Below are 144,179 nucleotides of genomic sequence, written 5' to 3' on the forward strand. Positions count from 1 at the left end.
ATTTACCCCCAATCCAACCCTTGATGCTGAGTGCCAAGCAGGGACTTACCCCCAATCCAACCATTGATGCTGAGTGCCAAGCAGGGATTTACCCCCAATCCAACCTTTGATGCTGAGTGCCAAGCAGGGACTTACCCCCAATCCAACCCTTGATGCTGAGTGCCAAGCAGGGACTTACCCCCAATCCAACCATTGATGCTGAGTGCCAAGCAGGGATTTACCCCCAATCCAACCTTTGATGCTGAGTGCCAAGCAGGGACTTACCCCCAATCCAACCCTTGATGCTGAGTGCCAAGCAGGGACTTACCCCCAATCCAACCCTTGATGCTGAGTGCCAAGCAGGGACTTACCCCCAATCTAACCCTTGATGCTGAGTGCCAAGCAGGGACTTACCCCCAATCCAACCCTTGATGCTGAGTGCCAAGCAGGGACTTACCCCCAATCCAACCCTTGATGCTGAGTGCCAAGCAGGGACTGACCCCCAATCCAACCCTTGATGCTGAGTGCCAAGCAGGGACTTACCCCCAATCCAACCCTTGATGCTGAGTGCCAAGCAGGGACTTACCCCCAATCCAACCCTTGATGCTGAGTGCCAAGCAGGGACTTACCCCCAATCCAACCCTTGATGCTGAGTGCCAAGCAGGGATGCACTGATTCCCATTTTTCAGGATCGAACCCCGAACTCCCGGCGGACATTCTAACCACAAGGCCAATGTGTGTCTAAAGACCAGTTCATACCATCGCACGACACAGACGATCTACCAGCTCACGACGCGTTAGGGATGCGATGCATTGTGGACTTGTAGATTCGCAAATTTGTTTGCACGACAGAGCATGTTAACCTGGGTCATTACTGGGAGTTTTCATTACAGGCATTCTCCTCGTCCTAACCTCCGTTGCGGAGCTGGCGATACACATACCTTTAGTGAATAGCTTCAAGTGTCTTTTAGGGCTCATGACACAGCAGAGCAGCCGTGCGTGGCCCTGGAGTCATGCTGGAAGCCAGGCCTGCTGCTGTCACTGCCGTGATGGATCATATCGGAGAGGGAAAGGGTCACCCCAAGGCTCAGCATGGCACCACAGCACAGCACTCAGAGAGGTAGAGGCCCTCGCCATAAGCCTCTCTCTCACTCAGAGAGGTAGAGGCCCTCGCCATAAGCCTCTCTCTCACTCAGAGAGGTAGAGGCCCTCGCCATAAGCCTCTTTCTCACTCAGAGAGGTAGAGGCCCTCGCCATAAGCCTCTCTCTCACTCAGAGAGGTAGAGGCCCTCGCCATAAGCCTCTCTCTCACTCAGAGAGGTAGAGGCCCTCGCCATAAGCCTCTCTCTCACTCAGAGAGGTAGAGGCCCTCGCCATAAGCCTCTCTCTCACTCAGAGAGGTAGAGGCCCTCGCCATAAGCCTCTCTCTCACTCAGAGAGGTAGAGGCCCTCGCCATAAGCCACTCTAGCTCACTCAGAGAGGTAGAGGCCCTCGCCATAAGCCTCTCTCTCACTCAGAGAGGTAGAGGCCCTCGCCATAAGCCTCTCTCTCACTCAGAGAGGTAGAGGCCCTCGCCATAAGCCTCTCTAGCTCACTCAGAGAGGTAGAGGCCCTCGCCATAAGCCTCTCTCTCACTCAGAGAGGTAGAGGCCCTCGCCATAAGCCTCTCTCTCACTCAGAGAGGTAGAGGCCCTCGCCATAAGCCTCTCTCTCACTCAGAGAGGTAGAGGCCCTCGCCATAAGCCCCTCTCTCTCTACATGCAGAGGTCTGATCCACACTCAGAGAGGTAGAGGGCCTCGCCATAAGCCCCTCTCTCTCTACATGCAGAGGTCTGATCCACACTCAGAGAGGTAGAGGCCCTCACCATAAGCCTCTCTCTCACTCAGAGAGGTAGAGGCCCTCGCCATAAGCCTCTCTCTCACTCAGAGAGGTAGAGGCCCTCGCCATAAGCCTCTCTCTCACTCAGAGAGGTAGAGGGCCTCACCATAAGCCCCTCTCTCTCTACATGCAGAGGTCTGATCCACACTCAGAGAGGTAGAGGCCCTCGCCATAAGCCCCTCTCTCTCTACATGCAGAGGTCTGATCCACACTCAGAGAGGTAGAGGGCCTCACCATAAGCCCCTCTCTCTCTACATGCAGAGGTCTGATCCACATGCAGCGCTCCGGTCCCATCATAAGCCCCTCTCTCTCTACATGCAGAGGTCTGATCCACATGCAGCGCTCCGGTCCCATCATAAGCCCCTCTCTCTCTACATGCAGAGGTCTGATCCACATGCAGCGCTCCGGTCCCATCATCACACAACTCCGCAGTGGTGGGAAAAACCAAGTACCCGCGTGTTTTACTTATTAAGTGAAAGTATCAATACCGCGATACAGAAATACTCTAGTAATACACTAGTTAAAAAGTCAAATTCCAAATAAAAAAATGCAAAGCAAAGCAAAGCAAAGTTACTATATTTACCCAGGGTAACTGGACTAAGCATCAGATACTTGTTTACAGCCAGGCCCTGCTCATAGAACATTTCATGGTAGTGGTTCAATGCCTTGCTCAGGGGCACTTCAGCGGTGGTAATTTTAACGTGCCGGTCCGGGGATACGAACTGGCGACCTTCCGGTATCAAGACCGCTCCGCAAACCGTTCGGCCACCGGTGCCACGAGTAAAACAGTAGGCCTACTGTTAAAGTACCAAAAGTAGAAAGTTCTCATTATGTAGAAAGTCCAGTTTAAAAAAAATAAACAATCATCTTTTGAAAATAGCAGATCATTGTCAGCTTGTAGATCGGCTATTTTCAAATGGCTGAAATGTATATAGCGCTGAAGTGGCTAATGCATGTTTTGTAATAATAATCCAAATCCAGTACATTTTGTAACTAGAAGTTTTCAAATAAATGTAGTGGAGTAAAAGTACAACTTTGGATCCGAGATGTGTAGTGGAGTAGAAGTAAAAGTATTGAAAATTGGAAATACCTCAAAATTGTACAGTACTTGAGACAAATGTCACAAGCTTTGGCGGAACGCGACACATACAGCTGTCATCGTAATAATGTAGTTATCCACTGAATGTCATCGTCGCTAAATAACATACAGTGGAATATAGAAAAGTAGAAACTAATTGATTTGCATGTACAGTATGGTATCGTTGGATGTCACAATACAATCTACAATTTAGGCATTTAGCAGACGCTCTTAATCCAGAGGGATTTACTGTAAGCAAGAACAACACATGGTGGTAATACATCAAATACATAGAAACAGTCATCAAGGATCATACGTGTCCACTATAGAAACAGTCATCAAGGATCATACGTATCCACTATAGAAACAGTCATCAAGGATCATACGTATCCACTATAGAAACAGTCATCAAGGATCATACGTATCCACTATAGAAACAGTCATCAAGGATCATACGTATCCACTATAGAAACAGTCATCAAGGATCATACGTATCCACTATAGAAACAGTCATCAAGGATCATACGTATCCACTATAGAAACAGTCATCAAGGATCATACGTATCCACTATAGAAACAGTCATCAAGGATCATACGTATCCACTATAGAAACAGTCATCAAGGATCATACGTATCCACTATAGAAACAGTCATCAAGGATCATACGTATCCACTATAGAAACAGTCATCAAGGATCATACGTATCCACTATAGAATGCTATAGCATGCCAGATCAAACAGTCATCAAGGATCATACGTATCCACTATAGAAACAGTCATCAAGGATCATACGTATCCACTATAGAAACAGTCATCAAGGATCATACGTATCCACTATAGAAACAGTCATCAAGGATCATACGTATCCACTACAGAATGCTATAGCATGCCAGATCAATAACGACCTGGTTGGCATATCTGTCATGCTATCTAAATTACATAAATTGAGCCTTTGCATAACAAGCCTGCAAGGTCGTCAAGGCTAGGGCAAGTGCTATGGGCTAAGATGGAGTCTAAAGAGGTGAGTTTTCAGACTACAGATCTCAGACTCTCCTTCCTGATTCTCGGTTTCCGAGTTAAACAGCTTTCAGAATAAGATGCTTCGCCTATTAAATGACGGGATGGTGCTCTGACAGGCAACATTGTAGCCTAGGTGTTTTACTGAACAATACAAGCTACCATTTTATTGAAGTGATTAGAGTCAATATTTGCATGCAGAGATGAAGGTTTTAATGCAATATTCCTATAACCATGCAATGCTTTCGTCATGGGTATAACATGACATGTTGCTATCAACAATCATTATTGGCTATGGCTTTAATATTACATGGTTTCAGAGGCACAACTGTTTATTGCAAAAGTGGATGTCCCCTAAAGAGGGTGTGTGGTCGGTCATATATACAACATAACAAGTAATGTACTTACATTATATAAGTGAAAACAACAACAAAAAAGCAAAACATTGAGTCAACCTTTTATTTTTAAACGTGAATTCTATTTTCTTTAATTCAAAATAAGTGAAATTTCCTCAACTCTTCTCCCTTCTGGCTCCAAAACTATGGAATGCACTTCCCATTACAATCAGAACTGCAGCCTCACTCCCAATCTTCCGCCGTAGTCTGAAAACCCACCTTTTCAGACTCCATCATGGCCCGTAGCACTTGCCCTAGCCCCTTAGATAGCACTTTATGTAGACTTAGATAGCATTGTATAGAGACTTATAGCATGTTACGTAGACAGCACTAGAATTGCATTTTATGTAGTCATAGCACCTTTATAGTATATATGTATAGCATAGTATGTATAGTTTATATGTATAGTTTCATTATATAGTTATTCCACTGTTACGCTCTTAGCTTACGCATGTTTCATGATAACTACTTTTTATGTATGTGATGTATTCCCATGCTTTTTGTTCTTGCTTAATGTAAATCGCTCTGGATTAAGAGCGTCTGATAAATGCCTAAATTGTAAATTGTAAAGACCTGACCTTGGGTGGCTAGTGTTTTCTCCGGTAGGGGGCGGTAGGTCGGTCTCAGCCCCCACCTCACCCAGCTGGGGCTGAGAGGCCATCAATCAAGGATTCCTGCAGAAGGTGATGTCAGTGTTTTGACATCATGTGTTGTGGCTTCACGCTGTGAGCGAGGACACGTGGTCACAGGCGCTCCACTGCAGAGATTTATTGGGGAGATGAGGAGTCAGATGGTTTCGAACATACTGTATGACTACGCAGCACATGTATCATATCTTTCAGAATAGCTAAAACGCTCTGCAAGCATTCGATCGTTGTGGATTTGAAAACGTGAAGTCCTTATTTATGATCAAAACTCTGCAGTATATGTATTTTAAGCACATAAACAATGACATCACCACTGCTAGGGTATTTATGTACTGTGTGTGTGTGTGTACTGCACACGGTTAAAAATGTTTACCGTTTTACTATTTATGGAGTTGCCTGTCTGGGTGTCAGCAGTGGTGGGAGAAAAGTACTCACATTCTTTACTGTACTTAAGTAAAAGTATTAATACTGCAATGTAGGAATACTCTGTTACAAGTAGAAGTCCGGCATTCAAAATTTACTTGAGTAAAGGTGCAAAAAGTATTGGTATGACAATTTACTTAAAGTACAAAAGTAGAAAGTTCTCATTATGCAGGATGTCCAAGTTTTCAAATATATGAAAAATGTCTTTGAAAATCGCGATGTACAAGCTCACAATGCATTTCACGCATTGTGAGCTTGTAGTTTGGCTATTTTAGAATGGCCAAAATCATCGAAATGCATATAGGGCCGAAGTGTAAAATGTATGTTTTGTAATAATAAGCTAAATCTACAAAGTAACTAGTAACTTTCTTCAAATAAATGTAGTGGAACTAAAAGTACTGTATTGGAAATTGGAAATGCTTGGAACAAACACCTCAAAATAGTACTTAACCACATTAACCATTGTTTTAAACTTTAGCTGTTGAAAAACCAGAACATTGTTTGTTGAAATAATCGTGAAAAAGAGAAAAGCGACGGCTGACTTCTGGGTAGGGATTGGTACGATTTGTCGACAAATCGATTATCGTTAACGGGACCCGAAATCGATTATGAAAATTAATAATCGATAATCAGGAAAAAAAATAAAACATTTTTTTTTAAATGAAAATCTGTTGGAAAGGCAATACTGTCATCCAAACAGGACAGGGCTATAGGCCTACCAAAGTGTGCCTGGGATGTGTCTGTGTAGCTTCATGAGGAGTGTGAGTCATTGAGTGTGAGTGGAGATTGATTCTAAGGGGGCTTATCGATTTGTCGATAATTGATTAATATTGAATTATGCTAATCGATTTTCATTTTTGACACATTTACACATCCCTACTTCTGGGAAGCTCTCATCTCGGCATAAAAAGGTCGACGACGGACGCTCTGACAGACAGACACAGGCAGGCAGCGCATGGGAGTCGCACACACACGAACACAGAGCAGGAATCCAACGTGAAATGTATGGTGACATGATGACACTGAGCATGTGTGTGTGTCTGTTATTACAGCGGAGTCATCGTACAATAGGACGACCTCATCATGAGCGAAAGAAGAAACATAAGATCTAATGACGTACTTACTCTCTGTGTTCAGAAACGATGTAGGCCGTGCGTAAATGGATCTCGCAAGGTTATATTTTTCCCCACTCTCGAGGCGTTTTGAGCTTGTAGATCAGCTGAAAATAGATGACCTTATAAAAATGTTGTATTTTTTTGGAGGGGCGATACTATGTCCAGCTTTCGGTGTGTGTAACTCAAATGTTGTCCTACACAAACATTAAATGCCATTGATAATGAATGGACAATTTTGAGTGTTTGTGTGAACACAAACATTGATGACGAAGGTGAGGACGCAAATTGTGACGGAATGAGATGTGTGATGATGTACGATGATAAGAGCTCCCCTTATTTCACACTTTTAAATGTATAGCATAAACAGCTTTTGTGCTGCTTTAAATTAAATTAGTCCAATTAAAAATTACGAAAACGTTGTTGTTTTTTCTTTTTTCGTTTCACACTAAACCCCTTGTTGCTTTTCCCTGTGACGGTCAATCAGCAATAAGGTGAAACAGAACACAAAGATGAGTAGCCTATTTATTTACGCAGCACCCCTCTCTCTCTCTCTCTCTCTCTCTCCCTCTCTCTATCTCTCTCTCGTGCGCAATGTCTGTGACTGTGAGACTGTGACACAGACGCGGTCAATAATATATAGCATAAATAATAGGTCAAAAATATAATATAAATAACACTTTCCCTCTATCTGTGACTGTGATCAGCTCCTCACACACATATCTACCTGGCAGGTTAAGCACCCAGATTAGCATTTCAATGCCTGATCTGCATGTGTACAAGGGACAGGCAACGCGGTCCACCCGCCACCACCCCCCGCCCCGGACAGTGAGGAAAACAGACATGTTAAGGTGCCAGACTTGGATGGTTAGAGCGGCGTGATTGTATACACAGTCAATGCAAGACGAGAATTGCGCGAACGGGCGCGACCTGATGCGGCACAAACGGGACGAACCGAGGCGAATATATATTCAGGTCCAATTCCTCATGGGGGCCGAGATCCCTGGTCCAATTCCTCATGGGGGACTTGAACCCCCGGCCCCCACAGACTCTACGTCACTGGATGAAGGTGCAGGAGTTAGTTTTTTGTGCAGTGTCTAGTGTTGAGATGCTCTCAGCAGATGAAGCAACGTTCAACACTAGAGAAGTGTGGAGGTAATAATTCTTGTGGAGTCAGTGAGTGGACAATGATTTCACCATGAAGATATGTGATGGATGTACGAGCCACTATGTTTCAGCTACTATGCATCCCGCCATCCCAGAACGGCCCACGGTCTCGACGGAAGCCAAGACACAATATGATCTGCATCCGAAAGCTTTTATGTCTTATAAGGATTTATATTGTCCGTGCCCTTCGAAATTTACTGCCACGATTATTCACGGCCAGCAAAGATATGGTCACACTTTGAGTTTTTACTGCTCTTTTCAAATTCTTGTTGTCGATTTCTCAGTCGATATATCAGATTCCTTTTGGGGTGATTTTAGGCGAAGAAACATGCATTTTTCATTTTTTTTCTGCGGGAAAATAGTTTGGTAACATTATTGTAAAATGTCTAATTTATGTTTATCCGAGTTGGATTTCTTACTCTTAAATGAAGTCCAAATGCAAAAGAATAGATATATTCACGGTTAAATATGGCAGCTAATTTAGACGTACGCTTATGGTTTCTAATGTAACACCTGCATCATGACTGAGACATCACACATGGTTGCATTTATTAATGTGGTCATCAAACACAATGCACAGGTCTGTGCACTGAGACATGACTGAGACATGACTGAGACATGACTGAGACATCACACATGGTTGCATTTATTAACGTGGTCATCAAACACAATGCACAGGTCTGTGCACTGAGACATGACTGAGACATGACTGAGACATGACTGAGACATGACTGAGACATCACACATGGTTGCATTTATTAATGTGGTCATCAAACACAATGCACAGGTCTGTGCACTCACTGTAAAGCTGTCAGTCCTATGGCTATAACAGAAAGAATCTATGATGACCTATCTTTAATTTGAAAGGCCTCTCACGGTCTCTCCAGCAGTGTTGTTTTCGTCGACTAAAACTAAAACGAAAAATGTTCGTCGACTACCTTTTTTCACTGTCGAAAACTAAATGTAAACTAAATGAAAACTAAGCTATGATGACTAAAACTAAGACTAAATTTCGTCAACAAATAAAAACTAGACTAAAATGTTAGGAAGGGACTAGTGGACAAGAGATCCAGTATAAATAAATAAATACACTTGGTTGCATTCTGAAAATAGCAAATCTACAAGCTCACAACGCGTCGCAGCGCGACGCGTTGTGAGCTTGTAGATTTGCTATTTTCAGCAAGTGTAAAATCAGTCATTACGACGGCATCAAGGCCCGACAAAACATCGATTAAAGTCGACTAAAATCTTATGTTTAGTCGACTAAAACTAGACTAACACATTCCAGGTGACTAAAATGTGACTAAAACTAAATGAAAACTATTCAAGAGACTATGACTAAAACTAAAATCAAAACTTGCTGCCAAAAACAACACTGCTCCCCAGTTGCATACACTCTGCTGTCGGGAGGAAACCTCATAACTCCAAAATGTTCATTTTCAGGAAATGAAAACATTTTTCAGGAAATTAAGAAAACCTTATATTTTTAAAACAAAGCAATACAGCCTCATCAAAGTTGGTGTTGTGACTTTACTATATTGTCAATTACTTCCATGAGAGGGGGAGAGGTGGTGGAGTTGGTTGCTTTAGCAGACAGTTTGAGGGTCCAATGGAGTTGAGAGGTTTTGTCCAAAGCACTTTTTACTACTTTCTATTGGTTCAATATTTTCGAACCAACACACAGACGTAAAGGGTGTTCAATAGCACTGATTTATGAAACAACACACAGACGTAAAGGGTGTTCAATATCACTGATTTATGAACCAACACACAGACGTAAAGGGTGTTCAATAGCACTGATTTATGAACCAACACACAGACGTAAAGGGTGTTCAATAGCACTGATTTATGAAACAACACACAGACGTAAAGGGTGTTCAATAGCACTGATTTATGAACCAACACACAGACGTAAAGGGTGTTCAATAGCACTGATTTATGAACCAACATACAGACGTAAAGGGTGTTCAATAGCACTGATTTATGAAACAACACACAGACGTAAAGGGTGTTCAACAGCACTGATTTATGAAACACCACACAGACGTAAAGGGTGTTCAATAGCACTGATTTATGAACCAACACACAGACGTAAAGGGTGTTCAATAGCACTGATTTATGAACCAACACACAGACGTACAGGGTGTCCAATAGCACTGATTTATGAAACAACACACAGACGTAAAGGGTGTTCAATAGCACTGATTTATGAAACAACACACAGACGTAAAGGGTGTTCAATAGCACTGATTTATGAAACAACACACAGACGTAAGGGTGTTCAATAGCACTGATTTATGAACCAACACACAGACGTAAAGGGTGTTCTATAGCACTGATTTATGAAACAACACACAGACGTAAAGGGTGTTCAATAGCACTGATTTATGAAACAACACACAGACGTAAAGGGTGTTCAATAGCACTGATTTATGAACCAACACACAGACGTAAAGGGTGTTCAGTAGCACTGATTTATGAACCAACACACAGACGTAAAGGGTGTTCAATAGCACTGATTTATGAACCAACACACAGACGTAAAGGGTGTTCAGTAGCACTGATTTATGAACCAACACACAGACGTAAAGGGTGTTCAGTAGCACTGATTTATGAACCAACACACAGACGTACAGGGTGTTCAGTAGCACTGATTTATGCCAACAAATATCAAAAACCTCAAAAATGGAGTTATGAGGTTTCCTCCCGACAGCAACGGAATATATTTAATCATCACATCTTTGTCTGCCTTAAGTTTTGCTGAAGGAAATATATATAAAACAGGGAATATATTTATATTTTAAGTTTTGCTGAAGGAATAATGGTTCACACAATGGGAACTAGGGGAACAAACAGTGACAATACAATGTTCAGTCGCTCTGGATTAAGAGTGTCTGCTAAATGCCTAAATTGTATATTGCAAATGGTAACCAATTCCATCCACTCACGATAGCGGACCAATTTCTCAGCTTCACACACACACACATTTGAAAACATGAAATGGGACATTCTGCATAATGAGTACTTTTACTTTTGGTACTTTAATAAGTACATATTTTGCTGCCAATACTTTTGTACTTTTACTCGCGTGCATTTTGAATCCCAGACTTGTATAGAGACACAACGGGGACTACAAATTTCACGCCCCCAAATGAGACAGCGTCCCCACTTCTGGTCCGTTGGCACGGATACTGCAGGCCAGCCCATAGAAGTCCATTGAAATTCAACTGTAGTTAGCCTACTTTTAAAATAATATGAAATTTACTGAAGACTATTGATTTGAATAAAAATGTTTCCAAATGTATGAAGTGTCTTTGTCAATATATATTGTTGTTTTCTCAATAGAGGATGTATTTCACATTTAATTTACCACTTGAATGAGTTACCCATAATGTTAACGGAGCAAAGGGGAGACGGCAGACAGAGAACCTGTTGCTTTTAAGGGACGTCACTGCCTTTACGAGGCTACGAGCGCCGACTTTGAAGAGTGGAATTCTCAATATACATCCCGATCCCGACTGACTTTGTTATTCATGTCTATATTTTGAACATGTCACGGGCTTACTATATATATACACCGTGCGACCACTTTGACTTGAGATTTACAATGCTAGCACTTTTCACAAACTGATGGAGTATATTATAGTACATTGTAGGATGTATATTGAGATGGCAGGTATGTGACATTGAAAAGGACAAATCAAACATATTAGATATATATTTATTAGAACACAAGAAAAATCGCTATAGCCTCAGTAATGAACCAGTGAAATTAGGGTATTTCATGATGCCTCTCGTAGGGATTGCATTGGCAGCTGCAGTACACAGTTGAAACGGACCAGAAGTGGGGCCGCCGCCTCATTTGGGGGCGTGAAATTTGTAGTCCCCGTGTGTCTCTATAGTAGAGTATGTCTACCCTGCAGTGTCGATACTTCTTACTTAAGTAAATGTACTTATAGCTATACTTTCCACCACTGCCTGCAGGCTGCCACAGAGTTACAACACGTTAACCCTTAGGGGTCAGGTTGGTGTGCGGTATACGGAAACCCACCCAAGCTAAAAAGAACCCCTGTGATCTCATCCTGGGGGGGAAATAGCTCCGCGGCCTGTTGAACCTACGGTTCACCTCTGAGGGGGGGGGGGGGGGGGGGGGGGGGGGACTTTTATTGAACACTACACAAGGTCTGTCAGTGAGGGCCACTTTTACCTCTTTTACTGAAAAATGCATTGGGAATCATTTCCTAGGCCTGGCGTCGTCATGAAAGGGGGAAGGACTGGGCCTGGCGTCGTCATGAAAGGGGGCAGGACTGGGCCTGGCGTCGTCATGAAAGGGGGCGGGACTGCAGCGCTCTATAGAAGGTCTGTTCACCTCTGTGAGTGAGGGCCACTTTTATTGAACACTATACATGGTCTGCAAAAATGTTCCTCTTACGTAACCAACTCGAACCCGAGTGTCCCCATTCCGGGCATGTCATATTAGGTGAGCATTCTGCAAAAATAGCAGCTCGACAAGTTGTAGATCTGCTATATTTTAGACTACAACTGAAGATAATTAATAATAACGTACAGTAGGTCGTCTAATCTTTCTGTGAAGACATTTGGTGTCAGATAAACAGCTTTTATGAAGTTAAAAAATCACACCCGTGTGAACTGAGTGGTGTAAGGTCTTATATAGCCTGATCAGCTGTGGTCTGACGTAATGTCTGACGTAATGAAATCACACCCGGGTGAACTGGGTGACCGTAGCAACCATGCTCATTTTTTCTGCACAGACAGACAGACAGACAGACTAACAAAGCCAGTTGTAGGAGTGGTTTACACCACTCAAAAAACACATCACACTTGTATTTGTAATCAGTCACATGATGTCTTACGTATACGTAGAGCCCTAAACAAACATTTTAAAAAGCTCCATAGACTTGGCTGCCACATTTCTTCAAAAGCCATGCATTGGAGGGGCTAGTGGCCCTCAAAAGGAGTGGGTCAAGGGTAAACAGACCCCCCCCCCCCCCCCCCCCCCCCCTAATTCTCAACGAAGTAGGTGTAAGTGGTTAAAGCTCAAAGATTTTAAGCCATTTAGACCCGAGGACGATTCTACAAAATGTCTTCTAAATCATGACAGTTTTCTGAGAAACCTGTCGGTGGTCCTCAAACATTTTCATGTCAAGGACTCCCAAACATATATGTAATCGGCAGCCGACCCCCGTCTGAAAATATGTTGTTCCAGGGACGCCCCAGAAGCAAAGATATGAGTTAAAAACATTTTCACAATTTTTTCAAAAACAGCTACATACAAGCTGACGAGCTTGTAGATCTGCTATTTTTCCAATAGCTAAAGCATAACGTAATGCTTAGAACACTTAAAAGGGTTTCCCGCCCGAAACGGGTTAAGCTAGGGTCAAGGGAAAAAAAGCCTGTACTGGATTCCAATGCACAGCATGGCAAGAAGCACACACACTTCTCGGTCTGGTGGTATGCGGCGCGCAGCTTCTGAACACACCAGGGGGCTTCAGATCAATAGCTGGAATGAGTACTTCTCTCACCTCTGTTGTTGAAAGGGCCTAATAGATGGAGGGCCCCCGCCCGGGCCCCCTAATAGATGGAGGGCCCCCGCCCGGGCCCCCTAATAGATGGAGGGCCCCCGGGTAAGCCCCCGTTGTCAATCCTTCTTTCTCAGTACCCTAATGTACCTTGAACAGCTGTGTGTGAGGGGCACTTAGCCGTTAAGACATTCTGGGCGGGAGCACCTTTTGGTGTTTAGAGCATTGTTATGTACTTTAGCCATTGAAAAATAGCAGACCTACTAGCTTGTAGCACTACGAGCTTCTAGGTCCATTTTAGAAAAATCGTGAAAATGTGGCACAAATCTTTGAATATATATTCTTTCAGAGCCAAAGTTTTTAACTCAAATCTTTGCTTCTGGGTGGTCCCTGGAACAACATTTTCAAATGGGGGTCGGCGGCCAATTACATATAATCTTGGGGGTCCTTGACATGAAAATGTTTGAGAACGACTGACATAAACATGGGTTTTTCAGAAAACTGTCAGGATTTAGACTAGAGGACATTTGTAGAATCGTTCCCAGGTCAAAATGGGTTAAGGCCAGGATGACAAGCCATTGTTCAGCCTGATGTACAACCCACGACGTGTGAAAGAGGAGAGTTTGTTGAAAAGCAGGGTGGCACGGAGTATGCCAACGTCCATATAACCTCATTACTGCTGTGCTTTTTTATCTGCCTTGGTCGGTAATCAGAAAGTCCAATCTAGAAGCATTGCCTTTCCAAGTCCAATCTAGAAGCATTGCCTTTCCACAAGGCCAAGTCAGACGTCAGAGGCAAACAAAATGAAGCGAAGAGAAAACAAACGGGTCTTTGTTGATTTTGGAAGGAAGGACCACAACGGACTAAAGTCTGTAACATTGTGGTTTTTATCCTCGACATTCTTTCTTCTTGAGAAGCATGTTTATCAAATAACATCTAGTCAAACTTAGGGCTGATTCATACTCCTATTTCACCGCTCTAGTGCCAAAATGATTTCAGCTCGTCAGAAATTTTCAGTAGCACCGAAGAGCCGGCTTTAGGATGGTACCCGCCCCCCCCCCCCCCCCCCGAACCTCAAATGACGTCACATTGTATAGGCTCCACAGAGGCGATCCGACTTTTATTCAGCTCTAAATTACTTCGAATCGGCCCTTAGTTTGATTTGCACAACAGCCTCTGGAAGTTAGGATGGACATTGCTTTATGGGACATTAAACTACAGTAAAACAAATAATTCAATGAAGATCTGGTTGCTTTTTCAACAATTAATTTCTGCATATAAATATTTTTATTTTGGCAAGGAAATGTACAAAGTGCTTTATTATCAGTGAAGCAGTATGTCAATGATATTATTTGAATACCACACACTTACATCATTCTGGAAAAAAAGGGGAATTCACATTAATAAAAACACACAATTACACACGTTCAGAAATACATATTGCAGCTCTGCAACCGAGCTGTATCGCATTCTTCAACAGCCAGTATCCAGGAACCTACACGGAGAGAAGAATTGCAGATGAGGCAAAGTGCATTCACAGACATGAGGGTGTTATTTGCTAGGATCTGTGATCCGTCATTTTGTCAAATCAAAACCCATTTTGAGGAGATTCATCTGAGAATTTTCTAGTCATCTGTGAAACATTGGGTCACTAGTATTGCAACAATTTGATTGTAAACTAAAACTATAGTTCTTAAGAGTTAATCTCATACTGAAAGCATACACAACGCATTAGACTGCTGTCACGGTTAACTATTAGATCACAAAGCATTAGACTGCTGTCACGGTTAACTATTAGATCAAAGTCATGCTTACAGATTCAGCATTGTGCTCCAGTCCTGTATCACGGTTAACTATTAGATCAAAGTAATGCTTACAGATTCAGCATTGTGCTCCAGTCCTGTATCATGGTTAACTATTAGATCAAAGTAATGCTTACAGATTCAGCATTGTGCTCCAGTCCTGTATCACGGTTAACTATTAGATCAAAGTAATGCTTACAGATTCAGCATTGTGCTCCAGTCCTGTATCATGGTTAACTATTAGATCAAAGTCATGCTTACAGATTCAGCATTGTGCTCCAGTCCTGTATCACGGTTAACTATTAGATCAAAGTCATGCTTACAGATTCAGCATTGTGCTCCAGTCCGGTGTCATGGTTAACTATTAGATCAAAGTCATGCTTACAGATTCAGCATTGTGCTCCAGTCCGGTGTCATGGTTAACTACTATAGATCAAAGTCATGCTTACAGATTCAGCATTGTGCTCCAGTCCGGTGTCATGGTTAACTATTAGATCAAAGTAATGCTTACAGATTCAGCATTGTGCTCCAGTCCGGTGTCATGGTGCTCCAGCTCTTCATCACGGAATTCCTTTATTATCTTGCAAAATAAACCAAATGACCAGTTTACCACTTATTGTCCATCTTAATTGATTAGACTTCTTATCTTGATCGATGAGATAAGTTCCCCTTTTTTCACTCGGTGTCATTTTGTCTAGTGTAATCCTGGGCGCTACACTCCCTCTGCCAACCTGGGGAGAGCAACGGACTGACCTCATGCTTCCTTCAGTGCATGAGGAGTCCAGGCTGCTTCTTTTCACCTGACAGGAGAGGAGTGTCCTCGGTTGGACGTAGCGCGTGGAAGGAACACGTTATTCCAACCTTTCCCCTCCATCAGATGCCCCGGCTGAGCAGGGGGAGGCAGTATAGAGACCAGGATTACCGCATGCATGTTTTTTGTGAGGGTACCTACCCACACGGGGAGAACATGTGAGGGTACCTACCCTAGGGGACACGGGGAGAACATGTGAGGGTACCTACCCTAGGGGACACGGGGAGAACATGTGAGGGTACCTACCCTAGGGGACACGGGGAGAACATGTGAGGGTACCTACCCTAGGGGACACGGGGAGAACATGTGAGGGTACCTACCCTAGGGGACACGGGGAGAACATGTGAGGGTACCTACCCTAGGGGACACGGGGAGAACATGTGAGGGTACCTACCCTAGGGGACACGGGGAGAACATGCAAACTCCACACAGGAACCCCACCTAGGGTATGGGTGCTGATGACGCGGAGGAGAGAACACGCCCCCCAGCGGGAATCGGGGGGGAGATAATACTTTCTCACTACTAGTTTCACATAGCCAGAGATTCAACAGGCGCCTGGACGGCGGACGCCAGAGATTAGCAGTAACAAACCTACACCCACTACTCTGAAAATCAACCCTGATAACAGCAGCCCATAACATGAAGGACCACTTTGCATTTTAAAGTTCCAAATTGTTTCCACCCAGTTATAGCTGTTTAACCCAGTCAGTTATAGCTGTTTAACCCAGTCAGTTATAGCTGTTTAACCCAGTCAGTGTTTAACCCAGTCAGTTGTACCTGTTTAACCCAGTCAGTTATAGCTGTTTAACCCAGTCAGTTATAGCTGTTTAACCCAGTCAGTTATAGCTGTTTAACCCAGTCAGTTATAGCTGTTTAACCCAGTCAGTTAGCTGTTTAACCCAGTCAGTGTTTAACCCAGTCAGTTATAGCTGTTTAACCCAGTCAGTTATAGCTGTTTAACCCAGTCAGTTATAGCTGTTTAACCCAGTCAGTTATAGCTGTTTAACCCAGTCAGTTATAGCTGTTTAACCCAGTCAGTGTTTAACCCAGTCAGTTGTAGCTGTTTAACCCAGTCAGTTATAGCTGTTTAACCCAGTCAGTTAGCTGTTTAACCCAGTCAGTTATAGCTGTTTAACCCAGTCAGTTATAGCTGTTTAACCCAGTCAGTTATAGCTGTTTAACCCAGTCAGTTATAGCTGTTTAACCCAGTCAGTTATAGCTGTTTAACCCAGTCAGTTATAGCTGTTTAACCCAGTCAGTTAGCTGTTTAACCCAGTCAGTTATAGCTGTTTAACCCACCCAGTTGTAGCTGTTTAACCCAGTCAGTTATAGCTGTTTAACCCAGTCAGTGTTTAACCCAGTCAGTGTTTAACCCAGTCAGTGAATACATTTAGATGTCACCAGAGCGGCATCTGGATTAACGCTTTCCCTTCCTTAAAAGGTATATTCAGTGATTTCACTTAATTCAAATATCACTTATTTTTTCTTATTTTTTGGATAATCCTCCCTACTATAAAGTGTGCTGACCATATAAGGAGTTCCTCCCTGTCCCCAGTGAGCCCCTGGGGTAAAAAAAACCCTAGTTTCGGTTTGGGCTTTGGGTGGCAAAGCCTTCATCCAATCAGGATGAGAGGGGCGGGCCTTGGTGCATGTGCTGTTGGTCTGTTGTACTTCCCCCACTGTAGAGCGTGTGCATGTGCACATCTCGTTACCGGGGCGGACTGGGTTATTTTCCAAATCACTGAATGCTCCTTTAAAAGGGCTTCCTGTTTGTACCACAATCATTCATGCACCCTGAATGGAAGACTTGTGCATAGAAACAAAACAAAAAAGGAGATGTCCTCATCATAATTTAAGTGAATAAAACTCACTGTGAGGAGTTCAGTGTATCTGTCTGGGTCCTCCTCCATCAGAGCTCTTATCTGGCTGTTGTAGTGCGCTGCGATAGTCTCCTCCACGGCCACGGTGCACGCCATGGCAGCCTCCTTCCCCAGCAGGGCTGTGGACGCACCTGCACAACACAACAACAACACAGTAAGGCCATGGCAGCCTCCTTCCCCAGCAGGGCTGTGGACGCACCTGCACAACACAACAACACAGTAAGGCCATGGCAGCCTCCTTCCCCAGCAGGGCTGTGGACGCACCTGCACAACACAACAACACAGTAAGGCCATGGCAGCCTCCTTCCCCAGCAGGGCTGTGGACGCACCTGCACAACACAACAACACAGTAAGGCCATGGCAGCCTCCTTCCCCAGCAGGGCTGTGGACGCACCTGCACAACACAACAACAACACAGTAAGGCCATGGCAGCCTCCTTCCCCAGCAGGGCTGTGGACGCACCTGCACAACACAACAACACAGTAAGGCCATGGCAGCCTCCTTCCCCAGCAGGGCTGTGGACGCACCTGCACAACACAACAACAACACAGTAAGGCCATGGCAGCCTCCTTCCCCAGCAGGGCTGTGGACGCACCTGCACAACACAACAACAACACAGTAAGGCCATGGCAGCCTCCTTCCCCAGCAGGGCTGTGGACGCACCTGCATAACACAACAACACAGTAAGGCCATGGCAGCCTCCTTCCCCAGCAGGGCTGTGGACGCACCTGCACAACACAACAACAACACAGTAAGGCCATGGCAGCCTCCTTCCCCAGCAGGGCTGTGGACGCACCTGCACAACACAACAACAACACAGTAAGGCCATGGCAGCCTCCATCCCCAGCAGGGCTGTGGACGCACCTGCATAACACAACAACAACACAGTAAGGCCATGGCAGCCTCCATCCCCAGCAGGGCTGTGGACGCACCTGCATAACACAACACGCTGGACTGAATATGGTTTTCAAGCCTTTTCATATTAAAGGACCACTTCACCACTTTTCAACATCTCTTCATATAATTGGTCCTCACTAATGTTCATGATAAAACACCACCATTTTCTCCTACTCAGTCTGTGTCTCATAGGAGGGCTTTGGGCAGTTCGGACACCCGTCCACCAGTGACATCATCATTAGGCAGATCTTTTTTTAAACAAGATTTGTTTTAAAATATATTTAGATTTGTATTATCGTGAGAGCGATGGCTTCAACTTTTGCATTGCAACTTATCAGGAAAAGAAAGCCTGCCGTTTCTATTAGCTTGGATTCACCATCGATGATGTCACTGGTGGACGGGTTTCTGAACTGCCCACAGCCTTCCTATGAGACACAGGCTGAGTAGGAAAGAATGGTGGTATTTTATCATGAACATTAGTTAGGACCAATTATAGGAAGAGAAGTTGAAAAGTGGTGAAGTGGTCCTTTAAGGCCCCTCTGTATTTGAGCCACAGACCACTGGGAGTCTGGGACCACCATTGAACATCTAGCCTTGCAGACCCAAAACTAAAGAATATGTACACATCTCCATGCTGTACAGAGCGTCGCAGTCCCGCCCCCTACCAGGGCCCAGGTAATGATTCCCCGTTCATCTCCATGCTCTATAGAGCGTCACAGTCCCGCCCCCTACCAGGGCCCAGGTAATGATTCCCCGTTCATCTCCATGCTCTATAGAGCGTCGCAGTCCCGCCCCCTACCAGGGCCCAGGTAATGATTCCCCGTTCATCTCCATGCTCTATAGAGCGTCGCAGTCCCGCCCCCTACCAGGGCCCAGGAAATGATTCCCCGTTCATCTCCATGCTCTATAGAGCGTCGCAGTCCCGCCCCCTACCAGGGCCCAGGAAATGATTCCCCGTTCATCTCCATGCTCTATAGAGCGTTGCAGTCCCGCCCCCTACCAGGGCCCAGGAAATGATTCCCCGTTCATCTCCATGCTCTATAGAGCGTCACAGTCCCGCCCCCTACCAGGGCCCAGGTAATGATTCCCCGTTCATCTCCATGCTCTATAGAGCGTCACAGTCCCACCCCTACCAGGGCCCAGGTAATGATTCCCCGTTCATCTCCATGCTGTACAGAGCGTCGCAGTCCCACCCCCTACCAGGGCCCAGGTAATGATTCCCCGTTCATCTCCATGCTGTACAGAGCGTCGCAGTCCCACCCCCTACCAGGGCCCAGGTAATGATTCCCCGTTCATCTCCATGCTCTATAGAGCGTCACAGTCCCGCCCCCTACCAGGGCCCAGGTAATGATTCCCCGTTCATTTTCCTCAGACATTTAAAAAAGTATTTATTTAAAGACCTTTTAAGCCTCGTACAAAGCCAACTCTTGTCGTGACAAATCATGACAATAAACACAATTGTTTGGGCCGAACAAATAATTAGAAAGAAGAAAAAAAACGGCAGGTTACAACACTTTATTGTTGTTTTTCTTCTTTGTAATTATTTGTTTGGTCCAAAATATTGTGTTTGTTGTCATGATTTGTCACAACTCGAGTTGGCTTTGTCCGCGGCGTAACCGTCTTTAAATAAATACTTTTTGAAATGTCTATGAGGAAAATGCATTGGAATAATTTCCTGGGCCTGGCGTCGTCATGAAAGGGGGCGGGACTGCGACGCTCTATTGATGTTGGTATCATAGGAGAGATAACAGGCAAACGTTGATCAAAGTAACAATTCTTCTACATTCTCTAATTGTGTAGACTTCTTGTTTAACAATCAATTTAACTCTTGAGTGTAAAATGAAACCAAATGGACCCATAAGGGCTCCATTTGGTTTCATTTTACACTCAATTGCACACAATTACACGCAATTGAATTGCTTTACTCTAAAGTGAATGAGAGGTTTACCAACCTAATAGAAATCCAGTGACGTTCCATATGGGTAATAATATTGTTGGGCGAACTCTGTTCTCGGCCAGGATTTCACTGAATTTGGCCAGATGTTTCTTTTCTTGGTCCCACATTTGCTGTAGAAACAACAGCATAAGAAATATTTGCAATTAATATAGTGGTTGCAAAGGTATTAATTGATTGCCTGAGTCCTGTGGTGGGAGTTCTGCTCTGGTGTTGGTGAATATTAAGTAGTTCTGGTCATTTGGTGGGGGTCAGTGGGGGCCACACATTAAAAATAAATTAATCCTGTATTGTTGACATATTTCTACCATGCAGAGTAACTTTTGTTCAACTTTGACCCCTCTGTCACTGTGATACTGGATACAAAAAATAGTGACAGAGGGAAAGAAATGTAACGAAAGTTGCTATATATAGTAGGTGAACAATACAAATTACACTAGTTTTGTGGATTCATTTATTTTTAATGCGTGGGCCCCAGACCAAAATGACCTGAACTACTTTAATATTCACCAAAACCTAGCAGATCTACAAGCTCGTAGCGCGGCACCGAGCGCCGCGCTACGAGCTTGTAGATTTGCTATTTTTGAAAAATCTTGAAAATGTGGCGCAAATCCTTGGTTATATATTCTTTCAGAGCGAACATTTATAACTCAAAATCTTTGCTTCCTGGAGGTCTCTGGAACTACATATTTTCAGACGGGGGTCGGCAGCCAAATACATGTAATTCTGGGGGTCCTTGACATGAAAAAGGTTGAGCACCACTGACATAGAAACATAGGTTTATCAGAAAACTGTTAGGATTTAGAAGCCATGTTTTTTAAATTGGCCTCAGGTCTAAATGGTAAAATGTAAAGTATTTCCTACAGCTTAAAGTCCATTGTGTGTAGTGAATGGTGTCCATACCTGGATAAGAGGTCCCATCTTAGATCGTCCCAACACTGCCATCTGGCCAGCGTAAATGCGGTTGGCACCATATTCCCCTGCGGTGGTGGATAAAGTACTCACATTGTAAAAAGTACCAATACTGCAATATTAGATGTACTCTGTTACAAGTAAGTCTTCATTCAGTCAATTCAAAATGTGCTTCAGTAAAAGGATTGGCATCAAAATGTACTTAAAGGACCACTTCACCACTTTTCAACCTATCTTCATATAATAGGTCCTCACTAATAATCGTGATAAAATGGCACAATTCTTTTCTACTCAGTCTGTGTCTCATTGGAGGGCTGTGGGCAGTTTACAAACCCGTCCACCAGTGACATCATCAATGGGGAATCCAAGCTAATAGAAACTGCAGGCTTTCTAGTCCTGAAAAGTTGCAATGCGAAAAAGGAAGCCATCGTTCTCACGATAATCTAAACATTTTTGTAATAAACATCTTGTTTAAAAAAAATCTGCCTAACGATGATGTCACTGGTGGACGGGTTTCCGAACTGCCCACAGCCCTCCTATGAGACACAGACTGAGTAGAAAATAATGGTGGTATTTTATCATGATTATTAGTGAGGACCTATTATATGAACATGGGTTGAAAAGTGGTGAAGTGGTCCTTTAAAGTACGAAAATTAATCATTATGCAGAATGTCTCATTTAAAATGTCCAAAATTTATATACTGTAGGGTGGTTAATGCAAGTATTGTAATAATAATCAAAATTCACAAAGTAACTTTTGGATATTTGGATCCGAGATGTAGTGTAGTAGAAGTAAAAGTATTGGAAATCGGAAATACCCAAGTAAAGTTCAAATACCTCCAAAATTGTGCTTAAGTAGAGTACTTGAGCAAAGTCAAAGTCGTACGATTTGTCACACACGTTACCGCAGTGAAATTTGTTCTCCGCATCTGACCCATCTCTTAGAGCTGCAGTGAGCTGCAGCCAAGGAGCGGTGAGCTGCAGCCGTGCCACGCTCAGGAATCATTTGATTAGTAGATTTGACCCCCCAATCCAACCCTTTGATGCTTAGTGCCAAGCATGGACCCATTTTTACAGTCTTTGGTATGACCCGGCCGGGGATCGAACCCCGACCTCCCAGTTTCAGGGCGGACACTCTAACCACAAGGGCACTGTCAAATGTACTTAGTTACTTTCCACCCCTGCTGCTCACCTGCATGGTCCACGCGTAGCATTCGGTCCAGCATGGCCTTCTCTTCAGTGTCTCGAGGGGGTGGAAGCACGCTGTATCCCCGCGAGGTCACCAACAGGGGGCCTGCTAGAGCACATGCACAAGACCTGAGACCAGATTCTACTATAAATCATGAAAGTTTTCTGAAAAACCTGTTTCTATGTCAGTAGTTCTCAAACTATTTCATGTCAAGGACCCCCAAAAAATATATGTAATTGGTGGCGTACCCCCATCTGAAAATATGTTGTTCCAGGGACCCCCCAGAAGCAAAGATTTAAGTTATGTTCGCTGTGAATGAATATACATAAAAAATTTGCACACATTTTCAAGATATTTCAAAGAATAGCAGATCTACAAGCAGAGATGCGTCCTCAGGTCTAAATGGGTTGAACTGACGGAGCAGTAACAACTTCAGGACCTCCTGAGTACAGAACTCAGGTCTAAATGGGTTGAACTGACGGAGCAGTAACAACTTCAGGACCTCCTGAGTACAGAACAGAAGGTGCTGAAGGTAGTGGAAGAGCAGTAACAACTTCAGGACCTCCTGAGTACAGAACAGACGGAGCAGTAACAACTTCAGGACCTCCTGAGTACAGAACAGACGGAGCAGTAACAACTTCAGGACCTCCGGAGTACAGAACAGACGGAGCAGTAACAACTTCAGGACCTCCTGAGTACAGAACAGAAGGTGCTGAAGGTAGTGGAGCAGTAACAACTTCAGGACCTCCTGAGTACAGAACAGAAGGTGCTGAAGGTAGTGGAAGAGCTTGCCTTAGACACTCCTTGGGCTAAATTCGACCATAGCCACACATTTGGGCAAGTGGCTATGGTCGGATTTAGCCCAAGAGTGTTTTTCGTGAAAAAACCAATGCTTGGAATGGATTCAGAATCATGAAAAAGCCCTAGTTTGACATGTCACATGCTACTTAAAGCATAATGAAATGTATAATTGTTTTTGCCTTACATAGGTTGTTAATGGTACCCCAACTTTCAGCAGCTGTCACAAAGCTTCCCAAGGTCGCCGGCTCGGGCGCCGGCCCCTAGCTAAATCATTACAGCATGCCCTGGGCTACATCTGTGCAAGATTTGGTGCTTTTAGACAAATTTAGCACAAAATATCCCTTAAAGGCCTGGACTAATGGGGAAGCCTTAAAGGGTAAGACCACTTTTGTAGAGGTTTGGGTTGTGTAGTTACCTTGCCATGATGTAACTCCAAATGTGGACAAGAAATCAAAAATAATTTCTCCAGTGATTAGAAGTTGATAATTCAAAATATGCTCCTCATTGACTTACATTGTACGCTGAAACAGCTCTCAAAGTCACTCTTTTAGTACGTAAACAAACACAAACAAAGTTGTTTCAGACAATATAGAGCAACACCAAAACTCATGTGGTTTTATTTTTTCATAAAAATGTTAATTTCCTGTTGATTCGTCCATTTTTATTCAGAAGAAAACCCGGACTGGATCCATGGATCCGGATCCAGATCATCATATAGTAAAATCAACAGGAAGTTACCATTTTTATGAAGAAATAAAACCACATGAGTTTTGGTGTTGCTCTATATTGTCTGAAACAACTTTGTTTGTGTTTGTTTACGTACTAAAAGAGTGACTTTGAGAGCTGTTTCAGCGTACAATGTAAGTCAATGAGGAGCATATTTTGAATTATCAATTTCTAATCACTGGAGAAATGATTTTTGATTTCTTGTCCACATTTGGAGTTACATCATGGCAAGGTAACTACACAACCCAAACCTCTACAAAAGTGGTCTTACCCTTTAATATCCGAGGCCCCTTTTCCACCAAAAATAACTTTGTGGCTAGAACTGGTTCCGTTCTAGATTCTTGGAACCTTGGGTGCTTTCACGTAACCGGTCCGGCGGCCATTTTTTGGTTCCAGTTCTGAACCAACTTTTAGAGTTCTGAACCGATTCATTTCCAGTGGAAACACTCTGAACTGGTTCAATATTAGGCAGGGAAAAAAGAACTGAACCGGTTCATTTCCAGTGGAAACACTCTGAACTGGTTCAATATTAGGCAGGGAAAAAATAACTGAACCGGTTCATTTCCAGTGGAAACACTATGAACTGGTTCAATATTAGGCAGGGAAAAAAGAACTGAACCGGTTCATTTCCAGTGGAAACACTATGAACTGGTTCAATATTAGGCAGGGAAAAAAGAACTGAACCGGTTCATTTCCAGTGGAAACACTCTGAACTGGTTCAATATTAGGCAGGGAAAAAAGAACTGAACCGGTTCATTTCCAGTGGAAACACTATGAACTGGTTCAATATTAGGCAGGGAAAAAATAACTGAACCGGTTCATTTCCAGTGGAAACACTATGAACTGGTTCAATATTAGGCGGGGAAAAAATAACTGAACCGGTTCATTTCCAGTGGAAACACTACGAACTGGTTCAATATTAGGCGGGGGAAAAAAGAACTGAACCGGTTCATTTCCAGTGGAAACACTATGAACTGGTTCAATATTAGGCGGGGAAAAAATAACTGAACCGGTTCATTTCCAGTGGAAACACTATGAACTGGTTCAATATTAGGCGGGGGAAAAAAGAACTGAACCGGTTCATTTCCAGTGGAAACACTATGAACTGGTTCAATATTAGGCGGGGAAAAAAGAACTGAACCGGTTCATTTCCAGTGGAAACACTACGAACTGGTTCAATATTAGGCGGGGAAAAAAGAACTGAACCGGTTCATTTCCAGTGGAAACACTACGAACTGGTTCAATATTAGGCGGGGAAAAAAGAACTGAACCGGTTCATTTCCAGTGGAAACACTACGAACTGGTTCAATATTAGACAGGGAAAAAAGAACTGAACCGGTTCATTTCCAGTGGAAACACTACGAACTGGTTCAATATTAGGCGGGGAAAAAAGAACTGAACCGGTTCATTTCCAGTGGAAACACTACGAACTGGTTCAATATTAGACAGGGAAAAAAGAACTGAACCGGTTCATTTCCAGTGGAAACACTACGAACTGGTTCAATATTAGGCAGGGAAAAAAGAACTGAACCGGTTCATTTCCAGTGGAAACACTACGAACTGGTTCAATATTAGACAGGGAAAAAAGAACTGACCGGTTCATTTCCAGTGGAAACACTACGAACTGGTTCAATATTAGGCGGGGAAAAAAGAACTGACCGGTTCATTTCCAGTGGAAACACTCTGAACCGGTTCAACCCTGGTGGAAAATATATGAAATATCTCCAATTTGCCTTAACCCATTTTGACAGTGGCTGTTTCTAAAAAAAAAAAAAAAAATGTCTTCTAGATCCTAAAAGTTTTCAGAAAAAACTATGTTTCTATATCAGTGGTGCTCAACCTTTTTCACGTCCAGGACTCCCAGAATTATCTGTATTTGGCCGCGGAACTCCATCTGAAAATGTGTTGTTCCAGATCTACAAGCTTGTAGCGTGGCACTCGGTGCCGCGCTGAGCTTGTAGATCTGCTATTTTTCAATCATTAAAAGTATAAAACACCAAAAGGGGTTCACGTCCAGAATGGGGATCTAGGGTTGCAACACAGTCAACCAACCAACCAACCAACAGAAAAGTCTGCTTGTATTAAACCATGTTAATTTAAACTCAATAACATTGCAGCTGTCACTAAATTCTATTGCAAGATTTAGGAAAAACCTGAAATCATGGCTCCATCTACACACTAACTGGTCATAGTTAGCTTCCGACCCTGGATAGCCCATCTCCCATGCTCTGGACTATTCTCTCAGGGTACCTCTTGTCCTATGTATATAGCTCCCAGCCTTATATATAAGGATTATTTATTATATGTTCCATGGTTGTTTTGTTTGTACAGTATGTTTGTGTATAGTTTCATGTTACAAAGTGGACCACAATGGAAACAAGCGAAGGCTTTTTTGTGACTAAATCCATTTGGCGTTTTTTAAAATGATGTCATTTTCTGTAATTATTCTTAAACTGCCAATTAAGTATTCTATCTATCTATATAGCTGTACGGAAAGCTTGAATTATCCTCTTAAGTTTTTGATTCATGAAAGTCTACAGTAGACTGGTTATAATGAGCTACTTTCAGTCAAGACATTCCGTGCAGGACTGCATTGTTGGGAGTTTGGAAGCACTCTGAAATGCACTTTGACAACTCCCCATATTGAAGTTTAGTTTACTAATGTTAAATATAGTAACCACGATTAGGGAATAAGTGGTTGTATATGACTATATCATTCAGTGATCAGGGTTTCACAAAACACAATTGCGTGCTTTTGTGGGAATTCATGCACTGCACAGTATGGTCTGGGGACCAAGAGTGGTCCTTGAGGGGCTTCCAGGAGGTCCCCAGCTGAATGATGGAGAGTTGGTAAACCAAATGGACCCTTTAGTATAGGTCTTAGTATAGGACCCTTATTAGTCCTTCACAGGTTCATTTGGTTTCATTTTACACTCTCCAGAGCTACATTATTGTTAAACGTCTGTATTACTTCAATTACAAGAAGTCTACACAATTAGAGAATGTAGATGAATTGTTATTTTGATCAACCTTTGCCTGTTATCTCTCCTACGTTGATGAATTGAACAAGGTGGACCCTCTTGTAAACAAATGTAATGCTTTATTGGGTCGTCCACTCACAGTTAACAGTACTGTATTGAGTTGTGCTTGAAATGTACTGTAATTCTGCAAACTGTTAATAAATACTTCAATCAATCAATCATATACCAACATCAATGCAGCTGAGCATGGGAGGGATTAAATGTTATCCAAAAACGACAACAAAATATTCTTTAGTTTTGAGTCTGAGAGGCTAAAATGTCATCAAATGGTTCGTGGCTCAAATGCCCAATAAATAAATAATAGACCATAATGTCACCTTGATATGAAAAGGGTTGACATGTCTTGAGAACCACTGAGCTATGCATGAAGGCAGCCTTGCTTGCTCTCTGCCTAGGTAAATGAATGGTGTTTTTAGCATGTTGCTAATGCTAACAGCTTACCTCTGGGTTTCAGACATTGCCTTGCTGTGGACAGGTTGACATTTATAGCCCAGTGCTGCAGAGCACCGTGTGCAGCTCTCTGCATGTTGGAACACCTCAGGTTTGGACCAAATATCCTCTTGTAGTTTAGTTTAGTTACAGAATAAACACTGGTGTCATTGAACTACAAACCAGCTACAAGTACATGCATGGCGGCGCATACTTATGATGTCACCAATGTAACCTCGCTTCACTTCAAAGAAAAAGAAAAAAAAAGAAAAAACACACACTAGGCAGTTGTCAAAGTGTGGTCCGGGGACCACTATAGGACTGTGGTTCCCAAACCTTTTCCGGTCAAGGACCCCCAAATTGACACTAATTATCCCGCCGGACCCCCATTTGAAAAGACATGCCAGGGACCCCCATAAGAGAAGAGTTTTCATTTCCAAGGACCCCCAGTTTGACATGCATTAGTCTACAGATCCACCATTTAATGCCATTTAGAGAGTGTACAAATGGAACCAAATGGACCCTAACGGGTCCATTTGGTTCCATTTGTACACTCTCAGAGTTACAGACCCACAATTTGGTTCCAAACTATCATTTAGCTGGGGACCCCTGGGAACCCAGCAGGACCCCATTTTGGGAACCAGGATAGGTGGGCACATCGATGTAAAATTGGCTATTTTGTCCAAAATGTAAAAGTAAGTATTGTAATGTAAATATACATGATGTGAACATGCTCACAGGCGTGACAGACGGACTGACTGACAGACAGGTTTTGCAGGTTTTCATAGTAATCTGCGAGCTACGGTCGCAATAACTTTACTTGGTTTTTAAGTCCAGATACATTTCATAATTTATAAACCAACGAGAGGTTGTGATAATGTTGGGTTTCTAGTGCAACTGTACAAGGGAAACCTCTGCTCCCACCTAGTGGCTGGATTTTGCACTGCGACTGTCCTGTAACATAACAACTAAACTATGAAAATCTAATTCATATAATATTATTACGTGAAATAAAATGACTAATCTAGAGTTCTGCAGTGACAAGTCATTCATGGCCATCAGCCACCAGTAATTAAACAGTCAATATAAATGCATTTAAATTAAATGTATTGCATCCTTAAAGAGACAATTTCCATGTTTCATTTCTGATTCTAGTTACAGTATATCAATTAATCAATTAATTTAAACCTCTGGGTAATTTGAGTGGCGAACCTAGCCTACATTTTTGTCATCCGAATATGCTATGCCTGCTTATTTTAGTGCCTGGTATAGTGTTTTAACTGTCAATGGGAATTACCAATGATATTAAATCACTGCATGCTGGGTGGTGGTGGCTCAGGGGTAGAGTGGCTGGATGGTAACCGCGAGGTTGCCAGTTAGAACCAGAGTTAGAACCCAGAGTTAGTGTCAAAGTGTCCTTGAGCAAGATGCTGAACCCCTAATTGCTCCTGATGTGCTGGTTGGTGCCTTGCATGGTTTCCTCCGCCATCAGTGTATGAATGTGTGTGTGAATGGGTGAATGTAATGCACAATCTATGTAAAGCGCCTTGGATAAATGTGCTATATAAATGCACCATTTACCATTTATTATTAAATTCCAACAAAAGAAGAATACCGCACAGCAAAACATGTTTTGCTATGTGCATTACACCCGTTTAAAAAATATGTCAAACTGTTTTCAAAATGCTGTGTGTGCGTGCGTGCGTGCGTGCGTACGTGCGTGCGTGCGTGCGTGTATTCGATTTAGGTTCTCCAGACTTTGAACAGACATGTGAAGCACATAACATTTTTTTATTCAAGTTTTATTAATACCAGCATGAAGTGTGATACAGACAAAGACAAACAGCTTTGATATAAAAAAGTATAAATATAATACAATCTTTAGAATTGTAAATGACACTTTTAATACATGTTGTCATGTGACATAAATAATGCAATAGCCTCTCTTTTGAATACGTTGTCTAAACCAGTAAGACAATTAAGAACAATAAAAAATATCACTTCTCTTTAAAAAAGTCCATCATAATAATATATGTATCTCTAAAAATAAGAAGAATTAGTCAACAAGGAGACTCACTATTTACACTCTTTCATACCAGCACCAGAGGAACAAATACTGACATTGAATTGTAACGATTTGTCACCTCGAGATTGAGAACTGATCTCACAAAGAAATGAGCCTCCTTTTCCTCTATATGGTGTGTGTGCGTGCGCGTGCGTGTGCGTGTGTGTATTCCCATGCTTTTTTGTTCTTGCTTAATGTAAGTCGCTCTGGATCAAGAGTGTCTGCTAAATGCCTAAATTGTAAATTGTAAATTGTGTGTGTGTGCGCGCGTGTGGCACATTCTCACATAGAATTATCACCATTTGAAATGGCATTAATTCTCATCATTCGTGGCTCTCTCTCTCTCACACACGCACGCACGCACGCACGCACACACGCACGCACACACACACCAGGAGGGTCCGGTTAGCCAGCTGAGTATCAACAGTTTTATGTGTTTACTTTGACAGAAATAAGCAAAAGGCCACAACAACATAGTTTTGCTAGTGTCTTGGCCTAAAGTCTTGGCACGTTGCAATGTTTTCTCCCTCTTGTTTCCTTTTCCCTGGCTTGTTAAAAACCTCAAATGAGCCCTTTCTTCTGTTGTGACTGAGAGAGCCCATGGCTGCAGGCCCTGAATGAAGACAGCTTACATTTGGGGTTTCCAGGTCAGCTCTAGGAGGTTAGTGTGTCAAAGGATTATTTGCACATCCCAGATTGTCGCAGATGTAAATAGAAAGAACAGGTTAGGGACGGATTTATATACAATAAAGTCCTTTGTGTCAAATATAACTCAGACGAGTATACAAATGTTACATTTGCACTTTCTTTCCGAGTTTAATTAACACTGAATTTTACTGTGTAATCACACAGCGGTTGATTTGTTTTGTTTCCTATGTGTTTGTTCCTTTTTCATTGTCGGGCACCGTACCCTCTCCTACACACCTGTAGGGGGCACCGTACCCTCTCCTACGCATCTGTCGCCTGTAGGGGGCACCGTACCCTCTCCTACGCACCTGTAGGGGGCACCGTACCCTCTCCTACGCACCTGTCGCATGTAGGTGTGCAAAAGCTTTGCTTTTTATTAACTTTTTTTGTTTCCTATGTGAAATAAATAGGACAAAGGAACGGACGTTGTGAGAACAACGTTTAAGATTTAGACCTATAAAAAGGTCAACATCAAGACATGTACCGTATTCTTCAGTAAATTAAAAAAATTAAACGTTTCATAAAATGCAATAAGCCTACCAGCAAAGTGATGCCTGATTCATACAGTACCCATCGTATGACACGACAGTACAGTGTCACGCGGCAAAATAAAACAGCAGATCTACAAGCTCACGGCACATTGCGTCCTAGATGCATTGTGTTGTTGTAGATTGGTTAATTTCGGCGCGACACACAGCAAAGTATAAATGGGGCTTAACTGGCAGAAGCCAATGAGAACCTTTGTGTAATGTTTGTAATATCAACGTATGACCCTTTCATGGAACAATCTGCCAACTCTCACTACTATGTATACAATATCTACAGGTAGGTATAATGTGGCCCAGTGCAAGCCTGGCTCAGGGACAGGGAGGTGCAGAGAGTGTTTTGAGGGGCAGGGGCTGACATCCCGTTAAGAGGGCACTTTTGGACCAAAAAAAATAGCGAAAATAGCAGATCTACAAGCTCACAACGCGTCGCGCTGCGACGCGTTGAGAGCTTGTAGATCAGCTATTTCCGGGGCGCAACCCAGCACTCTTTAGCTAGTGGAGATGCGGTGTGTAACGACTTTGGATTTCTAAACAAATTTGTTCAACGCAAAATACTGTGTTCAAGTTCAGGAGACAAAGAAAGCAATTCTCCTGAATGCTGCCTTCCGGTATGGCATGGAAAGGAGTTGCATTTGCATTTCTTTCACCATAGTATAAATGCTGCATTCGTGGTCTGGAAAGGGCAGTTGTTTAACTTGTTTTACAGACGGGTAAAAGGGCAGGGGGCTGAAGCCCCCTTTGATGTCTATGTGTGCACGTCCCCTGCTCAGCGAGAACAACATCATGTCCTGTGTTTTCTAAATCATGCCTTGTTTTTGTTTTTCTTGTCTTTGACGGTTTGTTTTCAGTTGCATCCACAGCTTCCCCATAGCTCGTCCCTTTGGCTCGACTCGTTCTTGGGCTGTAGACACTCCAATCAACGTCCCTGTGGAGGCGTGGAGTGGATATTTGAGCTGCCGCAAAAAGTCGATATGGTCAATTCAACATTTTTGTCCTTTTCTTTTCTTTTCTTGTTGTTGAGAGCCACTGAAAGAAAGTGCCAGGTTCATATACACCAGAATATATGTGTGCGATCATCATCGGGTGCAGACGATAAGAGAGAGACCTCTGGATCTCTAGACCAGGCCGGCTTCCCGGCACATTCGGTAGAACTGTCCCCGCTGGGCGATGAGGTTGGCTGGGGAGTCCGACTCTGAGATGTGGCCTTTGTCCATCACGATCACCCTGTGTGGAGAGAACACAACGGTGGAATGAATGAGTGGGTTGAGAATTTCTGGAATTCCAAAATTAACTTTAATCATAATGCGTTATGATTAAACGCATTTATCTAATTATATATAAAGAACCTTCCGGACCACTGTTTCTCAACGTGGGGTCCCCAGGAACCCCCAGGGACCCCCAGGCGTCCCCAGGGACCCCCAGGGGTCCCCAGCCCAGCGTTAACGTTATCAAAGCCCCCTCTTGCAAGTTGCAATGCACTCCGTTCCGAGACCCCTTGTTAGGATGTTTAGACATTTTATTTTAATTTAAAGATCTCTGTGGGCCTGAAAGTGCTTTATTGTATTTGTGCAACATGGTCATTATTTTGAATAAACGACTAAACGTATAATCGATATATCGATATATAATCGTATCGTGGCCTCTATATCTATTGTGAGATTGCAAGCAATATACCATGGTGTAGTCCATGAGTCGATGGGCGATGGTCAGTACAGTGTGTGCGTGCGTATACGTGCGTGTGTGTACGTGCATGCGTACCTGGTGTAGTCCATGATGGTGTTCAGTCGATGTGCGATGGTCAGCACAGTGTGCGTGTGTGTGTACGTGTGTGTGTGTGTACGTGCATGTGTGTGTGTGTGTGTGTGTGTGTGTGTGCGTGCGTGCGTGCGTGCGTGCGTGCGTGCGTGCGTGCGTGCGTGCGTGCGTGCGTGCGTGCGTGCGTGCGTGCGTGTACGTGCATACCTGGTGTAATCCATGATAGTATTCAGTCGATGGGCGATGGTCAGCACCGTGCACTCCTCAAACTGCGTGCGGATGGTGGACTGGATCAGGGTGTCGGTCTCCAGGTCCACTGCGGCCGTGGCCTCGTCCAGAACCAGGATCTTGGTCTTCCTCAGCAGAGCTCTGGCCAGACACACCAGCTGGCGCTGACCCAGACTGCACGGTGGCAGAGGGAGGGAGGGACGGGAGGGAATACAGCAGACCATGAGTTTAGGAACTATTTGTTTTCACCTATACTGTAGCTGCCTCCATATCCAACTGATGGATGACTGATGAACACTAGGGGGCGGCAATCGCAATCCCCTGATGGCCCAAATGATGCCCATGGCCCCATGCTACTGTGCCATGGTAAATGGTAAATGGTAAATGGTAAATGGTAAATGGTGCATTTATATAGCGCCTTTATCCAAGGTGCTTTACATATAGATTGCATTACATTCACCCATCCACGCACACATTCATACACTGATGGCGGTTGAAACCATGCAAGGCACCAACCAACACATCAGGAGCAATTAGGGGTTCAGTGTCTTGCTCAAGGACACTTCGACACTAACTCTGGGGGAGCCTGGGTTCGAACTGGCAACCTTGCGGTTACCATCCAGCCACTCTACCCCTGAGCCACCGCCACCCCCCCATCATGCCATGCAATCATTGACATTATTAGAACGCATAACCATTATGTTCTGTATCCGGAATGCTCGCCTTAAAAACACGCTCAACCTGCTTTTTCTCCACCGACCTCACGTTGACCGCTCGGTTGGGGCGGTTCTAATGTTAGAAATAACTTTAGGGTTAGTCATAGTTTTACTGGGGTTAAGTTTCTGGTTTAAGGTCTTCAGTGTTTTGTACCATACTATTGTATGTATAAGTACAGAACAAAGAATGTTTGCTTTCGCCATCTTTGTTGAAGAAGAGTCTGGGCAATTATTATTTAGTCTTACTAGAAACACTAAAAGTTTCTAAATCTTATATTTAGATTTAGTCTGACTTAATCTAGTCACCTCTGAGGTGAGCTTACTGGAGGTACCCGTTGTGAGATATTGCCCCCCCAGGTACTGCGCCCTGAGCGCATTTTTAATTCACTAATAAATTCATTATTAATCATTAATGTGTAAAATCGAAAAAAGGGCTTCGTTAAGACCTCCATATTATTATGGTCAATGCCTGTGTGAAAAGTGTGAGTGATTGGTGCAGGCGGTGAGGAGATATGGCGGTGTTTCTGACACACATTCAGACATTGTCAGAATTATAGTATGATGATGATGATGATGATGATGATGATGATGATGATGATATAGTATGATGATGATATAGTATGATGATGTGACTGATGACAGGGGTTCTGGTGACGATACGGGCAAGCAGCAGTTTACTGTGTTTTGTTTTGAGGTTTCCAGTATTCCAAAATCTATTACCTGAGGTTTTCTCCCCCCTCTGTGCATTCGTGGTTGAGTTTGTGGGGCAGGTTGGAGATGAAGTTCTTGAGGTGAGCGAGTTCCAGCGAGCTCCACACCTCCTCATCGGAGTAGGCGTTGAAGGGGTCAAGGTTCATGCGGAGGGAGCCTGAGAACAGCACGGGGTCCTGGGATTGGACGAATCAACAGCCAATCAAATAACACTTAAAAAAAGTTAGCATAAATAATGAAAATATTAAGGTTTTCAGAAAAAAATTAAAAGTGATCGAAAACACATTTTTAATCATTTCACAAAAAAGTTTATAATAATTTATGTCTATCTATTAATTAAAGCTGCTAAAAGCAATAATATGTCAAAATATTATTGACCTTTTTATTTTATTTTTGGTATTCAGACAGCCAGCAATGGGTAGAACTCCCCCCAAAAAATGTAGTCTCTGTGACACATCTAGGGGCCGCTATCTGCATTCAAAGATTTTCCTAGAAGCTTTGTCATTGGTCGAAAAAAAACCCGGTCGCAGTGACTAACCAATCAGGAAGCAGATAGGCAAATCTACCAATGACAAAGCTTCTAGGAACATCTTTGAATGCAAATTGCGGCCCCTAGATGTGTCACAGAGACTACTTTTTTTGGGAGCGTTGAATACCAAAAAAAGTCGTCTGAATACCAAAAAAATAAAAAGGTCATTAACATTTTGACAAATTATTGCTTATAGCAGCTTTAATATATAAATAACACTGTCTGTCAGTTATGTAACTGTTTATTAAATTGAATTAAATAGGATTAAACCTTACACTTAGGCCAATTAACTTACTGACTTACTTACACAAACCATTGACTTCAGGCCCAAAAATTGCCAATATTGGCCTAAGTCATATATTCATTTTACAAAAAGGGGCGGGATCAGCATGATGCTTTTTCAATTAGGACTTTGGCGATTTGACCAGAGGTGGCCAGTCAGTGTCATGAGGAGACCAGAGGTGGCCAGTCAGTGTCATGAGGAGCCGACTTGACCAGAGGTGGCCAGTCAGTGTCATGAGGAGCCGATTTGACCAGAGGTGGCCAGTCAGTGTCATGAGGAGCCGACTTGACCAGAGGTGGCCAGTCAGTGTCATGAGGAGCCGATTTGACCAGAGGTGGCCAGTCAGTGTCATGAGGAGCCGACTTAGACCAGAGGTGGCCAGTCAGTGTCATGAGGAGCCGACTTAGGCCAGAGGTGGCCAGTCAGTGTCTTGAGGAGCCGATTTGACCAGAGGTGGCCAGTCAGTGTCTTGAGGAGCCGATTTGACCAGAGGTGGCCAGTCAGTGTCATGAGGAGCCGACTTAGACCAGAGGTGGCCAGTCAGTGTCATGAGGAGCCGACTTAGGCCAGAGGTGGCCAGTCAGTGTCTTCAGGAGCCGATTTGACCAGAGGTGGCCAGTCAGTGTCTTGAGGAGCCGATTTGACCAGAGGTGGCCAGTCAGTGTCTTGAGGAGCCGATTTGACCAGAGGTGGCCAGTCAGTGTCTTGAGGAGCCGACTTGACCAGAGGTGGCCAGTCAGTGTCTTGAGGAGCCGACTTGACCAGAGGTGGCCAGTCAGTGTCATGAGGAGCCGACTTAGGCCAAAAGAAAAATCCTCAAAAAAGACTTGAGCCATTAGTTTAGTTTAAGATGGTGCCGATACTGTAGCTAGCTCACAAAGCATCACGCTGGGGCGTCTATTTACTGTAGCTAGCTCACAAAGCATCACGCTGGGGCGTCTATTTACTGTAGCTAGCTCACAAAGCATCACGCTGGGGCGTCTATTTACCAGCTCCATTTACGGGAGGCTATTGTGACGAATGCAGGATTCAAAGCCTTGTCTCCCTCCCACATGGGAAACCCCCAGTTACTCAACTAAAGGGGGAATCCCCTCCCCTCCCCTCCCTCCCACCCACCCCTGGCAAGGGCTTCTGGGACTCAGCCAGTGCTATTCTCTTGTTACACAACATCACCAGTCAACCTGTGCCGCTACACTACCTACTGCACTACGTACTGTACCTGGGGGATGATGGTGATGCGTGAGCGGAGGTCGTGCAGTCCAATCTCAGCGATGTCGATCCCATCTATGAAGATCTTTCCTTTGGCGGCCTCCAGGATTCTGAAGATTCCAAGAGCCAGGGAGGACTTCCCTGCTCCTGTTCTCCCCACGATTCCAACCTGTAGGTGATCCGTGAGTTATAGACCCAGCTACACACAATCTTTCTTGAGAACATTTTTTAGAACCTCATATCAGTCTTAACCGACCACGTAAGTCCCCTAACCTCATATCAGTCTTAACCGGCCACGTAAGTCCCCTGACCTCATATCAGTCTTAACCGGCCACGTAAGTCCCCTAACCTCATATCAGTCTTAACCGGCCACGTAAGTCCCCTAACCTCATATTAGTCTTAACCGGCCACGTAGGTCCCCTGACCTCATATCAGTCTTAACCGGCCACGTAAGTCCCCTAACCTCAAATCAGTCTTAACCGGCCACGTAAGTCCCCTAACCTCATATCAGTCTTAACCGGCCACTAACCTCATATCAGTCTTAACCGGCCACTAACCTCATATCAGTCTTAACCGACACTAACCTCATATCAGTCTTAACCGACCACTAAACTCATATCAGTCTTAACCGACCACTAACCTCATATCAGTCTTAACCGACCACTAACCTCATATCAGTCTTAACCGACCACTAACCTCATATCAGTCTTAACCGACCACTAACCTCATATCAGTCTTAACCGACCACTAACCTCATATCAGTCTTAACCGACCACTAACCTCATATCAGTCTTAACCGACCACTAAGCTCATATCAGTCTTAACCGACCACTAACCTCATATCAGTCTTAACCGGCCACTAACCTCATATCAGTCTTAACCGACCACTAACCTCATATCAGTCTTAACCGGCCACTAACCTCATATCAGTCTTAACCGACCACTAACCTCATATCAGTCTTAACCGGTCACTAACCTCATATCAGTCTTAACCGGCCACTAACCTCATATCAGTCTTAACCGACCACTAACCTCATATCAGTCTTAACCGACCACTAACCTCATATCAGTCTTAACCGACCACTAACCTCATATCAGTCTTAACCGACCACTAACCTCATATCAGTCTTAACCGGCCACTAACCTCATATCAGTCTTAACCGGCCACTAACCTCATATCAGTCTTAACCGGCCACTAACCTCATATCAGTCTTAACCGGCCACTAACCTCATATCAGTCTTAACCGACCACTAACCTCATATCAGTCTTAACCGGCCACTAACCTCATATCAGTCTTAACCGACCACTAACCTCATATCAGTCTTAACCGACCACTAACCTCATATCAGTCTTAACCGGCCACTAACCTCATATCAGTCTTAACCGGCCACTAACCTCATATCAGTCTTAACCGACCACTAACCTCATATCAGTCTTAACCGACCACTAACCTCATATCAGTCTTAACCGACCACTAACCTCATATCAGTCTTAACCGACCACTAACCTCATATCAGTCTTAACCGACCACTAACCTCATATCAGTCTTAACCGACCACTAACCCTCATATCAGTCTTAACCGACCACTAACCTCATATCAGTCTTAACCGACCACTAACCCTCATATCAGTCTTAACCGACCACTAACCTCATATCAGTCTTAACCGACCACTAACCCTCATATCAGTCTTAACCGGCCACTAACCCTCATATCAGTCTTAACCGGCCACGTAAGTCAGTTTCACGATGTTTTCGCTTCGGCGGCAGTAATTTCACCTCCGTGTTTCCTAATAGGAGCCAATAGAGCGTGTTTCCTAATAGGCAGCCAATAGAGCGTGTTTCCTAATAGGCAGCCAATAGAGCGTGTTTCCTAATAGGCAGCCCATAGAGCGTGTTTCCTAATAGGGCCAATAGAGCGTGTTTCCTAATAGGCAGCCAATAGAGCGTGTTTCCTAATAGGCAGCCAATAGAGCGTGTTTCCTAATAGGAGCCAATAGAGCGTGTTTCCTAATAGGAGCCAATAGAGCGTGTTTCCTAATAGGAGCCAATAGAGCGTGTTTCCTAATAGGAGCCAATAGAGCGTCTCTGTGTTTTCCTAATAGGCCAATAGAGCGTCGCAGCCCCGCCCCCTCACCTCCGTGTTTCCTAATAGGCAGCCAATAGAGCGCCGCAGCCCCGCCCCCTCGAGAGACCCGGAAAATAATTCCCTGTTCATTTTCCTCATAGACTTTTCAAAAAGTATTTATTTAAAGACGCGGACAAAGCCAACTCTTGTCGTGACAAATCATGACGAAAAACACAATGTTTTGGGCCGAACAAATAATTAGAAAGAAGAAAAAAACGGCAGGTTACAACACTTCTTTTTGTGGTTTTTCTTCGTTGTAATTATTTGTTTGGACCAAAATATTGTGTTTGTTGTCATGATTTGTCACGACTCGAGTTGGCTTCGTACGATGCTTATTAAAAGGTCTTTAAATAAATACTTTTTGAAATGTCTATGGGAAAAATGCATTGGGAATTATTTCCTGGGTCTGGTGTCGTCATGACAGGGGGCGGGACTGCGACGCTCTATAGGCTCCAGTAGCGCCTCCTGCTGGCTCGATTGCATCCGAGTGACGTACTGGTAACGTACTGGTAATTATGGGTTAATAACATTGGAAGCGGGTGGTGGGGGTTTGAACAGCGCCGGCTCACCTTCTCTCTCTCCTGGATGTTCAGAGTGATGCCCTTCAGAGCCAGGTCCAGTCCTTTGCGGTACTGCAGTCCGTAGTCCTGCATGTCGATGGTTCCTCTGTCGGGCCAGTTCACAGGCAGGCTGCTGTCCTCCACGATCCACGCACCCTGAGGGGAGGGAAACCAAGAGTTTTATCATAACACGCGCATGCATGTGTGTGTGTGTGTGTGTGTGTGTGTGTGTGTGTGTGTGTGTGTGTGTGTGTGTGTGTGTGTGTGTGTGTGTGTGTGTGTGTGTGTGTGTGTGTGTGTGTTGTATCATGAGGACAAGGAGTTTGTGAATGTATAACCTTAACTGCACCTAGAATATGGGTGTCCCTTTCAAAGCAGTATAACATAATGCTTTAAAACACCAAAAGGGAGAGAGTATGTACAGTAGTACATGTATGTCAAGAAGTTTTCTCTTTGACCGTCTCCGAATACTCTTTGACTCTCTCTGTGCGTGCGTGCGCGGCATTAAGCAACTAGTCGACTAGTTTACTAGTCGACTAGTAAATCCACTAGTCGACCTTGTTGGTACTAGTCGACTAGTTGATAAGAAAAAAAAAAAAAAAGTTCATTTTTTTTTTTTTTTCCCCGATTTTGTAGGCCTTAATATCAGGTAGATTATAGTTATAGTCACACCAATGTACACAGTTTTTAAATGTACAAATATTTATTTCCAAAAAAAAAAAAAAAAATGTTTCTTTTTTGTTTGTTTGTTTTTAAACATAAAAAGGTGGCTTAACAACTAGTCGACTAGTCGACTAGTAAACTAGGCAACTAGTCAACTAGTAAAAATGACTAGAAGTGAATGCCCTAGCGCACGCACGCACGCACGCACGCACGCACGCACGCACGCACGCACGCACGCACGACCGTGCGTGCGTGCGTTCATGCGAGAGAGAGTTAGAGTTAGAGTGAGAGTATGTAGTACATGTATGTTGTGAAGTTGTAGTGCTGCTGTATGTAGTACATGTATGTTGTGTAGTTGTAGTGCTGCTGTATGTAGTACATGTATGTTGTGAAGTTGTAGTGCTGCTGTATGTAGTACATGTATGTTGTGTAGTTGTAGTGCTGCTGTATGTAGTACATGTATGTTGTGAAGTTGTAGTGCTGCTGTATGTAGTACATGTATGTTGTGAAGTTGTAGTGCTGCTGTATGTAGTACATGTATGTTCTGAAGTTGTAGTGCTGCTGTATGTAGTACATGTATGTTGTGAAGTTGTAGTGCTGCTGTATGTAGTACATGTATGTTGTGAAGTTGTAGTGCTGCTGTATGTAGTACATGTATGTTGTGAAGTTGTAGTGCTGCTGTATGTAGTACATGTATGTTGTGTAGTTGTAGTGCTGCTGTATGTAGTACATGTATGTTGTGTTGTAGTTGTAGTGCTGCTGTATGTAGTACATGTATGTTGTGAAGTTGTAGTGCTGCTGACCTCTTTGACCGTCTCCGAATACTCCTTGACTCTCTCCACGGAGACGATGTTGTTTTCCACGTCCGTCCAGGACCGTACGATCCAGCTCAGGATGCCAGTCACCTGCAAACAGCAGTCAAAACAAACCACACGCTCCACGTTAGAAAAACATCTTCCTAGCTGCTGCGGGCGGCCACGACCATGTGTGTGTGTGTGTGTGTGTGTGTGTGTGTGTGTGTGTGTGTGTGTGTGTGTGTGTGTGTGTGTGTGTGTGTGTGTGTGTGTGTGTGTGTGTGTGTTTTTTATAGGGATTGCGCAAAACGTACACACTCTAGACTATACGATGAAGCTCACACATTATTATTGCACAACCGGCTGTTAACGGTTTGTTTGCATGATTGTGTAGCCCCGAGGGGACTGATGTTTGGCAACAGCAAGAGCAGGATGCGTGTGTGTGTGTGTGTGTGTGCGTGTGAGTGTGTGTGTGTGTGTGTGTGTGTGTGTGTGTGTGTGTGTGTGTGTGTGTGTGTGTGTGTGTGTGTGTGTGTGCGTGTGTGTGCGTGTGTGTGTCAGTGTTGATTTTGGCAGAATTTTTTTTTGTTTAGTTTAGTCATAGTCTTAATTTAGTTTTGGTCATATTTTTAGTCACGTGAAAATGTTAAAGCATTTCATACCCCTGAGCCACTGTGTGTAAGCATGCCTGCGTGTGGATATATTGAACCTCGTACCTGCAGAGAGTGTGACACCGCCAGACCAACGTACCTGCAGAGAGTGTGACACCGCCAGACCAACGTACCTGCAGAGAGTGTGACACCGCCAGACCAACGTACCTGCAGAGAGTGTGACACCGCCAGACCAACGTACCTGCAGAGAGTGTGACACCGCCAGACCAACGTACCTGCAGAGAGTGTGACACCGCCAGACCAACGTACCTGCAGAGAGTGTGACACCGCCAGACCAACGTACCTGCAGAGAGTGTGACACCGCCAGACCAACGTACCTGCAGAGAGTGTGACACCGCCAGACCAACGTACCTGCAGAGAGTGTGACACCGCCAGACCAACGATGCCCGGGCTCAGCGTGTGTTTGCCCATCACAGAGAGAACGGACGCCGCTAAGACCACCCCGTTTCCTACAAACTCTAGGTTCACCGCCAGCCATCTGCGGGAAGAAGAAGTCATGATGTTATGGATACCGTTGATTTGTATTGAGCCATTTAGACCTGACACTAGATTCTACAAATGTCTTCTAAATCATGACAGTTTTCTGAATAAACTATGTTTCTATGTCAGTGGTTCTCAAAGTATTTAATGTCAAGGACCCCCAGAATTATATATAATTGGCTGCCAACCCCCATCTGAAAATATACTGTTCCAGAGACCTCCTGGAAGCAAAGATACGAGTCAAAAACGTTCGCTCTGAAAGAATATATATTCAAAGGTTTGCGCCACATTTTCATGATAAAAAAAAATTAGCAGATCTACAAGCTTGTAGATCTGCTATTTTTAAATAGCTAAAGTATAAAGAAGGATGTTTGCTTGAGACAAGATTCAAAATGTAAGATGTATGCTTGTATCCAGTTATATCAAAAGTATATACCGGTATATCCTTGCATCCAAAGTATAAGAGAGTTCTGTTAATCTTGTACTTTTGTGAATTTTCTCTGCGCACAATTTTGCGCCCTGTTACTTAAAGTGTGTCACTTTGGAGATTTTAGCATTATATTTTATAGGTACTTTATGGGGTATTTGGTATCATGGATGTATTGTTGGCTGTTCTGTAATTGACATGTAATGAAGTGTCATTTTATGTCTGCTTCTTGGCCAGTTCCCACTTGAAAAAGACACTCAGTCTCATCATTCCATTTAAATGGTTAATTCATTTGAAATGTTTAATTAAAAATGTTGACTTTAATTATTTACTTGTTTAAAATGTTGACTTTAATAAAATAGTTAAAAGACATTTGATTGTTTAAAATACTATAATACTATAATAATTAAATTGATTGGAAAATTAGTTGTTATCATAATATTATGATTTTGTTAAATGGCAATGTTGTTAATTTAAGAAATAAGCCACGAGAGGTCTCAGGTTACCGGGTATTTTACAATGGCTGGGGGCGGTTACAAACATATAGCAATATTAACCTAACAAAACTATTGAATTCACAAAAGTAGCTACGCTTTGCGCCACCAGAGCGAGCCACATCACGTCCTTGTTGTGCTCGGCAAGTAGACTATGTGACGGGAGAATAGCACTTGATGTCTTTACGGGGCTGCCTGGAGCCACACATTCACAGTCATATGAGCCGGGCGGTGCTTAGACGCCCGCACGGCATGGGTTTGTAAGGCAATCAAGCGCTCCCCTTCCCCAGTACAGCTACAGAGATGATTGAAGGTGTGGGTTACACCGGTCACGTGACGGTAACCAGCCAATCAGAATCAAGTATTGGGACAAACCGTTTTAGAAAGTTAGTTTTTCTTCAAAGGTTTACAACCTGATAAATGACGGAGCAAGCCAACCGTTGAACAAAGCTGGAAAATATAAAGTTGATTGAGCCAGAAGAAGATTTGAGTTGTTTTCCTTAGTTGAACTGAAGTCAAACTGAAGTAGACACGTCAATCATCTCACCTGGTGGCCACGAAGCGAGGGAAGTAGGAGGTCTGGTTGAAGTCCACCCTCTTGTTGGACTGCTGGATGAACCTGGACTGCTCCCCGAAGGCCCGGATGACGCTGGCGCCCTGCACCGTCTCGTTGAAGTGGGTGTAGATGGGCGAGCGACTCACGGCCTCCAGCCTGCGGAGCTGGCACGATGTGGCCACGTAGAAGCTCTGGAACACAGCGAGGAAACATGGAAATACATTTTTTAATAAACAATGTTGAACTTCTGCTGTGATGAACCTGACTTGTATTCTATGTGTCTTTTTATAGCTCTTTGTTTAATTTCTTTATATTATAATATTCTTATTATACTATTGTGTATTACATAATACATACATCATTTTGTTCTACTTTTTGCTACTTTTGTTTCCCTTTTGATTTGTGAGTCTTACGTAATCACATGATGTCAATTCTGAAAGCCAGATGTTGGAGGGGCTAGCGCCCCTTAAAACAAATCTATAAAGTATGTTTACAAAACATATCGGGAGGAAACCTCATAACTCCAAAATGTTCATTTTTCAGGAAATGAAAAATATACATTTTTCAGGAAATTAAGAAAACCATATATTTTTAAAACAAAGCAATACAGCCCCATCAAAGTTGGTGTTGTAACTTTATATAATGTCAATTACTTCCATGAGAGGGGGAGAGGTGGTGGAGTTAGTTGCTATAGCAGACATTTTGAGGGTCCAATGGAGTTAAGAGGTTTTGTCCAAAGCACTTTTTACTACTTTCCATTGGTTCAATATTTTCGAAACACTCAGACGTAAAGGGTGTTCAATAGCACTGATTTATGAACCAACACACAGACGTAAAGGGTGTTCAATAGCACTGATTTATGAACCAACACACAGACGTAAAGGGTGTTCAATAGCACTGATTTATGAACCAACACACAGACGTAAAGGGTGTTCAATAGCACTGATTTATGAAACACCACACAGACGTAAAGGGGGTTCAATAGCACTGATTTATGAAACAACACACAGACGTAAAGGGTGTTCAATAGCACTGATTTATGAAACAACACACAGACGTAAAGGGTGTTCAATAGCACTGATTTATGAACCAACACACAGACGTAAAGGGTGTTCAATAGCACTGATTTATGAAACAACACACAGACGTAAAGGGTGTTCAATAGCACTTATTTATGAACCAACACACAGACGTAAAGGGTGTTCAATAGCACTGATTTATGAAACAACACACATTAAAAAAAAATCAAAAACCTCAAAAATTGAGTTATGAGGTTTCCTCCCGACAGCAACAAATTCTGTATGACATAATGAGCGTTACCTGTACGAAGGCATACAGGAAGGCCAGCGGCAGGATGATCACGGCGGCGAAGGGCGTGGCCATCATGACGATGATGCAGACCTCCATGAGCTTGAAGACGTAGCCCAGCATCATCTTCAGGCCGTCGGGGATCATGCAGTCGATGGCGTCGATCTCCTTGGCGAAGCGGTTCAGCAGGTTGCCGCTGGGCGTGGCCTCGAAGAACGACATGGGCGAGTGAAGCACGTTGTTCAGGAGCTCCGTGTGCAGGTGGCGAGACGCCAGGATGCCCCCGATGGAGATGGCCACGGTGGTGCCGAAGATCGCCACGCCTGGAACACACGCAGGGAGACAGTTATCATCGACTAAAACTAAGACGAAAAATTTTCGTCGACTACATTTTTCCACTGACGAAAACTAAATGGAAACTAAATGAAAACTCAGCTATGACGACTAAAACTAAGACTAAATATATTGACAATTTCGTCAAGAAATAAAAACTAGAATAAAATGTTAGGAAGGGACTAGTGGAGTGGACAAGAGATCCAGTATAAGTCATTTTACACTTGGTTGCATGCTGGAAATAGCAGATCTAAAATCAGTCATTACGACGGCATCAAGGCCCGCCAAAACACATTTTAGTCGACTAAATCAACTGTAGATTTAGTCTACAGTTTAAGCGCTATATAAACGCACCATTTTGACCAAAGCGTGACGTGCCGATAACACTAACCTTGTGCGAAGCCCAGCGCTCCGAACACGGCCAGCTTCAGGTCTGTGTCCAGCTGCGTCCCGTTGACGATGGGGTCGTCCGCCCACAGGCTCAGCCAGTAGTTGTAGGACAACGACGCCCCCTGCTGGAAGGCGTAGAGCAGGACGATGGGCACGATGAGGGCCAGGCCGATGGTCTTGAAGTACTCCATGTACATCTCCAACCTCACCTGGTACACACAGAAAGACACCACACGTCAACCTCACCTGGTACACACAGAAAGACACCACACGTCAACCTCACCTGGTACACACAGAAAGACACCACACGTCAACCTCACCTGGTACACACAGAAAGACACCACACGTCAACCTCACCTGGTACACACAGAAAGACACCACACGTCAACCTCACTGTGTTTGAACACGGTGTTGTTTTTGGCATGTTGATTTTAGTTTTAGTCATAGTCTTTTGAATAGTTCTCATTTAGTTTTAGTCACATGTTTTAGTCAACTGGAATGTTTTAGTGTTAGTCTAGTTTTAGTCATGACTAAATGTCATGCGATTTTAGTCGACTACATCTACAGTTGATTTAGTCGACGAAAATGTGTTTCAGCGGGCCTTGATGCCGTCGTAATGACTGATTTTACACTCGCTGGTTCAGAGTCTTGCTCAAGGACACTTCAACACCAACTCATGGGGGGAGCCCATAGGGGGGGGGGGGGGCATGGGGGGGAGCCCATAGGGATCGAACTGGGAACCTCGCGGTTCCCATCCGGTCGCTCTCCCGGCCACTCTACCCCTGAGCCACTGCAGTGCCGACCCCAGTTGTCTGCCACCCACCACCACCAGGCAACCTCAGCGAATGTGCAAATATTTGGGGTTGGAGAATTCCTGCGGTGTATATACTCTGTCTCCACAATTTCATATTGTTCATGTTTTGGGGTCTTGAAAAAGAGAGGGACGAGTAAATGTTTATTTAAAGGAGGAAAATGCTGTGAGTTCTTCTGAAAACATTTGAAACGCTGAGCGAACAGTATCACACTGCCTAAATTGTAAATTGTGTCCGCGGCAAAAAGAATATTTTTTGACAAAATGTTCCACCACAAGCCAGCATGGTGATGCTCACCCGTCCAGTGCGGGCCTTGTCCACCACGGTCAGCTTGCCCGGGTCCTCTGGAGCCCCCTGGTGGTCCTGGTGCTCCGAGACCTCCGAGACAGGCTCCATGCTCTGCAGGTTGCTGTTGGTGCTGTCACCCCTGGGACACACGCACAGGTCAGAGGTCAATGACACACAAAAGTCACAAATCATTGACTTGAGTCCTGACAGGCTTTTTTTTACCCAAGTCACAAAACCATGTGACTTAGGCTCTAAACATTTGTCTAATTATGTCCTATTCACACTCTTGAGATATAGACTATATACTATACTATTATATATAGATATAGACTATAATTAGGACTTACTTAGGCCATTAAGCTGGTCATGTTGGTGTTAATTCTTACCCAATGAGCTGCTCCTGTGACAGGTCATGTGGGTGTTCTTACCCAATGAGCTGCTCCTGTGACAGGTCATGTGGGTGTTCTTACCCAATCAGCTGCTCCTGTGACAGGTCTCTGGAGAAGGGCATGAAGTCCACCATGCTGAGGCGAGCGTTGGATCTCCTGGAACCAGCTGTGGTACACAATGTCACGTTAGCATTGATTAGTATTATTATAATTGTTTTAAAACATTAATATGAACAGAGCAACACTGTCATGTAAACCACTGGTTCCCAAACATTGGGTCGGGAATCGGGTTCGATTTGTGGGTCGCGGATATATTTACGATACAATACGATACGATACAACTTTATTGTCAGCTTGCACTGAAATTAGTTTTGAGTTTTTAACTCAAATCTTTGCTCCTGGGAGGGTCCCTGGAACTACATATTTTCAGATGGTATGCAGCCAAATACAGATAATTCTGGGGGTCCTTGACATGAAAAAGGTTGAGCACCACTGACATAGAAACATAGGGTTTTTTTCAGAAAACTGTCATGATTTAGAAGACATTTTGTAGAATCTAGCTCAGGTCTAAATAGGTTATATTTTACGTTTTTTGTCATTATCTCCAAAACTGGTGGGTCAAATTGAACAACCAATATGTCAATTTGAAGCTATGATTCCCTGCTTTCATATGACATGAAGAAGCGAAAATTCGAAAAAATCCAATGGCAGTCCCTCAGTCAAATGTGACCAAATTTGACTGAGGGACTGCCACTGGATTTTTTTGAATTTTCGTTTGTAGTATGTGAAGAGTCTGCCTGTGCTATTACTCTCATTTTGGATATAAAAAAAAGGTTTTCTTCTCTGGTGAAAAGCTGGAATTTGCGCGATGGCAGTCTCTCAGTCAAATCTGGTCACAAATGTAGTCACATATAGTTTCCTTTACCTCTCTGTATGGCGCTCTCTTTGCACTCTGCGTAGATAACGGCACATAGTTTCCTTTACCTCTCTGAATGGCGCCGCTCTCTTTGCGCTCCACGTTGGCGAAGGTGTGGATGAACTCGGCGAAGGCCCCGTGGCGGGCGAGCAGCTCCTGGTACGACCCGCTCTCCGTCATCACGCCGTCCGCCAGCACCACGATGAGGTCCGCCTGCGGCAGGAAGCTGGTCCCGTGGGTCACCAGGATGCGAGTCTGTAGGCCGATGACAAGACACAAGGGTACAACATACATCAGGAGTCTGTAGGCCGATGACAAGACACAAGGGTACAACATACAGTCTGTAGGCCGATGACAAGACACAAGGGTACAACATACATCAGGAGTCTGTAGGCCGATGACAAGACACAAGGGTACAACATACAGTCTGTAGGCCGATGACAAGACACAAGGGTACAACATACATCAGGAGGTTAGGGTTAGGGTTAGGGTACAACATACATCAGGAGGTTAGGGTTAGGGTACAACATACATCAGGAGGTTAGGGTTAGGGTACAACATACATCAGGAGGCAGAATTCAACACAAAAGCCTCGACGAAAGAGTCAGCAAAATGGTTTCCTTCCCACCAGTGTTGTTTTTGTCGACTAAAACTAAGATTAAATTAAAAATGGAAAGTTTCATACTTGTGTTGGATATCTGCTGTATATTATATTATGACGAGTCATGTCTCCTGCTGTTCCCTGCCTTGTCCTGTACAGTCTGAAGAATGCTGTATTTTTGAAGTTTGTCAAGCTGTTTTTCTTTGATTTATTTTATTGTCTCTGTTTTTGTTATGTATTTTTGTTTTCTTGTATTCACATTTATGTTTGATTTCTGTTTCATTGTTCATGTTTCATTTTTTGAAATAAAAACAAAGTTAAAAAAAAAAAAAAAAAACTAAGACTAAAAATGTTTGTCGACTACCTTTTTCCACTGACGAAAACTGGAATGGAAACTAAATGAAAACTAAGCTATGACGACTGAAACGAAGACTAAATATACTGACAATTTCGTCAACAAATAAAAACTAGACTAAAATGTTAGGAAGGGACTAGTGGACAAGAGATCCAGTAGAAGTCATTCTACACTTGGTTGCATGCTGTTGTGAGCTTGTAGATCGGCTATTTCCAGAAAGTGTAAATACAGTCCTTACGACGGCATCAAGGCCCGCCAAAATACATTTTAGTCAACTGTAGATTTAGTCAACTAAAATCTTATGATATTGAGTCGACTAAAACTAGACTAACACTAAAACATTCCAGGTGACTAAAATGTGACTAAAACTAAATGAAAACTATTCTAGAGACTAGACTAAACTAAAATCTAAATTTCCATCACTGCCATCAGGAGGTTGGCAGAATACAACGCAAAAAACCTCGACGAAAGAGTCAGCAAAATGGTTTTTCTTCCCACGATTATGACGATAACTTAAACAAAGTCTGTTATGTCTGTGGTGTGGTTGAATAAACGTTTCTAAACGTTTGGGTGCAACGCGACCATGTTTGGACTCTCTGCAGCTGACCTGAACAGGTCTGGGAGAGCATCCCACCCCAGGGGTCATCCAGGGACTCTCTGCAGCTGACCTGAACAGGTCTGGGAGAGCATCCCACCCCAGGGGTCATCCAGGGACGTAGCAGAGAGGGTTAGAGAGGCAGGGGCTGAAATCCCGTTAAGAGAAAATAGTGAAAATAGCAGATCTACGAGCTTGTAGATCAGCTATTTTCGGGGGGGAACCCAGCACTCTTTAGCTAGTGGAGATGCGGTGGCCCATAGCACTTACCCTACCCCCCTTAGACAGCACTTCTTAGACTTATATAGCATTTGAAACAGACTTATAGCATGTCATGTAGACAGCACAATAAGTGCATTGTATGTAGTCATAGCACTTCATAGTATATATGTACAGCATAGTATAGCATATATGTATAGTTTATATGTATAGTGTCATTATATAGATATGTTCTAGTTATAGTTTATATGTATAGTGTCATTATATAGATATGTTCTAGTCACGTTCTTAGCTTACGCATGTTTCGCGATAAATGCATTTTACATATGTGATGTATTCCCATGCTTTTGTTCTTGCTTAATGTAAGTCGCTCTGGATTAAGAGCGTCTGCTAAATGCCTAAATTGTAAATTGTAATTGTAAATTGTAACGACATGGATTTCCAAAACAAATTTGTTTCAACGCAAAATACTGTGTTCAAGTTCAGGAGACTTCGGGGAAAAAAAGCAATTCTCCTGAATGGGCCCTTCGACGGCATCAAGGCCCGCTGAAATACATTTTAGTCGACTAAATCACCTGTAGATTTAGTCGACTAAAATCTCACGATATTTAGTTTGACTGAAACTAGACACTAAAACATTCTGGGTGACTAAAATGTGCCTCAAACTAAATGAAAACCATTCAAGAGGCTAATGACTATAAACTCAAATCTAAATGTGCTGTCAAAAACAACACCGGTGTTTCTTTTCTTTTCTTTCACCTTTACTTACTCAGGGGAGTCAATGGAGAACCAGCTCTTACTCAGGGGAGTCAATGGAGAACCAGCTCTTACTCAGGGAAGTCAATGGAGAACCAGCTCTTACTCAGGGGAGTCAATGGAGAACCAGCTCTTACTCAGGGGAGTCAATGGAGAACCAGCTCTTACTCAGGGGAGTCAATGGAGAACCAGCTCTTACTCAGGGGAGTCAATGGAGAACCAGCTCTTACTCAGGGAAGTCAATGGAGAACCAGCTCTTACTCAGGGAAGTCAATGGAGAACCAGCTCTTACTCAGGGAAGTCAATGGAGAACCAGCTCTTACTCAGGGGAGTCAATGGAGAACCAGCTCTTACTCAGGGAAGTCAATGGAGAACCAGCTCTTACTCAGGGGAGTCAATGGAGAACCAGCTCTTACTCAGGGGAGTCAATGGAGAACCAGCTCTTACTCAGGGGAGTCAATGGAGAACCAGCTCTTACTCAGGGGAGTCAATGGAGAACCAGCTCTTACTCAGGGGAGTCAATGGAGAACCAGCTCTTACTCAGGGGAGTCAATGGAGAACCAGCTCTTACTCAGGGGAGTCAATGGAGAACCAGCTCTTACTCAGGGGAGTCAATGGAGAACCAGCTCTTACTCAGGGGAGTCAATGGAGAACCAGCTCTTACTCAGGGGAGTCAATGGAGAACCAGCTCTTACTCAGGGAAGTCAATGGAGAACCAGCTCTTACTCAGGGGAGTCAATGGAGAACCAGCTCTTACTCAGGGAAGTCAATGGAGAACCAGCTCTTACTCAGGGAAGTCAATGGAGAACCAGCTCTTACTCAGGGGAGTCAATGGAGAACCAGCTCTTACTCAGGGGAGTCAATGGAGAACCAGCTCTTACTCAGGGGAGTCAATGGAGAACCAGCTCTTACTCAGGGGAGTCAATGGAGAACCAGCTCTTACTCAGGGGAGTCAATGGAGAACCAGCTCTTACTCAGGGAAGTCAATGGAGAACCAGCTCTTACTCAGGGGAGTCAATGGAGAACCAGCTCTTACTCAGGGGAGTCAATGGAGAACCAGCTCTTACTCAGGGGAGTCAATGGAGAACCAGCTCTTACTCAGGGGAGTCAATGGAGAACCAGCTCTTACTCAGGGGAGTCAATGGAGAACCAGCTCTTACTCAGGGGAGTCAATGGAGAACCAGCTCTTACTCAGGGGAGTCAATGGAGAACCAGCTCTTACTCAGGGAAGTCAATGGAGAACCAGCTCTTACTCAGGGGAGTCAATGGAGAACCAGCTCTTACTCAGGGGAGTCAATGGAGAACCAGCTCTTACTCAGGGAAGTCAATGGAGAACCAGCTCTTACTCAGGGAAGTCAATGGAGAACCAGCTCTTACTCAGGGAAGTCAATGGAGAACCAGCTCTTACTCAGGGGAGTCAATGGAGAACCAGCTCTTACTCAGGGGAGTCAATGGAGAACCAGCTCTTACTCAGGGGAGTCAATGGAGAACCAGCTCTTACTCAGGGGAGTCAATGGAGAACCAGCTCTCTGTTACAATGACGCCCTGATTACTGTACATAACAAACATTTGAACACAGAAAGACAAATCTAATAAAATAAACAATTCAGATTGAACTACAGCTATATGTCAAATTATTCCATACAAGACATTTAAATCGATCTAGTGAAATCAAGTTCTTCAGTTTTAAGACTGATTGTAGACAGTTCCATGTGTGTGTGTGGTGGGGGGGGGGGGGGGGGGCATAGTATCTTACCCAGTTCAGAATTAATATCAGGAATTTCTAATAGAAAGTAGTCTTGAGAACGGGTGTGAAGATGGCCTATTGCTTTAGGCTGAAATAAACTGCAAAGATAATTAGGATGGATGGATCACCTTGTCTCTCAGAACTCCTTTGGGTTAGTTTAGTGTTAGTTAGGATGGATGGATGGGTCACCTAGTCTCTCAGAACTCCTTTGGGTTAGTTTAGTGTTAGTTAGGATGGATGGATGGGTCACCTTGTCTCTCAGAACTCCTTTGGGTTAGTTTAGTGTTAGTTAGGATGGATGGGTCACCTTGTCTCTCAGAACTCCTTTGGGTTAGTTTAGTGTTAGTTAGGATGGATGGGTCACCTAGTCTCTCAGAACTCCTTTGGGTTAGTTTAGTGTTAGTTAGGATGGATGGGTCACCTTGTCTCTCAGAACTCCTTTGGGTTAGTTTAGTGTTAGTTAGGATGGATGGATGGGTCACCTAGTCTCTCAGAACTCCTTTGGGTTAGTTTAGTGTTAGTTAGGATGGATGGATGGGTCACCTAGTCTCTCAGAACTCCTTTGGGTTAGTTTAGTGTTAGTTAGGATGGATGGGTCACCTTGTCTCTCAGAACTCCTTTGGGTTAGTTTAGTGTTAGTTAGGATGGATGGGTCACCTTGTCTCTCAGAACTCCTTTGGGTTAGTTTAGTGTTAGTTAGGATGGATGGGTCACCTAGTCTCTCAGAACTCCTTTGGGTTAGTTTAGTGTTAGTTAGGATGGATGGATGGGTCACCTTGTCTCTCAGAACTCCTTTGGGTTAGTTTAGTGTTAGTTAGGATGGATGGGTCACCTTGTCTCTCAGAACTCCTTTGGGTTAGTTTAGTGTTAGTTAGGATGGATGGGTCACCTTGTCTCTCAGAACTCCTTTGGGTTAGTTTAGTGTTAGTTAGGATGGATGGATGGGTCACCTTGTCTCTCAGAACTCCTTTGGGTTAGTTTAGTGTTAGTTAGGATGGATGGGTCACCTTGTCTCTCAGAACTCCTTTGGGTTAGTTTAGTGTTAGTTAGGATGGATGGGTCACCTTGTCTCTCAGAACTCCTTTGGGTTAGTTTAGTGTTAGTTAGGATGGATGGGTCACCTTGTCTCTCAGTACTCCTTTGGGTTAGTTTAGTGTTAGTTAGGATGGATGGGTCACCTTGTCTCTCAGAACTCCTTTGGGTTAGTTTAGTGTTAGTTAGGATGGATGGGTCACCTTGTCTCTCAGAACTCCTTTGGGTTAGTTTAGTGTTAGTTAGGATGGATGGGTCACCTTGTCTCTCAGAACTCCTTTGGGTTAGTTTAGTTATAGTTAGGATGGATGGGTCACCTTGTCTCTCAGAACTCCTTTGGGTTAGTTTAGTGTTAGTTAGGATGGATGGGTCACCTTGTCTCTCAGAACTCCTTTGGGTTAGTTTAGTGTTAGTTAGGATGGATGGGTCACCTTGTCTCTCAGAACTCCTTTGGGTTAGTTTAGTGTTAGTTAGGATGGATGGATGGGTCACCTTGTCTCTCAGAACTCCTTTGGGTTAGTTTAGTGTTAGTTAGGATGGATGGGTCACCTTGTCTCTCAGAACTCCTTTGGGTTAGTTTAGTGTTAGTTAGGATGGATGGGTCACCTTGTCTCTCAGAACTCCTTTGGGTTAGTTTAGTGTTAGTTAGGATGGATGGATGGGTCACCTTGTCTCTCAGAACTCCTTTGGGTTAGTTTAGTGTTAGTTAGGATGGATGGGTCACCTTGTCTCTCAGAACTCCTTTGGGTTAGTTTAGTGTTAGTTAGGATGGATGGGTCACCTTGTCTCTCAGAACTCCTTTGGGTTAGTTTAGTGTTAGTTAGGATGGATGGGTCACCTTGTCTCTCAGAACTCCTTTGGGTCCGATGACCTTGTCGAAGATGTGCTGACCGACGTGAGCGTCCACGGCAGACAGAGGGTCGTCCAGGAGGTAGAGGTCAGCCTTCCTGTAGACCGCCCTGGCCAGACTGACCCTCTGCTTCTGGCCTCCCGAGAGGTTCAGGCCCTGGACGAACGGGATACAAAGAAGAAATAGCACTTAGGGCCTTTCAAACGTGAAGCGAGGAACGCAGGCGTTGTTGCCTGGACCAATGACAGGTCTCCTCCAGGTCTGCTAAAGAGGGGCGCGACAACGCAAGCATAAACGCGGGCGTGTGCACGAAACGAGCACGCGCGCAACAAATTCACGGGACCGCGCTCACGTAAATACGCTTGCGTTGTCGCACCGCGACTGCTCCCCAGTGCCCCGCGTAAACAAGCCATCCTCCCTGGCCTGTGTGTGTCTGTGTCTGTGTGTTAGGCTGTGCAACAGTGACACTTGGTGGTGAACAAACGCTATGACGCTATTTTCGTGCTCGGACACAGCCAGGGACACAGGGACGGACCCAGGGACACAGGGACAGACCCAGGGACCCAGGGACACACAGCTGTCTATAGGAGTGGTTGCACCACTCAAAAAAATGGTCTACCAAAAACAACAACTGGTATAATTAATAACTAACCTTCTCTCCAATCTCGGTGGCGTCCCCTGCTGGCAGGATGTCCAGGTCGGGCAGCAGAGCGCAGGCCTCCAGGACCCTCTGGTACCACGACTTCTGCTTCTCCCGACCGAACAGCACGTTGTCCTGGACCGTGGCGTTCTGGATCCAGGCCTGCTGGGGCACGTAGGCCACGGAGCCCTGCGAGGGGCAAGAGAAATAAAGAGTTATCTTCATCCATCCATCTTCAACCGCTTATCCGTAGTCGGGTGAGGGGGCAACAGCTCCACCAGAGAGCTCCAGACTTCCCTCTCCAGAGCAACATTATGACTTCCTCCTGGGGGATCCCGAGATGTTCCAAGGCCAGTGAGTCGATGTAATTCCTCTAACTGTGCCTTGGTCTGCTTTTTCCACTGACGAAAACTAAATGGAAACTAAATGAAAACTAAGCTATGAGGACGAAAACTAAGACTAAATATATTGACAATTTTGTCAGCAAATAAAAAGTAGACTAAAATGTTAGAAAGGGACTCGCTGAGAAGAGATCCAGTATAAGTCATTTTACAATCGGTTGCATGCTGAAAACGCGTTGTGAGCTTGTAGATCGGCTGTTTTCAGCAGGTGTAAAAACAGTCATTACGACGGCATCAAGGCCCGCCAAAATACATTTTAGTGGACTAAATCAACTGTAGTCGACTAAAATCTTATGATATTTAGTCGACTGAAACTAGACTAACACTAAATCTTTCAATATATATTCTCTCAGAGCGAACGTTTTTAGCTCAAATCTTTGCTTCTGAGGGGGTCCCTGAAACAACATATTTTCAGATGGGGGTCGGTGGCCAATTACATATAATTTCTGGGGTCCTTGACATGAAATAGTTTGAGCACCACTGACATAGAAACATGAGGTTTTTCAGAAAACTGTCTTTCTGATTTTAGAAGACATTTCATGTCCTTAGGTTCTAAATGTGTTTTAAATACAACAGAAACATACCTTAACGGTGACGCTGCCACTTCTCTTCTCGGTCTCTCCCAGCATGGCCGACAGCAGAGAAGACTTCCCGCTCCCCACATGTCCGACCACAGCCACGAGCGAACCCCGAGGCACGCGCATACTAATCCTGTTAACGACATGAAGACACTTTCACCACAAGCCTCGCTCCCTCGGTCTTAATATCTCGAGGGGGTTGAATTAGTCAGATAATAGTAGTAACAACAACGACGACAACGACGGTAAATATTAGGTTACCGTTTCAGACAGGGGGGGCCTTCGGTAGACCAGCTGAACGTGCAGTCGTCGATGATCACGTCTTCTCTGTCTGAGGAAACAGGAGGCAACAGACGGTTTAACACAAACATGATCACGTCTTCTCTGTCTGAGGAAACAGGAGGCAACAGACGGTTTAACACAAACATGATCACGTCTTCTCTGTCTGAGGAAACAGGAGGCAACAGACGGTTTAACACAGACATGATCACGTCTTCTCTGTCTGAGGAAACAGGAGGCAACAGACGGTTTAACACAGACATGATCACGTCTTCTCTGTCTGAGGAAACAGGAGGCAACAGACGGATTAACACAGACATGATCACGTCTTCTCTGTCTGAGGAAACAGGAGGCAACAGACGGATTAACACAGACATGATCACGTCTTCTCTGTCTGAGGAAACAGGAGGCAACAGACGGATTAACACAGACATGATCACGTCTTCTCTGTCTGAGGAAACAGGAGGCAACAGACGGATTAACACAGACATGATCACGTCTTCTCTGTCTGAGGAAACAGGAGGCAACAGACGGATTAACACAGACATGATCACGTCTTCTCTGTCTGAGGAAACAGGAGGCAACAGACGGATTAACACAGACATGATCACGTCTTCTCTGTCTGAGGAAACAGGAGGCAACAGACGGTTTAACACAGACATGATCACGTCTTCTCTGTCTGAGGAAACAGGAGGCAACAGACGGATTAACACAGACATGATCACGTCTTCTCTGTCTGAGGAAACAGGAGGCAACAGACGGTTTAACACAAACATGATCACGTCTTCTCTGTCTGAGGAAACATGAGGCAACAGACGGATTAACACAGACATGATCACGTCTTCTCTGTCTGAGGAAACAGGAGGCAACAGACGGATTAACACAAACATGATCACGTCTTCTCTGTCTGAGGAAACAGGAGGCAACAGACGGATTAACACAAACATGATCACGTCTTCTCTGTCTGAGGAAACAGGAGGCAACAGACGGATTAACACAAACATGATCACGTCTTCTCTGTCTGAGGAAACAGGAGGCAACAGACGGATTAACACAGACATGATCACGTCTTCTCTGTCTGAGGAAACAGGAGGCAACAGACGGATTAACACAGACATGATCACGTCTTCTCTGTCTGAGGAAACAGGAGGCAACAGACGGATTAACACAGACATGATCACGTCTTCTCTGTCTGAGGAAACAGGAGGCAACAGACGGTTTAACACAGACATGATCACGTCTTCTCTGTCTGAGGAAACAGGAGGCAACAGACGGATTAACACAAACATGATCACGTCTTCTCTGTCTGAGGAAACAGGAGGCAACAGACGGATTAACACAAACATGATCACGTCTTCTCTGTCTGAGGAAACAGGAGGCAACAGACGGATAAACACAAACATGATCACGTCTTCTCTGTCTGAGGAAACAGGAGGCAACAGACGGTTTAACACAGACATGATCACGTCTTCTCTGTCTGAGGAAACAGGAGGCAACAGACGGATTAACACAGACATGATCACGTCTTCTCTGTCTGAGGAAACAGGAGGCAACAGACGGATTAACACAGACATGATCACGTCTTCTCTGTCTGAGGAAACAGGAGGCAACAGACGGATTAACACAGACATGATCACGTCTTCTCTGTCTGAGGAAACAGGAGGCAACAGACGGATTAACACAGACATGATCACGTCTTCTCTGTCTGAGGAAACAGGAGGCAACAGACGGATTAACACAAACATGATCACGTCTTCTCTGTCTGAGGAAACAGGAGGCAACAGACGGATTAACACAGACATGATCACGTCTTCTCTGTCTGAGGAAACAGGAGGCAACAGACGGATTAACACAAACATGATCACGTCTTCTCTGTCTGAGGAAACAGGAGGCAACAGACGGATTAACACAAACATGATCACGTCTTCTCTGTCTGAGGAAACAGGAGGCAACAGACGGATTAACACAAACATGATCACGTCTTCTCTGTCTGAGGAAACAGGAGGCAACAGACGGATTAACACAAACATGATCACGTCTTCTCTGTCTGAGGAAACAGGAGGCAACAGACGGATTAACACAGACATGATCACGTCTTCTCTGTCTGAGGAAACAGGAGGCAACAGACGGATTAACACAGACATGATCACGTCTTCTCTGTCTGAGGAAACAGGAGGCAACAGACGGATTAACACAGACATGATCACGTCTTCTCTGTCTGAGGAAACAGGAGGCAACAGACGGATTAACACAGGGGTTCTCAACCCGTGGGTCGCGACCCCTCGGGGGGGGTCGCCAAATTATTTTAGGGGGTCCCCAAATTATTAAAAAAAAAAAAAAAAAAAAGATTTTATTTTTATTTGTTTTCACGATTTTTCAAAAATAGCAGACCTACAAGCTCGTAGCGCGCCACTCGGTGGCGCGCTATGAGCTTGTAGATCTGCTATTTTTCAATAGCTAAATTATAACAATGCTTAAAACACCAAAAGGGGTTCCCGCCCAAAATGGTTTAAGGTTATTGTAGCAGTCAATTTATATTGGGGGTCGGGAGGGGGCGGGGCGGGGGTCCCGAGACGTTGCCAAAGCATTTTCGGGGGTCCCCGGCCAAAAACGTTGAGAACCCCTGGATTAACACACGCACAAGATTCAAGACTTTATTGCCGTGTCAACAGAGTTGATTGGAATGTGTTTCCGTGCTCTAAAAACAGACGTACAGACAGACACAATATTCACATCACATATTCAGACAGTAGAACAAGATACAAAAGTACAAACATCATATGAGAGAGACCAATAAATAAGAAGAATGCAAAACGTTACAATTCATGAGAGAGAGACCAATAAATAGAAAGAATGCAAAACGTTACAATTCATGGTAAATAAATAGCAATTCCTTGCAGGCGCACGCGCACGCACACGCGCACACACACACACACACACACACACACACACACACACACACACACACACACACACACACACACACACACACACACAACACACACACAGGCCACACGTCTAGGCCGGGGTATATTGAGTGAGCAAACATGTAAAGGAGGAACGGGAATAAACCATGATACCAAATACGAAGTTTAATTATAATAATAATATAATAATGTATAATAACACACACACACACGTTCAACAACAGACCACCGTGCAGCAGTTCTGAGTCAAAACAACAGACCCCCCCCCCCCCCCCCCCCCATGCGTAATCAGAGGTGATTGCATTAGGCTCGATCCTCGAATGACAGAGTTTTGAGTATAATTCCATATATGCTCCACGCGTCTCTTAGCCCATTTAAACCTGAGGATGATTCTACAAAATGTCTTCTAAATCCTGACAGTTTTCATGTCAAAAACCCATGTTTTGTCAGTTGTTCTCAAACATTCCCCAAATGTTCCCCACTCGGTGCCACGCTATGAGCTTGTAGATCTGCTATTTTTCAATGAAGCTAAAGTATATAACAAAGGTGGTTCCCGCCCAGAATGGGTTAGGACGTGTTGACAGATGCAGACAGAGACAGAGAGAGGACGAGCGGTTTTATTTCTCTTTGAATCATACGTCTGACTTTGTGTCTGTGATTTATATCCAAAACGCTGTTATGCTGAACATCCTATAATTACCCTGTCTGTCTACCCGCCGGTCGGTCGGCGCGCGGAGGCGGAGAGGGACCCAGGAAGTGACGATGAACGCCGCGGGAACCCTTTGCGCGGCCGCATAGGATTCCCCAAGATACGTGTAAACAATACAGTGTTGTTTTTGGCAGCGATTTTAGTTTTGATTTTAGTTTTAGTCATTAGTCTCTTGAATAGTTTTCATTTAGTTTTAGTCACATTTTAGTCACCTGGAATGTTTTAGTGTAGTCTAGTTTTAGTCGACTAAATGCCATGAGATTTTAGTCGACTAAATCTACCGTTGATTTAGTCGAACTGGCAGGCCTTGATGCCGTCGTAATGTCTGTTTTATTTCACTTGCTGAAAATAGCTGATCTACAAGCTTGTGTGAGCTTGTAGATCGGCTATTTTCAGCATGCAACCAAGTGTAAAATGACTTATAGTGGATCTCTTGTCCACTAGTCCCTTACATTTTAGTCTAGTTTTTATTTGTTGACGAAATTGAGAACAGATTCTACAAATATCCATCTAAATCCTAACGGTTTTCTGAAAAACCTACATTTCTATATATGTCAGTGGTTCTCTTATCTATTTCATGTCAAATTCAAAGATTTGCGCCACATTTTCACGATTTTTCAAAAATAGCAGTTCTACAAGCTCGTAGCGCGGCACTCGCTGCCGTGCTATGAGCTTGTAGATCTGCTATTTTTCCAATAGCTAAAGTATAACATAATCCTTAAAACACCAAAAGGGGTTCCGGTCCTGAATGGGTTTTAAACCCAACAGAGCAGGTTCCTTCATGGGTGGTAAAGTTAAAGAACTCTTACCAGAACTCAGCGGAGCCTTGTTGACGTTATCCACCTTCAGTTCTTCTGAACACAGATATTTACCCAGACGTTTCAGTGAGACGAGAGCCTATGAAAACACACACAGGGAACTGTAAATAATCTCATACATACATTATCAGTGTTGGGCATCGTTACTTTAGAAAGTAACGTCGTTAGGTTACTGGATTACTGCCCATAAAAATAATCCCTTACCGTTACAAATTACCTTCTGAGAAAAGTAAAAGGTTAGATTATTTTCCGTTACCCGACAATTAAAACCCATTTTTGAATGCTTGCGCAAGTTGTTTACATTGTATTAGGCTACTGCCTACCGTCATTGCGCCGCATTATCACGGCCCGGTTAAAAACGAGAATGATACACACCATGAACTGACCATAGACAATATCCCCTTTACAGCTCTCTCTTTATTAATGAATATAATTTGCCACAATCGGCACGTAGGACTGGACAGAAAGAGAGTGCAGAGAGTACACTACAATATGCCATACTAGGCTGTTGTGTTGCGCTCTGATGCCCTCTCCACGCCGCGCGCCGTGGCGCATGAACAATAACAACAATCCACGTGGACCCACGACGACCCACGTATGAATTAGATAGTTTATAAGCAATGGCACGGCGGCCATCCTTGCAGGCAGTGACAGTAACAGAATGAGAATCCTGTAGGCAGTAACCTGTTCATTTTGGGGGGGCAACAACAACAGCCTGTTGATGATGAATGATACTATGAAACTTAACAATTCATTAACTAGTACTCACCTAATGACGCCGCCACGGAGGATATACCATGTTAAACGTAATTCCAAAGTGTTTAGCCTACATTGTTTAAGTCATAGACGCATGCGGTTTTCATGAACTTTGGCTAAAAGCATGTTGTTATTATTATTCCACTACCACCCGGCACTTCTAGTCGACTAGACTGTCATGGCAGCTGGCTAACCGAAACAACTTCCTCTTCAAAATAAAAGCTACTTGTAACAATACTTTTATTTCTTAAGTGAACTACAGGATGTAGTAGACGCAGGATGTATAGTACATGGTATAGTGGGCTTGGAAGGATAACTCACACAGAAGGCAGGAGAAATAGACTCCGCGGGCAGTCGGGGCTTAATTATTTTTTAAATCTTGCCAACAAAATGAACAGGGACACATTATAGTAACGGGATTACTTTTTTGGAAATGTAACTAGGTAACTAACTACTACATTGCAAAACTAAGTAGTTACTTTATGTTACCAATGAAAGTAGTCCGTTACATAACGCCGTTATTAATAGCGCCGTTACACCCAACACTGTACATTATACCATATATTATTTTTCAAATGATGACTCCTCCAGATAAAAGTAAAGCTCTTCTGAGTTGTGCCGTATAAAAGTGTTGGGCAGTAACTAGTTACTAGTAATATATTACTGTAATATTTTACTTTTCCCAGTAACGAGTAAAGTAAGGCATTACCGTTACAAAACGGTAATAATATTTACTTTGTAAAAACAATAGCACATATTATATATTACTTTTTAGTTTTTGTTTTGTTTGCTGTTGGCTTGAAAACATTTAATTTAAAAGATTGAGAGATTACTGCTTTATTTTAGAGCCTTTTTGGCTGATTGGTGACTCTTTTTGGCTGATTGGTGACTCTTTTTGGCTGATTGGTGACTCTTTTTGGCTGATTGGTGACTCTTTTTAGCTGATTGGTGACTCTTTTTGGCTGATTGGTGACTCTTTTTGGCTGATTGGTGACTCTTTTTAGCTTATTGGTGACTCTTTTTGGCTGATTGGTGACTCTTTTTGGCTGATTGGTGACTCTTTTTGGCTGATTGGTGACTCTTTTTGGCTGATTGGTGACTCTTTATGGCTGATTGGTGACTCTTTATGGCTGATTGGTGACTCTTTTTGGCTGATTGGTGACTCTTTTTGGCTGATTGGTGACTCTTTTTGGCTGATTGGTGACTCTTTATGGCTGATTGGTGACTCTTTATGGCTGATTGGTGACTCTTTTTGGCTGATTGGTGACTCTTTTTGGCTGATTGGTGACTCTTTATGGCTGATTGGTGACTCTTTATGGCTGATTGGTGACTCTTTTTGGCTGATTGGTGACTCTTTATGGCTGATTGGTGACTCTTTTTGGCTGATTGGTGACTCTTTTTGGCTGATTGGTGACTCTTTTTGGCTGATTGGTGACTCTTTTTGGCTGATTGGTGACTCTTTCTAGCTGATTGGTGACTCTTTATGGCTGATTGGTGACTCTTTTTAGCTGATTGGTGACTCTTTTTGGCTGATTGGTGACTCTTTATGGCTGATTGGTGACTCTTTATGGCTGATTGGTGACTCTTTATGGCTGATTGGTGACTCTTTTTGGCTGATTGGTGACTCTTTTTGGCTGATTGGTGACTCTTTTTGGCTGATTGGTGACTCTTTTTGGCTGATTGGTGACTCTTTATGGCTGATTGGTGACTCTTTTTGGCTGATTGGTGACTCTTTTTGGCTGATTGGTGACTCTTTTTGGCTGATTGGTGACTCTTTTTGGCTGATTGGTGACTCTTTTTGGCTGATTGGTGACTCTTTTTGGCTGATTGGTGACTCTTTTTGGCTGATTGGTGACTCTTTTTGGCTGATTGGTGACTCTTTTTGGCTGATTGGTGACTCTTTTTGGCTGATTGGTGACTCTTCTTGGCTGATTGGTGACTCTTTTTATTAAAAAACTATTGGATTCAGTTCTAAAAGAAGCTGACTAAACAGATTATGTTGTTGTACAACCCTTTCTTAAAGTAAAAGTAATATGTAATATTATTACTCTTGATTCCAAGTAATAAGTAATGTAATGTTATTACTTTTTCTAAGGGGTAATAAGTAATAAGTAACATATTACTCTCCTAAGTAATATTGCCCAACACTGCGTAGTATATTGAAAGGAGACTTTTATACACAAGATGAGGAAATAAAGGAACTCTGAAGAATTTGACTGGTCTGAGTGGTATATTTATTCCAAGTCTTAAGATCGTACGAAATGATGCAGACACGAGTTCTCAGAACGAGACTCCGCATGAACATGAACAAAATCACTTTGGTTTGAATATATAAACACACAGGATTCTTCAAAAAGAGGTGGTCCTACATGACAGGTTGTTAATTACAAGATTACAACTGATTTGCTCCCAACAAGGAGTGCAGGTTTAGGCCGGAACCCATTGATGAGTTGTAGCAGGGAGTCTCCCGGCCCGATAAGATAAGCGCCTGAGAAAAAGGTGCCCATCTGCCGAGCCGAATAATATACGCTCGGCAGTGGCCCTTCTCACCCAGAGCCTCTGACCTTGTCCTTATTTATCAGTATAAACCTTTAGACCGCGGAAAGCCTGGTTGAGTACTTTGACATGTTGGAATGTGAGGATCAACACATGCAGTAACCTCTAGCATTATATAGAAATCCCAATACACATTATGAAATGAAAAATTATAGAGAATTAATTGTATATTAGCAAGAGGAGAATTAATATTCTCCTAACAATACCTATACCTGCATGGTGGTGCTCTAGCACCCCCTGGTGTATACGCGTGTGTATTACCTGCATGGTGGTGCTCTAGCACCCCCTGGTGTATACGCGTGTGTATTACCTGCATGGTGGTGCTCTAGCACCCCCTGGTGTATACGCGTGTGTATTACCTGCATGGTGGTGCTCTAGCACCCCCTGGTGTATACGCGTGTGTATTACCTGCATGGTGGTGCTCTAGCACCCCCTGGTGTATACACGTGTGTATTACCTGCATAGTGGTGCGCTAGCACCCCCTGGTGTATACGCGTGTGTATTACCTGCATAGTGATGCGCTAGCACCCCCTGGTGTATACACGTGTGTATTACCTGCATAGTGGTGCGCTAGCACCCCCTGGTGTATACGCGTGTGTATTACCTGCATGGTGGTGCTCTAGCACCCCCTGGTGTATACGCATGTGTATTACCTGCATAGTGGTGCGCTAGCACCCCCTGGTGTATACGCGTGTGTATTACCTGCATGGTGGTGCTCATGGCGAATGGAAGCTGACTGAGAGGAGTCTTCAGGATGTTGATCAACGCCATGGAGACGAAAACCTTCTGGGCGTCGAGGACGTTCCTGGCGTCGCTCATCACGTAGACGCCGAACATGGCGAAGGCAATCTGAGGAAGGAAAGAATGCATTCACTCGTCACGTAGACCAGGGGTTCCCAAAGTGGGGTCCGGGGACCCCCAGGGGACCTTGAGGGAGTTCTAGGGGGTCCTCAGCTAAATGATAGTTAGGAATCAAATGGATCCTGTCTGTAACTCTGAGAGTGTACAAATGGAACCTAACGGGTCCATTTGGTTCCATTTGTACACTCTCAGAGTTAAATTAAGAGGTAGAAATGCCTCTTAAATGGGGGTCCGTCCGTAGCCTAACTCACCAGGAAGGAGGAGGAGTTGAAGGAGGCGATGGAGATGGAGTAGAGGATCTGAGACCTCTTCAAGGCTTTCAGCTCCTGCTCCCTGTAGCCCAGGACCTGCTCCAGGAAGGCCTTCTCCCACGCGTAGAACTTCAGGATCTTGATCCCGTTCAGGATCTCGTTCATCAGCTTGATCCGCCCGTCCATGAACTTCATCTGGACCTCCTGTTGGCCAGAACATCAAGCACACAACGTTCATGAACTTCATCTGGACCTCCTGTTGGCCAGAACATCAAGCACACAATGTTCATGAACTTCATCTGGACCTCCTGTTGGCCAGAACATCAAGCACACAATGTTCATGAACTTCATCTGGACCTCCTGTTGGCCAGAACATCAAGCACACAATGTTCATGAACTTCATCTGGACCTCCTGTTGGCCAGAACATCAAGCACACAATGTTCATGAACTTCATCTGGACCTCCTGTTGGCCAGAACATCAAGCACACAATGTTCATGAACTTCATCTGGACCTCCTGTTGGCCAGAACATCAAGCACACAATGTTCATGAACTTCATCTGGACCTCCTGTTGGCCAGAACATCAAGCACACAATGTTCATGAACTTCATCTGGACCTCCTGTTGGCCAGAACATCAAGCCCACAATGTTCATGAACTTCATCTGGACCTCCTGTTGGCCAGAACATCAAGCCCACAATGTTCATGAACTTCATCTGGACCTCCTGTTGTTAAATTAACATTGATTTTACAATATAAATTGGGGTCCCAGGTGCCCCATTGAAATGCCATTCAATGGGGGTCCGTAGACTAATGCATGTCAAACTGGGGGTCCTTAAACGGGTTGAGAATCACTGCTAGAGCCGAAAACAATGTTCTCTTATGGGGGTCCCTGGCATATGTTTTTAAATGGGGGTCTGAGGGCTAATTAGTGTCAAAAGGTAAGGAACCCCTGCTCTAAGACACGCATTTTGTAAACATGGGCTTGGCTATACTCTTGTAACAGCAGCAATAACAATGTTATTGAACGCAATACAAAGATGACTTTGTTAATTCAATTAGAATGTGCTGCTCTTCCAGCGCTGGTAACACTTAGCAGCTTTTTACGACAAAGGAAACAAAGGCTCAGGATGGAATGCGGTGGTCGCTGCATTCCTGACTGGAAGTTCCATTAAAAATGGAATACAATAAAACGCTCTGTTGTTTTCCCAACAAAATGAGAAATGATGTTTTCCGTGCTGCCCACTGTTTCCTGACATTGTTTTTAATCCATTCTGAACGGGAACCCCTTTTGGTGTTTAGCTATCGAAAAATAGCAGATCTACAAGCTCGTAGCGCGGCACCGAGTGCCGCGCTACGAGCTTGTAGATCTGCTATTTTTGAAAAATCGTGAAAATGTGCCACAAATCTTTGAATATATATTCTTTCAGAGTGAACGTTTTTAACTCATATCTTTGCTTCCCAGAACAACATATTTTCAGATGGGGGTCGGCGGCCAATTATATATATGTTTGGGGGTCCTTTACATGAAAATGTTTGAGAACCACTGACATAGAAACATGAGGTTTATCAGAAAACTGTCAGGATTTAGAAGACATTTGTAGAATCGTCCTCAGGTCTAAACGGGTTAAGAAAACATTATATGGAGCGAAACATCAAAAGGATAATTGAGAGTGTGCCATCCATCCATCCATCCCTCCCTCCCTCCCTCCCTCCCTCCCTCCCTCCATCCATCCATCCATCCATCCCTCCCTCCCTCCCTCCCTCCATCCATCCCTCCCTCCCTCCCTCCATCCATCCATCCATCCCTCCCTCCCCCCTCCCTCCCTCCATCCATCCCCCCCTCCCCCCTCCCTCCCTCCATCCATCCATCCATCCATCCATCCATCCCTCCATCCCTCCCTCCCTCCCTCCCTCCCTCCCTCCCTCCATCCCTCCATCCCTCCCTCCCTCCATCCCTCCATCCATCCATCCATCCATCCCTCCATCCATCCATCCCTCCATCCATCCATCCCTCCATCCATCCCTCCATCCATCCAGCCATCCATCCATCCATCCCTCCATCCCTCCATCCATCCCTCCATCCCTCCATCCATCCATCCATCCCTCCATCCCTCCATCCATCCATCCCTCCATCCCTCCCTCCCTCCCTCCCTCCATCCATCCCTCCCTCCCTCCATCCCTCCCTCCCTCCCTCCATCCCTCCATCCATCCATCCATCCATCCATCCATCCATCCATCCCTCCATCCATCCATCCCTCCATCCATCCCTCCATCCATCCATCCATCCATCCATCCATCCATCCCTCCATCCCTCCATCCATCCCGCCATCCCTCCATCCATCCATCCATCCATCCATCCCTCCATCCCTCCATCCATCCATCCATCCATCCATCCATCCATCCATCCATCCCGGCCCAATTACAGATAATTCTGGGGCTCCTTGACATGAAAATGTTTGAGAACCACTGATATAGAAACATGGGGTTCTTCAGAAAACTGTCAGGATTTAGAAGACATTTGTAGAATCGTCCTCAGGTCTAAATGGGTTATAAAAAGAAAAACGAGTGAATGTGGTTATTCCACCTACCTGTAGCTTGCTCCTTTTCTTGGCGATGAATCCGTTCAGTGGGAAGATGAGGATGACGGTGGCGATGCCTGCCAACGCAGCCGGGCCCAGGTGCTGAGAACAGAGAAATCAGACCAGAATGGTATTTAGTATCGTCAGTTAGAAGGAATGCTATAGTAATGATGTCCGAGTGAGACGCATCAGTCATAATATCGTCACGGTTGGACTATAATTACTCGAGTTTTCGTCGACTAAAACTAAGACGAAAAATGTTCGTCGACTACATTTTTCCACTGACGAAAACTAAATGGAAACTAAATGAAAACTAAGCTATGATGACTAAAACTAACACTAAATATACGGACGATTTCGTAAAAAAAAAAAAAATACATTTTACACATGGTTGCATGCTGAAAATAGCCGATCTACAAGCTCACAATGCGTCGCAGCGCGTTGTTGGCTTGTAGATCGGCTATTTTCAGCAAGTGAATTACGACGGCATCAAGGCCCACCAAAATACATTTTGTTTTGTTACGACTAAAACTAGACTAACACTAAAATGTGACTAAAACTAAATGAAAACTATTCAAGAGACTACGACTAAAAAGTATACAATCTAAATTTGCTTCCAAAAATAACACTGCGTCACATTACCTGCCAGAGGAAGTAGAGACAGAGGGCGATCTCGATGGGAGCGAGCCACACGGCGTTGAAATACACCACAAAGTCCATCAGCTTCTGAGTGTCTGCAGAGACCAGGTTGACGATCTCTCCCACCGTACAGGTTCTCCTGGCGGAGCTGTTGATGACCAGAGACTGGAGTGGGAAGCAAAAAGACACTGTTGATGACCAGAGACTGGAGTGGGAAGCAAAAAGACACTGTTGATGACCAGAGACTGGAGTGGGAAGCAAAAAGACACTGTTTATGACCAGAGACTGGAGTGGGAAGCAAAAAGACACTGTTGATGACCAGAGACTGGAGTGGGAAGCAAAAACACACTGTTGATGACCAGAGACTAGAGTGGGAAGCAAAAAGACACTGTTGATGACCAGAGACTGGAGTGGGAAGCAAAAAGACACTGTTTATGACCAGAGACTGGAGTGGGAAGCAAAAAGACACTGTTGATGACCAGAGACTAGAGTGGGAAGCAAAAAGACACTGTTGATGACCAGAGACTGGAGTGGGAAGCAAAAAGACACTGTTGATGACCAGAGACTGGAGTGGGAAGCAAAAAGACACTGTTTATGACCAGAGACTAGAGTGGGAAGCAAAAAGACACTGTTGATGACCAGAGACTGGAGTGGGAAGCAAAAAGACACTGTTTATGACCAGAGACTAGAGTGGGAAGCAAAAAGACACTGTTGATGACCAGAGACTGGAGTGGGAAGCAAAAAGACACTGTTGATGACCAGAGACTGGAGTGGGAAGCAAAAAGACACTGTTTATGACCAGAGACTAGAGTGGGAAGCAAAAAGACACTGTTTATGACCAGAGACTAGAGTGGGAAGCAAAAAGACACTGTTGATGACCAGAGACTGGAGTGGGAAGCAAAAAGACACTGTTTATGACCAGAGACTGGAGTGGGAAGCAAAAAGACACTGTTTATGACCAGAGACTGGAGTGGGAAGCAAAAAGACACTGTTTATGACCAGAGACTGGAGTGGGAAGCAAAAAGACACTGTTTATGACCAGAGACTGGAGTGGGAAGCAAAAACACACTGTTGATGACCAGAGACTAGAGTGGGAAGCAAAAAGACACTGTTTATGACCAGAGACTGGAGTGGGAAAGCAAAAACACACTGTTGATGACCAGAGACTAGAGTGGGAAGCAAAAAGACACTGTTTATGACCAGAGACTGGAGTGGGAAGCAAAAAGACACTGTTGATGACCAGAGACTGGAGTGGGAAGCAAAAAGACACTGTTGATGACCAGAGACTAGAGCTTGTACATCTGATATTTTTGAAAACTTCTGAAAACATTTTTAACTCAAATCTTTGCTTCAGATGGGGGTCGGCGGCCAATTACAATATATTTTTGGGGGTCCTTGACATGAAAATGTTTGAGTCAGGATTTAGAAGGCAAAGGTAGAATCGTTCTCAGGTCCTAAATGTGTTTTAAAACAACGTCACTCACCTTCCTGTAGACCAGGCCCATGACGGCGGTCTTCACCCTCATGCCCACGCTGAAGCAGGTGTACATGTACTGGTGGTTGAACAGGGACTGGAGGCAGGACAGCAGGAACATCAGGGTGGCGTAGAAGTAGCCCTTCCACAGGGGGGCGTCATCGTCTCTCATGAAACCCAGGAGCAGGCTGGGGATGGAGGGGGAGGAAGAGGAGGAGGAGCAGGAGGAGGAGGAGGGGGAGGAGGAGAAATATATATATTTTTAAAGTCACTACTCTAATGGAACCTATAGGAGGCCTTTGCTACGTTTCGCCAGTTTCAATTGAAACGGGCCTCCACCCTTACACTGAGCAAAAAGCAAGGAATACGGATGTGTATATTACAGGAAACCCCCGTTAAACTTTCCAACAAACTCCGGTAAACTCCCGAATTGTACCATCACACCTGTATATTACCGTATATTAACTGTATATGTACCATCACACCTGTATATTACCGTATATTAACTGTATATGTACCATCACACCTGTATGTTACCGTATATTAACTGTATATGTACCATCACACCTGTATATTACCGTATATTAACTGTATATGTACCATCACACCTGTATGTTACCGTATATTAACTGTATATGTACCATCACACCTGTATGTTACCGTATATTAACTGTATATGTACCATCACACCTGTATGTTACCGTACATTAACTGTATATGTACCATCACACCTGTATGTTACCGTATATTAACTGTATATGCTGCTAAACTTGAGGTTTACGGGCAAATCTAGTGCCCATAATTTCCCGTTAACTCCTCTTTTCACGCAGTGTCAGGGGGGCCTCCGAGCTCCGACTGAAAGCCAGGCGTCATTCAACCTCCCTGCCACCGTGCTGGCATCATTCAACCTCCCTGCCACCGTGCTGGCGTCATTCAACCTCCCTGCCACCGTGCAGGCGTCATTCAACCTCCCTGCCACCGTGCTGGCATCATTCAACCTCCCTGCCACCGTGCTGGCATCATTCAACCTCCCTGCCACCGTGCTGGCATCATTCAACCTCCCTGCCACCGTGCTGGCATCATTCAACCTCCCTGCCACCGTGCTGGCGTCATTCAACCTCCCTGCCACCGGGCTGGCATCATTCAACCTCCCTGCCACCGTGTGGCATCATTCAACCTCCCTGCCACCGGGCTGGCATCATTCAACCTCCCTGCCACCGTGCAGGCGTCATTCAACCTCCCTGCCACCGTGCTGGCGTCATTCAACCTCCCTGCCACCGTGCTGGCATCATTCAACCTCCCTGCCACCGTGCTGGCATCATTCAACCTCCCTGCCACCGTGTGGCATTTTCTTCTTTCTATCATGTATCATGGAGCCTTCATGCACCAAGGATGTTTTCTCTAACTTGGGAGTGTTGTAGGACGGGTTGTCTGCTTCTGTCTGTTGTGGGACGGGTTGTCTGCTTCTGTTGTGGGACGGGTTGTCTGCTTCTGTTGTGGGACGGGTTGTCTGCTTCTGTTGTGGGACGGGTTGTCTGCTTCTGTTGTGGGACGGGTTGTCTGCTTCTGTTGTGGGACGGGTTGTCTGCTTCTGTTGTGGGACGGGTTGTCTGCTTCTGTTGTGGGACGGGTTGTCTGCTTCTGTTGTGGGACGGGTTGTCTGCTTCGGCAGTCTTTTTTCTGCTTTTGTATGTGTGTCCCTTTGCTGTCTGAAGGAAGCCAAACCAAAATACATTTGACTCTTAATGTACCTGTACACCTCCAACCTTGAATAACATCTTATATATCTGCACCGTCTATCACGACTTGATGTCAAATAAAGCTATTACTATCCACTGTAAACCAATGGTCTTGAGCGCTGCTTGTGCAGGCTCACACACACACACACGCGCGCGCGCACGCACGCACGCACGCACGCACGCACGCACGCACGCGCACACACACACACACACACACACACACACACACACACACACACACACACACACACACACACACACACACACACACACACACACACACACACACACACACACACACACACACCACAACAGCGCGTATAATACGTGCTCCTCTTGTGGCCAGATTCAAGCCCTCACATTTGGCGAGCGGCTCCCTTATTGTGGTCTGACCAGCATTTCTGCCTCTTAGAGGCCAGCATGCTGCTTGTTGCTGCTGTGCTGTACAGTCAGCTGGGCTGTGGTCATCTCTCCTTCCCTGTTGCTCACAGCTCCGCGACCGTAATTAACACGTCCACACGCAGCCTGCAGGGTTTGTGCGATCAACAACAACATTCCTGTCTGACCGGCTACCACGGTGCACGGATGTTACACCGACTGGCCTGGCATGGCGTGGCGTGGCGTGGCCTGGCCTGGCCTGGCCTGGCCTGGCCTGGCCTGGCCTGGCGGGGTCAGCCACAATACGCCCTGTTTTGGGGGTTGGCAGGTGCAGCCACTGTTGTTTGGGTGTCCCATGGCAAGACGCACTGAAGAGAATGTTGTTGATATCATCTGGATATAGCGGTTGGGTTTGGACAGCAATCTCCAAAAATGATATGTTTTGATTAGCATGTTTTTCTTGTTGGTTTGTTTGTTTGTTTGGTGTCAAACCGCAGGGCTGTCTACCAAAAGGCTTGGTTGAAGCCGTGGTGGTCAGAGCTGGAACTGCAGGCGGGCCCCTACATTTAGCACGAGGAAACCCTGCGCAGCATCTGGGGTTTAACACCCCGAGCAGCATAAACGGAGTTCTCCGTCATATCAAATAGTAACGCCCAGCGGTCAGGACGGAGATTAAAAAAAGGACGGAGATTTATTGATATCAAAACCGACCGCATCGCTCCACAGGCTGGGAGCGTCTGTTGCGCAACATTCGATGTCATTTCCGGCTGTGACGGCATCGAAAATGTCCCCCCCCCCATTTTAGCGGATCAGATCGAAAATCTAAAAACTCTATGTGTCTACCAGGAAAGTTCCAAAGTTTCTTTAACTAATCTTAACAAAGAAAATGGCTGCACATTTTTAACAAGTCATTAAACAATTTTTCGGACATTGTCCTCACCTCAACACCTGCGGTATGGAACATGAAGGACATGTATAGGACATTGTCCTCACCTCAACACCTGCGGTATGGCGAACATGAAGGACATGTATAGGACATTGTCCTCACCTCAACACCTGCGGTATGGCGAACATGAAGGACATGTATAGGACATTGTCCTCACCTCAACACCTGCGGTATGGCGAACATGAAGGACATTTATAGGACATTGTCCTCACCTCAACACCTGCGGTATGGAACATGAAGGACATGTATAGGACATTGTCCTCACCTCAACACCTGCGGTATGGCGAACATGAAGGACATGTATAGGACATTGTCCTCACCTCAACACCTGTGGTATGGCGAACATGAAGGACATGTATAGGACATTGTCCTCACCTCAACACCTGCGGTATAGCGAACATGAAGGCGTCGTGGAAGATGATGCACATGGTGCCGGTCAGGAAGTAGGGGCCAAAGTTGCGCGCCAGCGCTCGGAGCAGGAAGAACCCGGAGCTCTGCTCCTTGCGCAGCTTCCGGAGGAGCTGGGCCTGGTCGGGCAGTCTGCTGCCGCCCAGACCCAGAGCCACGCCCCCTGAACCTGACGCCAACGCCTTCTCCTGCCTGCAGGGGGGGACAAACCACGAGTTACACACAGTGATGGACCCAACATGCAGTGTTAATTTTGTTCTCCATTTTCGTCACCGCTAAACCCCATATCCCTAAACTTCTTTGCCTTTTTTTTTACTATTTTGAAAAACATTTTTGAATAGTTCAACTAGCCGATCTACATTGACACGTTGTGAGCTTGTAAACTGGCCATTTGAACTATTCAAAACATTTTTGCAAAATAGTAAAAAAGGCAAAGAAGTTTAGGGATAAGGGGTTTAGCGTTGACGAAAATGGAGCCCTATGACTAAAAGACTAAGAATTTGAACATTTAGTTGACTTACGGCCGGGCTCCACCGGGCGCGTCAGCGTCGCGTCAGTGTCGCGTCTCCGTCACCGTCAGGGAATGTTCCCTTTTTAATCAATGAAGGGTGGCTCCACTGCCCGCGTTGCGTTGCGTTGACGGAGACGCGACGCGTGCATTCAAATTGAACCGGTGCGTTTTTTGACGCACGCGACGGAGACGCAACGCGTCCGGTGGAGCCCTGGCGTAAGACTAGACTAAGCAACTAAACAATTTCAGAAGACTAAATGGTGTGTTATTCAAAAGACTAAGTCAAAATCTGCCGAAATTTTCACACGGCCAATATGGCCTTTCAAGTCTTTACTGTTACTGTAAAACAGACACAACAAAAAGCAGTCCTAGTTGTCAGTGGCGTACACAGACATTTAGAGGGGCAGGTGCTCAAGTTAAAAAAGGGCACCTTGTGCAGCGCGTGGAACCGGCCGGTTGCCTTAATCTATTTTGGGCGGGAACCCCTTTTGGTGTTAGCATTATGTTATGCTTTAGCTATTGAAAAATAGCAGATCTACAAGCTCATAGCGCGCCACCGAGTGGCGCGCTATGAGCTTGTAGGTCTGCTATTTTTGAAAAATCAAAAAAAAAGAGAAAAAAATGTTGTGTTTTTTTCGTTTTTTTTCCAAAAGGGCAGGGGGTGCTCTAGCACCCCCTAGTGTCTATCTGTGCACGCCACTGCTAGTTGTTACTATCCCATCAGTGATGCACAGAAGAATGTGGCAACAGCTGGTGAAACCGTTACTGTCTAACGGGAGTCGGTTAATGCGAGGTTTATTGGGCTTAACGACCTCCATCTTCAAAGGCTGGACGTTAACGAGCTTGAAAAAGAGACAGTGTTCTGGTCTCTTAATCCATGTAGGCCTGACGTCGACATTTAAAAAATGTACTCTAAATCATGCCAATTTTCTGAAAAACCTCAAGTTTCTGTATCAGTGGTGCTCAATATTTCATGTCAAGGACCCCAAAAATGAATTGTAATTGGCCATCTGAAAATATGTTATTCCAGGACCCCCCGGAAGCAAAGATTTGAGTTAAATACGTTCGCTCTGAAAGAATATATTCAAACATTTGGGACACATTTTCAAGATTTTTCAAAAATAGCAGACCTACAAGCTCGTAGTGCCGTGCTATGAGCTTGTAGATCTGCTATTTTTCAAAAGCTAAAGCATAACCTAATGCTTAAAACACCAAAAGGGGTTCCCGTCCAGAATGGGTTAACGTCACAGCGAGATGTCTCCTCTCGGGGGAATATCTTCTATGTTTCTGGCGGACGATGATATTGCCTGGAGTAAAGTTATACCGTAAACAACACAGCTGACAAGTGACACTAACGACAGGACCACATTTGCAATAAAACATGGAATTGATTCCTTTGGTCTTCTTCAAGTTATAATAGTTAGGACAGTACCCTGGATTACGGCTCTCTACTGGGTCAGAAATAGAATGAAAGAGGAGTCAGGACGAACATGAAAGAGGAGTCAGGACGAACATGAAAGACACTCGATAGAGAGTCAGGACGAACATGAAAGACACTCGATAGAGAGTCTCTACTGGGTCAGAAATAGAATGAAAGAGGAGTCAGGACGAACATGAAAGAGGAGTCAGGACGAACATGAAAGACACTCGATAGAGAGTCAGGACGAACATGAAAGACACTCGATAGAGAGTCTCTACTGGGTCAGAAATAGAATGAAAGAGGAGTCAGGACGAACATGAAAGAGGAGTCAGGACGAACATGAAAGAGGAGTCAGGACGAACATGAAAGACACTCCATAGAGAGTCGCATCACTCGTCACAAATGGATGCCTTCTGTCAGACTTCAACACATGTCTTAAGGTGGCACTGGACATTGTACTCCTAACTCTGACGTGTGTGTGTGTGTGTGTGTGTGTGTGTGTGTGTGTGTGTGTGTGTGTGTGTGTGTGTGTGTGTGTGTGTGTGTGTGTGTGTGTGTGTGTGTGTGTGCGTGCGTGTGCGTGTGCGTGTGCGTGTGCGTGTGTAGGCTATGCACTGGACAAATGTGACCGGGTCTGGCAAATAGGCCCTCATCTCGACCAGAGTAATTTTTCAGTTTTTTACAGATTATTAAAGTATAGAATGTAAGCTTTCATATGATGTATCATTCAATGAAATTGGAAAATATTTGAAGGAGATATGACCATTTTAAAATGATTGTGCCGTTTTACCCAAAGCTGAGAAAATCCACTTTGAATGTTCACAACATTTCAACACCTAGAGCTGGCTAGCCTACTCTGACTTATACATGTATACATTTAATTTGCCCAAATCAATAATCTGTTGGAATGAAAACCTTCTTCAACATTCAAGCTGTGTTAATATGAAAAACAACGAAAATCAAAAAAAAAAAAATCAAGTTTATTTTAGATTTTCTGCCTTTTCATTATAGGCGAGATGAGGACCATTTTGCTAGACCTGGTCACAAATGTGCATGACATTATTTAAATAAACTAGAAATACGAGGAAATGACAGACGGAAAAATCTACTTTTAACGACCGCCCGACAGGAGTTTTCATTTAGTTTTCATCAGTGAAAAAAAGGTGTCGACGAACATTGTTTTGTCATAGTATTAGTTGACCAAATCAACACTGGTGCTGAGGACTAAATTAATGTATACGAATATAGATTGAAAATGTGCGTTTTAGTTTTTGTCCACCGGACAGTGGCCTTGTGGTTAGAGTGTCCGCCCTGAAACTGGGAGGTCAGGGTTCGATCCCCGGCCCGGGTCAAACCAAAGACTGGAAAAATGGGACCCAATGCCTCCCTGCTTGGCACTCAGCATCAAAGGGTTGGATTTAGGGGGTCAAATCGACTAATCAAAATCATTCCCGAGCGCGGCACGGCTGCAGCTCACCGCTCCTTGGCTGCGGCTCACGGCTCCAAGAGATGGGTCAAATGCGGAGAAACAAATTTCACTGCGGTAACGTGTGCGACAAATCGTACGACTTTGACTTACTTCTGAAGTTTGGCGCATTCGGCCGTCCACTCCTGCTCCAGGTCGGAGATGATCTTGTCGGAGGTGTCTTCGGTCCTCAGCGTCCACAAGTCCTCCGCTTCCAGGGGCGTACGATATCCCTTCACCACCAGCCTGTACAGTAGAGGGAGAGACACAACAAATGTGACCAGATTTGACTGAGAGACTGCCATCGCGCAAATTCCAGCTTTTCACCAGAGGAAAAAAACTTCTTTTTTTTTCTTTTTTTCAAAATGAGTTTATATCACAGGCAGACTCTTCACATACTAGAGCATGTCTGAAATAAGTGTCAGAGCTGAAATCGACATGTAAATATGAAATAAATGCTTAAACATCTAGCTAGGTGTAATGTTAGAGACCACAGAAGTGAACCTTTCAAGCCTGTTTTCTCAACTCGCTGTTTTCTGCAACACATTACTCTATAAGCCATATCTCCAAAACTGGTGGGTCAAACTGAACAACCAATATGTCAATTTGAAGCTATCCTTTCATATGACATGAAAAAACGAAAATTCAAAAAAATCCAATGGCAGTCCCTCAGTCAAATTTAGTCACAAATATATAAGATATCCCTTCACCACCAGCCTGTACAGTAACATGAGGGAGAGACACAACACATATATAAGATATCCCTTCACCTGATGAACGATATAGTAAATGCATCAAAAAAACGATTTTAATTTCAAGAATCGAAGTATATCGAAATGAAAACATCAACATTGACTCTGTATCGTATCATATCGTTTTGCAATGCAAATATATCCTTTGAAGGGAAAGATATCCCTTCACCACACGAGGGAGAGCAACCAACAACCAAACAAAGAAAAAAAGATGATTCACACACATTCACACGAGAAATGAAAACACATGTTAAAACATAAACACAAACAGACAAACATGGTGTACATGTGAGTCATCGTCATGATTGATCCTTACCCCGTGAACCACCAGAAGAGGATCTTTGACAGGAAGGAAGCGTCTGTCTCGGGACAGGGATTCTGAAACAGATTACAGAGCGTGGTCGTCAACCAACCGCACCAAACAACCACCACACCACGCTTTTCATTATGGAATAAAAAACCTCCCCTAGAACGCAAAACAACCGGCTCTTTATGCGGAAACATCAGGGAGGCCATGATCATCATCATCATCATCGCGGCGTGTTATTTTGTTACATTACACAGTGATTCACTCTAACTAAATGTAGACTTATGTACGGTAATTTTAGTATGTAATTTAGATAGGCATGTCATTCATGTAGACATGACTCTATAGTGTATGCTTATTTCATTTGTACAGATATTCTACCGTGGCCGTGATTCTAAGACGATTATTTCTATGTATTTGATGTATTGCCGCATGTGTTGTTCTTGCTTACTGTAAATCGCTCTGGATTAAGAGCTTCTGCTATAAATGGCTGAATTGTAAATTGCATGTGTTTCTGCACCAGCATCCTATACGCGGTAGAGTATAGGAGGACAGCGTTAAAAGTACATCAGTGTTACAGTACAGCTTACAGTACAGCTTACAGTGAAGAGGAAATGTTTTGGTCTGGAGGGTGGAAATGTGTCATCAATGACTGTACCTGACACACACACTGACACACACACACACACACACACACACACACACACACACACACACACACACACACACACACACACACACACACACACACACACACACACACACACACACACACACACACACACACACACACACGCACACACAAATGTGTACGCTCACGTGTTTAACTCAGCCTCCCCGCCCTAGGCTGCCACCCACCCACTCGTCACCAGAGTGCTTGGCTGATCTCTTTATTATCGTCTCACTCTCTCTCCGACCTTCACCCCTCACTTCCTCTCCCTCTCCCTCTCCCTCTCGTGCTAAACCCGGCCGGTCCCTGACCAAAGCGTGGGCCGTGGGGGGGGTGGGGGGAGGGAGGGGGGGGGGGAGAAGGAGAAGTACGGCACAAGGAGGAGACACAACCAGGGAAGGCAGCCGATGGGTGTAGTCACTCACCACCACGCCACCACCACCACCAGGCTGTGGCTTCCAATCCACACTCCAACCCTCCTTCGCCAGCCAGCGGCTGCACCAACCATGCTAGGGGACTTTTCCACCAGTTCTCTTAATGTTTATCACCCACTCACTGTATGACGTCATACATACACAGTATGATTTATTGAGGCTTAATTTTCACTCGTCACGGAAATGTTATTTTTGTTGCCGTTTTTAGACCTGTAAAATGTTTCCGACGGTTCCGGTGCGATTTTTGGGGATCTGTATAATTCCGTGTGCCACGCCGCGAGCTTGTACAGCTTGTACAACGTGACATCATCCATCTGCTAGTTCTAACTTTTTTTTTAAAGTATAACATACAAATGCCAGTAATGTCTTGGCATAGTTCAGTTATTTGTCATATTATCTGCCCTGCACTTTTTCATTACGAAGCCAAAAAGGCAAACCAATTGTTTTGTATTTATATTAAATGTTCCAATAGAGGGTATGTGTGTGACATCATCATCATACCCGGAAGTTATGCAGGAACACCTACTGAGTGGCAAAACACTACTTTCTGGCCTTGACAGCCCATACATCCACACAGATACGTCCTATCTGATTGCATTAAATGACTTTAAACAACATTAAACTTTTTACATTTACACTGCTCTCCCAGGGCAGTGGTCCCTAAACATTTTCATGACAAGGACCCCCAAATTGACACTCATTAGCCCCGCGGACCCCCCATTTGAAAGGATATGCCAGTGGACACCCATAAGAGAAGATTTTTACGGCTCTAGCAGTGATTCTCAACCCGTTTAATTTCAAGGACCCCCAGTTTGACCTGCATTAGTCTACATTTAATGGCATTTCTATCTCTGGGACCCCCGATTTATATTGTAAAATCAATGTTGTACACTCTCTGAGTTACAGACCCACAAGGGCCCATTTGGTTCCCAAACTATCATTTAGCTGGGGACCCCTCAAGGACCCCTGGGGGTCCACTTTGGGAACCATGACTGTCCTAGGAAGCTATAAAGTCAGAGAGAGACAGAGTGTGGGAGCGGGAGTGACTGATGAGGAGGGCAGGAGGAGGACGTGAATCACTGCTTCCTCCAAAAGGGAAAGTGTGACTGTGGACAAACACAAAGTTCCAAAACCAAACCACAGCAGGATGGCTTTTCAGGCATGTTGGAGGAGGAGGAGGAGGAGGAGGAGGAGGAGGAAATGCACACTATTTGACGGAAGAGGTCCACATTCTTGTTGTTCTCCGCGGTATGCTGTACATACCTTTTCTAACACGACCTTGCCCTCCGGGGCTTGGTCAGCGAAACAGCACAGGAGCAGCTGTGCCAACTGGAGGGAGAAGTAGGAGAAGAAGGCCAGGTATCGCACGATGTCCGACGAGATGCCCTGAAAAACAAAATATGAAGAAAATACAGGAATTAGACGTTCAGTGTTGCATACTTCCCACAGATTACAATCACCCATACGTACGTGGACAGTTTGAAAACATGACTAATGACAAAAAATACTGTACAACAATGTGCAAAACACAGCTGCAAGATTATTCGTGAGCTGCTGTGATAGGAGAAGGATATGAAATGGAACACAACCACCTTACCCATTTTGGGCGGGAACCCCTTTTGGTGTTAGCATTAAGTTATGCTTTAGCTATTGAAAAATAGCAGATCTACAAGCTCGTAGCGCGCCACTCGGTGGCGCACTATGAGCTTGTAGATCTGCTATTTTTTTTAAATCAAAGAACGACTGACATAGAAACATAGCTTTTTCAGAAAACTGTTAGGATTTAGAAGGCATTTGTAGAATCGTTCCCAGGTCAAAATGGGTTAAATAATATACTAATCATTGTGTGTATCTGCATCTGCACTATATCTGCATCGAGTGATCTCAGTAGGTACATAGACATTGATTTATTTGAGATTCTGACTTTCAACCGTATTTTGTTTTGATCGTATTGTTCTACTTTTTGCTTTTTGACAACGTAAAGGTTGCGAATTCTGATTTTTAGCAGCGTTTCTCCATCGGTTTTCCGAAAAACGCGGCCGGTGTGCAACCACCTTAACTTAAAACGCGGCCGGTGTGCAACCACCTTAACTTAAAACGCGGCCGGTGTGCAACCACCTTAACTTAAAACGCGGCCGGTGTGCAACCACCTTAACTTAAAACGCGGCCGGTGTGCAACCACCTTAACTTAAAACGCGGCCGGTGTGCAACCACCTTAACTTAAAACGCGGCCGGTGTGCAACCACCTTAACTTAAAACGCGGCCGGTGTGCAACCACCTTAACTTAAAACGCGGCCGGTGTGCAACCACCTTAAACGCATGTTTTCTCATGCAAAATAAAGCCCCCTTTGAATTGAAAATGTAATTTCACGTCAATAATCCCATGCAATCCCATGTTTTACTTCCAGATATTTCTTAGATTCGTCCTACAAGTCCTGGTTGGAATAAATCGGTGCAGTATGTTATTAAGGTTGTGCCACAGAAAACATAACATTGTTCTTTCTACTAAAACCATGAAGGTTTTGTTTTTTTTCCAAACCATTTCAGTTCTCTTTGAACATCGCCAAACAAATCACGTCTTCCTGCGGTGGAGTGTGTAACACGATGTCGTTTCCCTCCCGGTGTGGGTTTGTCCTCGACCAGCGTTGAATGCTCCACGGTGGTTTTCCCCATGCTTACACATTATATAGTGCAGGATATGAGTTAGTTTAAACCCAAAGGACTCACAGACACAATAAACATTATTTTGAACCAGCGGAGCCCAATCAGGATGCAAAAAAACCCCAGAGTCTTTAATGGTGCACTTTATATAAATTAAATGCCAGTTAAAAAACAAACACCAAGTCAGTCAGGCTCAAAGAACCGCCCCCAAGAAATCTGTAAATAGACAGATGTGTGGTTCAACAAACCAGTTTATAGGCTCCTTTAAATCAGAACCAGTCAAGATATTAACAGCTACCAAAAAAAACACATTCTGTGAGATTCTGGGTTGTTTTTCTCAACATATACAGTAGATGGCCGGGCCGGGTAGGGGTGGCTTTTTTTTTGGCAGAGCGATTTGTTTACAACTCAGTCATCACCGCCACGCCTGTCCTGTTATACCACGACTGGCCGGTGTTGTGCATGTGGTGGTACGGGCATGTGTGTGTGTGTGTGTGTGTGTGTGTGTGTGTGTGTGTGTGTGTGTGTGTGTGTGTGTGTGTGTGTGTGTGTGTGTGTGTGTGTGTGTGTGTGTGTGTGTGTGTGTGTGTTGTGCATTGTGGTACGGGCATGTGTTAAAGTCAGGGCCCATAGTAAACACATTTCTGCAAGTATTGGTGTGCGCGTGTGTGCGTGTGTGTGCGTGCGTGTGCGCGCGTGCGTGCGTGCGTGTGCGTGTGTGTGTGCGTGTGTGTGCGTGTGTGCGTGTGTGTGTGTGTGTGTGCGTGTGTGTGCGTGCGCGTGCGTGTGTGTGTGTGTGTGTGTGTGTGTGCGCACGCCCGGAACAGGGATGTGAAGGAAGGGGGGGGGGCCAGAAGGGATCCGGCCACACCACATGGTCAAAACAGGGTCAGAGTGGTCAGTGAGTGGGAGGTAGATATGTAGGTCAAGCATCTCAGAAGAACGGACAAAGACACACACTGTAGGCCCTACTCTGTCAACACACACACTGTAGGCCCTACTCTGTCAACACACACACCGTAGGCCCTACTCTGTCAACACACACACCGTAGGCCCTACTCTGTCAACACACACACCGTAGGCCCTACTCTGTCAACACACACACCGTAGGCCCTACTCTCTCAACACACACACTGTAGGCCCTACTCTGTCAACACACACACCGTAGGCCCTACTCTGTCAACACGCAGTCTGTAGGCCCTACTCTGTCAACACACACCGTAGGCCCTACTCTGTCAACACACACACTGTAGGCCCTACTCTGTCAACACACACCGTAGGCCCTACTCTGTCAACACACACACCGTAGGCCCTACTCTGTCAACACACACACTGTAGGCCCTACTCTGTCAACACACACACCGTAGGCCCTACTCTGTCAACACACACACCGTAGGCCCTACTCTGTCAACACACACTGTAGGCCCTACTCTGTCAACACACACACCGTAGGCCCTACTCTGTCAACACACACACTGTAGGCCCTACTCTGTCAACACACACACTGTAGGCCCTACTCTGTCAACACACACTGTAGGCCCTACTCTGTCAACACGCAGTCTGTAGGCCCTACTCTGTCAACACACACACTGTAGGCCCTACTCTGTCAACACACACACCGTAGGCCCTACTCTGTCAACACACACACCGTAGGCCCTACTCTGTCAACACACACTGTAGGCCCTACTCTGTCAACACACACACTGTAGGCCCTACTCTGTCAACACACAGTCTGTAGGCCCTACTCTGTCAACACACAGTCTGTAGGCCATACTCTGTCAACACACACACCGTAGGCCCTACTCTGTCAACACACACTGTAGGCCCTACTCTGTCAACACACACACTGTAGGCCCTACTCTGTCAACACACACACTGTAGGCCCTACTCTGTCAACACACAGTCTTTTGGCAATAATATGAGAGTCAGAGACAGTTCTCTGGTCTTTTCTTCACGGGTGTTACCGTTTATTCAGTCGTTGTTTCTCTGAAATCTCAAAATCAACTTGACACGTAAACGGCCCACAGGCTAAATGGAATGAATTACTGGGTCTCAGCTGCTTTTGCACTGCCATCATCAGCCTATAACAGACCTCCCCTCACACCTCAATGAGAATGTTTACACTGCAATAGAGCATTGTTCCCAAATAGTAAATAAATAAATCGGGACCCAAATTGTGACCAATGTTTTTTCTCTTTTTCTGCCATGCAGCGTCCATATGGAGCTATTGTCACTATGGTTTGGGGTCACTATTGTCACTATAGTTTGGGGTCACTAATTGACTAATTTTTTTAAGTTAATATTTTTTTTAAGTTTTTTCTTTTTAAGTTTTTTTTTTAAGTTACGTTTTTTTTGTAATGTTTTCTTTTTAAGATTAAAAAAAAAAAAAATTAAGATTTTTTTTTAAGTTAAGTTTTTTTTAAAGTTTTTTCTTTTTAAGTTTTTTTAAGTTAAGTTTTATTTAAGTTAAGTTTTTTTAAGTTAACTTAATTAAGTTGTGTGTGTGTGTGTGTGTGTGTGTGTGTGTGTGTGTGTGTGTGTGTGTGTGTGTGTGTGTGTGTGTGTGTGCGTGCGTGTTTTTTTGTGTGTGATACAGCTGCGCCCTCTGGTGGTGGGCGGGTGGTGTTACAGCGTGACAGACACACAGACAGACATGATCTGCTGGGTCTCATAGTAAATGCTCACTGCGTTCGCAATCACTGCGTTCGCAATGACTATACCAATGTGTCTGGTGTAAAAATGTGACCAGATTTGACTGAGAGCCTGCCATCGCACAAACTCCAGCTTTTCACCAGAGGATTTTTTTTTTTTAAATGAGTTAATAGCACAGGCAGACTCTTCACATACTAGAGCATGTCTGAAATAAGTGACAGAGCTGAAATCGACATGTAAATATGAAATAAATGCTTAAACATGTAGCTAGGTGTAATGTTAGAGACCACAGAGGTGAACCTTTCAAGCCTGTTTTCTCAACTCGCTGTTTCTCTGCAATACATTAGTCTATAAGACAAAACTGGTGGGTCAAACTGAACAACTAATAGGCCTATGTCAAATTTGAAGCTATGATGTCCTGCTTTTATATGACGTGAAAAAACGAAAATTCCAAAAGATCCAATGGCAGTCCCTCAGTCAAATGTAGTCAAATGTGTACAGTATATTCTGAACAGTGACACATTATGTGTCACTGTTATGTTATTATGTGTCACCATAACATACAGTAGATCTCCATCTGGCCACGTTTCTGTTTTTTTCCTCATAAAAACACAATGTTAATGTTCCACTGGTCTGACCCCATGTATGCACGACGAAAAACCATGTCTCACCAGCGCTCGTTGACATGAAATGTGAGCAGTGTGGTCTCAGGTCAAAATGGGCTAACTTTGGAAGATTGAATAGATATAAATCACACTGCAGACAGACCCTTAAGAATAGATATAAATCACACTGCAGACAGACCCTTAAGAAGTAGTGTAGGAGTTGTGTGTGGTCTAGAGTCTGGACCTGGGTAGACAATACGACACTAAAACTAGTCTAGATTACACAAGTAAGTGTACGCAAACGCGGGAAGCGAACGCAGCTCGTAAATTGCAATAACAACAATTAGAATAAATTACGTACTTTTTAAGGTTTTTTAAGTTACGTTTTTTTAAATTCAATGTTTTTCCTTTTTAAGTTTTTCCTTTTTAAGTTTTTTTTTTAAGTTAAGTTTTTTTTTAAGTTAAGTTTTTTTTTAAGTTAAGTTTTTTGTGTGTGTGTGTGTGTGCGTGCGTGCGCGCGCGTGTGTGTGTGCATGTGTGTGTGTGTGTTTTTGTAGACAGACAGACATGATCTGCTGGGTCTCATAGTAAATGCTCACTGCGTTCGCAATCACTGCGTTCGCAACTATACAGCAGACAATGCGTGTGTCTAGACTCTGGGTAGACAATACTACACTATAGTCTAGATTACACTATACAGCAGACAATGTGTGTGTCTAGACTCTGGGTAGACAATACTACACTATAGTCTAGATTACACGACAGCAGACAATGTCTAGACTCTGGGGTAGACTACACTAGCGTTTAGTAGATGATGCCTCCACTCCAGGCTAGCTCAGGCTTTGCGGGGTCACCGAGTGCAAACCTGGTTGACACCAGAGTAATCTAGTAAGAGAGTGGCGACACTATAGCGCTGACTCCCGTTGTAACAATAGAATGCGGAAGTGCTCATTCTATCATTCTAACGGGATAGTTCCAGACTAGTCATATTATAGGAGCAATGTTTGGAACTATAGCCCATATAGGCACCCGCTTTGCGTTGAGATCAAAACGTGTCGCTACTCTCTGGTTGACATCGGCTCCATCAAGCTGAATACATGACCATGATGACCAATAATATGATGTAGTTTATCGGCAACATCTAGAGGACTTCACTGCACATCCAGTAATAAATAGGGCCTTGAGGACTGCATACATCCCAGTAATAAACAGGGTATCGTACCTCATCCACGGCCAGCTGGATCTTGGCCCTGAGCGGTACCAGGGAGCAGACCACGGCCAGGAGCCAGAACAGGAAGAGGAACACGGAGGAGCGACAGCCTCGGAGACGCTCCATCTGGATGACACACAGCGCTAGGACCTGTAGGGGGAGACAGAGAGACACATGATGGGTGACACACAGCGCTAGGACCTGTAGGGGGAGACAGAGAGACACATGATGGGTGACACACAGCGCTAGGACCTGTAGGGGGAGACAGAGAGACACATGATGGATGACACACAGCGCTAGGACCTGTAGGGGGAGACAGAGAGACACATGATGAATGACACACAGCGCTAGGACCTGTAGGGGGAGACAGAGAGACACATGATGGGTGACGCACAGCGCTAGGACCTGTAGGGGGAGACAGAGAGACACATGATGGGTGACGCACAACGCTAGAACCTATTACACATAATGATGGAGAGTTGGTAAATAAATGTATCATATATGTACGTCCGTGGCAATACTGGAATTTTGACAAAAGTTTCTATGAAAAGCAGCATTTGTTGCAGAGGCCTCCAACCTAGACATGAACAAGCATGTTACAAAACTGGACATCACGGAAAAAAGGATGCTGTGACCGGTGGTGCCACACACTGTGATCACATAGTAGAATATATCAACTCCATTGGGGGGAAAAAAATCACTAATATAGGACTATAAAACTCATGCAAAAAAGCATTACTATACTTTTATTATTATACTTTTATGTTCAAATGAGTAATGGTATCAACGTCAGCTCAGTAAAGGCCTATAGGTGAAACGGTTGCATATTCCTATATCTCTCCTTCATCAGTTGCCGGGCATTTGTGTCTGCGCCAAATCCTCACCACCACAGAGCTATATAGAACTACACTGTAAATGACGTCAGACTTTAAGCCTGATCTAATGAAGCTACTGCTGGTTTTTGGAGAAAGAAAATAGATGTTGGGGATTTCCCCGTGGCGCCCAGAGACCAGTCCATTTCCCCGTGGCGCCCAGAGACCAGTCCATTTCCCCGTGGCGCCCAGAGACCAGTCCATTTCCCCGTGGCGCCCAGAGACCAGTCCATTTCCCCGTGGCGCCCAGAGACCAGTCCATTTCCCCGTGGCGCCCAGAGACCAGTCCATTTCCCCGTGGCGCCCAGAGACCAGTCCAACCACCACATCAGGCCCACATGTGGATCCAGATGACTTCCGTCAATAAAGCAGCAACAGCTGTTAGGCTGTATACTGCATCCTTCACACACTGCATTCGCTTTAACACACTCAGGACGGGAACCACTTTTGGTGTTTTAAAGCATCATTATGTCATACTTTAGCTATTGAAATATAGCAGACCTACAAGCTCGTAGCGAGCTTGTAGGTCTGCTATTTTTTTGTGAAAATGTGGCGCAAATCTTTGAATATATATTCTTTCAGAGCGAACGCTTATAACTCAAATCTTTGAATATATTATTCTTTCAGAGCGAACGTTTATAACTCAAATCTTTGAATATATTATTCTTTCAGAGCGAACGTTTATAACTCAAATCTTTGAATATGTTATTCTTTCAGAGCGAACGTTTATAACTCAAATCTTTGAATATATTATTCTTTCAGAGCGAACGTTTTAACTCAAATCTTTGAATATATTCTTTCAGAGCGAACGTTTTTAACTCAAATCTTTGCTTCTGGGGGGGGGGGGGGGGGGGTCCGTCCATGGAACAACATATTTTCAGATGGGGGTCGACGGCCAATTACATATAATTCTAGGGGTTCTTGACATGAAAAAGATGGGGCACCACTGATATAGTTGAGGATTTTCCGAAAATTGTCAGGATCTCAGGTCTAAATGGATTAATTGCATCGCATGCTTTGGTCGGAGAAAGTTTGGAAACGGCAACGTTTTTCTTCAAAATAGGACCCAGAAAAGTCTGTTTTCGACACCACTGTCTGTCTGTCTAGAGAGGAACCTGTGGTGTTCATGGTTCCATAATTGGACCCCATGTCTGTCCAGAGTGAGACGGTATGCTTCGCCACGCCAGCTCATCACCAGGCGAGCAGAGAGGTGGTGGTTTCTGGGTTGCATAATAATAATGGAGACCATATTTGGTGACTGTATATTGGGAAGTGCCATCGTAGCCACACTGCGCTATGCCGATATAAATAAACAGGTGGTTCTCGTATAATTATATGAGCGTTTATCGTCAATACCATGTTGACTCACAGCATGGTGAGATAATACTGTATGTCTTTTGGCTTCCGGTGTATGTTCATCATCTTTACATTATTTATATTATTACATGAATATATTGATTTATTGATACTATGTTGCGGGTGATTAGGTGGGGTTGGAGCGGCTAGTTTTAGGAGAGCTTTGTTGTTTGTTTTGTCCTTGATTATGTATGTATGAAATGTGTTGCTGGACCCCCTCGAAAACGAGATGATACATCTCAAGGGGATATCCTTTTCTCAATAAAGGTTCAATAAGTAAAAAGAAATAATGAACATTGTGCATAATTTAGCTGTGTCTGTCGTCGACCTTTCTGATACCGTAGGCAAGCAACTGTTGAAGTCGTTAAATGAATCATTGAGATTCAAAACAAAGTGAAGATTTGAAATGGGAAAACGTTTTGTAATCGATAAAATTAAAACAAATCTAACAAAACACAAGGACTCCTATTCATCATCGCACTATTTTAGACCTGACCTCAGATCAGGATGTAGGGGCTACTACGTCCTCCTATTCCTGGCCCTAATCTGTGACTTGCTATATTGCTGTTAAAAACCACTTGAGCGTGGCCATCTGTGTGTGTGTGTGTGTGTGTGTGTGTGTGTGTGTGTGTGTGTGTGTGTGTGTGTGTGTGTGTGTGTGTGTGGGTGTAACTTATAGCTCTATTACACCGCCGAGCCCTAACTGGATGCCCTACCATGTAATTAGACCATGTGTATAAGCAGGGGAAGGAAGGAAACAGGACTGTAACGTCACTGATTATAGTCAATGTCATAAACATGAACAACTTTTCATGGAAAATGACCACGAATTGTTTGCGGGCGAAGGCAAAAAGTTCCCATACTTAACTGTATACATCGACTGAGGTTTACGTACGTTGAATAACAAGTTGGTTTTAGTTGGAGTACACCGCGTTCCAAGTCTATGTATGGAAGCTATTGGGGGGGGGGGGGGGGGCTTTACATTAACCCATTCACAACGGGAACCCCCTTTTGGTGTTTAAAGCGTTATTTTATACTTTAGCTATTGAAAAATAGCAGATCTACAAGCTCATAGCGCGGCACCGAGTGCCGCGCTACGAGCTTGTAGATCTGCTATTTTTGAAAAATCGTAAAATTGTGGCGCAAATCTTTAATATATATTCTTTCAGAGCGAACGTTTTTAACTCAAATCTTTGCTTCTGGGGGGGTCCCATGGAACAACAAATTTTTTACGATGGGGGTCGGCGGCCAATTACAGATAATTCTGGGGGTCCTTGTCATGAAAAAGGTTAAGCATATATAGAAACATAGTTTTTTGAAGGAAACTGTTGGGATTTAGAAGCCATTATTTTTAGAATCGGCCTCAGGTCGAAATGGTTTAAGGGTGTGTTCGGATCAAGGGGGCAGGCAGACTTTCCAACGTTGAAGCTCTGGGTCCTAGTGGTAGGAGGAGGGACTACAGGCGGACCCGTGGATTCATGACCGGGAAACCCCGTGCAGCTGGGCTTTAACGTTGAGCGCTCGGTTGCCCTACGTCACTCAGGACCTCAAAGTTGAGGTCCTGGGAGGGACTTCCGGCAGTCTTCCGGGTGCTTCAAAACGCCACTGAGCAACTTCCACTGACATGAATAGCTGGGGGGGCGGAGCTTCGCGCCAGTTCAGTCTCTATTATATATATACTCTATGGTTCGGATACAGTGCACCCTGAGCCCACTGTTATGCAATACAATAACCAATATGTGAATGTGCTCCCGGCGCGCGTATCCCCAACGCACCCAAATTATAAGAGTTCACTGGCAACTATAAGTACATCTGCAGATTTGTGAAACATTTCTCTTATGTCTTATTTATCTAGACCATGCGTTCTCAACCCGTGGGTCGCGACCCCTCGGGGGGGGGGGGGGGGGTCGCCAAATTATTTTAGGGGGTCCCCAAAAATGTTGGAAAAAAAAAAAAAAAAAAAAAAGGTTTTTTAATTTTTTATTTTCACGATTTTTCAAAAATAGCAGACCTACAAGCTCTGAGCTATGAGCTTGTAGATCTGCTATTTTTCAATAGCTAAATTATAACAATGCTTAAAACACCAAAAGGGGTTCCCGCCCAAAATGGGTTAAGGTTATTGTAGCAGTCAATTTATATTGGGGGTCGGGAGGGTGCGAGGCGGGGGTCCCGAGACATTGCCAAAGCATTTCCGGGGGTCCCCGGCCAAAAACGTTGAGAACCCCTGATCTAGACCAACGGTTTTCAACCCTTTTCATATCAAGGCCCATTATTTATTATTATTATTTATTCAGCATTTGAGCCACAGAACCACCATTTGATGAGATGTTTAGCCTCTCAGACCAAAGACTTATTATAGACGAATATTGTTGTTGTTGTTGTTGGATGAGATGTTTAGGAGAGATAACAGGCGCTGATCAAAATAACACATATTCTACATTCTCTAATTGTATAGACTTCTTGAAAATCCAGTAATGCAGATGTTTAACAATAATCTAAACTCTTGAGAGCGTGAAATGGTTAAACTCTTGAGAGCGTAAAATGGTTTACACTCTCAAACACATTTTACATGCACTCTCAAAAGTTAAATTAAGGGTCCATTTGGTTACCAACTCTCCATCATTTAGCTGGGGGACCACCTGGAACCCCCTCAAGGACCGCTGGTTGAAAACCACTGGTCTAGACTAACTCCTATAAGTGTGATAAGAAGTGAAGTCCAGGGTCATTTTCCCTTTTAACCCATTTTGACCTGAGATCAGATTCTAAAAATGTCTTCTACATCCTGACAGTTTTCTGAAAAAGCTATGTTTCTATGTCAGTCGTTCTTCAATAGCTAAAGCTAAAACTCTATAGTCTTCACACATAAGAGATGTCTCTTTCTTGTTGTGAAGAGAAGTATTTAGAAGAGAAAGCGTCTGAAGCTACCCACAGGTGGGCTAAGCTGTCTGATTTTATCAGAGAGTGGGTCTGTTTGTGCAGGACCTGTGTTGAGGGGGGGGGGGTGTTATATGGGTCTGTGGGTCAGCTTAAATATATTATTATTAGTATTTTATTTTAGTATAATGGCCTACATTGATGATGAGGTCTGCTCCCCCGTGTGTGTGTGTGTGTGTGTGTGTGTGTGTGTGTGTGTGTGTGTGTGTGTGTGTGTGTGTGTGTGTGTGTGTGTGTGTGTGTGTGTGTGTGTGTGTGTGTGCTTGCTCTCGTAAAACCGTGTGTGTGTACAGTATACGTACATCACTCCTACATCAAATAAACAATGATGTTTTTTTTATATCCCCGGTTACAGGCTAAATGCCGCCATCAGACACCACCCATGGTGTATATCCCCGGTTACAGGCTACATGCAGCCATCAGACACCACCCATGGTGTATATCCCCGGTTACAGGCTACATGCAGCCATCAGACACCACCCATGGTGTATATCCCCGGTTACAGGCTACATGCAGCCATCAGACACCACCCATGGTGTATATCCCTGGTTACAGGCTACATGCAGCCATCAGACACCACCCATGGTGTATATCCCCGGTTACAGGCTACATGCAGCCATCAGACACCACCCATGGTGTATATCCCCGGTTACAGGCTACATGCAGCCATCAGACACCACCCATGGTTTATATCCCTGGTTACAGGCTACATGCAGCCATCAGACACCACCCATGGTGTATATCCCCGGTTACAGGCTACATGCAGCCATCAGACACCACCCATGGTGTATATCCCTGGTTACAGGCTACATGCCGCCATCAGACACCACCCATGGTTTATATCCCTGGTTACAGGCTACATGCAGCCATCAGACACCACCCATGGTGTATATCCCTGGTTACAGGCTGCATGGCGCCATCAGACACCACCCATGGTGTATATCCCTGGTTACAGGCTACATGCAGCCATCAGACACCACCCATGGTTTATATCCCTGGTTACAGGCTACATGCAGCCATCAGACACCACCCATGGTTTATATCCCCGGTTACAGGCTACATGCAGCCATCAGACACCACCCATGGTTTATATCCCTGGTTACAGGCTGCATGGCGCCATCAGACACCACCCATGGTGTATATCCCTGGTTACAGGCTACATGCAGCCATCAGACACCACCCATGGTGTATACCCCTGGTTACAGGCTGCATGGCGCCATCAGACACCACCCATGGTTTATATCCCCGGTTACAGGCTGCATGGCGCCATCAGACACCACCCATGGTTTATATCCCCGGTTACAGGCTGCATGGCGCCATCAGACACCACCCATGGTTTATATCCCTGGTTACAGGCTGCATGGCGCCATCAGACACCACCCATGGTTTATATCCCTGGTTACAGGCTACATGCAGCCATCAGACACCACCCATGGTTTATATCCCTGGTTACAGGCTACATGCAGCCATCAGACACCACCCATGGTTTATATCCCCGGTTACAGGCTACATGCCGCCATCAGACACCACCCATGGTTTATATCCCCGGTTACAGGCTGCAGGCCGCCATCAGACACCACCCATGGTGTATATCCCTGGTTACAGGCTGCATGGCGCCATCAGACACCACCCATGGTTTATATCCCTGGTTACAGGCTACATGCAGCCATCAGACACCACCCATGGTTTATATCCCTGGTTACAGGCTGCATGGCGCCATCAGACACCACCCATGGTTTATATCCCTGGTTACAGGCTGCATGGCGCCATCAGACACCACCCATGGTTTATATCCCTGGTTACAGGCTACATGCAGCCATCAGACACCACCCATGGTGTATATCCCCGGTTACAGGCTACATGCAGCCATCAGACACCACCCATGGTTTATATCCCTGGTTACAGGCTACATGCAGCCATCAGACACCACCCATGGTGTATATCCCCGGTTACAGGCTACATGCAGCCATCAGACACCACCCATGGTGTATATCCCCGGTTACAGGCTACATGCAGCCATCAGACACCACCCATGGTGTATATCCCTGGTTACAGGCTACATGCAGCCATCAGACACCACCCATGGTTTATATCCCTGGTTACAGGCTACATGCAGCCATCAGACACCACCCATGGTTTATATCCCTGGTTACAGGCTGCATGGCGCCATCAGACACCACCCATGGTTTATATCCCTGGTTACAGGCTACATGCAGCCATCAGACACCACCCATGGTTTATATCCCCGGTTACAGGCTACATGCAGCCATCAGACACCACCCATGGTGTATATCCCTGGTTACAGGCTACATGCAGCCATCAGACACCACCCATGGTTTATATCCCTGGTTACAGGCTGCATGGCGCCATCAGACACCACCCATGGTGTATATCCCTGGTTACAGGCTGCATGGCGCCATCAGACACCACCCATGGTGTATATCCCTGGTTACAGGCTGCATGGCGCCATCAGACACCACCCATGGTGTATATCCCTGGTTACAGGCTACATGCAGCCATCAGACACCACCCATGGTTTATATCCCTGGTTACAGGCTACATGCAGCCATCAGACACCACCCATGGTTTATATCCCCGGTTACAGGCTACATGCAGCCATCAGACACCACCCATGGTGTATACCCCTGGTTACAGGCTGCATGGCGCCATCAGACACCACCCATGTTGTATACCCCTGGTTACAGGCTGCATGGCGCCATCAGACACCACCCATGGTTTATATCCCCGGTTACAGGCTGCATGGCGCCATCAGACACCACCCATGGTTTATATCCCCGGTTACAGGCTACATGCAGCCATCAGACACCACCCATGGTGTATATCCCTGGTTACAGGCTACATGCAGCCATCAGACACCACCCATGGTGTATATCCCCGGTTACAGGCTGCATGGCGCCATCAGACACCACCCATGGTTTATATCCCTGGTTACAGGCTACATGCAGCCATCAGACACCACCCATGGTTTATATCCCTGGTTACAGGCTGCATGGCGCCATCAGACACCACCCATGGTTTATATCCCTGGTTACAGGCTACATGCAGCCATCAGACACCACCCATGTTGTATATCCCTGGTTACAGGCTGCATGGCGCCATCAGACACCACCCATGGTTTATATCCCTGGTTACAGGCTACATGCCGCCATCAGACACCACCCATGGTTTATATCCCTGGTTACAGGCTGCATGCAGCCATCAGACACCACCCATGGTGTATATCCCTGGTTACAGGCTGCATGGCGCCATCAGACAGCACCCATGGTGTATATCCCTGGTTACAGGCTACATGCAGCCATCAGACACCACCCATGGTTTATATCCCTGGTTACAGGCTACATGCCGCCATCAGACACCACCCATGTTGTGAGCAGCTCCCACTGCACCCTTCCTGGTCTGCTCCCACTCATTTGCCAAACCGTCATTTAACTCAAATTGAAACGGATGAACCTTCAACGCCATATTTCATCATCAGAGGAGGAGGAGGAGGAGGTCACTGAGTGCATGCTCTTCTTTGACAGCGCAGCAGTGTGTCAGACTGTCCTCCTGTCTAATTAATGTCCTGTAATCTGTAACCTCGGAGCTTTTTTTAGTAGTGAATGAAGTAGTGAAGTCATCCCTCTCTGCCATGTAGCGGACGCTGTAAATTGTACCGTTGAGTCATTCATGAATCAGAAATCACAGTTGTGTGAAGTTATAGGTGCGCCTTTGTTTGCTTTTGTACGTCACGGGGGGGGGCTAGGGCTTTATAAGCAACTAGTCGACTATTCAACTAGTCGACTAGTAAATCCACTAGTCGACCTTGTTGGTACGAGTTGACTAGTTGATAAGATTTTATTTTTATTTTACGTTTTTGTAGGCCTCAAGATCAGCTAGAATTATAGTCACCAATGTACACAGTTTTTAAATGTACAAATATTATAGGTAGTTAAATGACTAGTCGACTAGTAAACTATAGTCAACTACTAAACATCCCTAGAAGTGAAAGCCCTAGGGGGGCTGATTCGCTGCCTAGATCGTCTTTTGAAGCTCAAAAGGCTTCAGAACACACAGAGAAAACCCCCAGACCCACAGACAAATCCACAGCATGTTCAGAGTTCAGGTTCTGTGTGTGTGGGTGTAATAATGTCATAATGAGACCTAAAAACGAAAAAATAATAAAATAAATTAAAATTATAATGTAATGAATGTATGATGGGGCTGAGCAGGAAGACTCCTGGATCTCCTGGATCTCCTGACTGACTCCTGTAAACCGTTAATAAGATGTAGTGTGTATTTACCACGGTCATGCTCCGTACGATGGGGCTGAGCAGGAACACCATGTGCTCCTGGATCTCCTGACTCCGCTCCAGGAGGATGTAGAAGAACTCCACCAGACCGAAGGAGGCCAGCAGGAAGCCCAGAACCTTGGATCGGATCGCAGACGGTTATTATCGTGACGTTTCAGTAGGTATATAGTGTTGATTTCGTCGACTAAAACTATGGACGAAAAATGTTGGTCGACTACACCTGGAGGGACTAGTTTATGTTTGACTGCATGCTGAAAATAGCAGATCTACAAGCTGACAACACGTCGCAGTGTAAAATCAGCCATTGTAAAAATAAAAATACATTTTAGTCGACAAACTCAACGGTAGTTGTCGACTAAAATGGTATTAAATATAAGATTTTTTTTCGACTAACACTAACACATTTCAGATGACTAAAATATGACTAAAAACTAAATGACGTTTTAGTCTAAAAGGCTACGACTATGACAAAATCAAAACTCGTCGACAAAATCAACACTAATTTGGCAATAACGCAAATCCTAAACGTATGCAATGACGTTTCGTAGAGAGAAATAATAATAATAATCGATAGATGTCGATATTATTTGGGACCGTCGTCTTGTCTCACCATCTTGGCGGTGCACAGGCAGGAGATGTGGATGCGTCCGCGGTCATGGCAGTAGAGGTGGAGGCCGTAGAACGGCGCCAGCAGCCAGAGGTAGACGCAGGGGACCCACACCAGCACCGTGTTCTGGAAGCACTGGGTCAGGTCCGGGTGGGCCGTGTACCAGGTCCGGTTCCAGTCCTACAGGAGACATGAGATATATGATGGGCTTTTTTTCTCCTTTTCTTTAAAAGTTTTATCCCACGATTTTGTAACCCATTTTTCACCCCTGTGTCAATTATCTAATGTGATCCTGGGCTCTACACACCCTCCGCCAACCTGGGGAGAGCAACGGACTTGAACTCATGCTTCCTTCATGCCTGAGTGTCCAAGTTGCTCCTTTACACCTGACAGGGGGGAGTTTCCCTGGTTGGACGTAGCGCGTGGAAGGAACACGTTATTCCAACCAGCTCCTTTCCCCTCCATCAGGGGGAGTTTCCCTGGTTGGACGTAGCACGTGGAAGGAACACGTTATTCCAACCAGCTCCTTTCCCCTCCATCAGGCGCCCCCGGCTGGCCAGTAGGATATTGTTTCTCCCTCTAACATTTCCTCGTATTTCTAGCTTATTGAAATAATGTCGTCATGCACATTTTGTCCAGTGCATAGCCTACTGCAATATGACACGGTAATAGACACGGTCCAGTGCATAGCCTACTGCAATATGACATGGTAATAGACACGGTCCAGTGCATAGCCTACTGCAATATGACACGGTAATAGACACGGTCCAGTGCATAGCCTACTGCAATATGACACGGTAATAGACACGGTCCAGTGCATAGCCTACTGCAATATGACACGGTAATAGACACGGTCCAGTGCATAGCCTACTGCAATATGACACGGTAATAGACACGGTAATACGTGTAATAAGTAAGTAGTACAGTAAGTCGACTTTAGATTTAGAAGACATTTTGAAGCTCTTGCTGAAATGATTGATTATTTACATGGAGAAATCCCGTCATTTAAAATGGTGCATTTATATAGCGCCTTTATCCAAGGCGCTTTACATAGATTGTACATTACATTCACACACACATTCATACACCGATGGCGGCGGAAACCATGCAAGGCACCAACCTGCACATCAGGAGCAATTAGGGGTTCAGCGTCTTGCTCAAGGACACTTTGACACTAACTCTGGGGGAGCCCGGGTTCGAACTGGCAACCCTGCGTTTACCATCCAGCCACTCTAACCCTGAGCCACCGCCGCCGCGTCATTGAACATGCATCTCAACGGGTGAGACGGAAAGCTTGCCAAGGGCTAATTGAATATGAAGGACCGTTATGGAAACAACAAGCCATAGTGCTTTTCTTGGGTTATAAATCCTCTTAGACTTCAACTGTACTTTCCTGTGCTTTTTTTTCCTGCAAACTGTAAAGTTTTCAATAAATCAATCAAAGAGACCCATATTATGGTCAACAGATAACATACGCATGAGAGTTGAACAAATCCGTTGTTTTATTTGTCAACCAAATACAATATCCGGTAAATTAATCGATGTTACATTCTGAGAATGTATTATTTATTATTCATCGTCCGTCCGCCAGCCAGCCCAGCCCATCCAGGACGGGCCTGGAGCGAGGCCAGAGATATATTGGACTTACATCTCAGTCTGTGTGTGTCTAGGCAATGGACGGTGAAACCACAGCTAGTTGACAGAATGTGCAGTGCTTCTGTGTGTGTGTGTGTGTGTGTGTGTGTGTGTGTGTGTGTGTGTGTGTGTGTGTGTGTGTGTGTGTGTGTGTGTGTGTCTGCGTGCGTGCGTGCGTGCCAGTGTCGGTGTTTATACGCATGAGAGAGTGTGTATAATTGGCCTTCTTCTTCTTCTTCTTCTTCTTTCCGGAGGAGAGCTGACTCAGGGTTGGGACTTTCTGACCAACGTCTAAACTCTAAAGTGCATTTGAAAACTTTCCCCTGTTTGGAGGAGAACGGCGAGCTGTCAACAGACGGAGCCGCGAGGTCAGGCCGCGAGGTCAGGCCTTGGACTAATAACAACAGACGGAGCCGCGAGGTCAGGCCTTGGACTGTCAGGTCAGGCCTTGGACTGTCAACAGACGGAGCCGCGAGGTCAGGCCTTGGACTAATAATGAAGCTTAACAACAGACGGAGCCGCGAGGTCAGGCCTTGGACTAATAATGAAGCTTAACAACAATGACACTTTATACAGACAGACTTTATACACACGTCAACAGTTACATAAGAGCCAGCAGTGGTGGAGAAATGTACTCAAATATTTTACTTACTTACTGAAAGGACTGTGTTACATCGTCCGGAATTAAAAATGTACTTGAGTAAAAGTACAAAAGTATATTTGGCATCAAAATGTACTTTAAAAGTACCAAAAGTAGAAAGCATACTCATTATGCAGAATGTCCCATTTCAAATGTATATATATAAATATTTTGAAAATAGCAGATCTACAAGCTCACGATCCAAGCTGCAGGTAGATCTGCTATTTTCAAATGGCCCGAAATGTATATATATATATATATATATATATATATATATATATATATATATATATATATAGGGCTGAAGTGGTTAGGGTTAATGTATGTTTTGTAATGATAATAAAAATCAACAAAGTAACTAGTAACGTAAAGATTTCAAATAAACGCAGTGGAGTAAAAGTACAGTATTTAGGTCTCAGTAGAAGTAAAAAGTATTAGAAGTTAGATCTACTCCAAGTCAAGTACAAATACCTCAACATTGTAGGCCTACTGAAGTAGAGTAAATCTACTTAGTTTCTTTCGAGAAAAACAAAAAATGACCAAAAATACCAGGAGCTAAGTGGCTTGTTTATCACCTCTCAGACCTACAGGAGGGACAACAGGGTGTCTGGCTGCTGAGCGAGCCAGACAGACATACGTCCCTGTGGACTCGCCACACTCAGGAAGTGGTTTAAAGGTTGAACGTGAAGGCACAAGACTGGACTGAGTCGCTAGACTCCCAAAGTGGACGAGCTCGGGGAGAGAGAGTGACCGCAATTTATGGCATCATGGCTGCTTGCTGCTGCAGGGTCATTATGTAACAACAACCCACCCACCCACCCCCGCACCCAGCCAGCCAGCCAGCGCTGACAGTCAACCGCAACAGGTACAGTACAGGGCATACATGGGCCACATGCGGCCCGGGGGCCACATGCGGCCCCCACACATCACTTAATGCGGCCCAGCTGGTTAATATCGGAATACTGATATATTATTGATTTCAGCTTGAATTACTTCAGTCTTTATTCAGTATTTTAGCCGTTACGTGAGCGCCCCCTCCAGAGATACTTCCGGGTCCTACTTTTGTGTCGCTTTTGTGTCCCCATAGAGTTATACTGTGACGCTCCGTCTGACTAAATCTGAGACGAAAACAACCATGAAAGTCTCATTTTAGCACTTTCCTTTCCTTGCAACAACAAAGCTACTGGTCTCCCAAATCTGGCTGTGACAGGCCGTCTGCCCCACACTGGATACTATCGCCATTTGATTTCATTGTGTCAACTAAATCCTCATTAATGCAAACTAGATTCAACATACTCAACCCTGCACACATTCTAAATATGCCCCTGAAATATTGTACTGAGCAAATAGACTGTTACCACCTTCAATAATAATGATAATAATAGTCTATTGTATCCACATATATTTTCTTTGTCATGGACACTTGTACAGAACATTAATAATTCTACTCGAGTTGGAAGCATTAAGACCCATTTTAACCCTCAATGGCTTCCTTTCTGAAAAATAACGTCATTGTAAAAAGATTCACGCGTTTAGATATTCTATTTACAATGAGATGCGGACGGGAGCTGGTGCCACTTGGACCCGGAGGTAACGTATAGACTACAAAACGACGTACAGAATGAGACATGTGAGACATGGCCAAAGCATTTCCGTTGAGAACCCCTGTTTTAAAGTATACACGCTAGTATTCCCGTTTATAGCTTCACAGCATGTTTGGTTTATGTTTGGTTTAAGTTTGCACACGACTGCACACTAATAGCCATCTCACACTGATGTCATAAATTATACATGATGATGTGCTTGATATGAGAGCCAGTGAGTGGGAAGGATCTTTCACAGAACCTTCAGATTCCAGGAGGCAGGAGGTGAACACGTTCACGTAGGAAATTAATCTTGTCAAACCAACTCGTTCTTGGTGGACTATACTCCTGGGTTTCTCACCGACTGTACAGTACAGTACTGTACGCCGATGTGGTTACAGTGGACTCGGGACAAACCTGAGGGTTTTGGATCACAGCAGGGTGTCCACGTTTCAGCTTGTCAGCAAAGCGATGCGAAAATACATGTTATGTTCGGTGGCGTTTATTCCTGCAGTCTCGGCAAAGATGCGGTGTCTTACTGTGGCTTGGAAGGTATACCTTTGTCAGTTAAATCATTCACAGGAAGTTGGTACACTTCCATCTAATGAAACCACATGCATTGCCAAAACAGGTCACCCAGGTGGTACTGTGAGTATGCTATGATTTGTAAAAAAATAAATAAAAAAAAAACAGCACCCCCTATTGGTACTCTAAACATCGGGACATAGGGACATACCGGTAGGTTAGGACAGGGGTTCTCAACCTTTTTGGCCGGGGACCCCCGAAAATGCTTTGGCAACGTCTCGGGACCCCCGCCCCGCCCCCTCCCGACCCCCAATATAAATTGACTGCTACAATAACCTTAAACCATTTTGGGCGGGAACCCCTTTTGGTGTTTTAAGCATTGTTATAATTTAGCTATTTAAAAATAGCAGATCTACAAGCTCATAGCGCGCCACCGAGTGGCGCGCTACGAGCTTGTAGGTCTGCTATTTTTGAAAAATCGTGTTTGTTTTTTTTTAATCTTTTTTTGGAAAATAATTTGGGGACCCCCTAAAATAATTTGGCGACCCCCCGAGGGGTCGCGACCCACGGGTTGAGAACCCCTGGGTTAGGACATAGGGACATAGGTTAGGACATAGGGACATGGAGTGGAGTTCCTAAGAGTGGTTGCACCACTCAAAACCCATTTTGACCTGAGATCAGATTCTAAAAATGTCTTCTACATCCTGACAGTTTTCTGAAAAAGCTATGTTTCTATGTCAGTCGTTCTTCGATTTAAAAAAAATAGCAGACCTACAAGCTTGTAGCGCGCCACTCGGTGGCGTGCTATGAGCTTGTAGATCTGCTATTTTTCAATAGCTAAAGCATAACATAATGCTAACACCAAAAGGGGTTCCCGCCCAAAATGGGTTTTAATGTCTCAGAGCTCGCCTTGAGAAGAACTATAAGTATAAAGTAAAAAAAGAACCTTATCATTGTTTTGAGAGTCTTACCTAGCCTCGTACGCTCACGCAAATTACAGGATGGTTGGAGGAGATTGAATGGTTTCTATGATTACGGTTCTCACTCAAATCCATTCACCCTGTCCCGCTTGGAGGGAGGGTGGTGTTGCATCCAACCTCACCCTCTCTTCTGGCTTGATAACTGCACTGTACATGGCAGGATAATTATTAACTCATTCTGGGCGGGAACCCCTTTTGGTGTTTAAAGCATTATGTTATGCTTCAGCTGTTGAAAAATTGCAGATCTACAAGTTCATAGCGCGGCACCGAGTGCCGTGCTATGAACTTGTAGGTCTGCTATTTTTGAAAAATCGTGACAATAAATGGTGCAAATCTTTGAATATATATTCTTTCAATGCAACGTTTTTAACTCAAATCTTCGCTTCTGGAGGGGTCCCTGGAACAACATATTTTCAGATGGGGGTCGGCGGCCGATTACATGAGGGTCCTGGACATGAAAATGTTTGAGAAACACTGACATAGAAACATGGGGTTTTTCAGAAAACTGTCAGGATTTAGAAGACTTTTTGTAGAATCGTTCCCAGGTCAAAATGGGTTAAAGTCCTATAAATCCCCAGTACTGTACCCGAAGGCCGTTGCAGACGTTTAACTACAAGCAGTGACAGAGACAGAATGATATAGGATTATATGGTTGACTGACTGCAAAACTCATCCATCGCCAAGGACTTATTTAACTTCTTTTTCATGATGTCCTGGAGCGCCAAGGACGTGTTTTTCGTGTTTTATAACATGGTAAAAAAAAATATATATATATTTTTTTAGTTTTATTTTTTAGACTTTTTTGGAAAAAAATAAAAATATATAAAATAAAATAAAAGATATATGGTGGCGGTCAGGGCCTTTTGGCGCCCCCTAGTGGCGATGGATGAGTTAACTAAAGGACTTTGTTGCCATGCAAGACAAAAAAAAAACATAGTATGCCTCTTGAATAAGAAATGGACTTGGACTCCATTTTCGTCACCGCTAAACCCCTTATCCCTAAACTTCTTTGCCTTTTTTTTTTTTACTATTTTGAAAAACATTTTCGAATAGTTCAACTAGGGAAAGACCACTGAATAGTTCAACTAGGGAAAGACCACTGAATAGTTCAACTAGGGAAAGACCACTGAATAGTTCAACTAGGGAAAGACCACTGAATAGTTCAACTAGGGAAAGACCACTGAATAGTTCAACTAGGGAAAGACCACTGAATAGTTCAACTAGGGAAAGACCACTGACCCTAACCCTAACCCTAAAGACCACTGACCCTAACCCTAACCCTAAAGACCACTGACCCTAACCCTAACCCTAAAGACCACTGACCCTAACCCTAACCCTAAAGACCACTGACCCTAACCCTAACCCTAAAGACCACTGACCCTAACCCTAACCCTAAAGACCACTGACCCTAACCCTAACCCTAAAGACCACTGACCCTAACCCTAACCCTAAAGACCACTGACCCTAACCCTAACCCTAAAGACCACTGACCCTAACCCTAACCCTAAAGACCACTGACCCTAACCCTAACCCTAAAGACCACTGACCCTAACCCTAACCCTAAAGACCACTGACCCTAACCCTAACCCTAAAGACCACTGACCCTAACCCTAACCCTAAAGACCACTGACCCTAACCCTAACCCTAAAGACCACTGACCCTAACCCTAACCCTAAAGACCACTGACCCTAACCCTAACCCTAAAGACCACTGACCCTAACCCTAACCCTAAAGACCACTGCGAGCCCTAATCCTCTGTGGCACACAGGACAGGTCAGGACAGGTTGTTTTTATCCCACTATTGTTTTCACCCAGTGTCAATTATCTAAGTTTAACAAACCATATAGTATGCCTCTTGAATAAGAAATGTACTGCCTGGTATTGTTCATATCGTTTCTTGTTGTATGTTTTTATACCTTGCCTCGTAATGTACCGATAATATGCTTCACTGCCTTGTCTGTTTAGTGCTTGGTTTTGTGTGTGTGGGGATCTGCAGATGAAATTTTGCTAATTCCGGTGAATTTACGTTTACGCATTTATTTGTAATGTTGCATGAATATGCTTTGTCCGGTCAAAATAAACACTTAAAGTAAAAGTATTCCACATACAGTATTTCCTAAATTAACACATCAGCCAAGAAAGAAACTCTGTTTTATTGTGGGTCACTTTCTTTCATTCAATATCCAGTGGGCAAAGAGTCATCATAACATATTGTAGCGGTCAGACGATTTATGTATGGTCTGTTGGAAGAGAGAGAGTGAGGGAGAGAGAGAGAGAGACACACAGAGAGAGAGAAAGAGAAAGACACAGAGAAAGAGGGTCAAGCTGGGACCAAGTGCTCTCATTGACTTTGGCATTCTGTTCTGGATCGATGCCCGGGTCGACTCTCATGCATTTTCGCGCCGGGGCGCGGAATGTGGAGGTTTGCCGACATACAAGACGACGGACGATGATCACATCAGAGAGGTCGACGTGACTCGCTGAAGGGCCTCGACGACGTCACCTCATGCCTCGCTCGCTGCTAGCGCTGAAGGGCCTCGACGACGTCACCTCATGCCTCGCTCGCTGCTAGCGCTGAAGGGCCTCGACGACGTCACCTCATGCCTCGCTCGCTGCTAGCGCTGAAGGGCCTCGACGACGTCACCTCATGCCTCGCTCGCTGCTAGCGCTGAAGGGCCTCGACGACGTCACCTCATGCCTCGCTCGCTGCTAGCGCTGAAGGGCCTCGACGACGTCACCTCATGCCTCGCTCGCTGCTAGCGCTGAAGGGCCTCGACGACGTCACCTCATGCCTCGCTCGCTGCTAGCGCTGAAGGGCCTCGACGACGTCACCTCATGCCTCGCTCACTGCTAGCGCTGAAGGGCCTCGACGACGTCACCTCATGCCTCGCTCGCTGCTAGCGCTGAAGGGCCTCGACGACGTCACCTCATGCCTCGCTCGCTGCTAGCGCTGGAGGGCCTCGACGACGTCACCTCATGCCTCGCTCGCTGCTAGCGCTGAATCAAATGTCACCAGTGTGACCAAACAGAAACCGATGGTCCGTCCGGAGGTGAATTCCCTTCGGCTTCGGGCCTTCGGGGCCTTCGTCACGTCACAGTTTGGGTTTCTAATGCACTCGCTGTGCAGGTGAAAACACTGCTGTAAGCTGAGAAGGTCAGTGGATAGTTGGTGGTGCTTTCCTAATCCTGCCCCCCCCCCCATATAGGCATACTATATGTTTTGTTAAACTTAGATAATTGACACTGGGTGAAAACAATAGTGGGATAAAAAACAACCTGTCCTGACCTGTCCTGTGTACCACAGAGGATTCCGGACTCGAAGTGGTCTTTCCACCAAATTTTGTGCCACATTTTCACGATTTTTCAAAAATAGCAGACCTACAAGCTCGTAGCGCGCCACTCGGTGGCGCGCTATGAGCTTGTAGATCTGCTATTTTTCAATAGCTAAATTATAAATAATGTTTAAAACACCACAAGGGGTTCCCGCCCAAAATGGGTTAAGATATTTCATGTGAGACTGAACAGGGAATTATAATAGACACCCAAAGTAGAAAACATAATAAGCCCATATACTGTAGTGTGTGCAACAAACGGCATATAAGTGTCACTAACTGCGGTGGTCATTCAGAAACATACGAGGTCAGTGTGGGTGGAATAATAAAGCACACTCAGGTTTCTCTGAAAGATCAATGACAAATCAACAATCTGACAAGATATAAATATGAACCCAGATAAACCCCACACATACAGTACAGTACACTGGCTCATCGCTCCCATTGAGATAAACACAATGCTAAAAGCATGATGCTCTGTTTGAGAAGGCATGGCTCAACGGGCACACATGGCTCCCACAGCTCTGTGGCTGCATGCCTCACAGTCACAACCTCACGGCTTATGGTCTCACAATGCACAGAGCCGTGAGCCAGCGGCCGTGAGCCGTGACCGGCCTCACGCATGTATAAATTACACTTTGCAATAACCCCAGAGGGTCACACACAGCTCTACTCACCCACTGAGGGTCACACACAGCTCTACTCACCCACAGAGGGTCACACACAGCTCTACTCACCCACTGAGGGTCACACACAGCTCTACTCACCCACTGAGGGTCACACACAGCTCTACTCACCCACAGAGGGTCACACACAGCTCTACTCACCCACAGAGGGTCCAGGCCACTGAGGGTCACACACAGCTCTACTCACCCACAGAGGGTCACACACAGCTCTACTCACCCACAGAGGGTCCAGGCCACTGAGGGTCACACACAGCTCTACTCACCCACAGAGGGTCACACACAGCTCTACTCACCCACAGAGGGTCACACACAGCTCTACTCACCCACAGAGGGTCCAGGCCACTGAGGGTCACACACAGCTCTACTCACCCACAGAGGGTCACACACAGCTCTACTCACCCACAGAGGGTCACACACAGCTCTACTCACCCACAGAGGGTCACACACAGCTCTACTCACCCACAGAGGGTCACACACAGCTCTACTCACCCACAGAGGGTCCAGGCCACTGAGGGTCACACACAGCTCTACTCACCCACAGAGGGTCACACACAGCTCTACTCACCCACAGAGGGTCCAGGCCACTGAGGCTGCAAAAGGCATCCATCCGCACTCCCGCTCTTCCTCCGCTTTCCCTCCAGATGCTCCACTTGGCTCGGGGTGGTGGAATGAATCAATGGATGGATCTGAACTTCAACTCTGAGTGTCTGTCTCTGTGAGTGAGTGTCTGACTGTCTGTCTCTGTGAGTGAGTGTCTGACTGTCTGTCTCTGTGAGTGAGTGTCTGTGTGTTTGAGTGTTTGTTTGTCCCCGTATACTAGGACTTTTCCTCTGCTCTCAGTCAAGGTGCCGACTGTGTCTTTCTGCCACTCAGTGCTCACTCAGTGTGTGTATTAGGTGCATGTGTGTTGAGTTGAGTATGTCTTCTGTGAGCAACACAACTCCTCTGTGAATGAAACTCTGTTTCTCTCTCTCTCTCTTCTCCTTGCTGCTCTTTCAACTGCTGACTAACCCCGTTAGTTTCTCGAGTCCTTCTGACTCTCCCTCTGTGTCTCTGCTGTTTATGAGCGCTCGTGTGTCCTTGTCGGGGTGGTGGTGGTGGTGGTGGTGGTGGGTGGAGATTTCTCTTGCGTGCGTCCCTCTCTCTCTCCGTCTCTCCCTCTCTCTCTCTCTCTCTCGCTTGCTCCCACGTCTGTTGGCTCTCGATCAAAACACCACAGACAGACAGCAGCAACTCCCCTCAATGGGATGACAGCTCCATCCACACCCATCCAGGCTCCTCCCACTTTCTCCTACTCCCCCCCCCCCCCCCCCTCTTCACCTCCTCCCCCCCCCCTCCTCCTCTATACCTACATCACAAACCACCACCAGCCCCCCTCCTTTCCCCCAAGGCTCTGTCTATTCTTGCACCTTTGAGGTGAGACAAGAAGCTAGATTAAATTGTCACGGCGAGACGATGTGTTGGGAGTCGGGACCAAGTGTAGAACCACAGGCAGGCAGGAAGGCAGATAAAGTTCAATGATGTGATTTATTCACAACTGGGCAGGACACTAGTTGTGACAACACACTATAAACGGTTGGAGGAAAAGGGAACACTGGACACAGGGAGGTATAAACGGTTGGAGGAAGGGAACACTGGACACAGGGAGGTTTAAACGGTTGGAGGAAGGGAACACTGGACACAGGGAGGTTTAAACGGTTGGAGGAAGGGAACACTGGACACAGGGAGGTTTAAACGGTTGGAGGAAGGGAACACTGGACACAGGGAGGTTTAAACGGTTGGAGGAAGGGAACACTGGACACAGGGAGGTTTAAATAGACTATAGACAGACACAGGTGCAACAGAACTACAAACAAACAGTGGTGGAAAAAGTACTCAATGGTTTTACTTAAGTAAAAGTACCAATACTGCAATTTAGAACTACTCCGTTACAAGTAAAAGTACGGAATTGAAAATGTACTTGAGTAAAAGTACAAAATGTATCGGCAGCAAAATGTACTAAAAGTAATAAAAGTATTCATATTGCAGAATACTGTCCCATTTCACAAGTTCAAAATGTGTACAAAATCTATTGAAAATGCACAATGCGCTGTGACGCATTGTGAGCTTGTAGATCGGCTATTTTCAAATGGCCGAAATGTATAGGGTTGAAGTGGTTAATGTATGTTTTCTAATCAAAATTAAAATCGTAAAAAAGTAACTAGTGACTAAAGTTTTCAAATAAAATTGTAGTGAAGTAAAAGTACCGAGATGTAGTGGAGTAGAAGTAAAAGTACTGGAAATTGGAAATACTCAAGTAAAGTACAAATACCTCAACATTGTACTTAAAGCTGCTATAAGCAATAATATGTCAAAATATTAATGACCTTTTTATTTTTTTATGTTTTGGTATTCAGACAGCCAGCAATGGGTAGAACGCTCCCAAAAATAATTTAGTCTCTGTGACACATCTAGGGGCCGCAATCTGCATTCAAAGATGTTCCTAGAAGCTTTGTCATTGGTCGAAAAAAACCCGGTCGCAGTGACTAACCAATCAGGAAACAGACAGGCAAATCGACCAATGACAAAGCTTCTAGGAAAATCTTTGAATGCAGATTGCGGCCCCTAGATGTGTCACAGAGACTACATTTTTTTGGGAGCGTTCTACCCATTGCTGGCTGTCTGAATACAAAAAAAATAAAAAATAAAAAGGTCATTAAAATGTTGACATATTATTGCTTGTACAGTACTTAAGTAAAAGTACTTTCCACCACTGCAAACAACACATGCTTGGCTGAGACTGAACTGGACAGGACACATACAGGACACATACACTGAACTGGACAGGACACATACAGGACACATACAGGACACATACAGACTGAACTGGACAGGACACATACAGGACACATACACTGAACTGGACAGGACACATACAGGACACATACAGGACACATACAGACTGAACTGGACAGGACACATACAGGTGAAATACAGACTGAACTGGACAGGACACATACAGGACACATACAGACTGAACTGGACAGGACACATACAGGACACATACAGACTGAACTGGACAGGACACATACAGGACACATACAGGACACATACAGACTGAACTGGACAGGACACATACAGGACACATACAGGACACATACAGACTGAACTGGACAGGACACATACAGGACACATACAGGACAGGACATACAGGACACATACAGGTGAAATACTGAGACTGAACTGGACAGGACACATACAGGACAGGACACATACAGGACAGGACACATACAGGACACATACAGGACACATACAGACTGAACTGGACAGGACACATACAGGACTGAACTGGACAGGACACATACAGGTGAAATACAATTAAGCAATATTACACGAGAGGGTGTGGTTTAACGTGATTATTGCCACGACAGTGATGTGGTCAGGAACGAGACGAAAGTCGAGTTCCGCAAGCATCACTGAAGTGGCAATAATCACGTTAAACCACACCCTCTCGTGTAATATTGCAATTATACAACAGTTACCCTTAAAACTAAGAAAATCACTTTTTTTTTTAATGACAGATGTAGTCACTACGACCACAAATGTCCCAAGAAACTAGCTAGCCTAGCCACCGACTTTGCTAGCGCTCTGGGAGAACAGAGCAGCTGAATTCTTTGTTTTGATTAGGTGTGGAGTGGTGCTCGTTTGAACCACTGCTATAGGTTCAACCAATCAGATTGCTTCCTCGAAACGACCTATGGTATAATGTCAGCTATACCAGTGGTTCGGGGACCCCCAGGGTTACTTGAGGGAGTTCCAGGGGGGACCCAGCTAAATGATAATTTGGAACCAAATGGACCCTTATGGGTCTGTAACTCTGTGTTACATTTGTACACTGTCAGAGTTAAATTAGCATTGATTTTACAATATAAATTGGGGGTCCCAGAGATATAAATGCTATTAAATGGGGGTTCGTAAACTAATGCATGTCAAACTGGGGGTCCTTGAAATTCAATGGATTGAAAATCACTGCTAGAGCCGTAAAAATCTTCTCTTATGTGGGGGTCCCTGACTCCCTGGCATGTCTTTTCTAATGGGGGTCCGCAGGGATAATTAGTGTCAATTTGGGGGTCCTTGAAATGAAAAAGTTTGGGAACCACTGAGTTATACAGACTACTGTTGAGACAAGACAGACAACAACAAATACAGCAGGCAGCACATTTCTATTTTAGTCTAAGTCAAGGGTTCTCAACCCCCTCGGGGGGTCGCCAAATTATTTTGGGGGGTCCCCAAATATATATATTTTTTAATGCAACTGAAAAATGGAAATGAAGAGTTTACATATAGTACACATAGTACATATAGTACATGCATACACCTTCCCTAATGATTATATCTGGTTTCAGTATTTATTTATGGTGTATTGTCTCTATTTTCGGGGGTCCCGAGACGTTGCCAAAGCATTTTCGGGGGTCCCCGGCCAAAAATAAGAACCCCTGGTCTAAGTCATAGTCTTTGGAATTAAACTTCATTTAGTTTTAGTCACATTTTAGTCACCTGGAATGTTTCATCATAAGATTTTAGTCGACTTTAATCTACAGTTGATTTAGTCGACTAAAATGTGTTTTGGCGAGCCTTGATTCTGTCGTAATGGCTGATTTTACACAAATAACAGATCTAAACGCATTATGAGCTTGTAGATCGGCTATTTCCAGCATTCAAACCAAGTGTAAAGTGTCCACTAGTATAGCCCCTTCCTAACATTTTAGTCTAGTTTTTATTTGTTGACGAAATTGTCTGTATATTTAGTCTTAGTTTAGTCATCGTAGCTTTAGTTTTCATTTAGTTTTCGTCAGTGGAAAAAGGTAGTCGACGAACATTTTTCGTCTTACTTTTAGACAACACTGTCACGGTCTAGTCACGCTCACCGGCATGTCTATATACAGGGTTCAATTTGTGACAAAACAACCAAAAGTCAAAAACAGAGGGCGGCACATTTCCTTAACTCCTTAAGCCCCCATGTCTTCATTGTACAACAGCGAAAATAATCTGCTTGTCAGACAGCCTACTTTTCCCTAAAGGATAATAGCATAATATTTAGTTCAGTCTAATCGGAAGCAGGGATTAAACATTTACCCACGGGGTCGATATACAATGAATTGATTTACCTTTAGTCTAGTTTAGTAGTTTTAGTCGACTAAATCTACATTTTATTGACTAAAATGTATTTTGGTGTGCCGTGATGGCATCATAATGCAAGCTTGTAGATCTTCCCCGAGAGCAACCAGACAAAAAATGACTTGTCTTTTTTTAGTTCTACTGCTGGATCTACAGCTGCACTGACCATAGCCACATATATTACACGATTTATTTTAGAGCGGACATTCATTGCCAGGGACAAATTAGCCATTGGGCCAGTGGGGCCGTGGCCCAGGGGCCCTTGGCTCTCAGGGGCCCTTTGGGGAAATTGGACCGTGAGGTACTAGTTTTGAAAGGGCTCCTGGGGCCCTTCATTGGCTGTTGATTTTGTTAAATGTAGGTTAAAAAGATGCTAAAAACACAGAAAAACACACAAATGTTGCGTGCACGCGTGCTAGGGGGGCCCTGCAAATATTACCGGCCCAGGGGCCCTCGTGGGTGTTAATCCGTCCCTGTTCGTTGCACATTTGTAACAAATAAACCACAGAGGATTCACAAAGTTAATGTTTAGGGAATAATGGCCCCATGATGAGGTAGGTACAGTCTGACTGTAATGCATACGGTCGGTCACATGAACTTCCCGGCAGCGTTAGTGCTGAGTGAGTACATTTTGCTGACCTTTTGCAACTGATGATGAATAAGGAATTTAGTCGTGCGTTCAAGTGAGGCGAAACTTTCCACTTGTCTAAGGGGGAAAGAAATGGACATTGTGTCATTTTGGTAATAAATAGGAACCTGACAATTATTCTTTTTGAGAGGTGCCATAACCTGTCTGTCTGTCTGTCTGTCTGTCTGTCTGTCTGTCTGTCTGTCTGTCTGTCTGTCTGTCTGTCTGTCTGTCTGTCTGTCTGTCTGTCTGCCTGCCTGCCTGCCTGCCTGCCTGCCTGCCTGCCTGTCTGTCTGTCTGTCTGGGGTACGAACAGCTGCAATACCTGTTAATAAAGTATTCAATCAATCAATAAATAGCATTATACTCTTTTACAAGTGTCTGTTTGAGATGAGTGTACACACATTAAATGTAGAAAAATGTAAAGTTTATTTTTACTTAAGATTTTACATCATATTTGCTTGTGTTCTAGACTAGAGGTACTAGACACTTTTAGATTTTTCATTTAAAAAATAATGTTGCTGGTGAAAACCGATCAATAATGTGTATTATTTTGAGACCGCTCCGATACCGATATTTGGCATTTTTACGGCCGATATGGCCCATTCCGATGATGCTACCGATCAATCACTAATTACAACTGTACTGTATTATACCGGGTATGTACACGGCCATGTTTGAAGATGCGTAATAATAACAAGTAAGACGCGCGAACGCGGGAAGCGAACGCAGCTCGTAAATTGCAATAACAATTAGAATAAATTACGTACTTTAAGGTTTTTTTTTTGTTTTTTTTAAGATTTTTGTAAGATTTTTTTTTAAGTTACGTTTTTTTAAGTTACGTTTTTTCATTTTAAGTTTTTTTTTTTTTTTAAGATTCTTTTTAAGATTTTTTTTAAGATAAGTTTTTTTAAGTGACGTTTTTTTAAAGTTTTTTCTTTTTAAGTTTTTTTTTTAAGTTAAGTTTTTTTTAAGTTAAGTTTTTTTGTATTAAGTTAAGTTGTGTGTGTGTGTGTGTGTGTGTGTGTGTGTGTGTGTGTGTGTGTGTGTGCGTGCGTGCGTGTGTGCGTGCATGTGTGTGTTTTTGTGTGTGATACAGCTGCGCCCTCTGGTGGCGGGCGGGTGGTGTTACAGCGTGACACACAGACAGACAGACAGACATGATCTGCTGGGTCTCATAGTAACTGCGTTCGCAATCACTGCGTTCGCAATAACACTGACATTTGTCCCACACATGCAGGAGGAGCAACGCTTTTGGTTTTACGAAGGAAAAATAACAAAATAAAAAATGCACTATACAGCAAAGTCTGTCTCTTTTGGACATGACTGGACATGACTGTATGTCAGATTTATACCTTAATATTAACCCATTTAGACCCGAGGACGATTCTACAAAATGTCTTCTAAATCAATTTTCTGACATACCTAAATACCTACGTTTCTATGTCAGTGGTGCTCAATATATGTAATTGGCCGCCGACCCCCATCTGAAAATATGTAGTTCCAGGGACCCCCCCCCCCCCCCCCCCCCCCCCCCCCCCAGAAGCAAAGATTTGAGTTAAAAACCGTTCGCTCTGAAAGAATATATATTCAAAGATTTGCGCCACATTTTCACGATTTTTCAAAAAATAGCAGACCTACAAGCTCATAGCGCGGCACTCGGTGGCGCGCTGTGAGCTTGTAGATCTGCTATTTTTCAGGTTCCCGCCCAGAATGGATTAATATTAACAGTGAGTGAAAGCGGTTGAAACGGAACACGTGACTCTCCCATGCATGGTGGGTTCTTTGTAGTCTGCTAAACGGACATGACGGACGGACATGATGACGGTCACTCTCTGGTCAGAGAAACCCAGGGGGAAACTAACTAACAGCTGCTCCGACCGTCCGACCGTCCGTCCGTCCGTCCGTCCGTCCGTCCGTCCGTCCGTCCGTCCGTCCGTCCGTCCCCGGGGAAAGTATGACACAGTGTCAGCTTGTTCGACACCAACACCACCACATCCAACAAACATGGAACGTTTGGGCAGGAGGGCCAGACCGCTGCCAGGCCAGACCCTACTGTAGCTGTGTGTGGAACGTTGGGCAGGAGGGCCAGACCGCTGCCAGGCCAGACCCTACTGTAGCTGTGTGTGGAACGTTGGGCAGGAGGGCCAGACCGCTGCCAGGCCAGACCCTACTGTAGCTGTGTGTGGAACGTTGGGCAGGGGGGCCAGACCGCTGCCAGGCCAGACCCTACTGTTAGTAGCTGTGTGTGGAACGTTGGGCAGGAGGGCCAGACCGCTGCCAGGCCAGACCCTACTGTTAGTAGCTGTGTGTGGAACGTTGGGCAGGAGGGCCAGACCGCTGCCAGGCCAGACCCTACTGTAGCTGTGTGTGGAACGTTGGGCAGGAGGGCCAGACCGCTGCCAGGCCAGACCCTACTGTAGCTGTGTGTGGAACGTTGGGCAGGGGGGCCAGACCGCTGCCAGGCCAGACCCTACTGTAGCTGTGTGTGGAACGTTGGGCAGGGGGGCCAGACCGCTGCCAGGCCAGACCCTACTGTTAGTAGCTGTGTGTGGAACGTTGGGCAGGGGGGCCAGACCGCTGCCAGGCCAGACCCTACTGTTAGTAGCTGTGTGTGGAACGTTGGGCAGGAGGGCCAGACCGCTGCCAGGCCAGACCCTACTGTAGCTGTGTGTGGAACGTTTGGGCAGGAGGGCCAGACCGCTGCCAGGCCAGACCCTACTGTAGCTGTGTGTGGAACGTTGGGCAGGGGGGCCAGACCGCTGCCAGGCCAGACCCTACTGTAGCTGTGTGTGGAACGTTGGGCAGGAGGGCCAGACCGCTGCCAGGCCAGACCCTACTGTAGCTGTGTGTGGAACGTTGGGCAGGAGGGCCAGACCGCTGCCAGGCCAGACCCTACTGTAGCTGTGTGTGGAACGTTGGGCAGGGGGGCCAGACCGCTGCCAGGCCAGACCCTACTGTAGCTGTGTGTGGAACGTTGGGCAGGGGGGCCAGACCGCTGCCAGGCCAGACCCTACTGTAGCTGTGTGTGGAACGTTTGGGCAGGAGGGCCAGACCACTGCCAGGCCAGACCCTACTGTAGCTGTGTGTGGAACGTTGGGCAGGAGGGCCAGACCGCTGCCAGGCCAGACCCTACTGTAGCTGTGTGTGGAACGTTTGGGCAGGAGGGCCAGACCGCTGCCAGGCCAGACCCTACTGTAGCTGTGTGTGGAACGTTGGGCAGGAGGGCCAGACCGCTGCCAGGCCAGACCCTACTGTTAGTAGCTGTGTGTGGAACGTTGGGCAGGAGGGCCAGACCGCTGCCAGGCCAGACCCTACTGTAGCTGTGTGTGGAACGTTGGGCAGGGGGGCCAGACCGCTGCCAGGCCAGACCCTACTGTAGCTGTGTGTGGAACGTTGGGCAGGAGGGCCAGACCGCTGCCAGGCCAGACCCTACTGTAGCTGTGTGTGGAACGTTTGGGCAGGAGGGCCAGACCGCTGCCAGGCCAGACCCTACTGTAGCTGTGTGTGGAACGTTGGGCAGGAGGGCCAGACCGCTGCCAGGCCAGACCCTACTGTTAGTAGCTGTGTGTCTATAGCTGCGGCCACATGTATGCAAATACAAGACTGTTATTCTCAAATAATATGAATCATCTCTTTTTTTGCTTTTTTTCTTCTCTTTCCAGGCGGTACTCTTTAGTGCTTTGTTCACCCGTTTGTAAACTTTTGGAAAGTATGTGATGATGTGAAGACTGAGAGCTCCATTTTCGTCACCGCTAAACCCCTTATCCCTAAACTTCTTTGCCATTTTTTTTTTACTATTTTGCAAAACATTTTTGAATAGTTAAAATGACCAGTCTACAAGCTCACAACGTGTCAATGTAGATTGGCTAGTTGAACTATTCAAAAATGTTTTTCAAAATAGTAAAAAAAAGCGAAAGAAGTTTAGGGATAAGGGGTTTAGCGGTGACGAAAATGGAGCCCTGAGAGTGAGGTGAGAGGTAATGCAAGAGAGAGATGCTGTTAACTATCGTGTGTGATATATCTGATCAGAGCATCATCGTTTTGCTGTCAGATATACCGGGGATGTGCATATACTCAAAATATTTATTTATGCCACACACTAGTAAGACTAAATCGCTCTCTCTCTGTTCCAGGGGGAGAGGGTGCATCATCATCATCATTTGCGTCCTCACCTTCGTCTTCAAATGTTCGTTTTTACACAAAAACTCAAAATTGTCCATTCAATGTCAATGGCATTTAATGTTTGTGTTTATAGGACAAACTTTGGGTTACACACACACACCAAAAAATGGACATAGGAGGGACTGTCGTCCCTCAAAAATTCAGTTAACATTGATTGCGGACGGAGGCGGACAATTTAAATTCCGGTTCATTTCCTGTTTATCGATCGCCTAGCAACCCAGACCTTTGCATACGAAAAAAGTCGTAACAAGTGCTCCTTGGGGAAAAAGTTGAGTTTTAAGTACCAAATGTGAGTACTTCTTCCACCACAATCAGACGAACATAGTCTCAACACATAGCATTAGCTCTGACATCTTCATCAGCCACACTGTACAGACAAACATCTTCATCTGCCACACTGTACAGACAAACATCTTCATCTGCCATACTGTACAGACAAACATCTTCATCTGCCATACTGTACAGACAAACATCTTCATCTGCCATACTGTACAGACAAACATCTTCATCTGCCACACTGTACAGACAAACATCTTCATCAGCCACACTGTACAGACAAACATCTTCATCTGCCACACTGTACAGACAAACATCTTCATCTGCCATACTGTACAGACAAACATCTTCATCAGCCACACTGTACAGACAAACATCTTCATCTGCCACACTGTACAGACAAACATCTTCATCTGCCATACTGTACAGACAAACATCTTCATCTGCCACACTGTACAGACAAACATCTTCATCAGCCACACTGTACAGACAAACATCTTCATCTGCCACACTGTACAGACAAACATCTTCATCTGCCATACTGTACAGACAAACATCTTCATCAGCCACACTGTACAGACAAACATCTTCATCTGCCACACTGTACAGACAAACATCTTCATCAGCCACACTGTACAGACAAACATCTTCATCTGCCACACTGTACAGACAAACATCTTCATCTGCCATACTGTACAGACAAACATCTTCATCTGCCACACTGTACAGACAAACATCTTCATCAGCCACACTGTACAGACAAACATCTTCATCTGCCACACTGTACAGACAAACATCTTCATCTGCCATACTGTACAGACAAACATCTTCATCTGCCACACTGTACAGACAAACATCTTCATCTGCCACACTGTACAGACAAAATTATGTCCTTTCAGAAGCTCATCCGCAAACACCCAGCCGCTCAACAGGCCGGGGCCCCAAACAACACCCAGCCTCTTATAACAAGCCAGCACCCAAAACAAGAAGGCTTCTGTGGTATAACAACTTAAACGCTGTGTTCTGTGTGTCTGTCTGTCCCACAGCGCTGAGTGCAGGAGCGGTCGTATACTTGTGCAAAATGTTCTCAAACACCCCCCCCCCCCCCCCCCCAATGTGGCAATAAGAGAGAGCCACCATGCACCACAGCAACAACCAGAGCTGTCTGTCTGTGGGGGGGTGATGGGGGTGATGGGGGTGATGGCGGGGTCAGTCAGAGGACCGTAACACAGTCCAGCTGTTTACACTTCGTCCGTTGTCCCACATCGATGGGGAGGGAGAGAGAGAGAGAGAGAGAGAGAGAGAGAGAGAGAGAGAGAGAGAGAGAGAGAGAGAGAGAGAGAGAGAGAGAGAGAGAGCACATGTTAGGCCAGGGGTGAGCAACTTTGACGATGGAGAGGGCCACTATATTTCCACACTCACTCCAGAGGGCCACTATTATTTCCACACTCACTCCAGAGGGCCACTATAGTTCCACACTCACTCCAGAGGGCCACTATAGTTACACACTCACTCCAGAGGGCCACTATAGTTCCACACTCACTCCAGAGGGCCACTATAGTTACACACTCACTCCAGAGGGCCACTATAGTTCCACACTCACTCCAGAGGGCCACTATATTTCCACACTCACTCCAGAGGGCCACTATAGTTCCACACTCACTCCAGAGGGCCACTATAGTTCCACACTCACTCCAGAGGGCCACTATTATTTCCACACTCACTCCAGAGGGCCACTATAGTTCCACACTCACTCCAGAGGGCCGCTATAGTTCCACACTCACTCCAGAGGGCCACTATAGTTCCACACTCACTCCAGAGGGCCACTATAGTTCCACACTCACTCCAGAGGGCCGCTATAGTTCCACACTCACTCCAGAGGGCCACTATAGTTCCACACTCACACCAGAGGGCCACTATAGTTCCACACTCACTCCAGAGGGCCACTATAGTTCCACACTCACACCAGAGGGCCGCTATAGTTCCACACTCACTCCAGAGGGCCACTATTATTTCCACACTCACTCCAGAGGGCCACTATAGTTCCACACTCACTCCAGAGGGCCACTATAGTTCCACACTCACTCCAGAGGGCCCCTGTAGTTCCACACTCACTCCAGAGGGCCACTATAGTTCCACACTCACTCCAGAGGGCCACTATAGTTCCACACTCACACCAGAGGGCCACTATATAGTTCCACACTCACTCCAGAGGGCCACTATAGTTCCACACTCACTCCAGAGGGCCACTATTATTTCCACATTCACTCCAGAGGGCCACTATAGTTCCACACTCACTCCAGAGGGCCACTATATAGTTCCACACTCACTCCAGAGGGCCACTATAGTTCCACACTCACTCCAGAGGGACACTATAGTTCCACACTCACTCCAGAGGGCCACTATATAGTTCCACGCTCACTCCAGAGGGACACTATAGTTCCAAACTCACTCCAGAGGGCCACTATATAGTTCCACACTCACTCCAGAGGTCCAATATAGTTCCACACTCACTCCAGAGGGCCACTATTATTTCCACACTCACTCCAGAGGGCCACTATAGTTCCACACTCACTCCAGAGGGCCACTATAGTTCCACACTCACTCCAGAGGGCCCCTGTAGTTCCACACTCACTCCAGAGGGCCACTATAGTTCCACACTCACTCCAGAGGGCCACTATAGTTCCACACTCACACCAGAGGGCCACTATATAGTTCCACACTCACTCCAGAGGGCCACTATAGTTCCACACTCACTCCAGAGGGCCACTATTATTTCCACATTCACTCCAGAGGGCCACTATAGTTCCACACTCACTCCAGAGGGCCACTATATAGTTCCACACTCACTCCAGAGGGCCACTATAGTTCCACACTCACTCCAGAGGGACACTATAGTTCCACACTCACTCCAGAGGGCCACTATATAGTTCCACGCTCACTCCAGAGGGACACTATAGTTCCAAACTCACTCCAGAGGGCCACTATATAGTTCCACACTCACTCCAGAGGTCCAATATAGTTCCACACTCACTCCAGAGGTCCAATATAGTTCCACACTCACTCCAGAGGTCCAATATAGTTCCACACTCACTCCAGAGGTCCACTATATTTCCACACACTCACTCCAGAGGGCCACATTGCATATTTCTGTCGTAGCAAAAATAGCCGATCTACAAGCTCAAAGCGTGTCGCACTGCAACGCGTTTTGAGCTTGTAGATCGGCTATTTTTGCTATATATTAATTGAAATCCAGAATTTTCTTTTTTTGCAATTTTTGAATTGGAATCCTGAAAAGTAACCTTTTTATTTAGTTTCAAATGCATTTCGTTATACTTATGTTAACTTTATGAACTAAATACAAATACACCGAGTGGCACGCTACGAGCTTGTAGGTCTGCTATTTTTTTTTAATCGAAGAACGACTGACATAGAAACATAGCTTTTTCAGAAAACTGTCAGGATGTAGAAGACATTTTTAGAATCTGATCTCAGGTCAAAATGGGTAGATCCAACAGTGATCCATGGCCTGTCCCACACACTATGAATTAGGCTGTAAGGACAGATCCAACAGTGATCCATGGTCCTGTCCCACACACACCAGGAATTAGGCTGTAAGGACAGATCCAACAGTGATCCATGGTCCTGTCCCACACACACCAGGAATTAGGCTGTAAGGACAGATCCAACAGTGATCCATGGTCCTGTCCCACACACACCAGGAATTAGGCTGTAAGGACAGATCCAACAATGATCCATGGTCCTGTCCCACACACACTAGGAATTAGGCTGTAAGGACAGATCCAACAATGATCCATGGTCCTGTCCCACACACACTAGGAATTAGGCTGTAAGGACAGATCCAACAGTGATCCATGGTCCTGTCCCACACACACCAGGAATTAGGCTGTAAGGACAGATCCAACAGTGATCCATGGTCCTGTCCCACACACCAGGAATTAGGCTGTAAGGACAGATCCAACAATGATCCATGGTCCTGTCCCACACACACCAGGAATTAGGCTGTAAGGACAGATCCAACAATGATCCATGGTCCTGTCCCACACACACTAGGAATTAGGCTGTAAGGACAGATCCAACAATGATCCATGGTCCTGTCCCACACACACCAGGAATTAGGCTGTAAGGACAGATCCAACAATGATCCATGGTCCTGTCCCACACACACCAGGAATTAGGCTGTAAGGACAGATCCAACAGTGATCCATGGTCCTGTCCCACACACACCAGGAATTAGGCTGTAAGGACAGATCCAACAATGATCCATGGTCCTGTCCCACACACACTAGGAATTAGGCTGTAAGGACAGATCCAACAGTGATCCATGGTCCTGTCCCACACACACCAGGAATTAGGCTGTAAGGACAGGGAGGACGGAGAGCCATTCATCCAGGAACCTTTAAATCTCTGTGGCCGACGCCGTTTGTGTTCACTAATCAACACTAGACAAGATGTAAAACAGTGGTGGAGAGTAACTAAGGTATCGGCAGATACTCAAACTCAAATGATCGTAATCGGATCGGGAGTAAGAAAAACGTGATCGGGACATCCCTACTTTCGGCCATTTGAAAATAGCACATCTACAAGCTCACAACACGTCGCAATTCGATGCATCGTGTGCTTGTAGATCTGCAATTTTCAAAAGGGCCACTTTCTTGTTTTTTTTTCAAGATTCCCTCTTCAGTTTATTCTCCCGTATAAAGAATCTTTGTGCATAGTGAACACATTTAGAGCAGCCATGGAACGGAAGACATTTTGAGCACATTTTGAGCAGCCATGGAACGGAAGACATTTAGAGCAGCCATGGAACGGAAGACATTTAGAGCAGCCATGGAACGGAAGACATTTAGAGCAGCCATGGAACGGAAGACATTTAGAGCAGCCATGGAACGGAAGACATTTAGAGCAGCCATGGAACGGAAGACATTTAGAGCAGCCATGGAACGGAAGACATTTAGAGCAGCCATGGAACGGAAGACATTTAGAGCAGCCATGGAACGGAAGACATTTAGAGCAGCCATGGAACGGAAGACATTTAGAGCAGCCATGGAACGGAAGACATTTAGAGCAGCCATGGAACGGAAGACATTTTGAGTGGCTTCTGTGTGAACATGTTTGTCCTCTAAAAAGGGGGCCCTATACACTGTATATTATGCAATGCATTGTGGTCTCTGACTCTCTCTCGCCCAGTTTACATTGTGCTCCTCGTGTTAATTGTCTCCCACAGGCGAGAGAATGGTGTAGCCTGTACGCCGTCTGTCTGTTTGCATAAACGCCATCTATAAAAAGGGTGGTGGTCATTGTTATGAATGCCACAGGTCTCTCCCCATCGCAGACGTTTGATTGGAGGGAGGGAGAGAGAGAGAGAGAGAGAGAGAGAGAGAGACAGAGAGAGAGAGAGAGAGACAGACACACAGAGAGAGAGAGAGAGAGAGAGACAGACAAACAGAGAGAGAGAGAGAGAGAGAGAGAGACAGAGTGATTAGGGTTTGTTTCTTCTCCTAGAGGTAAACGTCCTGGCCAGTGCATACCGTATGGTGTGCAGAGCTGGCCTCTTAACCACACATTTATAGCAGATTAGTCTCAGACAGAACCGCTGGGCTAAAGGGCAGGGGGGAGGCAGCGGTGGAAACAAGTAACCATCGCAGGCACATTTACTTACTTATACTTTTACTTACTTACTTAAGTACAATTTTGAGGTATTTGTATTTACAATCTCTGATACTTTTACTTCTAATTCCACTACTTCTCCAATGATCCGATACTTTTACTTCTAATTCCACTACATCTCCAATGATCCAAACATTGCAATTTTTTTCCACCACATTTATGTGAAACCTAATTACTTTAGTTACTTTTTGATTTTGATTTTGATTATTATTATAAAACAGTAACACACATTAACCACTTTATATACAGCTCTATATACATTTCGGGCCATTTGAAAATAGCCAATATATGCAAGCTCACGGTGCACATTGTGAGCTTGTAGATCTGCAATTTTCAAAAGATTTGCATACATTTGATAACTTGAAATGGGACATCTTGCATAATGAGTACTTAATTACATTTGATAACTTGAAATGGGACATTCTGCATAATGAGTACTTAATTACATTTGATAACTTGAAATGGGACATCTTGCATAATGAGTACTTAATTACATTTGATAACTTGAAATGGGACATTCTGCATAATGAGTACTTAATTACATTTGATAACTTGAAATGGGACATCTTGCATAATGAGTACTTAATTACATTTGATACCTTAAGTACATTTTGATGCCAATACCTTTGTATTTTCACTCAAGTACATTTTGAATTCCCGGACATTTACTTACAGTATTGATACTTTTACTTAAGTAAAACATTTGAGTACTTTTTCCCACCACTGGCAGGGGTAAGTTGCAGGCCTGCAGCTCATACGCACGCACGCACGCACGCACGCACGCACGCACGCACGCACGCACGCACGCACCCCCTGACGCAACGTGCACACGCTCCCCCTGACGCAACGTGCACACGCTCCCCCTGACGCAACGTGCACAGACAACAACAAGTGAGTATTTGCCAACTGCCGCTATATCCTCACGGTGGGTATAATATAGTGTACATATACAAGCACACACACATTATAATGACTGTCTGGCCCATAAAAGAAATACAAAAAACAACGACCCAGAAGAGCTCCGCTGCTCTGCGACAGCATGGAGGTGGAGGTGGCGTGTATAATAGTACAGCCTAGTAGTAATGTGGAGCTGCATGGAAGGCAGGCAGGCGGGCGGGCGTGGAGCGGGGGAGGGGGAGGCGGGGGGGGGGGGGGCTGTGTGGGGGCGGGCAGTCAGTTCAGTGCCTCAGCGTCAATACCCCGCGGTCTAAACGGTGGTTAACCAGTCCGGGTCACCTCCACTTCCCCCCCCTGGCCTCCGTCCCACGCAGGCCGGCTGCAGGGAGGGAGAAAAACAGTCTAGTCAAAATAATGTTGTCATTTTGGGGCCCTTAACGCTGGGTATAGAGGGGGGGGGGGGGGGGGGGTGTACAAATTTAGCAACAGCAGAGCAGAGGGAGGGAGGGAGGGAGGGAGGGGGCCGAGACAGATTAAGCAAGCAGCTAGCGAACAAAATATCTTTTCTCTCTCTTCACAAATGAGCGGTCTTAAATGCTGTGGCGGGGTTCCAGCTAAGCGCAGGCAGCAGGCAGGCTGTAAATCCAGATGCGTCAGCCTACGCAAACAATTATGACTGGGTTCTGACTGTCTTTCCGCTACGCACTCCCTCCTCCTCCACCCATCCTCCCGCTATACGCTCCTTCCCCTCCATCTTCCGATTTAGCATTTATATAGACATTTAGCAGACGCTCTTGTAATCCAGAGCGATTTACAGTAAGCAAGCAAGAACAACACAACACATCAAATCAAATACATGGAAATATCATAAGTAATCTAAGAACCTAACATCTACTATAAAATGCGCCACGTACGTGTGTGTACGGTTGTAATGCACGTAACTCGAGAACCATTTGACCCACCGACTTCACATTCCACACACGCGTTCACAGGGAGTGCAGTGTCTGGTATAGAGTCGGTCGGACCCACGGTTCTCCAGAACCACCACAAAAGGCTCTGGTCAGGCTCTGCCAGTGGGCCTAATGAGGCCAACTCCTTTCACCTGGGCCAGGCTCTGCCAGTGGGCCTAATGAGGCTAACTCCTTTCACCTGGGCCAGGCTCTGCCAGTGGGCCTAATGAGGCTAACTCCTTTCACCTGGGCCAGGCTCTGCCAGTGGGCCTAATGAGGCCAACTCCTTTCACCTGGGCCAGGCTCTGCCAGTGGGCCTAATGAGGCTAACTCCTTTCACCTGGGCCAGGCTCTGCCAGTGGGCCTAATGAGGCCAACTCCTTTCACCTGGGCCAGGCTCTGCCAGTGGGCCTAATGAGGCCAACTCCTATCACCTGGGCCAGGCTCTGCCAGTGGGCCTAATGAGGCCAACTCCTTTCACCTGGGCCAGGCTCTGCCAGTGGGCCTAATGAGGCCAACTCCTTTCACCTGGACCAGGCTCTGCCAGTGGGCCTAATGAGGCCAACTCCTTTCACCTGGGCCAGGCTCTGCCAGTGGGCCTAATGAGGCCAACTCCTTTCACCTGGGCCAGGCTCTGCCAGTGGGCCTAATGAGGCCAACTCCTTTCACCTGGGCCAGGCTCTGCCAGTGGGCCTAATGAGGCCAACTCCTTTCACCTGGGCCAGGCTCTGCCAGTGGGCCTAATGAGGCCAACTCCTTTCACCTGGGCCAGGCTCTGCCAGTGGGCCTAATGAGGCCAACTCATTTCACCTGGTCAGGCTCTGCCAGTGGGCCTAATGAGGCCAACTCCTTTCACCTGGGCCAGGCTCTGCCAGTGGGCCTAATGAGGCCAACTCCTTTCACCTGGGCCAGGCTCTGCCAGTGGGCCTAATGAGGCTAACTCCTTTCACCTGGGCCAGGCTCTGCCAGTGGGCCTAATGAGGCCAACTCCTTTCACCTGGGCCAGGCTCTGCCAGTGGGCCTAATGAGGCCAACTCCTTTCACCTGGGCCAGGCTCTGCCAGTGGGCCTAATGAGGCCAACTCCTTTCACCTGGGCCAGGCTCTGCCAGCTGGGCCTAATGAGGCCAACTCCTTTCACCTGGGCCAGGCTCTGCCAGTGGGCCTAATGAGGCCAACTCCTTTCACCTGGGCCAGGCTCTGCCAGTGGGCCTAATGAGGCCAACTCCTTTCACCTGGGCCCTTGCAAAACACAACCCAAGTTTTGGGTCTGAGTCAGAGGCTAAAGGTCAAATCAAATGGTGGTCCGCGTGGCTCAGATGGTGGTCCGCGTGGCTCAGATGGTGGTCCGCGTGGCTCAAATGGTGGTCCGCGTGGCTCAGATGGTGGTCCGCGTGGCTCAGATGGTGGTCCGCGTGGCTCAGATGGTGGTCCGCGTGGCTCAGATGGTGGTCCGCGTGGCTCAGATGGTGGTCCGCGTGGCTCAGATGGTGGTCCGCGTGGCTCAGATGGTGGTCCGCGTGGCTCAGATGGTGGTCCGCGTGGCTCAGATGGTGGTCCGCGTGGCTCAGATGGTGGTCCGCGTGGCTCAGATGGTGGTCCGCGTGGCTCAGATGGTGGTCCGCGTGGCTCAGATGGTGGTCCGCGTGGCTCAGATGGTGGTCCGCGTGGCTCAGATGGTGGTCCGCGTGGCTCAGATGCGAACCATGGACCTTGATATGAAAAGGGTTGAAAAGCAGTGATCTAGATGGACGAGTGTCCTTTTAGCAGATGCCAGCTGGGCACCGGGATGCCAGCTGGGCACCGGGATGCCAGCTGGGCACCGGGATGCCAGCTGGGCACCGGGATGCCAGCTGGGCACCGGGATGCCAGCTGGGCACCGGGATGCCAGCTGGGCACCGGGATGCCAGCTGGGCACTGGGGTGGTAAATACTTGTTGGTCCCGTGGCGCTCACAGTGGCATGTGAGACAGGTCTGGAGTCTGGAGGCCTAGCTAGAGGATGTGCGCACATTCACACGCACGCACGCACACACGCACGCACGCAGGACAGAGCACGCCCCCCACAGCGCCCGCAGCGGGAATCGAACCCAGGACCTTCTAGCTGTGAGGCGACAGCACAACCAGTCGGCAACCAACCAACCAACCAACCAACCAACCAACCAACCAACCAACCAACACACACACACTGACGGGAAATGCTAGATTCCATAGTTAACTGCGGTCGCAAATTCGCAATAACAACTAGGATTCTACTGTGCTCAGCAATTTCAAGTGTTAAGAGGGACACACATTGACACATTGCAGGCCTGGCCTGGCCTGGCCTGGCCTGGCCTGGCCTGGCCTGGCCTGGTCTGGCCTGGGATCCTACCTGGAACAACCAGGGGCTCCGGCTGCCCCTAAATGTACCCACTTGCAGAGTCCCGTTTTGTAACATCACTAGACATCCTTGGCCATAAATAACTAATCTGGGTATTCTATAGAAACCTGAATTCATTTAAAAATGATAACCGAGATAAACACGACCATAATTAGACAAGCCCTCCGGTTAGATCACTATCTGTATACTGTATTCACATCACTATATTACACCTACTGTATAGAACTATAGAATATTCCTATTACACCTACTGTATATAACTGTAGAATATTCCTATTACACCTACTGTATATAACTATAGAATATTCCTATTACACCTACTGTATATAACTATAGAATATTCCTATTACACCTACTGTATATAACTGTAGAATATTCCTATTACACCTACTGTATATAACTGTAGAATATTCCTATTACACCTACTGTATATAACTGTAGAATATTCCTATTACACCTACTGTATATAACTGTAGAATATTCCTATTACACCTACTCTATATAACTATAGAATATTCCTATTACACCTACTCTATATAACTATAGAATATTCCTATTACACCTACTGTATATAACTGTAGAATATTCCTATTACACCTACTCTATATAACTGTAGAATATTCCTATTACACCTACTCTATATAACTGTAGAATATTCCTATTACACCTACTCTATATAACTGTAGAATATTCCTATTACACCTACTCTATATAACTGTAGAATATTCCTATTACACCTACTGTATATAACTATAGAATATTCCTATTACACCTACTGTATATAACTGTAGAATATTCCTATTACACCTACTGTATATAACTGTAGAATATTCCTATTACACCTACTCTATATAACTGTAGAATATTCCTATTACACCTACTCTATATAACTGTAGAATATTCCTATTACACCTACTCTATATAACTGTAGAATATTCCTATTACACCTACTCTATATAACTGTAGAATATTCCTATTACACCTACTCTATATAACTGTAGAATATTCCTATTACACCTACTCTATATAACTGTAGAATATTCCTATTACACCTACTGTATATAACTGTAGAATATTCCTATTACACCTACTGTATATAACTGTAGAATATTCCTATTACACCTACTCTATATAACTGTAGAATATTCCTATTACACCTACTCTATATAACTGTAGAATATTCCTATTACACCTACTCTATATAACTGTAGAATATTCCTATTACACCTACTGTATATAACTGTAGAATATTCCTATTACACCTACTCTATATAACTGTAGAATATTCCTATTACACCTACTCTATATAACTGTAGAATATTCCTATTACACCTACTGTATATAACTATAGAATATTCCTATTACACCTACTCTATATAACTATAGAATATTCCTATTACACCTACTGTATATAACTGTAGAATATTCCTATTACACCTACTCTATATAACTATAGAATATTCCTATTACACCTACTCTATATAACTGTAGAATATTCCTATTACACCTACTCTATATAACTATAGAATATTCCTATTACACCTACTGTATATAACTGTAGAATATTCCTATTACACCTACTGTATAGAACTATAGAATATTCCTATTACACCTACTCTATATAACTGTAGAATATTCCTATTACACCTACTGTATATAACTGTAGAATATTCCTATTACACCTACTGTATAGAACTGTAGAATATTCCTATTACACCTACTCTATATAACTGTAGAATATTCCTATTACACCTACTCTATATAACTGTAGAATATTCCTATTACACCTACTCTATATAACTGTAGAATATTCCTATTACACCTACTGTATATAACTGTAGAATATTCCTATTACACCTACTGTATATAACTGTAGAATATTCCTATTACACCTACTCTATATAACTATAGAATATTCCTATTACACCTACTCTATATAACTGTAGAATATTCCTATTACACCTACTGTATATAACTGTAGAATATTCCTATTACACCTACTCTATATAACTATAGAATATTCCTATTACACCTACTGTGTAGAACTGTAGAATATTCCTATTTGTAGGAGCTTATTTTCAACCACAACCACTTTCTTCCCAGTAGCTCTAATCTTAAACGCGACATCTCTTAAACCTCAGACGCGGGCGGCGGCGGGCATGCAGAGATATGGTCTCCTCAGACATTAGGCCATCGCAGTCACCCTGCAGTCAACATGCTCGGGAAGCAGGAAGCGTCACTCAGGCTGTGATTACACTTCAGAGGAAAACCACGACGGGGGTGGGGGGGAGGGGGGATGGGGGGGGGGACTGAGTTAGCGGAGGAGAGACTCATTAAAAATGCTTTGTCTTTTTTTTGTTTGCATATATAAAGGATTGACTACGGTGGTGGAGACAGACTTAGTTTGAAGATGAACTCATTGACACTTCAGTTGTTATCCCAATTACTGAATCTTCTGGGGGCTCACTGGAACAACATATTTTCAGATGGGGGGGTCGGCGGCCAATTACATATCATTTCGGGGGTCCTTGACATGAAAATGTTTTGAGAACGACTGACATAGAAACATGAGGTTTTTCAGAAAACTGTGAGGATTTTGAAGACATTTTGTTGAAGAGATGCAGGATCTCGGCACCTCGGTCGAACCCACGGGCAGGCCTGTCCGTGGCTTTGAGTAAACATCGTTCAGTCACTTTAACAACACTTAATAGGATATTGTTGTGGTTTCTCGGCAAACTGAAAACAGGCCCTTCTTATAATTCGAGCCTGAAAATAGCAGTGGAAATCCACGCGACGACATGAGGGCCTGCGTCACTGGTTGCCCAATAACATGAGACTGGCTTCCCCTTAATAGAGCACGGAGCCAAGGCTCCCAACGCACGCACGGACGCACGCACGCACGCACGCACACACACACACACACACACACACACACACACACACACACACACACAGGCTGCTGCTGACGTAGGATGGCTCCGTCGAGTCACAGGGCATGTAAGGTCAGGTCAAAAAGTACTCAAGTGTTTGACTTAATATATAAATGAGAAAAAGAGGTTGCGCATCAGCAACGGTTTTCAGTGGAGTGCCAAACCCAAATCCAGTATACATCAAAAAATAGGAATTTAAAAAAATTCCAAAAAGGTAACACATCCAAAAATGTAATAAATGGCAGGACAAAGTACTGACATTTCCATGTATTTAAGTACAGTCGTACTTAGTTAGTTTCCACCCCTGGTGACACATGTGGTGTTAAAGGCAGACAGACACATGTTGACACAGACAGTTCTTTATGTGATGATTGTTAACCGAGCTCTGCTATAAATATCTGAGGCAGCGTTGAGGGGGAGGCCGGGGGACGTATTGGTGACATTTATAGGGGAGTCGTCCACTCCTACGGACTCCATTATGCACTGTAAAAACACGCTCTCGTTGTTAGCGCTGTTAGTGACTGTGGATATAATGCTTTAGGCACTTTGGTCCTGGCCTCCCCACTCTGGGGTGCATGGCCCTGGCCTCCCCACTCTGGGGTGCATGGCCCTGGCCTCCCCACTCTGGGGTGCATGGCCCTGGCCTCCCCACTCTGGGGTGCATGGTCCTGGCCTCCCCACTCTGGGGTGCATGGCCCTGGCCTCCCCACTCTGGGGTGCATGGCCCTGGCCTCCCCACTCTGGGGTGCATGGTCCTGGCCTCCCCACTCTGGGGTGCATGGCCCTGGCCTCCCCACTCTGGGGTGCATGGCCCTGGCCTCCCCACTCTGGGGTGCATGGCCCTGGCCTCCCCACTCTGGGGTGCATGGCCCTGGCCTCCCCACTCTGGGGTGCATGGCCCTGGCCTCCCCACTCTGGGGTGCATGGCCCTGGCCTCCCCACTCTGGGGTGCATGGCCCTGGCCTCCCCACTCTGGGGTGCATGGCCCTGGCCTCCCCACTCTGGGGTGCATGGCCCTGGCCTCCCCACTCTGGGGTGCATGACCCTGGCCTCCCCACTCTGGGGTGCATGGCCCTGGCCTCCCCACTCTGGGGTGCATCGCATTGTGACAGAGCAGCCTCTGTCAAAGTAATTTATGCTGTTCAAGCAACAACACACATTCATTGTATTTATGCTGTATTGTATGTTGTGACATTTGGATTCTCAGTCCCACAGAAGGTGCACATTCTGCTGAGACATGTGAATCTAACATACCTGTGTTTATCTATGCAGATGCTGTAATTGGGAAGCCTGAAGAGAGCTCTGATTGATTGCATTATGGGGAGCGTCTTGGGTGTACTGATAATGCATTGTGATTTGCTGACTGCTTAGCCAGGGTCAGGAGTCAGGAAATGGTTCAGTGGAGAGTAGGCTGCTGACTCCAGTACCTCTCTGTTTTGTTTGAGTTGTTTTTTCCTTCAGTTGTTTTCACCTTTGTTACCAGGCCTGGAACACATTCAAACTTGACTTTATCACCTGCAAGTCTGCCTCATGTCCAGTATGTCATTTGAATTTTATTACTGACAAACAGTCGATCTACAATCCCCCCCCCCCCCCCCCCCCAATATCAAAACAATAGTAAATATTTACGATCTTCACACTCACTGTGCGTCATATTTCAATGAGTTGTGAGCTTGTAGATCGGCAATTCTTTAAAATAGACGGGTTTGAGATAGGTTGTAGTTGTAGGACTAATGACTGGTCTAACCAATGACTAGTCTAAACCAAGTACTGTCTAAACCAAGTACTGCACCCGTTTCAAATGCCATCAATGCATTGAAAGGGACAAAATCACGTTTAATCAGTGCATTGAATCAATGCTCTCAGTAGACGCATCTACTGACCTACCAGTAGATCATCTCCGTAGGCTGCATTCTGTACGGTTGATCTTGGCTACCAGCGACGACGCACGTTGTCAACTGATGGCCGGTTAAGAGTAGACTGAGGTTAGGGTAAGATTTAGTGTTATAGGGTTTGTATTGTCGGACAACGCCACTGTCAAAACAGTAGCCGTGACAAATCGTACGACTTTGTGATCAACTATAACTGCTAATAACGGTGTAAAAAACAAAAACATGCTACATGCAATCATGTCAATCCAACCCACATGTGTTTCCCCGCGGCTCTCCGCAAGCAGCACACCCTTCATTATCTAACCCCTCCTAGCCTTTCTATTTCTACTGTGCTCTGTTATATTGGAATCCCACAGTTTGAGCAGAGGCAAATAGAGAGTTAAAACGTTACTTCCGGAGAGACCATTTTGGTAAAGCAGAGGCAAGGCGACGTAATGGTATATATGACCACATCCTGTGGCGAACAGGAAATGCTAGGTTAAAATGATAGGCTTCATAAAATAAGGCCTTGTTTGCCATCACAAACAGTCAAACACACACACACACACACACACCCCTGCTTCCGTAAATCATTATTTATCAACGTCGCTCCGCATTTGGATTTGATGATCTTTGCAAATGTGAGCTGCAAGTTATATGTGCTTCCCTACCTCCCTCCATCCCTCCCTCCCACCATCCATCCCTCCATCCCTCCATTTTTTCAATTTTATATAATTTATCTTCCCCCCTGAGATGTTTTATTTAACTACTTTGCAAAAGAAGTAGCATTACTTTTGACAGTGCAGAAACATAATTGCCTTCCTTGATGAGTATCAACGACCATCATCACCTGGGCACAGTCACAGACACACACAGCTCCCCTCTACAGTCACAGACACACACAGCTCCCCTCTACAGTCACAGACACACACAGCTCCCCTCTACAGTCACAGACACACACAGCTCCCCTCTACAGTCACAGACACACACAGCTCCCCTCTACAGTCACAGACACACACAGCTCCCCTCTACAGTCACAGACACACAGCTCCCCTCTACAGTCACAGACACACACAGCTCCCCTCTACAGTCACAGACACACACAGCTCCCCTCTACAGTCACAGACACACACAGCTCCCCTCTACAGTCACAGACACACAGCTCCCCTCTACAGTCACAGACACACACAGCTCCCCTCTACAGTCACAGACACACACAGCTCCCCTCTACAGTCACAGACACACACAGCTCCCCTCTACAGTGCTCTACTACTGAAAGTGACTATCATTTCTCTCCAAAAGGAAAAATCGATTTTCTTATTTCAATGAATCGATTCGAATCGATTCATATCGTCAGGATTAATATCGATATATATCGATATACGATATATCGTTACATGCCTACTTAGGGCCGATTCATACTCCTATTTTAGAGCCGAATAAAAGTGGGTTGGGCTCTGTAGAGCCTACAATGTGACGTCATTTGGCTCTGTAGAGCCTACAATGTGACGTCATTTGGCTCTGTAGAGCCTACAATGTGACGTCATTTGGCTCTGTAGAGCCTACAATGTGACGTCATTTGGCTCTGTAGAGCCTACAATGTGACGTCATTGGGCTCTGTAGAGCCTACAATGTGACGTCATTTGGCTCTGTAGAGCCTACAATGTGACGTCATTTGGCTCTGTAGAGCCTACAATGTGACGTCATTTGGCTCTGTAGAGCCTACAATGTGACGTCATTTGGCTCTGTAGAGCCTACAATGTGACGTCATTTGGCTCTGTAGAGCCTACAATGTGACGTCATTTGGCTCTGTAGAGCCTACAATGTGACGTCATTGGGCTCTGTAGAGCCTACAATGTGACGTCATTTGGCTCTGTAAAGCCTACAATGTGACGTCATTTGGCTCTGTAGAGCCTACAATGTGACGTCATTTGGCTCTGTAGAGCCTACAATGTGACGTCATTTGGCTCTGTAGAGCCTACAATGTGACGTCATTTGGCTCTGTAGAGCCTACAATGTGACGTCATTGGGCTCTGTAGAGCCTACAATGTGACGTCATTTGGCTCTGTAGAGCCTACAATGTGACGTCATTTGGCTCTGTAGAGCCTACAATGTGACGTCATTTGAGTTTCGGGGGGGCGGGTACCGTCCTAAAGTCGGCTCTTCGGTGCTACTGAAAATTTGTGACGAGCCGAAATAATTTCGGCACTACAGCAGTAAAATAGGAGTATGAATCGGTCCTTACCCTGTGGTAAAATAGGAGTATGAATCGGTCCTTACCCTGTGGTAAAATAGGAGTATGAATCGGTCCTTACCCTGTGGTAAAATAGGAGTATGAATCGGTCCTTACCCTGTGGTAAAATAGGAGTATGAATCGGTCCTTACCCTGTGGTAAAATAGGAGTATGAATCGGTCCTTACCCTGTGGTAAAATAGGAAGTATGAATCGGTCCTTACCCTGTGGTAAAATAGGAGTATGAATCGGTCCTTACCCTGTGGTAAAATAGGAGTATGAATCGGTCCTAACCCTGTGGTAAAATAGGAGTATGAATCGGTCCTTACCCTGTGGTAAAATAGGAGTATGAATCTGTCCTTACCCTGTGGTAAAATTAATGTCACTGAGCCGGTGCATTTTGTTACTGAAATAATAATAATGCTCCCAGTTCTGTTTCCTTTTCATACACATATACTGTACTGTAACATGCCGTAGTTATTATGAATACTCCTCTCTTACATAACCCATTCTAGACAGGAACCCCTTTTGGTGTTTTAAAGCATTATGTTATACTTTAGCTATTGAAAAATAGCAGATCTACAAGCTCGTAGCGCGGCACTCTTGTAGATCTGCTATTCTTTTTTTAAATCGTGAAAATGTGCACGTGCAAATCTTTGAATATATATTCTATATATATATATCTATATAACGTTTTTAACTCAAATCTTTGCTTCTGGGGGGAACTTAAATTATTTTCAGATATGGGGGTCCATGGCCAAATACAGGTAATTCTGGGGGTCCTTGACATAGAGACAGGATTTTCAGAAAACTAGTAGAAGCAATTAGTTTTAGAATCATCGGCCTCAGGTCTACATGGGATAAGAAGCCCTTTGACATGTCCCTGCACGCCACTGACGGAGGTAGACCTCTTCACGTGAATTAGACCCTACACTTTGGACTCATTTTCCCCTCGTCTTGTTTACATGCTGCCTCTAAACGGTCTCGAACCATGCAGGGTGGTTCGTAGACATCGTAAAAAATGTGAGTAATGAATATGTTTTTCTCCGCTGGCTTCCTATAGTGGTTATTATCAGACTCGTTTAATTGAGAAATTGCAATCTTCGTCTAAACATGCAGGGTTTTCTTATAATCCCACGAAAGTCCCAGGAGCAGATTTGAACACGATATTCAGTCACTTTGATGTTTAACTCGTTCAGGGCGAGCTACAGAACCCCCTTTGGTGTTTTAAGAATTATTATTATTGCTATTTTTGAGAAATCGTGAAAATGTGGTGCAAATCATTCAATATATTCTTTCAGAGCGAACATGAGCTCCAATGAGCTCCAAAGACCAGGCTTAAAGGTATATTCAGTGATTTGACTTAATTCAAATATCACTTATTTTTTCTTTTTTTCTGGATAATCCTCCCTACTATAGAGTGTGCTGACCATATAAGGAGTTCCTCCCTGTCCCCAGTGAGCCCCTGGGGTCAAAAAACCCTAGTTTCAGTTTTGGTGGCGGGTGGCAAAGCCTTCATCCAATCAGGATGAGAGGGGCCTTCCTCCAATCATGATCGACTGGGGGCGGGCCTTGGTGCACATGCTGTTGGCCTGTTGCACTTCCCCCCACTGTAGTGCGTGCATGTGCACATTTTGTTACCGGGGCGGACTGGGTGGTTTTCCAAATCACCAAAATCACTGAATCCTTTAACACATTTAAGGCTCACGTGGAAATTTAAAGATGATTTTTTTAAATCCTGACAGTTTCCTGAAATACCTTTTGATTGATTGATTCAAGTATTTATTCACAGTTTGCAGAATTACAGTACATTTCAAGCACAACTCAATACAAGACTTGTTAACTGTGAGTGGACGACCCAATAAAGCATTACACTTGTTTACAAGAGGGTCCACCTTGTTCAATTCATCAAAACATTTAGAGACGTACAAATAGACACTTCTATATAGCCAAAGAACAGAACATGAATTCATCATAAAACCTATGTTTCTATATCAGTGGTTGCTCAATATTTCATGTCAAGGACCCCCAAAAAATATATGTAATTGGCCGCCGACCCCCATCTGAAAATATGTTGTTCCAGGGACCCCCCCCCCCCCACCAGAAGCAAAGATTTAAGTTAAAAACTCACTCTGAAATAATTGAAAAGATTTGCGCCACAGTTTCACGTTTTTTTCCCCCCAAAAAATAGCAGATCTACAAGCTCGTAGCGCGGCACTCGGTGCCGCGCTACGAGCTTGTAGATCTGCTATTTTTCAAGCTATAAAGTATAACATAATGCTTTAAAACACCAAAAGAGGTTCCCGTTCAGACGAGGGTTAACCCATTTTGGGCGGGAACCCCTTTTGGTGTTTTAATCATTATGTTATACTTTAGCTATTGAAAAATAACAGATCTACAAGCTCATAGCGCGCCACTCGGTAGGTCTGCTATTTTTGAAAAATCGTGAAAATGTGCCTCAAATTTGGAATATTTTTTTCAGAACGAACGTTTTTAACTCAAATCTTTGCTTTCTGGAGGGTCCCTGCCTGGATCAACATATTTTCAGATGGGGGGGTCTCGGAGGCCGATTACAGATCATTTTTGGGGTCCTTGACATGAAATATTGAGTGATCTAGGCCTAGAAACATAGGTATTTCAGGTATTTTGTGTGTTTAACCCATTTTCAGGCCAAAATGGGTTAAACACACTGTGCGATGTTGGTGAAAACAGGCGGTTAACAGTGGTTTAATTAGGTCTGAAAGTTGCACAAGAGGATATTTTCGAGTGTAAACAATTCAATAATGTCAGAGACATAAACATGTTTTATATAACTATCCATAAAAACGGGTGGCTTTCTGGGACACTTGGTAAATTTAAAATCTGTTTTTTTTTCTCTCCTTTTCTTGTCTGTATTTTACGAGACATCATTCGTGCCTTTTCCAGAGGGATATACCACTAAGCTATAAAGGGCCTTTTTATCCGGTGGCGTTACATCATTTAGATGTTTTTGCTTTCTAAACCTTTTAAACGTAGTTTTCTCTTGCAATGTGATGTTTTTTCCTCACTTTTATGGTGACACAAGAATATATACGCAAACAGTCTGTGAAAACATTGCAGCCAGATCATTATAGCCTATCGGCCAACATCAATACCTTCAGAATAAAAGCCTACGATCTTGGTGCTGAGCCAAACTGTCAAAGATGGAGTGCCACAATTTTTGTATTTTTCCAGTTTTTCATGTGTCTATGAGGTGACAGTATACTTCATTAGACACCCTGGAGTCGTTTTTATGTGCAATGGTGTATTAACTTTGTATTTAGGGTTTCTTCCTGGAGGCTGAACCCTTGACAGTCAAACGGGCCAAGGGTTTGACTTCTGGAGGAAGGGGGGTCCCTGGAACAACATATATTCAGATGGGGGTCGGCTTGTAGATCTGCTATTTAGCAGCTATATATCTATATAGCTAAGTATAACATAATTCTTAAAACACCAAAGGGGGTTCTGTAGCTCGCCCTGAATGGGTTAAACATCAAAGCGACTGAATATCGTGTTCAAATCTGCTCCTGAACATTCGTGGGATTTCGAAGAAAACCCTGCATGTTTAGACAACACTTTTTTTTAATTTCACCCCAAGATTGCGATTTCTCAATGAAACGAGTCTGATAATAACCACTATAGGAAGCCAGCGGAGAAAACATATTCATTACTCACATTTTTTACGATGTCTACGAACCACCCTGCATGGTTCGAGACCGTTTAGAGGCAGCATGTAAACAAGACGAGGGGAAAATGAGTCCAAAGTGTAGGGTCTAATTCACGTGAAGAGGTCTACCTCCGTCAGTGGCGTGCAGGGACATGTCAAAGGGCTTCTTATCCCATGTAGACCTGAGGCAGATGATTCTAAAACTAATTGGGGCGACTGTGGCTCAAGAGGTAGAGCAGGTCGTCCAATGATCCATGGGTCAGCGGTTCGAATCCCGGCTCCTCCTGTCTACATGTCGAAGTGTCCTTGGGCAAGACACTGAACCCCAAATTGCTCCCGATGTGCTGGTTGGTACCTTGCATGGCTTCCGCCGCAATCGGTGTATGAATGTGTGTGTGAATGGGTGAATGTAATGCACAATCTATGTAAAGCGCCATGGATAAAGGCGCTATATAAATGCACCATGTAATGGAATAAACAGTAATATAGTGACATCACACTATCAGCCCCTCCCCCTTTATCATACAACTACAGCTGTGGGTGCGGCTTCAGTTCAGGTGGATCACCAGGCAAACCAGGCATACTTAATGAACTGGTGGACGTGTCCACATAAAAACAACATTTTAACAAATACTGTACACTTTTTTGAAAAAAAGTATTTTGGGCGGGAACCCCTTTTGTGGTGTTCATTATGTTATAATTTAGCTATTGAAAAATAGAAGATCTACAAGCTCATAGCGCGCCACCGAGTGGCGCGCTACGAGCTTGTAGGTCTGCTATTTTTGAAAAATCGTGAAAATATTTATTTCAGAAAACTGGAGGATTTAGAAGACTTTTTTTTAATTTTGAGGTCAGTCCTAACCAGATGCCCGAACCACCTCAGCTGACTCCTTTCCAGGCGAAGGAGCAGCGGTTCTACTCCGAGTCTCTCCCGTGTGACTGAACTTCTCACTCTATCTCTAAGGGAGATGCCAGCCACCCGTCGAAGAAAACTCATTTCGGCCGCTTGTATTCGCAACCTTATTCTTTCACAACATCAATACCTTCAAATTAATCTATACTGTCTCACAAGCCCTAGAATTGTATGAGGGTATGAAGCATCCTGCAGAGTATTTCAGTGACTTGACTGACAAGCAAAAGTTAAAACAGGATGGATGAATGTATGTATCCATCATTTATAAATAATTTGTAAAATGCATAACTTTTTTAATTTAAATGTGAAGTGGTCTCACTCCAGAGAAACCTCTGACTGGACTCAGAGTGCTCTACAGTGGAGGGTACGTCGAGACGCTCGACAGTACGTCGAGACGCTCGACAGTACGTCTCGTTTCAGTCGGAAGTGTGTGTCGACCACGTATACGTACGTTGTTTATTCCTAGAATGAAATATAGTGTAATTTGTTTATTATACAATAACAGGTCGTTTCGAGGAAGCAATCTGATTGGTTCAAACAAGCACGATGGAACACCTTATCAAAACAAAGTAATCAGCTGCTCTGTTCTCCCAGAGCTGCACCGTCAGTAAAGAATTATCATTTTTTTATAGCGATAATCTTTTTAAAGGAGCATTCAGTGATTTGAGTGATTTGGAAAACCACCCAGTCCGCCCTGGTAACAAAATGTGCACATGCACGCTCTACAGTGGGGGGAAGTGCAACAGGCCAACAGCATGTGCACCAAGGCCCGCCCCCACTCGATCATGATTGGAGGAAGGCCCCTCTCATCCTGATTGGATGAAGGCTTTGCCACCTGCCACCAAAACTGAAACTAGGGTTTTTTGACCCCAGGGGCTCACTGGGGACAGGGAGGAACTCCTATGGTCAGCACACTCTATAGTAGGGAGGATTATCCAGAAAAAAAGAAAAAATAAGTGATATTTAGATTAAGTCAAATCACTGAATATACCTTTAAGGGTTTTAAGGGTAAAGGTCCCTGTACACCGGACGCGATTTCAGATTTTTAGCTGCGTCTGTTTTCCGAAAAACGCGAGGGTGTTCTTTATCGTCATTAATGCTGCCTTCCGGAACTCGCCCAGTTCATCAGCACGCCTGCAGCATCGCAGCAGGCGTGCATTAATTACGTTAAATCACCCCCTCTGTGAAATATTGCTTAAGTATCCGACATCTATCACGAGCGATGAATGGATCTGTATACCGTAACGTTTCCACTGAGTATAATACTTAGTAAAACGGACCGTGAGTTGCACTGTTACTTGGTTAGGTTATTTTTCCATCTACACAACATCGTTGGTGAACGTTCCCGACCCAGAATAGAGATGCTGTGGATTGACATGATACAAAAGTACATCCCCCCCCCCCCTCTCCCCAGCATAGACACCCACCCTGCCACCCATACACACACTCACGCGCACACACACACACACACACACACACACACACACTCGCACGCATGCACGTGTCCTTACCACACCAAGCAGTGAGTACTAGGGACCGAGCAAGACAAGACATATCACGTCTCTCCTCTCGGTGTGAGCAGACACTGTTGACTCAGTGTAGCCCAGAGGCCCGTAGCCTGAGCCTGAGGCCCCCACAGCCTGAGGCCCGTAGCCTGAGCCCCCCACAGCCTGAGGCCCCCACACCGTAGCCTGAGCCCCCCACAGCCTGAGGCCCCCACAGCCTGAGGCCCCCACACCGTAGCCTGAGCCCCCCACAGCCTGAGGCCCCCACACCGTAGCCTGAGTCCCACCGTAGCCTGAGGCCCGTAGCCTGAGCCCCCCACAGACTGAGGCCCTGAGCCCCACCACAGCCTGAGGCCCGTAGCCTGAGCCCCACCACACTGTTGACTCAGTGTAGCCCAGACGCCCCCGTAGCCTGAGCCCCACCACACTGTTGACTCAGTGTAGCCCAGAGGCTTGTAGCCTGAGCCCCACCACACTGTTGACTCAGTGTAGCCCAGAGGCCCGTAGCCTGAGCCCCACCACACTGTTGACTCAGTGTAGCCCAGAGGCCCGTAGCCTGAGCCCCACCACACTGTTGACTCAGTGTAGCCCAGAGGCCCGTAGCCTGAGTCCCCCACACCGTAGCCTGAGCCCCACCACACTGTTGACTCAGTGTAGCCCAGAGACCCGTAGCCTGAGCCCCACCACACGGTTGACTCAGTGTAGCCCAGAGGCCCGTAGCCTGAGCCCCACCACACGGTTGACTCAGTGTAGCCCAGAGGCCCGTAGCCTGAGCCCCACCACACTGTTGACTCAGTGTAGCCCAGAGGCCCGTAGCCTGAGCCCCACCACACTGTTGACTCAGTGTAGCCCAGAGGCCCGTAGCCTGAGCCCCACCACACTGTTGACTCAGTGTAGCCCAGAGACCCGTAGCCTGAGCCCCACCACACTGTTGACTCAGTGTAGCCCAGAGGCCCGTAGCCTGAGTCCCCCACACCGTAGCCTGAGCCCCACCACAGCCTGAGTCCCGTAGCCTGAGTCCCACCACAGCCTGAGCCCCACCACAGCCTGAGGCCCGTAGCCTGAGTCCCACCACAGCCTGAGTCCCGTAGCCTGAGCCCCACCACACTGTTGACTCAGTGTAGCCCAGAGGCCCGTAGCCTGAGCCCCACCACACTGTTGACTCAGTGTAGCCCAGAGGCCCGTAGCCTGAGCCCCACCACACTGTTGACTCAGTGTAGCCCAGAGGCCCGTAGCCTGAGTCCCACCACACTGTTGACTCAGTGTAGCCCAGAGGCCCGTAGCCTGAGCCCCACCACACTGTTGACTCAGTGTAGCCCAGAGGCCCGTAGCCTGAGCCCCACCACACTGTTGACTCAGTGTAGTCCAGAGGCCCGTAGCCTGAGCCCCACCACACTGTTGACTCAGTGTAGCCCAGAGGCCCGTAGCCTGAGTCCCACCACACTGTTGACTCAGTGTAGCCCAGAGGCCCGTAGCCTGAGTCCCACCACACTGTTGACTCAGTGTAGTCCAGAGGCCCGTAGCCTGAGCCCCACCACACTGTTGACTCAGTGTAGCCCAGAGGCCCGTAGCCTGAGTCCCACCACAGCCTGAGTCCCGTAGCCTGAGTCCCCCACACCGTAGCCTGAGCCCCACAACAGCCTGAGTCCCGTAGCCTGAGTCCCACCACAGCCTGAGCCCCACTACAGCCTGAGGCCCGTAGCCTGAGTCCCACCACAGCCTGAGTCCCGTAGCCTGAGTCCCACCACAGCCTGAGTCCCACCACAGCCTGAGTCCCGTAGCCTGAGCCCCACCACACTGTTGACTCAGTGTAGCCCAGAGGCCCGTAGCCTGAGTCCCACCACAGCTATGCACTGTCTGACCAGAGCCTCGGAGCATGGGTGTGTGTGTGTGTAGACTCTCGCTCTTTCTCTCTCTCACACACACACACACACACACACACAGTACACACACGCAGTCCGCACAAAGCATGCATAGACAACAAACACACAGACGCACAAACACGCACCTCACAACGCAGTGAATGAACACACGCACGCACGCACGCACGCACGCACGCGCACGCGCACACGCACACGCACACGCACACGCACACACACACGCACACACACACACACACACACACACACACACACACACACACACACACACACACACACAGGTAGCAGTCATATAGATGCATACAGCACACACAGTCTCAGTCTGTGGTTTGCCCTTTAATTCAGCCAGCCTTCAGTCACAACCAACAACACACGAGGAGGAGCTTTCTGTTTGTCTTACTGTAACTTACTGTAACTTACTGTAACTTACTGTAACTGTATGCATCAGAAGCATGTACGTCTCAACAACGTTTGTACAGACTAGACCTGTACCCGTCGGCCACCGGCCTACTGTACACTAGACCTGTACGTGCCCGTCGGCCACCGGCCTACTAGAGACTAGACCTGTACGTGCCCGTCGGCCACCGGCCTACTAGAGACTAGACCTGTACGTGCCCGTCGGCCACCGGCCTACTAGAGACTAGACCTGTACGTGCCCGTCGGCCAGCGGCCTACTAGAGACTAGACCTGTACGTGCCCGTCGGCCGTCGGCCACCGGCCTACTGTACACTAGACCTGTACGTGCCCGTCGGCCACCGGCCTACTGTACACTAGACCTGTACGTGCCCGTCGGCCACCGGCCTACTGTACACTAGACCTGTACGTATCCGTCGGCCACCGGCCTACTAGAGACTAGACCTGTACGTGCCCGTCGGCCACCGGCCTACTAGAGACTAGACCTGTACGTGCCCGTCGGCCACCGGCCTACTAGAGACTAGACCTGTACGTGCCCGTCGGCCACCGGCCTACTAGAGACTAGACCTGTACGTGCCCGTCGGCCACCGGCCTACTAGAGACTAGACCTGTACGTGCCCGTCGGCCACCGGCCTACTGTACACTAGACCTGTACGTGCCCGTCGGCCACCGGCCTACTGTACACTAGACCTGTACGTGCCCGTCGGCCACCAGCCTACTGTACACTAGACCTGTACGTGCCCGTCGGCCACCGGCCTACTGTACACTAGACCTGTACGTGCCCGTCGGCCACCGGCCTACTGTACACTAGACCTGTACGTGCCCGTCGGCCACCGGCCTACTGTACACTAGACCTGTACGTGCCCGTCGGCCACCGGCCTACTGTACACTAGACCTGTACGTGCCCGTCGGCCACCGGCCTACTAGAGACTAGACCTGTACGTGCCCGTCGGCCACCGGCCTACTAGAGACTAGACCTGTACGTATCCGTCGGCCACCGGCCTACTGTACACTAGACCTGTACGTATCCGTCGGCCACCGGCCTACTAGAGACTAGACCTGTACGTATCCGTCGGCCACCGGCCTACTGTACACTAGACCTGTACGTATCCGTCGGCCACCGGCCTACTGTACACTAGACCTGTACGTATCCGTCGGCCACCGGCCTACTGTACACTAGACCTGTACGTGCCCGTCGGCCACCGGCCTACTGTACACTAGACCTGTACGTGCCCGTCGGCCACCGGCCTACTGTACACTAGACCTGTACGTGCCCGTCGGCCACCGGCCTACTGTACACTAGACCTGTACGTGCCCGTCGGCCACCGGCCTACTGTACACTAGACCTGTACGTGCCCGTCGGCCACCGGCCTACTGTACACTAGACCTGTACGTGCCCGTCGGCCACCGGCCTACTGTACACTAGACCTGTACGTGCCCGTCGGCCACCGGCCTACTGTACACTAGACCTGTACGTGCCCGTCGGCAACCGGCCTACTGTACACTAGACCTGTACGTGCCCGTCGGCCACCGGCCTACTGTACACTAGACCTGTACGTGCCCGTCGGCCACCGGCCTACTAGAGACTAGACCTGTACGTGCCCGTCGGCCACCGGCCTACTGTACACTAGACCTGTACGTGCCCGTCGGCCACCGGCCTACTGTACACTAGACCTGTACGTGCCCGTCGGCCACCGGCCTACTAGAGACTAGACCTGTACGTGCCCGTCGGCCACCGGCCTACTAGAGACTAGACCTGTACGTGCCCGTCGGCCACCGGCCTACTGTACACTAGACCTGTACGTGCCCGTCGGCCACCGGCCTACTAGAGACTAGACCTGTACGTGCCCGTCGGCCACCGGCCTACTGTACACTAGACCTGTACGTGCCCGTCGGCCACCGGCCTACTTGAGAACGATGCAACTTGGGAACCTAATAACACCCGTTGTCAACTAGTCATAGCACCCGTTTTAACTGTCTGTCTGTGTCCCGCATGGAGATCTCTGTATGTGCCTGTGTCTGAAGAGGGCAAACTGACTGACTGTGAAAAGGGGACAGAGGCTGGAAATTGCACAGGTGAGGGGATTTAGGCTGATTAGGCCCACTGGCAGAGCCTGAGCAGAGCCTTTTGTGGTGGTTCTGGAGAACCGTGGGTCCGACCGACTCGATACCGGGCACTGCACGAGATATATAGCTAGATAGCTATAAACACAACACCAGATATATAGCTAGATAGCTATAGACACAACACCAGATATATAGCTAGATAGCTATAAACACAACACGAGATCACAACACTATGGTATCGGTATTGGGTATCGGCTAAAACAGAAATTGTCGTATCGGGAACGGAAAACGTGTATCGTGATATTATAGCTCAGGTAACACACACACACACACACACACACACACACACACACACACACACACACACACACACACACACACACACACACACACACACACACACACACACACACACACACACACACACACACACACACACACACACGACAGAAAGAAATGCAGACACAAATGCAGGCCCCGCTTGCACATCGGCCACCTACACTTAGACACAAACTCAGACACCCACACACCCATCCGCACTCCAACTCCCCCCCCCCCCCCCCCCCCCCCCCCCACACACACACACACACAGTCTCACCACAAACGTGCACGTGCAGACGAACTAACACACCCCGTCATTCACAGTGCTGTTTACCCAGGACCATCGCGCCTCTATAGCAGTCAAACCCTCACCATTCCTGGGATTCTTAGAGTCTGATCATCAAAGGCAGGACTTAACCCATTTGGACCTGAGGACCATTCTACAAATGTCTTCTAAATCCTGACAGTTTTCTGAAATACCCATGTTTCTGTATCAGTGGTGCTCAATATTTCAAGTCAAGGGCCCCAAAAAATGTTATGTATTTGGCCGCCGACCCCCTCTGAAAATATGTAGTTCCAGGAACCCCCCCCCAGAAGCAGAGATTTGAGTTAAAGACTCAAATCTATTTTATACATAAAAATGTGTGCCGCATTTTCACGATTTTTCAAAAATAGCAGACCTACAAGCTCATAGCGCGGCACTCTGTGCCACGCTATGAGCTTGTAGATCTGCTATTTTTCAATAGCTAAAGTATAACATAATGCTTCAAACACCAAAAAGGGGTTCCCGCCAAAAATGGGCTAATGTAGAGCAGTGGTTCTCAGCCAGTGGTCCGGGGACCACCAGTGGTCCTTGAGGGGCTTCCAGGTGGTCCCCAGCTAAATGATGGGAGAGTTGGTAACACTCTAATTAGATCTTTAAATGTGTTAAATTCTCGTTAAACATCTGCATTACTTAATTTACAAGAAGTCTATCTACACACCATTAGAGAATGTAGAAGAATAGTTTGCCTGTTATCTCTCCTAATGGTACCAACATTATACAGAATGTAATCGTGGGCAAAATCTTTTCAAACTATAACAAAACAATACACTTTTGTCTCATTTTCCCCTCGTCTTGTTTACATGCTGCCTCTAAACGGTCTCGAACCATGCAGGGTGGTTCGTAGACATCGTAAAAAATGTGAGTAATGAATATGTTTTTCTCCGCTGGCTTCCTATAGTGGTTATTATCAGACTCGTTTCATTGAGAAATCGCAATCTTGAGGGTGAAATAAAAAAAAAAGTGTTGTCTAAACATGCAGGGTTTTCTTATACTCCCACAAAAGTCCCAGGAGCA

The 144,179-nt window shown here is 45.4% G+C and overlaps 2 protein-coding genes across 3 annotated transcripts; both read right to left on the minus strand.

Moving 5' to 3' along the window:
• Positions 1-14,487: 14,487 nt before the first annotated feature.
• Positions 14,488-27,900, minus strand: LOC306921967 (5-demethoxyubiquinone hydroxylase, mitochondrial-like). 2 transcript variants are annotated; one of them, XM_079499312.1, is made up of 7 exons: positions 27,693-27,900; positions 22,687-22,788; positions 21,486-21,562; positions 20,581-20,695; positions 17,723-17,862; positions 15,552-15,620; positions 14,488-14,733 (listed from the first exon to the last, which is right to left on the minus strand). In XM_079499312.1, the coding sequence occupies exons 1-7, from the start codon at positions 27,775-27,777 to the stop codon at positions 14,656-14,658; spliced, it is 666 nt and encodes a 221-aa protein (XP_079355438.1). In that variant the 5' UTR covers positions 27,778-27,900; the 3' UTR covers positions 14,488-14,655. The 2 variants fall into 2 exon arrangements, with proteins under 2 accessions (XP_079355438.1, XP_079355437.1); XM_079499311.1 differs by having other exon boundaries at positions 22,687-22,791.
• A 4,189-nt stretch (positions 27,901-32,089) lies between these two features.
• abcc6a (ATP-binding cassette, sub-family C (CFTR/MRP), member 6a) lies at positions 32,090-105,469 on the minus strand (the record flags this gene model as incomplete). The annotated part of the gene is made up of 32 exons (XM_079500131.1): positions 32,090-32,204; positions 32,943-33,137; positions 34,400-34,566; positions 36,422-36,580; positions 39,108-39,254; positions 40,565-40,666; positions 41,408-41,437; positions 41,608-41,704; positions 43,175-43,374; positions 44,504-44,814; positions 45,216-45,423; positions 46,324-46,453; positions 46,785-46,869; positions 47,688-47,874; positions 53,763-53,930; positions 54,427-54,603; positions 55,400-55,526; positions 55,655-55,724; positions 60,118-60,205; positions 64,141-64,287; positions 64,551-64,754; positions 67,141-67,233; positions 67,774-67,935; positions 69,255-69,432; positions 72,683-72,907; positions 76,226-76,357; positions 77,180-77,241; positions 79,538-79,660; positions 85,415-85,552; positions 94,866-94,991; positions 95,485-95,661; positions 105,428-105,469. The coding sequence occupies 32 exons, from the start codon at positions 105,467-105,469 to the stop codon at positions 32,096-32,098; spliced, it is 4,566 nt and encodes a 1,521-aa protein (XP_079356257.1). The 3' UTR covers positions 32,090-32,095.
• Positions 105,470-144,179: the final 38,710 nt, after the last annotated feature.

Source organism: Electrona antarctica (genome assembly GCF_951216825.1).
Source record: "Electrona antarctica genome assembly, chromosome: 4".
Classification (NCBI taxonomy): Eukaryota; Metazoa; Chordata; class Actinopteri; order Myctophiformes; family Myctophidae; genus Electrona; species Electrona antarctica.

Bases quoted from the DNA above. Each gene is read 5' to 3' on its own strand.
- LOC306921967 (XM_079499311.1), bottom strand. From the start codon at position 27,777: ATGCAGAGAGCTGCACACGGTGCTCTGCAGCACTGGGCTATAAATGTC. The intron at 22,792-27,692 runs GTAAGCTGTTAG...CATGTGCTCTAG, and splicing joins GCAATGTCTGAAACCCAGAG to CAGGCCCCCTGTTGGTGACC. The intron at 14,734-15,551 runs GTAAGCATTACT...CTCTCCGTGTAG, and splicing joins TGGAGCACAATGCTGAATCT to GTTCCTGGATACTGGCTGTT.